This window comes from Phyllostomus hastatus, unplaced genomic scaffold (assembly GCF_019186645.2).
Source record: "Phyllostomus hastatus isolate PE091 unplaced genomic scaffold, TTU_PhHast_1.1 phas_contig_948, whole genome shotgun sequence".
Taxonomy (NCBI): Eukaryota; Metazoa; Chordata; class Mammalia; order Chiroptera; family Phyllostomidae; genus Phyllostomus; species Phyllostomus hastatus.
The window spans coordinates 2223368-2364231 of NW_025333993.1; the positions used below are offsets into that span (position 1 = coordinate 2223368).

The window sequence follows — 140864 nt, forward strand, 5'->3', positions numbered from 1 at the left end:
TTCCAAAACGTAATAGAACCAGCAACTGCTTGTGTATATGCTTCCTTGTCCCTGAAGCTCAGTAAAGACTCGCGCCAACGCGTCCCCCCTGGTTCTACACTCCCACCCGGGGCTCCTGTCCCCTGCTGGCCAGCACACTCCGACCTGCTTGTCCCCCCCCAGGCCGGGCACGGCTTTTGTCTGTGGCGTGCCATCCCGGACAGCGCCGGGCGCGGCAGGTGCGCAGCGTCTGCCGAGGGGTGTCGAGGACACACTGTGGGGGTCCACGGGGAGAAGCAGCCCCTGGCAACCCGTCTTCTCGGGAGGGTGGCTCCTGTCACCTGCCACGCTGTTCTCCGCTGAGCGCCCTGTGAGCCAGTGTGGAAAGAGGGGGGCAGGCGGCTGAGGGCCACGGGGGCTGTGCCTCTGGTTCCGGACGGCGGCGCCCACGCTGGTGGGGGAGCGGGGGCCGGCTGACCGCCGAGGGCTCAGAACTGCGGGTGCACGCATACGTGGTGAGAAATCTCGGTGACGGTCACCCCGAAAAATGCCATTTCAGGTGTTATCTTAGGCTTGTGGAGGGAGGGTGACGTAACCTCTGACCTAACCCTGCTCCCTAACCCTAGGAGGAAGGTTCTGGTGGAGACCCTGTGCCCCTGTCGGGGGGAAGGGACGGAGAACAAGAGCCAGGCGGAGGAGACAATCAAGAGTGGGGTCCCCAATGACAGACACCCTTGTGGGACTTCACACTCACCTCGGGGGGTGCTCTGGTGCCCACAGGCGTGGAGTGGGACCCTCAGCTGACGCTGGAGCCACATGCGAGACTGAAACCTGAGGGGCAGGTGCGTACAGGTGCACCGCAGGGGTGCAGGGCATATGATGGCCGGGGCAGGCCTCACAGGGACCTTAGTGTTCCGGCTGTGCCCTCGACACCTGGTGGCGGCCGCACCTGTGGGATGCGCGGGGGAGTCCACCCAGGACGGCGGCTGCTCTGTGCTCGTCCTCACAGGCCGAGGGCTGGCAGCGAGCGCCTGCCTCCCTGTCTCAGGAGACGGCCCCGGCAACCCCTGGCTGGCCCTGCGGGGGGGCACCCGAGAGAGAGAGAGAGAGAGAGAGAGAGAGAGAGAGAGAGAGAGAGAGAGAGAGAGAGAGACAGGGAGAGAGAGAGGGAGAGAGAGAGAGAGGGAGAGAGAGGGAGGGAGGGAGGGGGAGAGAGAGAGAGAGAGGGAGAGAGAGAGGGAGGGAGGGAGGGGGGGGGAGAGAGAGAGGGAGAGAGAGAGAGAGGGGGAGAGAGAGGGGGGAGAGAGAGGGCCCTGCTGACCAGCCCCTCCTGCCGTGCTGTCGTCCCCGGGGCGGCGCCCGCTGACAGTCAACATCCAGCGTTCATCTGAGGGCAGACAGGTTTCTCTTTATTGAACTTGGCTTTGCCGAGCACTGACAAGCCCCACGGACACGACGGCAGACTGGTTGTAAACGAACGGGGCTTGCCAGCGGTCGGGGAAATTCAGAGAAAATGTACAAAAATCAAAAGATGGACTCAATTTCATAATCTCCCCCCCACACCAACAACGGCTTTACACCCGCCTTGTGCTTTCAGTTCAGGACAGGTCAGAGAGGACGACGCACTGTAACGCGTGACACCAGACCCCACAGGCTGTTTCACAAACTACCGCGCAGACCAGCGGCGCCCAGTGACTTCAGTCCCTTCCTGCTTCGGACCGCCAGGTCCGCTCGGCCATTTCACCCAGGAAAACGACAGGCACCAGGCAGAAAACCGTTACTCTAAATAGTTTCTTTATGTGACGCGTTCTTCTGTGTGTATAGGGAATGAGGATTTTTTAAAAATTTCTTTTTCCTTTGTAGCCAAAATGTACAGAGATTAAAAGTAAGTCACATCAAGCCACGGGACTTACCCACAAAGTGGAGTGAGGGCGGATTTGGAGAAGGGCGGATGCGACCCCGGACACGCGGCCTCCGGGCCCACGCCCACGGGTGGGCAGCCCGCATCCCGACGCCTCAGAGACAGGGGGCAGGGGGCGGGCAGCAGCCACGGGGGAGGGCCCCACAGGCGTCCCGAGAACACATGCGCCCTCTGTGGGCTGGACCGTCTTGCTAAGATGGCTCAGCGCCGTCGGGTTATGCAGTCCATTTGGCTCTAAGACCTATCTTTGAAGCTAAAATAGAAGTTGTTAGAAAAATAATGTGACCAAGGATAATGAATTCTTTTTTTAAGTTAAAAATATCGGACCACTCAAATCTTATCTTTTCACACTCCAGTTCTGGTCCCGATGGAGTGTCGGGTGCGACAGCCAACGCAGCACACCAGGGCCACGCAGCTGCAACAGGTACATTTCCTACACGAGACTCTTCATTACAGAGACGCGCCGACACTTTGTTACAGAGCAGGCGAGGGACAGTTCCCTTTCCTCTGCAGCAGGGCCTTCGCGGGCAAGCCCGCCCACCTCCGGTGTGCAGCTGAAGCCCACCCTGGTTCTGTGGTCACGGGAACCGGGCGGCTGGATGATGTAATCTCAGACGGCCGCCCTTCACCGGAAGCCACGGCCTGAGCCACTGAGGGCGCGCTGGGGCCCTGGGCTGGGGAGTAGCAAAGGGGGCTGGCCCCGGCTTTGGTAAGCAACTGGGGCTCTGGCTTGGGAGGCGGGGGACTTTGACTCCCAGGAGGCCTGAGACCCAGGAGCAGAGAGCAGGCCGGGAAGCGCTGGGCACCAGAGGGAAAACGGTGTCCCTCCATTATGACTCCTCCTGTAGGTTTGCACTGTCAGAGTGCGAACCTGAGAGGGAGCCAGGGACCAGGCACTTTCCCGAGGCGGGCGACCACCCGACTTCGGAGTCTGCACCCCGTCCCTCACCCAGGCTCAGGGCAGGCCCAGCTGCTCTAAACAAGGTCAGGGATCAGCAGCGAGGCTGCTCCAAGTTCATTTGTCTCCCCAGTTCAGGTCTGTGTGCCTTCCCTGGCCCCGATTTTTTGTGATTAACTAAAATTAGACTTTATAAAAACCTGTAAGTGCAAGACTCAGTATTTCAGATACAAGGTAGCAACGAACAAATAAATATGCACACGCTGTTCTGAAGACTGCGCTGCCCGCCTTCCAGCGGGGGCCGGGCTCTTCAGACGCTGCCGCCACCTCCCTGGAGAGCTGGGTTCTCCTTTAAGACGAAAAGCCGCTCCGTGGGCGCCAGGCATTGCGGAGGCTGGCGCGGACACTCCCGTACACAGAGCAGCCGGAGCACGGGGACCTGGGCAGGCGAGCGGGCGGCGCTGCCCCCCGCCAGTGAGGACACTTTGGGTCGGCTGAGAGGTAGGATCACAGGGAAGGACTCGGCCGGCCGCAGGGCGCTGCTCCCCGCCCCCGCTCGCAGGTCCACCTCCAGCTGAGCCCGGCTGGAGAGACGACTGCACCGCGGATTCAGTCCAACTCTGGCTGTCCCCGTGCCCACGGCGCCTGCCCGCGGTGACGGCCACCACCACGCTCTCGGCTCCCACGCCCGTGGAGGCACCGAAGGACCCACAAACGTGGGGTCCCGGCGAGCTGCAGCAGGAAGGATGTTTGTAGCGGAAGCTCCAGCCAGGACACCCGCAGCAGCAGCAGCAGCAGCAGCACGGCTCACGCCCAGACCCTCGGACACACAACTCACAGAGCAATAGGAAACACCCCACCTATAAAGTTACAACTTGTAGAGCATTCTGTACAAAAGCGGTCCTTACAAATAAGACTCTGCTCCTCTCCTAGAAGAAGTCCATGGCCGTCGGCCTTCTCTTTGGTGTGGGGGTCAGCGGCTTCTTGGGCCCCAGGGGGGTGCTGGCGGGGGAGCTGGTGGGGGTCTTCAGCACTCCGTGGAGGGGCCTCTGCTCAGGGTTGAAGGCCACTCGGGAGGCACCCGTGGGACTGACCAAGATGCTCTTGTCTGTCTTCTTGAACTCTGCCCGACGAGAGCAAGGCCACATGTTACTGGGTGTGATTTCTCTGTCCCGCCTCCGTGCTGTCCCCCCAGCTGGGGGCTTGGGCACTCACTCCAGGGCAGGGAACCAGCCCCGAGGGCCACCTGGACAGACTCTGAGGGAAGCCCCTGGAGGGCAGGACTGTTTCTGGGATGTGGGCAGTGAGTGGAACCGAGGGTTCACGAAGAGCGGCAGGAGGGGCCTTTCCTTCTGGGATCTGTTCCTCCTGCCGCCTCCAGCGATACAGACGTGACCTGGGGCGGGGGTTGTATGTGTGCGTGCGTGCAGGGCGGGGCATCGCCCAGGTCTCTCCTGCGAGGCCTCTGTGCCTGTGTGTGTCCGAGTGCACACGCATGTGTGCGCATACACACACACACACACACACACACACACACACACAGGTACTTGTCTCTAACCAGAGCCAGGTCTTAAACTCACATACTTTTAATAACATTGGCTTCCTTTGGAAAAAATAAAACAAAACAAACACAAGTGAATCACGCCGATGTTAAAAGCTGAAAAACAAGACATCCCTCTCTTCACCTTCTTTTGGGCAGGGAGGTTCTGAATTTAGGTAGAGGCGGCTACAGCCGACACACCGTTATATCTCAGGCCAGAACAACTAATGCATCCTAGGCAGGCGGGCGTGGGAAGATGGCTGTTCACGTCACCTACCAGGTAACCACCTTCCAGAGGCCCCAGAAATCTCCACACACCAAGCCCCCAGCCTCCTCGCCCCCTGCCTCCTCTCCCCCACCCTTGGATGAAGGCTGGGCTCAGCCAGGGCTGAGGTCAGGGCCGCCCGCCCGGGGAGCGGACCGCGACTGCGAGCACAGCCCGCACTCACCCGTAGTCATGTTTCTGTTCAACCCGAAGGTGACCTTCTTGGAGCTGGACGGGGTTTTGTTGAGCTGCAGAAGAAAGAAGCCCGTAACAGAGGTAAGGGAGAGGTATGCAGCGGCCGAGGGGCCTTGTCCGTCGGAGTTCCTGGCCACTCACAGGTGCCCACCAGCCTCCAGGGGCACACGGCACGGAGCCCAGGGGCCCGGGTCCACCCGCCTCTGTGCCTCATCGGGACCTCGCTGCGCGCACCCCGGGCCCGAGTTGCACGCGGTGTTTTCTCGATCACACACGACAGGTCTGCGAGGCGGGCAGTGCCAGCACCCCTTTGCAGTGACCTGCTCCATCGCCGGCTCCAGCTTCTGCCTTCCGAGGAAGAAGGCAGGACAAAATTGCCACATTCGAAACCTCCCAAGTTACAGGAGAAGGGTCGCCGTTGAAAAATTATAAAGAGTGCCCATTTCTGGTGTCCAGTTTCAGCGTTAACCTGGTCACATTATCCCTATGATGGGGCGGAGCTTCCGTGGGCAAGGGACCCGCGCTTCCCAACTTTCTGCGCACCGGGCTCCAAACAGACTCGAATGTTCTAACCATTCGCTGACATTAACCAAGCTGAGCCCTGACTGGTGTGGCTCAGTTGGTTGGGACACTGCCCAATAAGCTGAAAGGTCAAGGGCTCGATTCCCGTTCAGGGCACACGCCTGGGTTTTGGGTTCGCTCCCCACTCAGGGCCCCTGGGGGAGGAAACCGACTGATGTTTCTCTCTGTCTCCGTCCCTCCCCTCTTTCTAAAATCAATAAGCACGTCCTCAGGTGAGGATTAAAAAAAATAACTTTCATATTTGAAAAATGTCTAGAAGCTGACCCATTTTGTGTATGTAGCACTTTCTCAAATTCCTTCCTGGAACCCACATTTCTGCGTGAGCCCCTAGTTCTACTTCACCCCATTTTTGCTTGAATATTACCACGTTATGAGCAGAACCTGGTGCCTGTACACCCGGAGTCACTCACAGACAGCCCCAGAGCATCTTGTATGGCAATGCGAACACAGGCAGGGGGCGCTGTGCTGGCTCGAGGCCGCTGAAGCAGCACCTGCTCCTGTCTCCCCAGCGGGGCCGGCCCGGGACCTATGCCCACGGCTCCACCAAGACCTCCATCCCCTGGAGGCAGCTCCCGATGAGCCTCCGGCATGCGCTGGTCCGCACCTCGTCCCACTTTTTGGTGGTACTTGGCAGGGGTGACCCTTTCCTTCATGGCCCCCACCTGGCCTCCCAGGACAGGGCCCACGCTCACCCACCGTGACTGGGGGACTGCACCCCCCGCTCCTTCCACCAGCCTGAACACCCACTGGTGTCCTTGGCAGGCTCCTCTGATGGGGGACTCAGGAGTTGGAAAATTTTCGTTTTAGGTAATAGTTAAGAAGCCTAGTAGCGGGTGCATGTGAAAAGCTATTGTTTCAGGAACCGGAAGCCGGACTCCGGGAGACGGCTGGCGATGGACCGTTGTGCCCTGGAGGAGGCCGTGCGCAGTCAGGGCGGCATCTGAGCCGCTGTGTTCCAGGGGGGACGGTCGGCTGTCCAGGACACAGGACGCAGGACGCAGCACGCAGGACACAGACAGAAAACCACGCGTCAGTGGGTGAAAGGACGTCAGGGAAACTGCCCGACTGTGGCTTTGTCTGAGCAACGTCTTCCCTGAGTTCCAAATTCCTTACCCACACTTTTCCCCGTGAAAAAGGCTGCCGTGAGAGGAACCGTGAGACGGTCTGTTAGGGCACACACACCCGCCGTCTTCCCAGATCGCCGGCCAGCTGAATAACGTGCCCACCGAGAGTCCACCCGTCTCCCTGAACACCAGCTTTTCCAGTTCCATCACATCTGATCTGTAAACCCGGGGCTCTCTGCGGCTCCCTGCCACCCGCTTCACTGCCTGTTTCTCTAGATCTCCCCTCTTCCCGTGAGTTCCGAGGCACCCCTGACCAGACCCTCTGGGCCAGCCCCAGAGCCAATGCGGGCCCCCTGAAACCCTGGCACAGCCTGCACCCAGACCCGGGCTCCCCAAACCGGAGCCTGTGCACCGTGGACAGCAGCACAGGCAAAGCCGCATGCTGAGTGCAGCACCCCCCCCCCCCACAGCCCCACACAGCCCCTCTGGAGTGGTCTCAGCGCTTACCTGCATAGCAGGGGTCACAGAGGTGGCTGGGCTGCTCTTAGCTTTCCTGAAGAACAGGGGCTTTGGTAGGAAGGGCGTATCAAATTTCACAAAGTCATTCTCGGTCCTCAGCTTCTTCTTCTTCAAAGGGCTGAAAGCTCCACTGCTCCCCTGTGTGAGGGGGGGCGAGAAGACAGGGGAGGTCACACCCAGTGCCACCTGTGCCACCCCCATCCACACAGGAAGGGGAAGTGGGACAAGGGGGTGCAGACGCCATGGGGGGTGAGGGCACGGATCGCAGTGGCTCACATGAGACCCATTTACTGGCTCAGAAACCTCACACCTCGCTCTTTCCGGAGCCAGATGTGCAAACAGCCCTCTCTGGCTCAGCGGAGCAAAGCTGCCACTTCACCATGGCTCCCTGCCAGCAGGCCCAGAGGTTTCGTATCTTTTCAGCCACAAGAACCATTTTTACTCGTCTGCAAACTCAGTCCCGTGCTTTGAAGATTTCTGCCTTTGAAAGAGGCCTTACTGCCACGCACGGCTTCGAGACGGGGATCCGTGCTGAGAAGCGTGCGGTCAGGCAATTCCAGCGTGCGCGAGCAGCACGGAGGCACTGAGACACAGCGCACTGCGGGCAGCTGACCCGACGGGCGGCGCTGGCGCGTCTGGACACAGAGAAGGCACAGAAAAGGGGCACAACCGTGATAGAGGGCCCTGTAGGGGGCGTTTCCCACGGATGGAGTCAGGGGTTGCGTGGGGAGAAAGTGTGAAGGCCTCGGATGATGCTGAACACGACCGGAGACCCTGTAACCACTGCACACTTAGGCAACACGAGTTTATAAAACGTGCTTGTCTTTCTCCAATAAATCAATCATAGCTTACTGTAACTTTTTTACTTCATAGACTTAATTTAAAAAAAAATTCCCACCTGAATGTATGTTTTTAATTGATTTGAGAGAGAGACAGCAACACTGATGTGAGAGAAACACCTATCCGCTGCCTCCTGCAGGTGCCTTGACCAGGAATCGAACCCACAACCTTTGGTGTACGGGACAGGGGTCCAATTAATTGAGCCACCTAGCCAGGGTTAAACATTTTTAACTCGGCTCTTGTAATAACACTTAGCTGAAAACGAAAACATTATATGGCTGTACAGAAATATATATTTTTAGTGATTTTATTTTTAATATATTTTATTGATTATGGCTATTACAGTTGTCCTGTCTCCTCCCTTCACTCCCCTCCACCCTGCACAGCCCCTCCCACCCACACTCCCCCCCTTTAGTTCATGTCCATGTGTCATAAGTTCTTTGGCTTCTACATTTCCCACACTATTCTTGCCCTCCCCCTGTCTATTTTCTACCTATTGTCTATGCTACTTGTTCTCTATATCTGTTCCCCCTCTCTCCTCCTGCCACTTCCCTGTTGCTAACCCTCCATGTGATCTCCATTTCTGGGGTTCTGTTCCTGTTCTAGTTGCTTGCTTAGTTTTTGGTTTTGTTTTAGGTGTGATTGTTAATAATTGTGAGTTTGCTGTCACTTTACTGTACATGTTTTTATCTTTTTCTTATATAAATCCCTTTAACATTTCATATAATAAGGGCTTGGTGATGTTGTTTAACTTGACCTTATCTGAGAAGCACTTTATCTGCCCTTCCATTCTAAATGAAAGCTTTGCTGGATAGAGCAGTCTTGGATGTAGGTCCTTGCCTTTCAAGACTTGGAATACATCTTTCCAGCCCCTTCTTGCTTGTAAGGTCTCTTGAGAAATCAGCTGACAGTCTGATGGGACTCCTTTGTAGGTAGTTCTCTTTTGTCTTCCTGCTTTTAAGATTCTCTCCTTATCTTTAATCTTAGCTAATATAATTCTGATGTGCCTTGGTGTGTTCCTCCTTGGGTCCAAGTTCTTTGAGACTCTGAGCTTCCTGGACTTCTTGGAAGTCTATTTCCTTTGCCAGAATGGGAACGTTCTCTTTTATTATTTGTTCAAATAACTTTTCCACTTGTTGCTCTTCCTCTTCTCCTTCTGGTACCCCTATAATTTGGATGTTGGAACATTTAAAGATGTCCTGGAGGTTCCTAAGCCTCTCATTTTTAAAAAATTCTTGTTTCTTCATTCTTTTCTGATTGAATGTTTCTTCCTTCCTTCTGGTCCACTCCAATTATCTGAGTCCCAGTTTCCTTGCCATCACTACTGGTTCGCTGTACATTTTCCTTTATTTCACTCAGCACAGCCTTCATTTGTTCATCTAATTTGTGACCAAATTCAACCAATTCTGTGAGCATCCTGATCACCAGTGTTTTGAACTGTGCATCTGATAGGCTGGCTATCTCTTTGTTGCTTAGTTGTATTTTTTCTGGAGCTTTGATCTGTTCTTTCATTTGGGCCATTTTTTTTTTTTTGTCTTGATGCACCTGTTATGTATGAGGGGCAGAGACTTGGGTGTCCACCAGGGCGGGTCAAACCAGTGGCTGGGTTGTGACGCTGTATGTGGGGCCAGGTCCGAGGGAACAATGGTGCTTGCTCCGCTCTCTGCTGGATTTCAGTCCCTTACGCTGCTTCCCCCAAGCAAACTGGGCTCTTCTGGTGCTGATTCCCGGGTGGGTGGGTTTGTGCACGTTCCAGGACCCTGTGGGTCTCTCCAACAAACTCTCCTGTGAGGCTGGGGGTCTCTCCTGGCACCTCAACCCCCACAGGTGTTTTCAATTGGTGTTTTGAGGCTTTATTTCCCCACGCTGGAGCCCTGGGTTGCGCCGTCTGTCTAGCTTCCCAGTTTCTCCTGGTTTATCTGCACATGAATGTGGGACCGCCTGGCCCGGGGGCCACCTTATGCACCGCACCCCTCCACAATCTGCCACCTCGCTGGCTCCACCCGCTGCCGCTTCGCTGCGAGTCCGCTCCGCCCGGCCGCCTGACTCCACCTCTCCTACCGGTCTGGATGAATGTGTCTACTTTAACTCCTTGGTTGTTGGACTTCCATACAGTTCAATTTTCTGCCAATTCTGGGTGATTTTTGTTGTTGTTTCTAAATTTTTGTTGTCCTCCTTTTGATTGTGTGAGGAGGCGGCACAGTGTGACTGCCTACGGCTCCATCTTGGCCGGAAGTCCTAGCTGTACAGAAATATTTTCTTCCCTCATATCCTCATTCTACAAGCTTTTTTCTATTACTTTTTTTTTCATTTTTAAAACCTTTTTGCAAACACACACATTAGCTTAGGCCGCATGGGGTCAGGGTCACTGCCACCGTCTCCGCCTCTACATCTCACCCCGCAAGAAGGCCTCCTGGGCAGTGCCACCCCTGGAGCTGCCGCCTGCTGTGGCGGCCGGGCCTGCCCGAGGCTCTTCTGGAGGAGGCGGCACTCTTCTGAGGAAGCCGCAGGACGGCTGTGACGTCACCAGGCAACAGGAATCTTTCAGCTCTATTACAGCATCAGGGGCCACTGTTGTACAGACCGTCTGCTGGTGACTGTCCTTATGCAGCACGTGACTTACTAAGTAACTCAGTTTTTCATTTCTGATCAGAGACACGATCATACACAGAAACCCTGGCATAGAAGTGTGGGCGTGGCCTCCGGCTTAGGTCCCGTAGGTCCGCTTCAGGCAGGCCACGAATGTCCACTGGGCGCTCTACACCGGACCACCGCCCGCCCAGAGACCCCGCTCGAGTTCTGGGACCCCAGGAGTCTGGGAAACGCAGTGTGGTCGACGTCACTCTGGTGCCCTTGGCCGGTCTCTGGTGCCCCTGGCTGGGAAGTTGGCTACCTTCCCTGAGCAGAACCCACGAGGGGCACACCCAGGGGTCCTCCCTCTTGTGCTGCCCCACTCCTGCCACCAGAGACGCAGAGACACGGTGCCCCCTTCGGGAGGAAAAACCGCCGATAACCCTGTTGCTTATTTTTCGACTGTCCCAATTCTCTCTGAGAGGGTGCAGGGGCCTGAGAAATGAGACGTGAAGAAGGAATTTTCTCTGACATTCTTCGTGAACTGAGCACTGAGTGAATGGTGAGGGGTGGGCGGAGGCTGCAGAGCCCAGAAAAGGTGCCACAGCTCAGCAGGGGAAGGTCCAGGTGACAGCAGACTCCTGTAGCCCAGGTGAGTGCTCTGTTTTCCCAGCGGGGACTTCTACTGACCAGAGACTCACTCATTCACGCTCACCCTGCTGGAGAGGCCTGGTCACCGCAACCACGGCACAGCGGCGTGCGCAAACCGAGCACTGGGCAGGGGCAGCGAGCTGCTCGCGGAGGGCCGGGGAGGAGGTGGTTTCGGCTTCGAGGGCCATAGGGTGTCTGTCACAACTACTCGTCTCTGCCGCTGAGTGAAAGCGGCACGTGACCAGGTGCCCACCGCTGGCACAGGTGCACCGTGTGTCCAGAGTGAGGGGTGACAAGCAGGCCCAGAGCCTGGCTGGCTCTCGCTCACATGTGGCTCTAGAGATCCAGGTGGGACGAAAGTCTTCTCATTGAAAAGACAAGCCACACAGAACTCTGGGCCCAGGACTGGCCGTGAGTTGAAGAAAATCAAGACCAGCGTTTGATGGGACACTCAAGCGTTTGATGGTCTGTCTGTTGACACAGCAGTGCAGTGTGCCTGCCTGGGCCACGGGGACAACTGTCCCAGCTGGATGTGGCCCTTCCACAGCCCCTTGGAGCGAGCAGCTGGGTGGGGGTGGGGAGGGAACGGAGCAGCATGACAACTGTCTTGCATGCCACCGAGTCTCGGTCACAGTTCTTCACGCACTGGTAGAGGGTGTTAGGAACCACGACAGCTCCTTAGCCCAAAGGTCTGATCTGTCCCCCCTCCCCCCTAAACTGGGGCCCGAGGAGGCAAGAACCCCTGATCTTTGGCACCAGAACCTTGGCCACCCTTACTGGCGCCCAGTCACCTTACCAGAGTCCGGACGAGCTTGAGTTCGGATTCCAATGCTCTGCTGTGTTCCACCAAGTTCAACATCTCTTTCATCTTCTTCCTCTTTTTGAAGATGGCTGTCTTCTGCGTGCATGGGTTGTAGAGGTCAAGGCGGCCGGGCTCCCCCTTCTTTTTCTTTAGCCTCCCAGCCTGGGGCAGGGAGGCTGGGCAACGCTCTCCGTCTGCTGGGCTTGCCGCAGGGCCCTCCTCCTGCGGTGGGGGCCAGGCCGGCGTGGAGGGGCTACCGTTGGCCCAGGGGGCCCTGAGTTTCCGCTTCCTCTTAGGGGCTGGGGCTCCACCGGCAGGGGACGCTTGGGGGGCAAGCGCCTGACCGTGACCATTGCTGAGGCCACCTTGACACAAGTCCTCCGAAGGTGACGCTGCTGACTCCGAGGTCAGCCCTTGGAACTGTGGGTTCCTCTTCCTCGCTCGTTTCCTCCTGCTGCGTGTGGGAGGGTGCGAGGGGGGGCACTCTGAGCCGCTCTGCTCCTGGGGGCCGGGCGCAGCCCCTGCCCCCAGCTCAAGCACACCCTGCTTCTGTGCTCTTCCCGGACCTGCCTCGGCCTCACTGCCCCCACTCTGCTGGGCGGGCGTGGCTGCGTCCCTGGACCCTAGGTGTTCGAGCTGAAGCTGGTTCTTCTTCTTTTTCCTTTTCCTCTTCTGAACACCGCCTTTCCTCTCTTCTCCCTCAGCCACGAAGAACTCGTTTCCTAGAAGGACACACAAGTCAATAAGCAGGTGCCCCAATACCAAGCGGACAGCAGGTGTCGTGGGGGATTCTGCGGCCGCGCGAGGAGTGGCCCTGATCCTCGGCACACCTGAGCTCTAGTTCTCTCCTTTGGCCCCATCCCGTCCCCTTCCCCGCTGTGGTCAGAAACCTTCCTAATGCCTCTTTCAGTGTAGATGGAACTGAAACATGTTCAGATTTCTACTAATTTTCAGGCCAAAGGTAGAGGCCGCAGACCTGGGTGGTGATAAAACAAACGCTTCACAGGGTGGCGTGTTCCTAGCACCTCCACGTCCGCGGCACTTTCTCCACAGGTGCCGCCGCCAGGAGTGAACAAATGCTTTTCGTTCAGGGAGTGCGGGCGCCCCAGAGAAACCAAACACGTGGAAACAACCTTGCAGCCATACAAGCAAAGCTTTCGCTCTGTAATGATGTACGGAGACAGTGGCCAGAGGTCGCTGCAAGGGCGCCCGCTGCCCCTGAGGGCTGCCCGCCCCGTCTCCTCAGGCCTCGCAGGCCTCGCGCCTTTCCCTCACCTGTCCCCTTTTCCGTGTCCGGTTTCTCCAGAAGTTTATTTCCCTTTTTCTTAGGCCTTCCTTGACTGAAGGCGTGGTCATCTTCATCGGTAGAAACGTCCTCAGCAAAACCGAGTTGAGGTATCCCACCTGCTGGGCACCGAAGTCACAGTGAGTCAGCTCTCCGAGACTCCTGCAGCCGCCCCTGGGGGCCTAAGCGCCCCGTCCCCTCCCCACGCCACGCAGGCAGATTTTTAACCTCGGTTTCTGCCTCTTTATCATCGCCCCTCACTATGTCTCCAGTCCAACCCTCAGAGCTACTGCACACAGGAACTCCAGACCTCAAACAACTCTGTGGCTTCCTCCCTCAAGGCTGGGGACTGCAAACCTGGGGTGACGGCAGTCTCCAGCTCAGCCCCAGGGCTCGGCTGTGCTGTCTCCACCAGGTCTGCGCACCCTAGTTCTCAGCACCCCTGGGGTCCCAGGGACACCACCGATTTGCTCAAATGCAATGAAGTTTACAGAAAGCAACTTTCCCCACAGGACAAGTGGTCTTAGTAGTCAACAAAATTCTGGGCTCCTGAGAGACCAACTGTTCTTCATAAAGGGTCGAACTGAAACTTGGGGGACCAACGGAAACCCTCCTTGCTGAAATAACTGCCCCCATCCCCAGTGCCCTCTGGGGGTACCCCTTGTCTGGTGGCCCTTGTGTCTGGCTCAGCTTGGCCCCCGGGACGGGAGAGTGGGTGGGCAAGACTTTAAAAAGCCCCACACTGGTTTTTCCAAGGGCTTCTCTCAGCTGTGCCTGCACGGGGTGTAGCTGACGACCTCTGGAAGGTCAAGGTCTCTGCCATTTCTCATGTTTTCAATCTTGCGTTGTACTACTTGGCACAAATGCGCTTGGAAAGGCCCGTATTTAGGCGAGAACACCAGTTCCAATCCTCTGACTTCCTCACCTTCAGAGAGATCTTGGAATCTGAAAAAGAAAACAATAGAAGTTCATGAAGAAATCCCTTCTTTCTGTCTTCAGTGAACACAGGCACAGAACTTGAAGCAATGTGTGTCTGTGAGACAGATTTCCTCCAGGAGGGGAGGCCAAGGAGGCGGTGTGGCGCAAAGGCCAAAAGCGAAGGCCGAGCCCGCTCTCGGCTGTCCTTCCTGCTCCTTACGGCCGGAACGGCTCAGGCCTCTGCCCCTACGCCGCCCTCCTCTCGGCTCACCAAGTGGAGGGATGCCAAGTAGCGTCTGGCCCGCGAGACTTCGGTTCGTGGGAACACAAAGGACGCGTGCAGGGCTGCGTGGATCCGGGGCGGAGCCCCCGGCCAGGGGGCAGAGGTGTGCTCCTGCCCCGAGTCTGGCAGCTACGACTTCGGGCCGTTGGGCAATGGCAGCGATGCCCCTGTGCCTGAGTTAACCTACAGGTTGAGCGGGAAGTTTACAGAAGCCCTCTGACAGGGCTTTTCTCAACACGAACTAACTTAAGTGCCCAGAACAGTGCCTGCTGACACGGGGCGCCATCAGACTCAGCTGGTGTATGTCACCGATCGTAACACGTCGCCCGGCTCTGCAGTGAATTACTGGTACAGCCGTAACGACATCGACGACAACCTCAGCATAAATAACCATGGGGAGAAGCGGGGGACTGGGTGCAAAGCCCCGCCCCTCCCCACCCTGTCGACAGCGCACCAATGGGTGACCACCGCAGCGGCACCTTTGCGTGCAGTTTCCCAGTCTGCTCATCTCAGACGTCACCAGCGGGCTTCTCCTCACACCACCGTGAAACGGCCACGAGAGACGAGTGTGGCTGCGTGTGACGGGGGCACTGGGACGGGTGGGGGGCAGGTGGGCAGCTGTCGTCACCGAACATCACTGTTTACAGGTGTGTGTGTGTGTGTGTGTGTGTGCATGCGCTATAAATAAAAAGGTGAGTGCTGACAGCGTGTCCTACACCGTGAGAGAAATGGAAGGGCTGGACGTGAACGTGAATGAGAATCAAGCGACATCCTCTCGATCGATACGTACTTCCTGATTAGCCTGGAGAGACGTTTCCGGTTGAAGGGAGGGATGTTTTTCCTGTGGGTCATCTCCAGGAGTCGGGCAGCAACGGCCTTATAGTCAAACTGCGAGAGAAGAGGAGCTGACATAAACCGCAGAAACCCGACTCGGAAACGCACACGCACCAGCGACAGAGCACGCAGCCCCGTGGGGGACTTGGGAAGCTCTCCCAGAGGCCCGCCTGGACCGGCCTGCGCTCAGACCTGGCGACCGAGGGCTTAAAGAAGACCTTTGAAACATCTGTTCTATTTCTTCTCGGAAGACGCTAGCTGTAGTTCTTCTTTCCCTTCTAATTTGCACTTGGTAACATAGTCAACTTTGAAAAGCGCTAGTGAGCTGACTTTGCTGCATGGAACAGAACAGATCTTAGCCATTCAAGCCAACATGAAGGCTGACATCTTTCGAAACCCATCACGTTTAAATTTGTCTCCGGTAAGCTCATTATGAAGAAGCTGACCTCAGTGAATGGAGGGATGAAGAGGACTTTACACGTTAGGCCTCAGAGTTTCATTAGCTCCGACCCTAATTCCCAATTAGTCAGGCCACTCCACAGCAGCTCTACCCTCTATGACAAGCGACAGCTGCCACCAACCTGGAGAAGCGGCCCCGTGTCCTCCACGCTGCCACCATCGTCTCCCTCACCGTCATCACTGAGTCCGTCCTTCCTGGAGTGGTATTTGCCCAGTGCTATCAAAACATAGCCAAAGACAAAATTCTTCCATTACTCAGCAATGACTCTTTCCGAAGGAATCACCGTCTAATTAGGCGTCTCTGAGTCAAAATGACAATTTCTTTAAAGAGAAAACCCCTGCAAATACATTTGTAATTCCCCGAAGATGTTTCGGTTTTCCAGCCCCTGGACATGGACACACCTCTGGGAGCGATCACAAATTCTGTCTTTTCAGGCCATTCCGGACAGGCCTCCGTGGCCTTCCGTGCAGCCAGCACGCACGGCCTGCCCACCAGACAGCGGCAGGGGGCGGTGGCCCCTGGCCAGGGGCTCAGGCACGGGGGCTCTGGCCAGTGAGGGGGGTGGAGAGCAGACTCAGGAGCCCGTGCCCAACTTCAGGCAGGTGTGGGAGGTAGACAGAAGCTGCGCCGTGGTACACTAAGGTCACGGGGCTGCCTCAGGAAACACGATGCAGCGAAGCAAAACTTATCATTAAATGGATAATTCGAAGAATTCCTGACAACTCAGCTTTTCGAACTTGTACTGGTTGGGAGTCATAGGGGTGTGTCAGTGGTGGGGGCTCAGGGCAGACGGAGGACAGGACGGCGCCTGCACTGCAGGCGCTCCTGAAGAGGGGGCCACCCCCGGTTCAGACAGACACGTGGGAGGCGGGGAGGCAGCAGCCACGAGCACGCAGAGCGTGCTCGGGGTTTTTAGTTAACCTGTCACCTCTGGGGAATTTAAAATTAAAATGTTTCTTCTTTCCCTTTTTGTTTTTTCCTGATTAAAAAATAATATATGATCAATGTAGAAAATTTAGGAAAATGGACAAAAGTACAAAACAAACAGAAGCCTCACAACTCTGCCATGTAGGGCTAACTATTACATCCTCCAGGATTATTTAAGGCACACGTAACTGTTAAATCAGCCCGGGCTGGGTGGCTCACTTAGTTGGATCATCGTCCTCTGCACCAAAAGGCTGCAGGTTCGATGCCCAGTCAGGGCACATACCTAGGTTGTGGGTTCGATCCCCAGCTGGGGTGTGTACAGGAGGCAACTGATTAGTGTTTCCCTCCCTCCCTCTCTCTCCCTGTGTCTCTCTCTGTCTCTGAAATCAGTAAGAACATATCCTTGGGTGAGGATTAAAATAAGGAAATCAGGGTCTTCCTACATTGAGTTTTGTGTCCTGCTTACAAAAACATTCAATTTCCTGTGGTCTTTGGTTTTTGAAAACTTTGCTTTTCAATGGCTTCATAACATCTCGAAAGTGCAGGTACGCCCCGACCACTTTCCGCCGCTGCACCCCGAGATGCTGTGACCCACTGTCAGAGCTGATGGGCCACGACTTGAACGCACACTCTCTACGCGACCGCAGGGACACCGCAGTGGTGAGAACGGTGAGAGCTCACGGCTGGCACTGAAACGCCCCAGGACAAGGAAGCCGAGGGAACTCGGGGACCGGAAAGGCCACAGAAACCCGTGCGCACTCACAACGGAGCTGCACGGGGGGGTCTCCCCTCCAGGACCCTCTGCAGATTCCAGCCCACATTAGGGAGTTTAAATTCAACCAAAAAGCCAAGACAACAAAAACAAACACCACCCGAAGCAACAGCAGCAACAACGGGAAAACCCTCAGAGAACGGCCCTCCGTCCTGGGAGGTAACAGAACTGCGTGTGAGGCGCAGGGTCTCCCCCAGAACGGGCACGGGGGTTTGCAACATGCACCCGCTTCCTGTCTCAGGTGGGGTCCACGGCACCCGACGAGTTCTGGGACGGAGGCGGTGAGACCCCGACCGTTGCACTAAAAAGTGTGTGTTTGGTGGGGACTTCACCTAAAAAAGAGAAAGACCACTCAAGGAAATTCTCTCACCTGTCTTCTTTTTACTGAGTGTTTTCCTCCACGCCACCTCGTTCCCGGCTCTCTCGTCTTCGGAGCGGTGGCTGCCGCCCACTTTGGTCGGCAGTTCCTCCATTGCCGCTTCAGGCACAAAAGGGGACTGATCTACAATGACTTCAAAAACACCCCTAGCTATAGTCTGCACCAGTGCATGGCTGAGGGGGAAGCACAGCAAAGAGCACGTGATTAAAACCAGCGGTCTGGACCTCGCTTCTGGAGGAGGACAGAATGACGAGAGGAGGAGTCGCTGAGCCTCCGGTTTCAGCCTGCCCAGGACCCGGCACGACCGATCGGCCGCTCAGAAAGCACTTGTATTTTTGCATACGCTTCTGGGCTAACCAACCGTGGCTGCAGGGAGCCAGCCGGGGTCTCTGTGCTGGCAGCGGTGGGACGGACAGACAGCAGACTGAACTCTGGGGGGCGGAGGGTGTGATTCTTGGAATGACTGGGTCAAACCGCAAAGCCAGAAGAGCTGAATTATGACTCAAAGCTTCAAACGTTGTTCTATGGGGAATTACGCATTCGGCTGTTCTTAGCTTTGGACAGCCACCCTGGCTACCTCGCGTCGTGCTTCCCGACAAAAAACAATCCCCCCCCCCACCAATTCAGCACCAACTGCAGGAACGAAACACATGTGCATCACTTACTCCTTAGTCTTGGCAGCAATTTTGCAGAATGGATCAATAAACTTGAGATTCTGATCTGCCAAAAGCTGTAATTTAGAAATAAAATAGGCAAAAAGAAATGAAAATAAAGGAAAAAAGAATCTTTTCTCCTTTCCGATGTGTCTTTGGAAAACGAACCACCTATTTTTTCTCGCAGGCCGAATAGGACTGAGTGACACTGACGACGCCCAAATGCACAGCGTGCGGGCTGTGCGGGCTGTGCGGGCTGCCCGGGCGCCGGCGCCAGGAGCGCGCCACCCAGTGCAGTCAGTGCTGGTCCCTGCTACCTCCTCCATGGCGCAGCTCTGTGTAAATACCGTCAGAGGCTGCGGTGAGGGATTATTTTTTTTAAAAAGATACACACTTTCTTTAATAAAAAGAAATCCCTGTGCACGGCAGAATGCTTGTGAAAAAGAAAAAAGTAAAAATTGCTCACAATCCCAAATCCAGGTAACCTCTTACATGCTGAAGAATGTTTCCTTTCCAGCCCTCTGTCCCCCCCCCCCGCCCCCCACCGGCTCCCAGGAGCAGCGGACGGACGGCCAGAGCCCCGGTCGGGTTAGCTGTGGGCTCTGTGGGCAGGTGTCGGGCTGTTTCTTACCTCTCTCCCTCCTACTTTGGACAGTTCGTCCAGATAGATGTCAATGAAGTGGAATTTCACTGCATCGGGAGACTGACTCTCGGGGTGCAAGACTTCCTTCATCAAGACATTGAGGAAAAGCTTGACCCGGCTAAAGAAAACACACGGGACACAGGACTGTTAACACAGCCCCTGCCATCCCCCCATCCCCCCAGAAGACGTGGCCTTCTGTCTCCACGCGAGGCTCAGAGAGTTTTACAAGGGAAAACACGACGACTGAAATCAGTACAAAAAGCGGACTGGCATGTGCACTCGACCCTTTTATTTCGCTCTGCTGGGTTTTAGGTCCTTTCCGCAAAAAAAAGGGGATTTTGCCTTTCTCGGCACTTGGCAGAGTGGAAGACCCAGACTGGGCAACTCACTCTTGCTGGTTAACCGAAGGGCTCAAAGACACACTCCTTTAAAGGTTTTCAGGCCACCGCATGGCGACCCAGACAGTGCACTGACCTTTCTTCCCAGCCGGTCCGCTTCAGAGCTTCGAAGGACTCTCTCAGGACCAGGCGGATCAGCTAAAGACAGACAACGTGTGTGAGAACGCCGGTCGGCTCAGCGGGACGAGGCCAGCGACTGAGGTGGGGCCCGGAGGATCCCCAAATGAAACCGCCGCAGTAATCGGCTCAACTTCTGGAGCGTACGAGGTTAACTGAAGACCCCCGACCCACCCCCAACAGCCAAAAGGGACAAGACAGAGGCCCCTGCACACAGGTTCAAGGCCGTTGAACGTTCACACGGTCCTGCCATCTCCGCAAGCAAGCCTGGAACTTACTCTGCTTCACAAACCATCCCCCCCCTGCCCTTAAGGTGCTGGGCGTTCTCCGTCCCTCACACGAGCCTCCGCAGTGGCCGCGACGCGGGCCCGCCGGTCTCACCGTGTAGAACTTGTCCAGGCGCAGCCTGTCGATGCCCGTCCACTCGCGGTTCATGGTCTGCCAGAAGGTCTGGACGAACAGGTGCTCTGCAGGGGGCAAGAGGCTCTGAACGCTCGGCTTTCGGGTCCACACGGGGCCACGCAGCACGAAAGCAACGAGACCCCAACCAGGACCACTCGTGATTTCCTATCTCAAGAATTCTTGGGTTGCTAGAAAATTTGGCCAATCATTAAACACCCTTGATAATTTCATTACATTTAAGTAAAAGCACATTACAGTACAGGAAGGCAGGTAATCTCTTTTGAAAAAAAAAAAATAATTTTTTTTTAATCCTCACCCAAGGACATGCTTATTGATTTTAGAGACGGGCGGAGGAGACATGGATATGAGAGAAACATCAACTGGTTGCCTCTCGCACACACCCGGACTGGGGACTAAACCCGCAACCTAGCATGCATGCACCTAGCATGCACCCTGACCAGGGATTGAACCCGCAACCCTTTGGTTTGTGGAAAGATGCCCCAACCAAATGAGCTACACTGGCCAGGGCAAGACTGGTGATATCTTAATGCCCAACTAGAATGCTCTCTGGGATGTTTTTCTTTATTCACGGAAAGCCATGTTTCTAAATCAAAAGATCTTTGGAGCCATGCCTAGTGGTCTTTTCCATCTGCCGACAGCAAACGATCCAAAGCTGGTCAGTTGGATGGACACGTGGATGACCCAGGTGGACACGCGGCATTTGTTTCATGTTCAGTGTCGGCTGGGAGAGCTACACAATAAAACATTCTAATTTCCCTTCTGAGCCACGAAACTAGCACTGTTTTGTCCAGAAAAATTTTTGATTTTTCTTGTTTTGCTTCTTTGTGCACAAAGCTTTCTTGATAGGTGAAAACCTATACTATACTCCCCGTGCAGAATTTTGTTCATGACACCTCGCTGAGAGGTCAGAGTTCAGAGAACCACGGAGGGTCAGGAAGGCCACTGGGGTGTTCTGTCCTCTGGAGTGGTGACCAGAACGAACTCACTCTGCTGTCTCTGTTGTCCTCTGCAAGTCATCAAACCCTGAATGTCCCAGAAAAAATGTCTCCTTTTGTTTACTCTTTTTGATAAAGGGGGGGTTACTTTACAGGTTATTACCCCTGACAACCTTGAATGGCCCCAGTTTGAGGATAAACCTGGCACTCGGAGGTCACTGCACACACTGGCATATGCAGAGAGAGCTCCCAGACGTGTTAAAGTGACTCAGAATTTGGGGATTCTGGAGGATTATGATTTAAAACATTTGTGGGTCTCTCTGAGATGGCCAGTGTGGTGGTCCACGAGAAACCCATCCCCCGCATCTGAGTCAATACCCAAGCTGACCACAGTTTCCGCCCATGGGAAAGTGTGTCACCTGACACCCCCACACTGGCAACCTGGGTTCACGTTAAACTCCACCACTCAGAGGTGGACACTTGGAAAAAAGGCGAAGAAATAATACGGACTAGACATCCTAGGCAGGTCCCCAAATCTGAAAAACAAGGAAGTTTGGAAAGTCACGAAAACATCAGGACTTACGGGCCTCTGGGTTGTGAACGGCGTGGATGAGCTGGGAGATCGTGTTGGCTAGCTCCTCCTGCAAAGGTGGGTGCGGAAGACATGGGGGTTACCACGGGGCCGCACTGAGATGACAGCGTACAGCCAGCACCCCCTCCTGCACCTGCTGGGTGGGTGGGCGAGCCTGTACCACTGTTTTCAATGTCACTCTCACTAAGGAGTGTGCAGGTGGATTTTATCGACATTCATATAAATGCGACACCCCCCATTTCACAGGACTGCTGTGCCCATGTGCTATGCCTCTGAGATTTGTTTAAGCTGCATGTTTGAAAGAGTGCCTCTAGCCATCTGTTCAAATCAGCTACAGAAGAACTAAATTAGCTGTCAATTCCTGGCTTTGAAACCATATTAAAGCCTAAATAGAGATGCTTATCCCAATTCCCCAGCCACAGAAGCACAGATGCCCCAGAAGCAGGCGCTGCCGCAGTGAGACCCCGGACTGCCACTGCAGGAAGCTCGCTGAGTGGAGCCAGCGGCCTCCTCCTCGGCTGGCGCAGGGACAGGCGACAGTGGCGGGGTGGCGGGAGCACCGGGGACACTGCCTCCCTAGGCTCTGTCCTGGGCAAAGTGCCACTGGCGCTCAGCAAGCCGGTCTGCGGGGAGAATGTGGTCGCCTGGGTCCACGAGGACACCTACTGTGGGAGTGTCACCGCAGGAGCTCTGCCGCTGGGTGACGCAAGAAAAGGCAGAGCCTCGTGAACAGCACCCGCTCCTCACCCGGCCTCAGGTCTCCCTCGGCCATTTCCCACGGACTCCCGGACTCAGAAGGGACGTTCTGTTACTGATGCCACGTTTCCCTCCTCCACGAGAGACGCTGGCTGTTACTTTTGAGTGCAACTTAAAAATACTCTGCCGTGCCGTCCAGCTCAAAACGTGCTCAGGGAGTCGAAGCGGCAACGCTGCGCCTTAAAACCCGGGCAGGTGAACGCTTCCCGGCACGTTTCACCCACCAAGGGGCTTCAGGGGGCCCTGCCAGGCTTGTCCCTCCACTTTGCCTTTGCACATTGTGACAAAGCTCCTCAGTGGAAGTCATGTTTCTAAGCAGGCGGCACCCAGTGCGCTCGGCAGGCGGTCCAGGTCACATGCTCCTCTGTGCCAGGCCCCCGCTGCCTTCAACGGTGGGGCTGTCACCTGGGGCTGTCACCTGCGAATGGCTCTGAGGAGACCCTGACCCCAGGGAGGTGGCTGTCCAGTTCCCGGCACCCACTTAATCTGCAGCAACACCCAGCCTGGAGTCCAGGCCGCTCAGAGGTTCTTAGACTAGTGCTACGACATCGACGTTTTTGACCACAAATAACAGAAAACCCACAAAAACCTTAAGTCATGTAAAACCTACCACAGAACTATGAAACTATGGCAGAGAAATCATAACTCTTCAATGTATGTGTATTCTTTGGTATTTGAAAAGATAATTAACCTCCATGCTTAGACAGGGCACCCCCTTCGATGTGACAGGAGGTGACAGGGAGTCCCTGGAGCCGTGCTTCTCGGTGCGGCACAGGAGGGGACTGGCCCAGCCAGTCTCTCCCGCCTCCGCAGGCCGAGGACCCAGGGACAGGGCGGAGGGAAGTGCGTGTTACCTGCAGGAGGGGCTCGTCCTGCACCCACATGCAATAGAAGAGTCCTTTCCATATTTTCAGGAGTTCTTCTTGACTGAAACCTCCTAGAGGGCAAAACAACACATAAATCTTAGTTCAGAGTCCTCCCATCTCCCTTCTTAAAGCACAGAGCAGCCACAGGAGCGGTGAGAATACCACCCCACACATTTTCATCTGCAGGGGCCTTCTCGTTTGAAGCACATGTTTTCCTGTTGTTACAAAACAAACATGTATTAATTACGCAGTTTAATCAGCTATGGAGGCAGAGTGGTAGTGATGGCGTGTCCTCATTACTCAAGTAATGCAAGGAAGCAAATGTCATGGCAACAAAAAAATTAATTAATGGAGTGTTCATTCAGAAAATGAGTTCCCCAAGGTGCTGCTCTGCTTAAACCGGCATTTCACCCTGCACAGCAACATTTTCATTGGTCATGCAAAGTAAAAAACGTAAATCCTACAAAAGACGCAGGATTTGCTCAAGTCTCACACAACTGGCCCCAGAGAAAGTGGCAAAGCTTTGGGGTATTTTTGCTAAGAGAACCCTCTTAAGGATCCTGCTGTGAGGGAGGTCACCCTGGGCTGTACCCCGATGTCCCCCGCTCCTGTTTATGGTTCTCACGTACGGGGCAACGTCAGTCTAGTTTTAACCGGCACCACCGTGCTTAGCCTGGCTCTTGTTATGTAAGCCCTCTACCTGTCTGTACCACCTACGACCAAGCCGCAAGGCACGCGCAGTCTTCTACCTGCTGGGTTAACCCCACGTGTCACGGCATGACTGCTGAGGGACATAAGCAATCATAAAATCAGGAAAATGGAAACTTTTGGAGTTCCCGAGCCTGTGGAGGATGAACCAAACCCTCAAGTCTCAACGTATCTTACAAGTGGTCTTTGTTAATATAGCGTCAGCTATAAAGAAAAGTCTTTAGGAGCAACAAACTGTGACTGACTAGGTAAATGCAACAAGGATATATTTGGAATCGATGTGATTTCAATACTCCAGGAGATAATTAAGAAGTGACAAATATCCTTTTGATCGACTGAATAAAGTTTAATTAGTGCATTCTGAGTGAAATTTTACCTTTATGGGTATTGACTTCCAAGTTACTAAAAAGTTTTCTTATAACAATTTTGTGATGGTGCATTTTCTTTCTGATATATATACCAGAAACCATAGTAAAATTAGTTTATTAAAGCGCACTTCCTTTAGAGGTTGGGCAAATGATGTGCCAACTGACTCTTCTCTCCTCTTGTTACAAACAAGCCGCCCTGGAGGGTCCGCCTATTGACCACACAACACGGCTACGGTGCGAGGGAGGGATGAGTCCCCCCAGGCCCGAGCCCGCCGTGCTCCCAACCACAGAACGTTTGTCCAGCGCGGGAAGGAGCCTGTGCTTCCGTTCACTTGGGTTAAGACTAAGACTAAGGAATCAGTGGACCCGGGTGAGGACCACCGGTGGCTGCTAAAACACTAGATTAAAAATTACGCAAAACTTTCAAATGGATAAACCAGACCAACACCACACAAGCCCACTGGTCCATCTCAATTCACAAAGATCAGCGACGATTCATTCGATGCTGGATGCGGTGCGACAGGGAAGGCGCAGCGCCACCTGCTAAGTCGCCCCACAAACACGGGGACGCTGCTGTGGGGGCTCGGAGCGAGTCGCCCGAGGTGTGTCTCTGTGCCACGTGACTGTTCTGAGCTGCAGGCAACCCAGGCCCCGCAGCCTCGAGAGGACCCCTTACCTCTCCCTTAACAAAGTTGTATCAGCGCCTTTGCTCACTAAATATCACCAGCAATCACTTCTGGGACCCACCTACAGGGCAGGACAAACTACTAACTACTGGACACTTGCCTTTCTTATCGTCCTGCAATGGCCCTCCTCCGCTCTGAAGGCCCAGGCGCCTCGCCTCCTCGCCAGCGCAGACTGTCACATTCCCCCACACTTCACGTTGTCTCTGAACCTCTCCTGTCTGTGGGAGTCTGACTCTCTCGTCTCTCATACACATGGGGGTTCCCATGTGTACATACATGTGTCATAAAATTCGGTCACTTTCTCATTAATCTGTGTCACTTTGATTTACTTATTAGATCAGCCAAACACTGAAAGGTAGAGGGAAGTTTTTTCCTCCGCCACACTAACCCACACCTCGTCAGATCTGAATGCTAATACCAGTTTGCAGGCAATGCAGGGGACAGAGAGGCATGCCCAGTGAGACCCTGAGACGCAGACAGCAAAGCCCTAAGTGTGGGAAGCTTTACAGGACAAACGACCCAGTTTCTCCAACAAATAAGCTGCATGGAAAAAAAAAAAAAGATGGATAAGAACTTTTAGAATTTAAGTCTCAACAGACATATCAACCAAATGTAATAAGTCTTGCTTGAATTCTGATTTGTCATTTAAAAATTATGAAATGATGGGAGAAATTCAACAGCTTGAATTTTTCATATTAAGAATGTTTTTAAAAGGGTGTGATGATGGTACTGTGGTTATGTTAAAAAGAGTCTTATCTTCTAGAGATACATTCTGAGTACCTGTGAAGCAGGAGACAGCATAGGAAGAACTCGGAGACTGCAATGCTGTCACCGGCCAGCATTTAGCACCCTGGTTGCCAGGAAATGCCTTTTACCAATTAGGTAGAATAAAGAGAAACCGAGGCAGGGAGGAGATAAGTCTCACATGCTAACTCAGCAGCCCTAAGCCTGTTCTGATAACATTGCCAGGTGTTTCTATATCACAAGAAACACTATATTAACAAGAAAGAAAGCCCTGAAACTGTGCTTTCATCCCGAGGCCTGAATGTGGGAGAGGGTCCGGGACCCAAAGAAAGAGCCCATAAATAACTTTGGTTAATTACCTACCTCTGGTCACTATCTATTTTAGGAGGGAGTCCCTGATGCTTATAGAAAGAGCCCATAAATAACTTTGGAAAGTGCCTCAATTTTAATTAATTGTCTGGTATTTGTTTTACAACAAGATGACCAAATGGGGTCTGGAGCAAGATAAGAATCTGGGTAGTCACATTTCCCCCAGGAAAGCTGGCGCCACATTTACCCGTTAATCAATATGTAACTCTTTCCCTCCTATCCCACCAACTATATAAGTCTGGAGAACAGAGGACTCGCTCTCTCCCCTGGGGCTCAGGGGGCTCTTGGCTCTCGGGCCACAGGGCCTCTGGCCACCCGGCCTCAGGCTGCCCAGGGGCTTGCCACCCTGGTCTTCAGCTGCTCTTGCTTTTCTCACCCTGCTTTGGCCCTGAAACTTTCCCTTTCACCCCCTACTCCACCCAGTCCTGTTCTCTTCCATGGAAGTAAGCCACTAATATACTGATTACATGCTACTAGATGTGTTGATCTGTAATTCTTTACATGCGTCAGCAAGAAGAACCAGGTCTCTCCCGTCAACACCTGGAAATGATATGAGGAATCTGGGATTTGCTTAAGGATTTAGAGGGAAGGAAGAAGTGGGCAGATCAGACAAACTGGCCAGGTACTGATAAATGCTGAAGCTGACCAACGAGTAGACTTTTTATGAATATGAAATACTCCTTAATAAAAAGACCCCCCCCACACCCCCCAAAAAGCCTGTATATTACCAAAGTGTTACTGTGGGCTCTTGTCTTTCCTCTTTTTGGAAAGCTATAATAAAATTAGAAAAGCACGAACACTGATGAACTGGATTTACACGGCACGGGTTTCTGCATCGGGCTTGACACTGGGCATTCCTTGTTCTTGCTGGGCAGCTGCACCTTCTCCCCTCCAGGGCTGCCCACTGTTGAGGCAGGGCCTGTGGAAGGACGCAGTAGTCTGGGCTGGACTCTTCCACAGGGCGGCAAAGCAGGGCGCCGAGCTTACGCCAAACTAGCATGAATTCCTTTGGCCACAGGGCCGCTTCAAGAATGGACTCCCTGCTGATAAAGACCTCCCTGCTCAGGCTTTGGGAAAATCTCCAGTTCTCTCCTAGTAGACTTAAAAGAAGACACAGTTTGGACCTGCGCTCAGCCACCTTGCCACATGATGGGGAGCCTGAGAATGAAACCAATCTGGGGGTGGCAGAGTTTGCTGCAGAGGAAACTGGGTCTGTGTCTTTAGTTGAGCTTTGCATGAAGCTGTTTCAGTTTCCTCCCCTTAAACCTAGGGTGGCTCGGATGTTTTGTCGAACTGCAACCGTGAGAATCCTAACCAATAAAAACATTTTCATTGCAAAAAATTCATATACCACAAGTTATACAATCATAGATGCTTTGTTCACTGCCTCCCAAACCTCAGTCTCCTCCCAGAGGGACCACTGTTATCTACTGATGTGTATCATTCCAGATCCTCCCTATGCATTCACTGACATGTGATACAAAAATGCACAGTTGTGCATGTGTGACAGACCTAAATAGCATCACATGTTCTACATATTCTGTGCTCTGGCCCTGTTCACTTAAAAATAACACAGTATGTCTCCAGATGGCCCTTCCAAGTGCACCAGAATCTCAAACGAACTCTGAGTGATAATCGGTCTCTCTGGACAACCCGTACCTTCAATGGGTGAAGGTACAAGATGACGTACCACACGTCTCTGTAATTGAAAACAGATTTCAACAAAGTAACCGCGATAAACAGACCCTAGACAGTGGGCAGGAAACGGAGCTGGAGAGCAAGCAAACGTGTTTTGATTGTTTCATACTACGAGAGGCAACAAAGTAGTACAATGGAAACAAACCCTTGGTCAGGCCTCAGCTTGCTACTTACTAGCTGTGCAATGTTACAGTTGCACTGCAGTGTTACTGAGCTGCCTCTAGCCCGTCAGCTGGCCCATTTCCTCCTCAGGACATACAGGGACCGAGAGAAGTAACTCCTGCTTGAGTGTGGTTGGTAGGGCAATCACATGGGTGCAATAATTTATAGTTTTAATTTGCACATTTCACCTAAAATGTCACAGGGCTGTGCTTGAGTGTGATATTGTTATGTTAAAGAATTACATGCTTACGATTTTTAATAAAAAAGGAGTGTAATTTGTGCTGGACCCTGTATATAATGTTTATGATTCAGGCCAAAATTAAGAGCAAGTATGAGAAGCACTTTGTAAGAACAAAGCACTGTTCGATTTGGGGGTATTAGGACTGCCTCACGTTTCCCACCCATAGGCTGCTGGAGCTCTCCTTTCATTTACAATATCTGTTTTCAACATAAGTATAAAGCTCTTCTTTCACTTTAAATATCTATTTTCAGCCTAAGTATAAAACCACTTGTTTTCACCCAGGAAATCAGCTGGTAAAAACAAGGTACCAATTTTTAGAGCATTTAAAGCAAAACAGAGAAATGTTCATTATTTAATTTTTTTTTTCAAAACTCTGAAGGTGAAGTATTGGGTTGGCCAAAAAGTCCATACAGGTTTTCCATAAACTAAAAGAAACATTTTTTTCATTTTTACCAATAACTTTATTGTGGATATTTTGAATATGTCGGCTATCTCCCATGTGGTAGAACATCCATTGTTCTCAATGTCTCAGTTTGATTGCTGTCTACTTCAAATGGTCTGCCCGACCCTGGAGCATCATCCTATGAGAAATCTCCAGCACGAAGTCTCGCCCACCACTTCTGACACGTTTGATCGGTCCCAGGACCTTCTCCACACACTGCACAGATCTTTTTGTGTGTGTTTCAGTTGCCTTTTTACCTTTCTTGAAATAATAAAGCCTAATATGCCAAAAATGTTGCATATTTTCTTCCATCTTTAATATTAAAATGGCTATACAAAAATTCACCAATTTTGATGTTTTTGTTTTAAATGCACGCTGATATGACAGCTGTCACGATCCAATCTAACAAAATTCTTTTGAATGAGGTTAAAGACAACTAAGTGCTACTAGATCCACCTCATGGAAAACAAAACAAAACAAATGAACTAATTTTGTCCGACCCAATAACTATCCAAAGCGGTTTTGTTCCACAACTGCTTCTCGACCTGTTGAGATGCCTCATACAACTAAGTTTCTGACGACAACACAGGTTTAGTTAGTTTCAAACAACTGAGATGAAATGAGAGTGAGCTGTGGATGCAGGAAATACCAAGCTCTGAGACGAGAAAACCCAACAGCCCGCGCCTCACCACGCACGAGCACAGGAGCTGTCTCAGGTGGGGGTGAAGTGATATGCTCGAACCCACACCTGTTCGGAACAGGTGTAGCTCCTAGTCATTGCCGCCCTGGGGGCAAGAGCCCCCCTGAAACTTTCAGTAAGTATGGGAAGCATTCATCTCCCCCGTTCCCGGCGCACATCTGACACCCACCACCTGGGAGGTGCACCGCTACCGTCTGTGCCACCAAAAGGAAGCAAGAATGCAAACTGCAGTTGCAGAACTGATACAACAGGCAGGGGGTTTTTGTCTGTTCTGTTCGCAGCTGCATCACCAGTGCTGAGAATAGAGCACACAGTAATAAAAGCACACAGTCAGCACTCCCTGCCTACTAGCCACAATAGGTAAGGAAGGACGAACGAGCCCTCCTGGGCAAAACCCCAGACGGCCATCACTCTGTGGCCGGGAATACACAACACGAGCCAGTAAAGCACCAGGGTAACCTTTAGTCGCCTTAAGCAGTATGAACACTTCTAATCTGTTCTTAAAATCACAAAGCTATGCTGCTGGTGGCGAGTTTACATATCTGTAGGAGTAACGTCTCAGGTTCTCTTTACCATGCCAAGACAAGATGCAAAAAGCCTGTCAGTAAGATCCAAACGTTAGGGGATTATCTCCACACTTGTCTATCTGCTTCAATGGAGCACAGTCGTGGCAGAGACCTTCTTTATTCTGCCCCATCACCACTGTCTACGAAATGCACTTTGCGGTTAGTTGTTCGAAGGCCCACTCTGCTCCATGCGACAGGGACACAGCACGGAACAAGAGGCAGCAGACAAGTGCCTCTGGGTGCGATGGGTGCCAACCAGACAAAACTCTGGGGCGCTGATGCGAAATTTAGGTTTAGGACCGCCTCATGGTCCTGCCTCAGCGTCTCAGGTCCCAGACCTGCTCACCAAAGGGCTGTGAGCATCAGGTTCTTTCTCAGCCCCCCAGGCACTGCACCTGGCCTCTCTTCTGTTCTAGTGCACGGCCAGGCCCTTGTATGTGTGCCTGGATGGGCCCCCACTTGCAGCTAAGAAAACAGACGAACCTTTCCATGTTTTGGTGTTTCGGGGGAAGAGTGACAGACACAGTAACAGATAATTAAGAAGCAATGTGGCTAAGTGCTACAACAGAGATAAACGGGGTATTTCAGAATCCTAGAGGAGTCGGGGTGAGGTGAGGAAAGTGATACTCAATACCGGGAGTGGATGGAGGGTGGGAATTTTTTAGGTGTGCGCTGAAGAAGCAAAGGCAGAGAGGCGAGAGGTGGGGTGCTGGCCACCAGGACCCAGGCATGGTCTGCTGCTGCTGCTGGAGCACGAAGCAGTCACGCTGCGGAGGGGGTGGGAGAGCGGAGGAGAGACCATCTGCAGACCTGGATCTCCAGGAAGGGGGTGGTGTGTTTTAGGAAGATGCCTCTGGGCTGGTTCGTGGAGGATGGGCTCAAGCCAACGGACCGAAGACCAGTAAAGAGTCCTTCAGGAGATGAAACCGATGGGACCAAGGGACATTGGATGCATGGTGCGGGAGGCAGAGAGGAGTCCAGGGCAATACCATGCACCCGGCTGGTCTGAGTGGACAGTGGGAACACAATCAGCGAGCACAGGTGGCGGATGGGCAGCGGAAGAGAACAGGTTTCGGGGAGAGGAAAATGAGTCACTTTAAGGTGTCTGAGTCCGAGGCACCTATGGGACATCCAGGTGGAGATGCCAGGTTAGTAGGGCATCGCTGAACTGAAGTAGCAAAGGCCTGGGCTAGAAATTTAAGTTTAAGAGCCTTCAATATATCTGGGATACCTGAAACCATGAGTAAATTAAGTCCGTCAGAGAGAGCCTCACAAAATTAAGTCAGGAATTTTGGTCCTCATTCCTCTTTCTAGCAGACTTCCCATAAAATTGTCCCCCCCCCCTGTGATTTCTCTTCCAGGCTTGTACAATGCCAGTACAGGGGAGACAATATCTATTCTTTCAAGTAGACCCTGAATATACTAGCAAATAAACCAAACTTTATCTTAGTGCAATAGAAAAACCTCCATTTCATATTGTAGCGCACACCTCGGGGGTGGGGGTGGGGGCAAAAGGATCTACAGGGCATTTTCCATCAGGTGAACAAAATCCTTCGATGGCACCCACTGCAGTTAAAATCCAACTGCAACCCTCAGAGTGACCCCGCCTCCCCCTCCCTGACCTCCAGGTCTCTTCTAGCCATTCCTCAAGCTGGCCGGCCTCCCTCTTCCTCCCGCCTCTGTTTAGATGTGTCGAACACCGCCTCAGGGCGGCCTGCCCAGTTCAGCCTGCGTAGAGAAGCTCCCTCCTTCCCCGATTTCCATTTCCGTTACAACCCTATACGAGCTCCGCTCCAGCGATCTCCCTTCCCAGCTTGGCGAGCACGAGTTCCTCTAGGGCAGGGATGGTCTTCTCTCCCATAATAACCCCAGCTCCTAAAGGCACTGGTCTGATGACGGCGTGAATCGATGACCACAGCAGGGCAGATCAGGCTGAGCCCAGTATTTAAAGTTCGGGCGCGCGGCTGGACAGACTGGGGTCTAATCTCAGCTTCCTCACTCGCTGTGACTTCCAGCAGCAGCCCACCTAACCCCTGTCGGCCTGTCCCGCAAACGTAAAAGCAGACGAGACCCAGCAGGAAGCGGTTCCCACAGCGCGAACACACAGAAGCACGCGGCAGGAGCGCGGGCAGGAGCGCGAGCCGGAGCCCCGCCGGCGGCTCGGCGCCGGTCCCGCCGCCATGTGGCGCGGCTGATCGCCGGGCGCCCACCTGTCTCCCTCTGAGTCTTCACGCTGATGTACTGGCGCAGCTTCTTCACCGCCCGGTCCCGGATGCCCTTCTCGTGGGACGCCAGCCGCTGCGCGAACTGGATCTCCGCCGGCTGCATGGCGGGGCGCTCTGCAGCATCCCTGGCGGCAGCCCGCCACCCCTCAAGCTCCCGCCGCTCCCGAGCGACTGCCGCCTGGCCGCTCCGGCCGCAACTGCGCAGAGGAGCGTGGCGAAGCGCGGGATGATGGCGTCACGAAGGCGCCGGCTGCCGCTCGCGGCGCGTTCTGGGAGCCAGAGCGGCGTGCCCTGGCACCTGGCGAAACAACCCGTTGCTTTGCGCCTTCTCGCCTCCGCTGTCTTTCGGCAGCCAGATCTGGGGGCTGTCGCCTTGCGAGGCTAGCCAGGGTTGACTCTTGGCCTGGAATCTTTAAGTTCACACACACACACACACACACACACACTCTCTCTCTCTCTCTCTCTCTCTCTCTCTCTCTCTCTCACCTATTTCGTTGGCAGCTGTTATACAAAACGCACAGCACCGAGTTTGTTTTTTTTTTGTATTAAACTTCTTGGACCGTCTTGGCAGGTGGACACTGGGAAGAAGGGCTGTCTTTCGGATTCTTGGAGGGATACCTTGGGCAGTCCCATTGAGAAGCTTCTGCGGCCACTGCAGGCAGCGCCTCCAGTGTCTTCCAGTGTCTTGGTCTCGCTGCAAGAGCAATTCCCGGTGCGCGGGCAGGGCCAGGGTCAGATGATAGCAGGTGCTGGGGCTGAGGGCAGGTCCCTGGGGCAGGGGAACCGCAAGTGCAGGCAGGTTCCAGGGTGGGGGTGGGCAGGGATTTGGAGCCTGTGCTCAGGAGACCGCCCTCAGGTCTGGAGAGCACACACACTCCACTCTGGGGACTTGGTAGTGTCAGCTTCCTGGGGGTTTCAGAAACAGACGAAATCTTAGTTGTGAAGTGACCCCGTACATCTGAACCCATAGGCTGCACCATATTTTGCGAAGTCAGTGGGCCTAATGGGGCAAGCGAATGGACTACTAGGTGGTGTCTTCAAACTTACAGTGCTCATCTCAGTTATAACCAGCTGGCTAGATGGACGCTCCAGTATCGGGCGCACTTCCTGAGGAACCTGGCATCCGAAGTTTTCATCCTTGCTAAAGGAGTTTAGAGCGAGCGCGGGAGCGTAGCTGCTGGCTGCACCGGTGGCAATTCACTTGAACGCATTGCCCCTTAGTCCAGCATCTCTCGCCAAACAGGAAAGACCGATTCTATTTATTTCACTCGTCAGTTACACCTGGGCCTTACTGTTCTTCCACTTTACAGTGAACTACTTTAAAGCCGCAGCTACGCCAGAAGAGCCAAAGCGGAATCTGCCCGATCCCATCCCTCTTCAGTAATGCAGAGAATGCTGCGCAAACCCTATGAAGTTTGAGCCTCGCCGCTCTCCATACCCTCTCCACCCCATCTGGGACGCGTTCCCGCACTTTCTGGCGTGAGAGGTCAGAGGGCACGCCACCGCGCAGGCTCACGGAGCGGGAGCCGGCCGCGACGGCCATGGACGAGGCAGGCGGCGCTGAGGAGGCCTTCGGGGTTAGTGAGGAGGCCCTGGGCCGCTGCCCCCTGCCCCATCTGAGCTGCCACCATCTGCTCCCCCGCCCCGGGCCGCGGTCTGTGTGGGTCTCGTCCAGTGCACCTGGGAACAGCGTGGCCTGGCCCTGGGGTGCGGGCCGCGCGACCCCGCCTCTGACACGGTGGTTGCGGGTCCTGGAGGCTGCGCGCTTGGGCGGTGGGTGCGTGAACGGGAGATGGTAGTGGTTCCTCTCAGACACCCGCAGCCCTCCCTGCCCGCGAGGCCGTAATGCGTGCGGTGTCTGCGTTTAGCGTAGGCTCGGAGTTGCCCCGACGTCACTTCCGCTGCACGCGATGTAGGAGGAAGACGCCGGTTCCCTCCGCTGTTAATGGCGGTACTGGGGGAAGTGACCCAGCCTCCTATTTACGACTTAGACAACCTGGAAGGGTGGCGGTGATCTCTGAAGGAGGTGGGCGGCCTTGGTCGGCCGCGCAGTAGGAATCGTTCCCTCCATTAGCGTGGCATGAAGCGTTAAGAGAACGTTACTGGCGTTTTCTTTGACTCTCAGGCACAGGGTCGCGTATGCGCTTAAAGGGGTAGCTCCCACTCGGAAAGCTGGGGGCTCGGCTCCGAGAGGTAATACATACAGCAGAGAGCACACTAGGTGAAGACATAAACTTGAAGCTGGGAACATAAAAGAGGCATTACAAGGAAGCGAGCTGGCGGCCTGCTGGAGAGAAGTTCAATAATCCGAAGATCTGCTTGTTCTGGTTTCAGCTCATGGGGACGAAAGAAGAATTTGTTCAAGTCCGGAAGAAGGACCTGGAGCGGCTGACAACGGAAGTGATGCAAATACGCGACTTCTTACCCAGAATACTGAACGGGGAAGTGCTGGAGACCTTCCAGAGATTAAAGGTTGTGGAGAAAAGTGAGTCTCACTGCACCTCGAGCAGTCCGCTGTTGGTGACAGCGGTCTGTTCCTGCATGTTGACTTGACCCGCAAAACAAAAGTACCGCATTTTGCCGAGTTTAATGTGCTCCCGTGGGTATGTAATGCACACCCATGTTTTTGGCCCAAAATGTCAGGAAAAAGAACCTTTTAACTTTTTAATTCATTTATTTATTTACATTTAGAAAGAAAATCAATTGCCATATTCCAGGGTGTTCTTTTGCATACACATACTGTTATTGCTTTCTAGGGTTACACTCGCAATCATAAGCATAAATAAAAGAGCTAAAAACATCTATATAGATACGGGATTAGTACTACCCGTGTATAATGCGCATCCTTAGTTTTCCCTCAAAGATTTGGGCAAAAAAGTGCGCATTATCCTCGGCAAAATACGGTAATTGCCAGTAAGCTCCAAGGTACAGTTGTAGCCCTTATGTTTGGGGGGGGGGTGTCAGGTAAGACGTAAGAAGAGGAGAGGCTTGAGTGAGACACTGGGACATGTTTGGTTTATTTTGGAGGCAGGGGTGCTAGTCTTCTGAAGTACCTGGTACTAGCTTCTCTTCTTTCCACCTGTCTTCCTTGGCAGAAGGATTTTATACTTTTGTAACTGAAAAAGATCTGCTCTAGAAATTAAGTCCTTATGGGTGGGAGTTGAGGATCTTACCACGGAGTGCAGTGTGTCTGCAGAGACGGCTGGATATGTGTTTACCTGTCTCCAGGTTGGTGGGTGGGTCAGTTTCTAGCACTGGTTTAAGTTCCCGCTTGCTGGGACTTGGCTGTTTAGGTTTTGAGATTTGAGACAAGCCGTTGTGTCACAGATCATTCTAGGAGCCTGTTGAAATTCTTAGAGATACTCCAGGATTGATTCAGCACTTGCCTAATTGAGGCTGAGTTACAATTAGATCAAGTTTCAGGGGTTCAGGTTAACTCCCCAAATGCGTGTGACTGTTCCCCATCACTTCAGGACAGGTGCACCCCGGGGACCTGGGCTGTGTTGCTAGCACTAGTCCAGACCGGAAGGTATCTTCCCAGGACAAGTTTCTGGTTTGCGCAAACACGTCTGGTCCAGGGGCAGCCATGTTCAGTTAGAGGGGAGAATGCTCATCGTTGCCATAGCTCCCTGCCCAGTTCATTCTCTCTTTGGAATCCTCAGACCCACTCTGCTCTGCTCTGCCCTGTGGACTGGTGCAGGCTGCCAGCAGGGCTCACCAGTGGAAGGCATCAGTGGGCAGAGAGAGGGATTGGGGCGTTTCTTCCTGCCCTCTCCACAGCTGTGACTCTCACTGGGGGCCTCCTCCGCGCTCTCTGCTCTCACGGGCCTCCAGCGACACTGTTTCCTACTGTTTCGTCCCCTCATTCCTTCAGCCGAGAGCGGTTGCCAGTCCGTGAGTGCCTCACCGTCCTGTTGGGTCTCTTGTCCTTGCTCTCCCATGAAGTCTCAACATTTGGGTTGATGCGTTTGCCACCAGGACCCTACCAGATACGTCCACGTTGCTGGTTACCATAGCTGCAGGTCATTGGTTTCTTAAACTCCCCAGTCTGATGCCACGCTCATCCAGCCCCTTGTGAGCATCGTCCTGAGTGCATTTGTCTTAAGGGAGGGAAAGTGCCAACCAGAGCAAGTATGTCGGTCTGATGGTGGCTGGGGCTCTCACTGTGAATCAGCACACTGGCATTCTGAAAAGTGCATCAAGGGGCTCGGGAGCTGATCAGCAGGAGCTGATCTTTGGAGGTCAGCCCTCTGCCCAAATCAAGCTGTGCTTATGGAATTAAGGGTCACACCGGAATCTGTGATGGCGTGACCAAAGGTAGGCTCTGGGATGTCTTGCCCCACAGTCCCTGGCCGTCCCCAGACCATGTCGTCCATCATCTTTTCCTCGCTGGTCTCCTGACCCATGTCTCCTCAGTCTCCTTTGCTGATGCCCCCTCCTCTGCAGCAGCCTGTCGGCCAGTGGGGTTCCTTGAGGCTCAGGCCTGGGCCCATTCTGCCCTCATGCCGTGACCTCTCTGCGGGCAGCCTTGCACGCACATGGCTCCACTGCCCATCTCGGTGCCAGCGGCTCCCGGATTCATCTCTTGCTCAGACCTCTCCTCCAGGCACGGGCCCTGCATCTAACGGCTGTGTGGTCTTTCCTCTCACGTGTTTGGCAGTCATTTCAAGTTCTAAATGTCTGTCCTGGCTTAATCAGTCTATGACCATGAGGAAGGACCTGATCGTCTCACCAGGTCAGGTTTACTGGCTCATTGCAGTGAGGGAGACCACACACCAGAGGAACTGTGGGCATCTTGCCACAAAGGAAAGGACAGAGTTGCTGTAGGATCCAGGGCAGGGTGGCGTTTGGGTGACGTACAAGTGAAGCTGTGTTTTGATGGGCTTCAAGCAAACCAGGGCTGTGTGTGAAGTGGTCAGCATCAGGTCTGCCTACAGTGGACCCAGGTCCTATTTCCTTGGAAACTACGGAGTTCACATGGATGTGGAACACTGTGGCTAGGAACCCTTGTTTGAACTCTAGCTAGCTGGAGAGCAAGGTTGCTGCTCTGGGTCACAGTGGTTTTGATCCTGCAGGTGAGAGGGGGGTGTTTCCTTCTTACTGGTGTAAGCAGCATTCCTGATAGTGACAGACAGGCTTTCTCTGAACAAGAAACCCGCAGTCACTGGGAGAAGGAGTGGTGACACTTCTACAGTTGCGTTGTGTCCCGTGGGAGAAATATTACTTCTTGTTAACTTGGCAGCTGGCTTCACGTGTGTCTGTCATCCCAGCCTGAAAAATCACAGGACAGAGTTTCACTTCCTCAGAGCAGGTCAGTTTTTTACCTTTTCCCAGGTGACTCATGATACCCATCTCCCCTCTTCACCCCAAACTGGGCTGCCCGAGACTCCTCAGGTTCCCACATCCAGACTAGAGACGACCGAGGATCCTGCTTGTCGCCCACCTCTCCTGCTCACTGTCCACCTGTCCTCCAGCAAGCCCTGTGCGTTTCCCCTGGGGCGTGCATCCGACTCCGTCAGTGTGCCCCCACCGCCCTGCCACCACCTGAGTCCAGGCCCCTACCATTTTGCCCCCGTTTCTGCCTCCTGGCAGTGTCCACTCATTGCCACTGCCCAGTCTGTTTTTCGTACTGTAGCCCAAGTGATTTTTAACAAGCCAATCTGATTATGTCGCTCCCCTGCCTAAGTCTTCAGTGGCTTCTCCTTGCTCTTAGGGTAAGGACCAAAACCTCAGCAGAACACGGACCCAAATCCACTGCCATCCAACAACCTAAACAAAACACTGCCATGTCCAGAAAGTTCCATCTTAGCTACACGAGGTGGATTACAGCTCTGCTCGCCTCCGCAGCCTCTCCGTGCTGCTGGCACATTGCTGGGTGCCTGCACGGGGGAAAGGTCCCTGACGGCACCTCATTGTTCTGTGCTTCTCTGCTCCAGCATCATGACCTACCCCAGGCCTTGGCTTTCTGATGGCTCTGTGCTCTGTGGTTATTCCCGTAGCCCGATGAGACCGTGGACCGCTCTGCTCAGCCCTGCCGCCTCTGCCTCTGCGGCTTGAGTGTGCAGATGCCCAGGGAGGGGTGGGTGGAAAGCCGTGCCCGCTCACATCACAGGTGTTGGTCCTTAAGTCCTGTGTGACCTGGTGGCTCTCGGGTACCTTCTAATGGCTTTTGTTTAAGTTCTGCCGCCTTTTTATTCTTGGTGGGAAGATCAATGTGCTGCATCGCCGTCATAGCTGGAAATGGAGTCCTTCCATGTATGTTGTTGTGGTTTTTAAATTGTAAAAGTACATTGTAATGTCACCCAGAAAGGATAGGCTGCGAGATGTTCCAAATTAAAGGAAGTTAATAGTACGTGACAATTAAATACAATACCTGACCGCACAATGGATGCTGTACCTTGAAGGAAGAAAGTACTGTAAAAGACAATTTTGGGTCATTTGACAAAATCTGGGTATCAATTCCAGGTTAGATAAAGGTATTAATGTTAATTTGCCTGGGTTTGACAACTGTGTATATAGTAGGTGTCTAAGACATTTTCCCCGCTCTTGGGAAATAGTCATTCAAGTATTGAGGAGTAAAGGGCCTTGATATATGTGTGTAACTTACCCTCAGATGGCTCCAGAAATATATTGTGTGTGTGTCTGTCTGGTACCAGTGATGAGCAAGTGTGGAGAAATGTTACTAGTGGGGAAGTGTGGGCAAAGGCTGTGTGGATATTCTTTGTATTTTTGTTCATGTAATGTTTTATAAGTTTGAAATTATGCCCAAATGAAAAGTTTAAAAACATACTGTAAAGTAGAAATCCTCATTAAATATTTACAGAACTGTAAGTGCCCCTGCTGTCCTCTTGGGTTCTTAGCAGTGATTTCTGTACTACACGATTTCCGGAGTGTTTGAGGCGATTTGAGATTAAGTTTGCAAGGGTTGAATATTGATGAGCAGAGAGGAGACCTCCGTTTCTGCTCAGGGAAGAATGATTATTTCTGGTCATAGAAATATGAACTAGAGAGAGAGAGTCATGCAGAGGGGGGCAAATGAGTGTCAAGAAGAGATTATTTAATTTGACCCAAAGTTATTGTGGCCCAAATGGGCAAGATCAGAGGGTACCACATCCATGTCCTAGCAGGAAAAGGGATATGGGATATCCCTTAAAAGGGATAAAAAAAGAATGGAAGGAAGGGATGGCAGACCAAGGTATGGGTAGGGTTTGGGGAACCAGCCCCAGGCTAGCACAGGCCCAGGAATGAGAAAGTGGTGCGCCGTCACCTCCCCAGGGCCTGAGGGAGTGGCAGGAGAGCCATCAGACTCGCAGGAGGGCAGGGATGCCTGGGGGGAGGTCAGCATCCCAACTCCTGTCTCCTGTCCTCGTTTCTGGCGGGTCCGCCACTCTCCAGATCCAACAGGAAACTCTACGCAAGGGAAGCTGGTTGCTCCGGACTTGGACTTCGTGCTCTTGGGGGCACAGAGCAAGGCGGAGACTGGTCTAGAGTGCAGGGGCTGGAGAAGAAGAAAACAGTCTCCCAGGGGCTTATGGACAGAGGAGGTTGAACAGTAGCCAGGAGAGTGTACAGACACTATTTGAATAGATCACTCCTGACCCCTAATTGTTAACATCGTGTCTGTATTTGTATGCCAGTAAGTGAAAAGCAGAATTCCCTGACTCTGATTTGGGAAACACTTAACAATTCATTTGAGTTTAGCAAGATGTAGCATAGTTTTTTTTGTGATATTTAAAGTCTCCCAGTAAATTTAGTTGATAAGTCGACCTGTTAGGTGTTATCTGCTGGATATCTGCCAGTCACAGCTGGGTAATGTGGGGTCATAAGAAGGATAAGAATGAATCCTTCTCCTGGATAATTTACAGGTAAACTGAGGAGTTCTCACGTGCAGGTGTGAAACATCAGCGATACAAGGGAACGCCTGATACATTGGCAGCGCTGGCATAGGGCAAATTCCTATTAGTCACACGTTTTTTTCATTCTGGGAAAGATCACTCCAGTGGCATTTATGTTAGAAAAATAGTGGTTTGCAGATTTTTGGCAGTGCAGGAAGAAAGAAAATGCTATTTCCATGTTCTGGTTCCCAGTTCCCACCCCTGCCCCTCCCCTTTGGTTCGTTTTAGAAATTTGACAGCTAATTAAAATGTTTGGTTGGCTTAGAATGGGCCCTGGGATTTCAAGTGCATTAAAACTCTTTGAGGGTTTTTAAAAAATGAAATCTTGACTATTCTAATTTTTTCACTTTTCAGCATGCTGCCTCTGGCACTGAGGTGGGAGGTGGTTAAGTTGAATGAGGTCGTTAGGTGGGCCCCAGTCCTCCTCCTAGAAGGGGACACCTGGACACAGAACCAGGTGCAGGCAGAATGGAGGTAATGCGAGGAGACGGAGAAGGCCAGGTGAAGGCGGCGGCGGGTTGGAATTGTGCTGCCACAAACCAGAGGAGGAGGAGGAAGGACGGATCCTTCCCCTACAAGTTTCAGAAGGAGTTTGGCCCGCTGACACCTCGATTTCAGACTTGTAGTTTCCAGAATTGTGAGAAAGTACATTTATTTCTGTTCTGAGCCACCCAGTTTGTGTGCTACAGGCACCTCCCACTTGTTGCAAGTTTGCGTTCCAACACTTAACCTGTAAGAAAAGACCTACATTATTTAGTACCTGCTTTTGCTCATTGGAAGCAGTCTGAAGACAGTTTTTGCTTTTACAAAAAGAGGTTGAAGGTGAAAATAGCACTCAGCGTTTGCTGTGCAGCGAGTGGTTGGAGAGGCAGCACGCACCTGGAGCGGGGAGAGCGTCCCGCCACGCTCCCTGGCCGGGAACCACTCTCAGCATCGGGCCGCCAGAGCTCTCAGCCGAGTCTGGTAGCATCTGGGCTTTATGTCCATTTATTTCCCGCATCCGCTAGCAAGACATGTCCTGAGATAATTGCTTCTTCACTTTATGTCATTTTGGCTAATGAAAGTTTCATAGGAACACTCTTACTTTTGGACAGTGGGGGATGCCTATACCAGGAAATGAATACACCCTCCAAGTCTCAGCTCGGAGTAACGATGGAATCCGTCAGCAGCTAATCCCGAGTTCTTTTCTAGACCTATTAGAGAGTGATAAGAAGGCAAAAGTTAATGGCTTTTAAAAAGACTTTATTTTGAATTTGAGACTCTTAATTTTGATCAGAACAAATATTTTCATATTAATATGAAACGAGTAGTAATGTATTATAGACATGCCAAGTGATAAAGGCTGGGAGACTTGATCCCTTTTGTCTAGTTTAAGTTTCTCTCGTCGGTGTTTTCATCCGTAGCTCTCTGTCCTGCCTGCGTGTAGCTCTCTGTACCTTCCCTGTGAATCCGCTGAGCATTAAGAGTTACAGTCATTCTCATGTTATCAAAATGACCAAAAAGGATTGTAAAATTCAGAAGATAAATAGATACTGAAAGGGCCCGTTGTTTAGTTTGTTTTTATGTATTTGTTCTGTCTCGGCCACCCTTCATTCAGTCAACAGTCAAATGGAGATTTCCCCTTCATTTTGAATGCTGCAGATCAGCTGCTGAAATGCAGCGTAGGCTGGGTGGCCGCCCCTCCCCTGTTCTAATAGTGGGGCTGGGCAAGACAGTGCCTTGACTATGTATAGTGTTTCATTCACCATTCGTATTATTTCTGCCTCTGATTTTTTAAAAATTGCAAATTTCAGTATAGAAGAATGAAACATAAAGTACTTGTGTTTTTATTCAAGGATTAGCAGAAAGAATGTATAAAGAAGTGAAATTTATTTTTGTGGCAAATATTTATGCGGTGCCTGTTACATGCCCTCATGGTGTTTTATGTGGTGGGCGCGGCCCCGTGGAAGATGCAGGGTCGTCCCCATGCGTATACTGAGTCCTGACCTCCTGTATCGCAGAGTGTGACTTTACTTGGGAGCAAGCCTTTAGAGAGGTGATCAGGTTAAAGCGAGGTGATTAGGGTGACCTCTGATCCAACGTCTGACATGTGCTGTTCTTACAAAAGAGAACTTTGGACACGAGTGTGTACACAGTAAAGACATGTGACGAGACCAGAGAGAAGATGAACCGAGGATAGAGGTCTTCACAGCTCTTCATAGGAGCCAGCTCTGTGGACACCTTGATCTCAGACTTGTAGCCTCCAGAATTGGGAGACAATACATTGATTGTTTTAAGTAAAAAAAAAAAAGGTAAATAAAATGAAAAAAGAAAATGCAAGGGGGTAGTTTTGTCAGGCAGCAACGGCAGTGGCAGTGCTCCCATCTGGCCACAAGGCGGCGGCCTCGCACTGAGGAAAGGCACCTGTTTCCTCCTGGAGAGCCCACAGAGGTGGGGGTGGTGTCCCTGACGTGAGTGAATGTGATGGGGCGGCCTGTGCTTGAACGGGGTGTGTTTTTTTTAAATATATTTTATTGATCATGCTATTACAGTTGTCCCATTTCCCCCCTTCCCTCCCCTGTACCCTGCACACCCCCTCCCACCTACATTCCCCCACTTTAGTTCATGTCCATGGGTCATATATGTAAGTTCTTTGGCTTCTACATTTCCTATACTGTTCTTACCCTCCCCCTGTCAATTTTCTACCTACCATCTATGCTACTTATTCTCCGTACCTTTTCCCCCTCTCTCCTCCTCCCACTCCCCTGTTGCTAACCCTCCATGTGATCTCCATTTCTGTGGTTCTGTTCCTGTTCTGGTTGTTTGCTTAGTTTCTTTTGGTTTTGTTTTAGGTGTGGTTGTTAATGATTGTCAGTTTGCTGTCATTTTACTATATATGTTTTTTTATCTTCTTTTTCTTAGGTAAGTCCTTTTAACATTTCATATAATAAGGGCTTGGTGATGATGAACTCCTTTAACTTGACTTTATCTGGGAAGCACTTTGTCTGCCCTTCCATTCTAAATGAAAGCTTTGCTGGATAGAGCAATCTTGGATGTAGGTCCTTGCCTTTCATGACTTGGAATACTTCTTTCCAGCCCCTTCTTGCCTGCAAGATTTCTTTTGAGAAATCAGCTGACAGTCTTATGGGCACTCCTTTATAGGTAGCTCTCTCCTTTTGTCTTCCTGCTTTTAAGATTCTCTCCTTATCTTTAATCTTAGCTAATGTAATTCTGATGTGCCTTGGTGTGTTCCACCTTGGGTCCACGCTCTTTGGGACTCTCTGAGCTTCCTGAACTTCCTGGAAGTCTATTTCCTTTGCCAGATTGTTCTCCTTTATTATTTGTTCAAATAACTTTTCCAGAACTTTTGTTCTTCCTCTTCCCCTTCTGGCACCCCTATAATTTGGATGTTGGAACATTTAAAGATGTCCTGGAGGTTCCTAAGCCTCTCCTCATTTTTTTGAATTCTTGTTTCTTCATTCTTTTCTGATTGAGTATTTCTTTCTTCCTTCTGGTCCACTCCATTGATCTGAGTCCCAGTTTCCTTGCCATCACTACTGGTTCCCTGTGCATTTTCCTTTATTTCACTCAGCACAGCCTTCATTTGCTCATCTAATTTGTGACCAAATTCAGCCAGTTCTGTGAGCATCCTGATCACCAGTGTTTTGAACTGTGCATCTGATAGGCCGGCTATCTCTTTGTTGCTTAGTTGTATTTTTTCTGGAGCTTTGATCTGTTCTTTCATTTGGGCCATTTTTTTTTTTTGGTCTTGATGTGCCTGTTACGTAGTGAGGGGCGGAGCCTTGGGTGTTCGCCAGGGCAGGGCAACCCACCTCACTGCGTTGTGACGCTGTATGTGAGGCAGGGGTCCGAGAGGGAACAATGGCGCTTGCTCCGCTCTCTGCTGGATTTCAGTCCCTTCCGCCAGCTGGGCCCTTCTGGTGCTGGGTCCCATGTAGGTGGGTCTGTGTACATTCTAGGACCTGGTGGGTCTCTCCAACGAACTCTCCTATAAGGCTGGGAGTCTCTCCTGGCACCTCAACAGCAAAACACCAAAACCACAGGTGTTTTCAGTCAGTGATTTGAGGCTTTATTTCCTCGAGCTGGGGTCCTGGGTTGCTCTGTCTGTCCTGCTCCCCAGTGTCACCTGGTTTATCTGCACGCAAATGTGGGACCGCCTGATCTGCCAGCCACTTTGTGTGCTGTGTCCCTCCACGATCCACTGGCTCGCTGGGTCTTTCAGCCGCCGCTTTGCCTCGAGCCCTTTCCACCCTGGTCTCCCGCCTCTGCCCCTCCTACCAGTCTAGGTGAATGTGTCTACTGTAACTCCTTGATTATCGGACTTCTACACAGTCCGATTTTCTGTTCTGGTTGTTTTTTTGTTTTTAAATTGTTGTTGTCCTTCTTTTGGTTGGAGGAGGCACAGTGTGTCTGCCTACCCCTCCATTTTGGCTGGAAGTCAAAGGGGGTGTTTTAACCCCATCCTTCTGATAACGTGCAGGTGGACAGCTATGTGGAGTGAGAGGCTATGGAATTACCATAATGAGTCAGAATTCTTACCAATTTTTACACGTACCAAGGCTTGTAGAACTGTGATTTCCTATCTTCTTGACCGTGTTTAAGTAACATGCAGTTTAATAATAGAAGAAACATTTGAAAGTTAACTGTAAAAATTTTACATCATCAGTAATTTTGTCTTAGTTCCTTTTTTCATTTTGTTTCTTTGTCTGTGGCCAGTTCATATTTCATACATAACAGTGGGTAACGTATATAAGTGTATGTCTTCATTTAGCACTTGCTACAAAAGGCAGACGTAGTGTTCCAAGCATAGCACTTGATTGATAGTTGATTTCTTGTGTGGCCAGGATTGGTGGGACAAAAGAACGACTTCCAGTGACAGTCATGTCATGGAATAAGACACCCTAACAGGGCAGAAGAAAAGTGATTTAAGGGAGAACAAGTGGTCTCACATGACTTCACCCCAGTTTCTAAGAAACACCTTTTAAAAGAAGCTTTGCCAGTTTCATAATCTCTATCTAAGTGTTTAGCTTTAGGTTTTACTTTTCCTTCCAGGACAAAGGGTCTCCGGGAAACATACACTTCCTTTACTCTCCAGAGCTTCTGGGATGCCCGTGTTGTTCTTGGCAGGCCCTCTGAGCTGCTTGTTCGGGCTTCCGCTTGCCCTCTCTCTTGAGACCCCCAGTTCCAAAGCCACACCCCTTCTCCTTTGTCTGCACGGCCCCGGAGGAAGTGTCTGTTGGCCCCATTTCTCTACGGTGAAGTAATACTCCGCTTTCTAAGGGTCTGTTCTCTGACGCTCTCTCACCATCCTCTGTTTCTCTGCCCTTTAGCATTCCTACGCCTGGCTTCCCTCAATTGCCGTCACTAGTTGTGTGCTGATGTCATTGAGCTAGTGATGAGAAACCAGGCTGCTGTCCCAAAGCAGTTAGTTGTCCTCAAAGTCTGCTCCCAGACCAGCAGCATCAGCCCGCTGGCTGCCTTGTAAGGAATGCAGAGTCTTAGGCTTACCTCAGTCCTGTTGCATCAGTCTGAGGTCTGGGCCTAGCCTGTGTCTGTTCAGGTCCCCTGAAGCCCGAGAATCACTGTCCTCAGCTGTCACCACTTTAATCAGAGAAGTGACACCATCGTCTCTGAGCACACGTGCTGTCCCAGTCTTGGTGCATGTCCTCATGAAAACTGGTGCTTTCTCAACCCTTGAAATCAGGGCACTTACATTTTTAAAGTATGTGTTTCTTTGCTTTTCGAATGCTGGTATTTCTGCCACATATTACTGTGTATTTAAAGTGATAATGCTTCTGATTTCAGCTTTATGAACGTGGATGTCTTTTGGGGTTTCTATTGGTCATTTGAATCATTTAAATGAACGTGGTGTGGAGGAAGTGCTCCATTGTCCCCACCTTCCACTGCAGCCTTTTCTGGTCTCCGTCACCGTGCTCGCCTCCATTGACTGCGACCGCAGCTGTCCCACTGAGTCACTCTGCCCGGTGGAGAGACCAGCTTTGTGAATCAGCTCCGGCTGGCACCGTCTCCTCGCTGAGCTGCCTTCTGCTTTTCCTGGAACAGATACAAGTTTGTGCCATGAGACAGTCGGGCTTCTCAGCCCTGCCTCCAGTCCTTTAAATACACACTTAAAGCCTGACTATAAGTTTGGCAGTAAAGTGAGGTCCTAAAAACACAAAGCAGAAAACCAAAAAAGTGCTTTTTACTATGGGCTATAATAGATAAAAACTTAAAAAGCAGGACTTTTAGAATATTGGTTATTCAAGGACTGGTTATGCAAATATAACCTAAGAAACCAGTGTAAGTTTTCCCAAGAGATCAGGAAAAATGGATGCTTAAAAGATATTAGTGGTTTGAAATAGAAGGTATTTCTGTCTCTTTCTTCTAGACATGGAAAGGAAGGAGCAAGAATTAGAGCAACTGAGAATGGATTGCGAGCACTTTAAAGCCCGCCTGGAGACCGTGCAAGCCGACGGCATGCGAGACAAGGAGGTACGGTGCCCAGGGCGCTGCGGCTGTGCCCACTGAGCAGCGGCAGCGGCAGTCTTTCCGCCTGTGAGCCCTGGGGGTTGTATGTTTAAAGGTCTGTATTCCGGCTGGGTCGGAAAATGGTTAGACACTGGGATTTTATAACCCTTTAATGTGGAGATTATTTACTTGGTACTAAAATAGTCAGTTGCTGTTAATTTTTATGTTTAAAAGACCATTCCAAAACATAAAAATTTGTAATGAAAGTCTTGAAAAAATATTGTGCACATAATTTAAATTTAGAGGAAGATATGTTAAATCAGAAATATTTGTAATTCAGGGGATCCGTTACAGATATTTTTAGAATAACCGATTGTAATGTTAGGGGAGAATAGTATTTCTTTAAAATTTATACATTAATTTTACTTTTTATGAGGAGGAAATTATTTCTTCTGTAAAACGAACTATCCTGCCAGTTACGATGAACTTTAGAGCTTGAATGTATTTTTGTTTTTGAGCAGTAAAACAGTCATTGGACCAGTGATAACTAGCTAGTGTGTGTCACTCACTGCACGTTGGCAGGGGCTCAGCAGCCACCCGCGCACCGCACTCCCCCCGCACAGCTGGGCAGCAGGTGCTGCCAGTTCACAGGGATGACCCCCACCGGTGTGTTACGCCTTGTTTCATACTGCCGCCTTCTGCGAGGGGTTCCGAATGTGCCTCAAAGAGGATTTCCAAAACAGGGCTTTTGTGTAGACTTTCATATTGAGCAAGTAGAAAAGGTTAGGGAAAGAATTCTAGTCTCAAAACTGAGTTAGGTGGAACATCACACATTGAAAGGTGAAGCTTTAGCTTTGTCATATTCCGCTTAAATTGTGACAAACTGAAATTGCAGTGTGGTGACTTTGGGCCTAAAAGTGTCGCAGTCTGAAAGAAGGTGACCACCAGGCAGGACGAGATTGATCAGTGTTAACGCAGTCCATTGGTTCAGTTCTTTCTCCAAATGCTGAGACATCCTTGTTAAGGTTGAAGCTTAAATTGAACAAAATCTTAGATTCCCTGTTTTGTTTTTTTAAATTGAAAGCATAGGAAAAATGCATGTTTGCTGGTGTGTCAGATGTAATGCTTAAAAATAAGCCATTCTGCTGCACTGCCAGTATAGAGGACGAAATGGCTGTGGTGAAGCAGATTCACTCTATCCGTGTGTTATAGCCCCCACAGTTGACCTTAGTTAAATGTGAATGTTTCAGGTTAAACTGTTTCCAGTTACATTTGCTGTTTAGCAGTCCTGCCGATACAATTCCAGTTTGTGTAACAAGGCCATGTCTCTTCTTGCTGTGGAGAGCTGGCAGCTGCCTTGTCTGTGATCTCTGTCCAGGTCTGCACAGGGCACGTGCCAGACTCTGGAAGCGTATCTTAGAGCTGAGGAACGAGGAAAGAAGCCAGGGGCTGTATCCCTAATCAGCGTATGCTAGTAAGGACTTCATCGTGGGGGAAAGTCGTTAGGAAAGGCGGGAGCTACTGAGTCCAGTTGTAAGAAAAGGTCAGATCACAAAGTATGGACTCAGATTCATAAAGCAGCAGCAGCTCCCAACCGCTCTGGAGAAAGGTGACTGCAACCAGGGAAACTTTGCTCCTGACCTCAGCGATGGCTGAGTCGGCTCAGTGGAGGAGGCCAGCGGGGCCTTGATGTGATCTAAGAGGCTGGCCCGGAAAGAGCTGGCAAAGCAGCCTGTGCACTCGGGAGAAGAAAGAGCCCAGCTTTCACGGTGCCGGTGGAACTGTCAGAGGGTGTCTGGATGGCTTTTTGAAGGACTGTGCTGCCACCGTAAGGTTAGAGGAGGCTTTCCGCAGAGCCCCTGCCGGCAGACCTTTTCCTGTGCCCGCGGCTTTACCGTGTGTGAAGTGATCACAGGCAGAGCACAGTTCCCTGTGCTCTCGGGGAGCGGGCCTGTCGGTGGTGGGCCTGTGTTCCGTCCTCTCTGAGAGCGGCTCCCCTACGGCACGCGCCTTTCTCAGTCAGTGACCCAACGAGGATGGACTGCCAGTCTTTTGTTACCTGCGCTTACTACTTTTATGGGGATGAACGGAAAGTTACTGCAAACTTTGTACGTTATTTCAGAAAACTTTTAGAAGAAAAATTAACTGACAGTGTAGTTGAGTTAGAAATCAGAAATGAACTACAGGTTTTTGAAGGAATCTTGAAAGTGGTGTTTTTGATGCCCTGTTATGTATCAGTGTTCACTTTACATGGGAAAGTATATCAGGGTTTGATTATTGTTTATTTTAAAACAGTGGCGTTTAGATATATTTTATACACCGCAGAAGTCATCTGTTGTACAAGTATGGTTTGATAATTTTTAATGAATTTATGCAGTTGTGTAACTATCACTCCAGTCCAGCTTTTAAAACATTTTTTAGTTACTGATTTTAAAGAGAGAGAAACACTGATTTGTTGTTCCCCTTATTGATGCATTCACTGGTTGATTCTTATGTGTGCCCTGATTATGTATGGGGTGATGCTCTGGCCAACTGCACTACCCGGCCGGGGCCCCAGTCCAGTTTATTTTTTGGTAAAAAAATTATTTTGAAATAATTATAGATTCACAGGAAGTTGCACAAAGTCCAGGGAAGTCTCCCATCCGTTCACCCAGGGTCCCCTAGTGGTAACATCGTGCGTAACTACAGGACAAAGTAAAAGCCAGGAAATCGACATTGATACAATGACATTAATTTTGGCCCTCCGTTTTTTATAGATGATTTTTACCTGTCTCTGTAGATTTCCCCTTGCTGAACATTTTGTGCGAATGGAATCATACAATACGTAGTCCTTTGTGTATGGTGTAATGTTTTGGAAGTTCGTTGATGTTAGCTTACATTGTCCCTTTTTAGTGATGAACAATAATCCATTGGCTAGATAGACCACATTTTTAAAATCCATTCACTAGTTTCTGAGGAAAGTTAGGTTATTTCCAGTTTTTGACTATTATGAGCGCTGCTGTAAACATTCATGTACAAGTTTGTGTGTGGACATACATTTTAATTTTTCTTGGGGAGATACCTAGAGGTAAACTTGCTGGATCATATGGTGAGCATATGGGTAATTTTTGAGAAAGTGCCAGACTGTTTACTGAAGTGTGTGTCGTTCTGTGTTCCCCACAGCAATGTATGGAGGTCCTACCCTTTCCGTACTCTTATGAACACTCGGTGTTTTTGGTCCTTTGGATTACGGCCATTTTAATGTGCATGTAATGGTGTCTCATTGTGGTTTTAGTCTGCATTTTCCTTATTACTAATTAAGTTGAACATCTTTTCATGTGTTTATTATTAATATATATAGTTTATTTGGTTAAATAGCTACTTAAAAGTTTTGCCTATTTTTAATTGGGTTGTTTACTTTTGAGTTGCAAGATTTCCTTGTATATTCTTCATACAAGTCCTTTTTAGAGAAATGACTTAGAAATATTTTTTTTCACTGCCTTTGACATGTTTATTCGAAACTAGCTGTCTATAGTGATTGGACCTTCATGGAATAAACAAATTTAAATTTATGCCGCAGGCTTCTTTTCTTCCATTGTGGGTTTCTTTTCTGCAGGCGTCTTCTCAGCTGCTGGTTTCTTGGTGGCTGCAGCCTTTTCTCCCACCAAAGGCTGCTTCTGTTCCTGAACGCCTGCGGCCTTCTTCCTTTCTTCCCCACCACAGGCGTCTTGCCCGGAATCCCCTTCTCATCTGGTCTGGCTTCTAGAGCTGCTGCTGCTCTGTCCACCAGAGCTTGTGGTCCCTGGCCTGGTTCTGACGTGTGGTCTTTGCACGTAGGTGTAACTTCAACACGATTCTGGGGTTTTTCAGGGGATTCTTCTTCAGGACTCTGTGATGAATCTTCTTGCGTGGTGCTCAGAGGGCTCTTGGGATCTCTGGGCTTTTCAGGATTCTGCTGAGGTCTGTACTGAGCGTCTTGTGCACAGGAAGGTCATAGTCGGTCTGGAGGGGCCGCTGCACGCCAAGTGCCACACAGATCATGGTGCGGAAGCACTTCCAGTCCAAACGCAGAAACGGCCCACATGCCCTCCGGGTGCAAGTTTCAGAGTGTTCAGTTTGCTTCCATTGCACAGCGTGGTTCCAGGGATGTTTCTGAAGGCTTCGGTGATAACGTTGCCCTCATTATAGATGACGCAGGGTCCCCTGCGCTGGCTTCGAGGACGGCTTCTCATTTTGCCCTTGCCAGCTCTCATTCACTGAGAGGCATAGATCTTTGTGGTGTCATTCCAGACCTTAAGCTTCTTTAGAAGCAAAACAGCGCCCTTGGTTTTCTTACAGCTTTCAACTTTATCTTCATCCATCAAGGGAAGTTCAGGACCTTCCTCAGCATGACCAGTGCTGGTAAGGCCAGGGCAGCCAGGGCAGAGCAGATGGCGGATCACTCCTGTGCTGTGTTCATCGGTGGGGCCAACAGTGCCAGGTTTTGGTTGGTGCAAACATGCGGCTCCCACGACCCATGTTTCCCCAAGCTCCCTGGCCAGGACGATGGGTCCCACCACCTTGAACTCTGGGAACTGGAGCCACAGCTCTGCCAGCACCCCAGGACTCAGCTCTGGTCTGATGTCCTGCCAGTTCACTGGCAGCACAGGGCTGTGTGTTGTTTTTGCATAAGCTGGTGTGAACAAAGTTGAAATATCTGGTCAAATGGGAACCTTAAACACAGTGGGCAAAGGGCCATTTTTGCCAGATGATCCCCCCTTCCTGGAGTGTGCTGATGTCGGTGGGCGAGCACACGCCCTGGCGAGGAGAGGGGAGAGCACGTGCCGCTCCTCTCTAGAAATACGTCCTTTCAGTACATGGCTGACTCTTCACTTTCTGAAAGTTGTCTTTTGAAGAGTAGAAGTTTTACATTTTGATGTTCAATTTACTGTTTGTTCTTAATGTTTAATGAATCATGATTTTGTTGTGATATTTAAGAACTATTTGCCTAATCCCAGGGTCACAGAGGTCTTCTAGAAATTTTATATTTAGGTCTAGGATTCATTTTGAGTTAACTTTTTTCACATAAAAATATCTAGTCATTTTAGCATCACTTTTTGAAAAGACAGTTTTCCCACTGAATTGCCTTGGCACTATCTTAAAATGGATTGCCATAAATGTTAGTGTTTACTGAACGATTATACGTCCATTCTTATGCCAGTGCCACACTGGTTTGATTTTTATAGCTTTGTGGTAAGTTTTTGTTTTTGAGATCAGTGTTAGTCTTCTAACAGTTTTTCTTTTTCAAACTTACCTTGCATTTCCATTTCAATTTTGGAATCAGATTGTTACTTTGTACAAAAAAAGCCTACTGAAATTTTGATAGGGGTTGCATTGAATCTGTGAATCAATTTGGGGAGAGTTACCAATTTACCAATCTCAAGTCTTCCAACCCCCGAATGTGGTGTGTTTTTCCATTCACAGGCTTCCCTCAGAGATACTGTAGGTTCCATTCCAGACCACTGCGATGAAGCTAGTCACACAATTTTTTGGTTTCTCAGTGCATATAAAAATTTATGTTTATACTATACTGTAGTGTAATAAGTGTGCAAAAATAGCATTATGTCTAAAAAATGTGTGTACCTTTACTAAAAAATACTCTCTGTTGCTAAGAAGTGTAACCATCATCTGAGTCTTCAGCGAGGTGCCGTCTTTTTGCTGGGGGAGGGTCTTGCCTCAGCATCGATGGCTGTTGACTGATCAGGGTGGTGGTTGTGACAGCTTCTTAACATAAGACGACACTGAGGTTGGCTGCATCGCTTGACTCTTCCTTTCACAAATAATTTCTCTGTGGCACGTGATGCTGTTTGATGGCCTTTTATCCACAGCAGAAGTTTCACATTGAAGGTAGTTCTCTCAAACTCTGCTGATATCCTATCAGCTAAGTTTATGTGGTACTGTGAACCCTGTGCTGACATTTGAGTAGTACTCACAACATCTGCCTTCAGAGTGGATTCCATCTCAAGAAACCACTTTCTTTGCTCATCCATAAGAAGAAAATCTTCGTGTGTTAAAGTTTAATTATCAGATTGCAGCAATTCAGTCATATCTTTAAGATCTAATTCTAGTTTTCTTGCTCTTTCCACCATATATGCAGCTACTTCCTCCACTGAAGCCTTGAACCCCTTAAAGTCATCCATGAGGGTTAGAATCAGTTTCCAAATTCCTGTTAATGTTGATATTTTCACCTCTTCCCATGAATCACACATGTTCTTACTGGCATCTAGAATGGTGAATCCTTTCCAGAAAGGTTTCAATGTACTTTGCCCAGATGCATCAGAGGATTCACTGTTGATGGCAGTTCGAGCTTTATTAAATGTATTTCTTAAATTATAAGACTTGAAAGTCTAAATTACTCCTTGACCCATGGGCTGCAGAATGGATATTGTGGTAGCAGGTGTGAAAACAACGTTAATCTCCATGTCCATTCCCACCAGAGCTCTCGAGTGACCAAGTGCACTGTCAGTGAGTGGTGGTATTTTGAAAGGAATTTTTTTCTGAGCAGTAGGTCTGAGCAGTGAGCTTAAAATATTCAGTAAACCATATTGTAAATAGATGTGCTATCATCCAGCCTTTTTTGTCCAGAGTAGAGTTAGCATACTTTTAAGGGCCCCAGGATTTTCTAAATGGTAAATGAGCATTGGCTTCAATGTTGAGTCACCAGCTGCATTAGCCCCTACCAAGAGAGTCAGCCTGTCCTTTGAAGCCAGGCACCGACTTCTCCCCTCTGCTAGGAAAGCCCTAGGTGGCGTCTTCCAATAGAGGGCTGTTTCATCGACATTGAAAATCTGTTATTTAGTGTAGCCACCTTCGTTAGTTATCTTAGCTAGATACTTTGGATAGCTCGCCGCAGCTTCTGCAGCAGCGTTTGCTGCTTCACCTTGCACTTTTACGTTGTGGAGAAGGCGTCTTTCTGTAAACCTCGTGAACCAACCTCTGCTAACTTCGAACTTTCCTTCTGTGGCTTCTTCACTTCTCTCAGTTTTCACAGCGTTGAAGAGAGGTGGGGGCCTTACTCTGGATTAGGGTTTGGTCTGAGGAACCTTGTGGCTGGGTTGATCGATCCAGACCACTAAAACTGTTTCTGTATCGGCAATAAGGCAGTTGCACTTTCCTATCATTTCTTAAGCACCTTTCACTTCCATCAGGAACTTTCCCGTTGCATTCACAGCATGGCCAACTGGCGCGAGAGGCCTAGCTTTTGGCCCGTCTCAGTTTTCAGCATGTCTTCCTCACTAAGCTTAGTGTATCTAGCTTTTGATGTAAAGTGAGAGGCGTGTGATTTCTCCTTAGAGCCGCTGTAGGATTATTGGCCTAATTTCAATGTTGCTGTGTCTCAGGGAGAGAGACAGGAATGGCTGGTCGGTAGAGCAGTCAGAACATACACAACATTTATGAAGTTTACCGTCTTAAATGGGTGCGGGTGCTGTTCATTGCTCCCCAAAACAATTACAATAGTAACATTAGAGATCACTGATCACAGGTCATCATAACAAAAATAATAATAACGAAACAGTTTGAAGTACTGTGAGAATTACCGAAATGCGACACAGGAACAGGAAGTGCATGAACGTGCGGAGAAGGGCACCAGTAGGCTTGCTTAGCGCAGGGTTGCACACACCCGCGGTGGTGCAGACGCACAGTTCTGAGCGCGTGCAGTAAAGCGAGTGCAGTGAAATGAGGGAGGTCTGTCTGCGTTTAAGTCTTTTGTTTCTCAATAATGTTTTGTAGTTTTTACTGTACAGGTCATGAGCTACCTTTTTATGTTTACTTTTATTTTTTAAAAAAAGATTTTATTTATTGATTTTTAGAGAGAAGGAAAGGGAGGGAGAAGTAGAGAGAAACATCGATCGGTTGCCTCTCATATACACCCCGACCCGGACCGAGCCCAAAACCCAGGCATGTGCCCTGACTGGGAATCAAACCGGCGACCTTTGGCTTTGTGGGACGGTGCCCAAACAGCTGAGCCACACTGGTCAGGGCCCTATTTTATTTTTGGTGTTGTGAATGGAATTGTTTTCTTTGAGGGTTTTCTTTCTTTCTTTTTCTGTTTCTTTTTTTTTTTATATATTACTGTACCCTGGGTACAGCCCTACGTCCGGGCACATGTGCCTGGAACCACCAGATGGGACCACAGTGAAGACAGCCTGCCCGGTCACTTCCCGCAGTTCTTGTGTGACCCTGCCCTGCAGCAGCGTCACCGTAACCAGGCCAACTGAAGCTCATGCTGCTCCAGCTGTGGAGAAGCTAGGAAGCTTTTCTTAATTAATTAATGAATTGATTATTTCCCCCTTTTTATTGAATGTATTTGGGTGACATTGGTTAATAAAATTATATAGGCTTCAGGTGTACAGTTTTATAATACATCATCTGTATATTGTACTGTGTGGTCACCACCCCAAGTCACGTCTCCTTCCATCACCATTGATCTCCCTCGTACCCTCTTCCACCTCCTCCTCATCCCCCTTTCCCTCTGGTACTCCCCATACTGTTTTCTGCGTTTAGGAGATATTTTTTTTCTTAATCCCTTCACGTTTTTCAGCCAGCCCCGCAACCCTCCTGAAAGCTAGAAATCTTACAGAAATGCTGCGGTCTGGTCTTCTGCACGGGTCACCACGACCCGAGTGGCTTCAGCGATAGACTCCTGAAGAACGAGCCCAGGAGTCCAGGCCACTGTTGTGATGAAGTCAGACCTTACGGACCCAGAGCCGAAAGGTCCTGTAAAGCAGTGTTAGCACGTGTGGTTGGCTCAGTGACCACTTTTCTCCCAGAGTAAATACGGCTGTGCAGGCGAGGGCAGAAGTAGCGTTGTAGTTGTTCGTGTGGGAAGAGACACGCAGGGTGTGATCGTCACAGCAGCTCTGTTAACGCTGTGTTTCGTGAACTCACAGCTGCAAACCTCGTTTTGTGTTGTAGGAAGGCGGACGAAGCTCTGTATACCAAGTGTATCCTCTCCAGGGGGTCTGCGTAGGCCCCCCAGAGCCAAGTTAAGAGGTCAACAAGGTTTGGCTTGTGGCCCCACTGCTCTTTTCTGCCCAGGACAGAAAGCCCCTCGACTTCGTCCTGTACCCCCACCTCTCTAAACGAAGAACCTGGAGCATCTAATATACTTCAGCTTTATGGGCTGTTGAGCTAATTATGCTTTGGAATAAATTAACTGTGTTTTTATATTTTAAGTTTATCTCTTATTAAGGAAATACTCTTACCTTCTAAGGGAATGTCAGGTAACAAGGAATAGTGAAACTGGTGGTGGTGGTTGGGGCGGGTGGGACTTCCCACATCACCTAGACCCACCTGGAGGTAAGTCTTTAGGTGTGCTTGGTGGTCAGAGGGACACCAGGAGGACAGTTCATGTCTCTCTCCTTGGTAAGAGCCCTGGCTGCTCAGACTTCCCAGGGAAGGTTCCTCAGAGGCACTAGTGGGAGAGTGAGAAGGCCTCTGTCTTCTTGAGATGCTGGCACTTCCCTGGCTGTGCCAGCGCACGCCCAGGGGGCCCTCCCTGCGCATTTCTGTCCCTCCTCCACTCCCGTCTTTCCTGCGGGTGTCAGCTGTGTCCTGTGGCGGTTTTGCAGTGGAGGGAGCCATTTGGAGGCAGCAGGCTCCTTTATTAAAATGTTCCTCTGTGTGTGGACTGCTGTGTGAGGTTGTCACTTTGCTCAGGTGTCCCAGTTGGTGCTGGTCCTGGGTATGGCCTCTTGGGACCTGAGATGCCTAATGTTTTCATTCGACTCAAGATGAATCTGTGTCCACACTGTTCCCTTTTCTCCCCTGGATGACAGCCTTCGAGACTTGGGCAGTATTTGTGAACTCTAATGCAGTAGGATGTTGTTTTCTAAGAGTTAATTGTGGTTCTGAAGTTTATTTTAAAAATATGGATTATGGCTTTCTAAGGACTAGTTTTCATTTGCCAACTGTTTTCTATAATTCTGTGTGCACTTTTCTTTAAAATATCATCGAAAGGGGAAACATGAGATATTTTGAAGTTGAATGCTATTCATTTTTCTGATTTTGTTTTGATTTCAGGAGAAACTGGCTCTTCGCCAGCAGCTGAATGAGGCGAAGCAGCAACTGCAGCAGCAGGCGGAGTACTGCACGGAGATGGGGGCGGCAGCCTGCACCCTGCTCTGGGGCGCGTCCCGCAGCGAGGGGGTGGTCCGCGCCATTCTGGGAGGCGTAAGTGCGACCGGCTGGACACTGTCCACCAGTGTTTATGTGGCTGGGAGGGAACAGCGTGTCTTCTAGGGCTTACAGACTGTGTCCGTTTCTCTCGTGCGTTCGTCAGGTGGTTTGGGGGGCTCAGCTGTGTGGGGCCCACTGTGACCTGGTGCTCTGTGGGGGTGTGAAATGAATTCAGTAAGATCCCAGAAGCTGTATGGCCTTTGTTGCCATTGTTCCACTTCGGTATTCTTCCTTGGCATCTGTATACATATAACACAGCTTACAGTGCTTTTACATGTGTTATCTGTTGGGTAACTTGTTGAATGTGACATGTGATTTAACATATACACGTTACTAGCGCACACACACATGTCAAGGAGCTCCACAGAGGAAGAGAGATTTGAGATGGGCCCCGATTAACTTGAATGGCACAGAACGGGGAGGGTGTCCCAGGAGGAGAGAAACAGTGTATTGAAGGCATCGGGCAAACCTGGGAGTGAGTTTGTGGGCAGTGAAGGGGTAGCTGACACAGTGTGGAGGCCGGCGTAGTGACGTCGTGTGGGGAGAAGGCCGGTGAGGCCCGTGCAGGGTGACAGTGCAGCCCAGCAGGCGCGAGGACTGGGTTCCTGAGCACCGGGTAGGAGTGCACGGGACCAGAGGAGAGTCTGGGAAGGCGAACCTGGCTGGAGCGAGGATGGATCAGAGGTGGGGCGTGGGCTCTGCAGGCGGGACGGGACGGGAAGACGAGTTCAAGTTCGAGCGGGTCAGGCTGGAGTGAGCTGACTCTCTGTAGGGGAGGTAGGAGGGGAGGGGCGCCTGCGACTGAGGCCCATGTGGCGACAGTGTGGCTCCACAGCTGACAGGATGAAGGGACCAAGGAAGACCAAGGTGTGAGCCTGGGAGAAGGGGGTGTCACGAACGGAAATACAAGCCTGGCGGGGACGTGTGGTCAGGCCGGTGATGAACTACTCACCATCTCTAAACATTACAGTTGTGTCGGACTTGCAGGGAGAGACTAAATGCAGCTTAAAAAGTGTGTTGAGCTTTATCGAGATGTAGTTTGCGTACCGTAAGTTCAGTGTCTGTGAGTGGACCGCCGAGTGGCGTGTAGCTGACGGCCAGCCACACTTTGGGCAGCAGCACCACGGCCGGGCGTGGAGCACGGGCGTCACCCTCGACGCCCCTTGGCGCCCGGCTGCTCACTGTTCCCCAGAGAAGTGTGGCCGCGGCTCCGCACACTGGGGAGTGCTGTGCGCTCCGTCCCGGACTGCCGCGTGAGCCCGCTCGCCGTCTTCACCTCTTCGCGTGTTGTGGTTTCAGTTAAGGTTTCATTTGAAAAGCAGTTTTGCCAAAGGTTTGAAAACCTCTGGTTTCATGCCTAGGACAAACAGAGGACATATTTTTCCAGTACATTTTTGGGTGAATTCATCCCAGTATTTCCATCATTGTGTGAATTTCAAATTGTTGTGTGTGTGTGTGTGTGTGTGTGTATTTAATCCTCACCCAAGGGTATGTTTATCGATTTTAGAAAGAAAGGAGGTGGCGGGGGGGAGAGATCAATGTGACAGAGAAACATGTATTGGTTGCGTACTATATGCACCCCAACAGGGGATTGAACCCGCAACCCTTTGATGCTTGGGACAACACTCCAACCAACTGAGCCACCTGGCCAGAGCTTTTTTAAGATTTTATTTGTTTGTTTGTTTTTAGAGAAGAAAAAAAGAGGGAGAGAAACATCGATATGTGGTTGCCCCTCATGTGCCCCCTACTGGGGACCTGGCCTGCAACCCAGGCACGTGCCCTGACTGGGAATCGAACCTGCTACCCTTCACTTAGTCTGGCACTCAGTCCATTAAGCCACACCAGCCAGGCTATATTTTAATTTTACTCTTTGAATTAGTCTTCAGGGTAACTTTTCTACTAATAATTCTATTAAAGTCTAATAAAGTAAAACCTTTTTTCCTCATCTTTTCAGTAGAAACTTTTAATGAAAAATAGATTTTTAAATATTGCTTCTGTAATTAACACCGGGGTCTGTCTTGTGTGTCCTGCAGTTTTAAAATGTTTTTGTACTGGTGTTTGTGAAAGGGCATGATATTCTCATTTCCAAACTTCCAGGAGAAAGCTTTGAAATTTTTCAACATCACTGGTCAGACAATGGCGAGTTTTGTAAAGTCACTGGATGGGGATGCCAAAGAGCTCGATTCTGACGAAAATCAGTTTGTCTTTGCTTTGGCTGGAATTGTAACAAGTAAGTAATTCTTTGTGTGCAGTAACTGTGTTGAGTGTGCCCAGGGCAGTGGTGGCGGCCCAGGGATGGAGCATAAGCGTCTCTCAGGAACGCTTTCGAACACCGTGTGGGCCTCGCCCTGGAGACCCCGGCCCAGCGGATTGGGGGTGGGTTCTGGTGAGCGAGCCCTGGTGCGTCACACAGGCCGTCCGTGGTCTGGCCTTGTAGGGCAGGAATGGCCGGTCTTAGGAAGCCCTCGACGAGTTCGCACGTCAGTCCGTACGACTACAGAAGTCGGAACAAAGCTATAGGTTGAGCTGCTTGCCATGTGGAGTCACTGTCACCTTCCCAATGTCTAATGAAGTGAGAGCCTCTGTGAAGCTAAGCTCTTGCTGCTGTTGTGGTATAATAACTAAGGAACTCCAAAACCTAAGCTGCCTCGTTAGTGAAAGTCTCCCAAAGGTTGGAGCTACGATAGAATTCTGTGGCAAAACCGTGAGGAACAAAGCCAAACAAATACCTGGTCGCCCAGTGTCGCAGGAGTGGTACGTGCTGGTGAGGGCTGGGGCTCTTTGTTCTGAAGTCAGTGCAGTAGTTAGAGTGCTGCGACTTACTTTTTACATCACTTTTTCTTCTCTACTCTGTATCTTAGGGTAATTCTTTGCCACTGAAGAGAGAGGACGTTTGGTTTTTCCTCACGTCATTGTCCCTTACTGACTGCAATACTAGTGAGGCAGGTCGTGCATAGACATCGTCCCTTCATGGTCCCTCACGACCCTTCTGGGAGATGGTCGGACTCGCGGTGCCCCGGCCGGTCCCGGTCCCCTGGCCAGTCCCGGCACCCTGGTGTGCTGTGGGGGCAGCGGGCGGCGTGTGCTCTCGTCCTCGCACCTTGCACTGTGGGCAGCGTGCATTGCTGCACCTTAAAAAGTTTTTTTAAAGAGAGGGCATTTGCAAATTTGATGACTAGATTTTTGCTATTTGCAAATGACACCAAAAGTCTGTGACATATGTGACTTGTCATTCTGCTGAGTTGAGAATTTGAGCTGCTTGAATCGCCAGCTGGTGTGTAGCGGTGAGGCAGTTGGCCGTGAGCGGAGCCAGCCTGTTGCCCAGCATATAGCTCAACTCGGCTTTGTTTTTCTCCGCGTGGAGTGGCTCACGCAGGAACTCGCAGAGCTGGGATGTGGACACGTGTGCGTGTGGTCTTTAATTCCAAACTGATGAAGTGTACTGGGAGCACCACACACTGGGGTGGTTTTGTTCAGGTGCTGTTTTGCAGAGGCCTCAGGGGCGTATGCATCTCAAATACTGAGACCACGTTCCTCGGGGAGCAGGCAGTACAGCGGGGACCTTGGTTAGCTGCCACATAGATCCTCCACCTTCTGAAACAGGGATTCCTTTGAAAAAGATACATACAATAAACTCATCCTCGACAGTTCCTTTCCTCACCTTTTTGCAGTTCCTAAGTTGTGACAAATGCGCACTGTCACGTAACCACCAGTCAGGCTGTGGGACAGTGCCACTGCCTCCCCCAAGTCTGCTCAGCAGCTCCCCACCCTTTCCTTTTGTAGCCACCCCGCTCTCTACTGCCAGCCCAAAGCATCTGCTGATCTGGCACTTTGTCAAAACCTTTAGCTGGATTTTTCTTGCTGGCTTGTCTGGCATCCAGTGTCTGCCCCAGGTAAGCCAGGGCCTGCCTCACCTCTCCTCTTGGAGCCTCTGTCTTTTCCTGTTTCTGGTATTAGCTGGTTGATCTCTGACCTTAGCTCTCAGATGTGCTCAAGAAAATGTGTGATTTTGCAAATTACTGCCCCCACCTTTTAAAGGATTGAGGTGTAGCTCTTTTCATTTCATTGTATCCTAAAGCAAAAATTGGAAGTCAGGGATTTGTTTGAACATTGAAGTTGTTAGATTTCTTACTCAACCATAGTCACCGTCCTTAGTGACAGGTTGGTGTAGTGAAAGGGTCTGGATTTTCAGCCCCAGTGAGTCCACTTCCCAGGATGCAAATTCTCTGGGTTTTCTGTTCCTCATCTGCGGAGTGGAGCAGTAGCACCTGTTCTAACGGCCTCACGCACCGTTGTAAATGTCCTGCTAAACTGCGGCAGGCGGTGCACGCTGTAAACCAAGCTGCTGTTTGACGTAGGTGGTGTGGTTTTCAACAACCTGTGAAAGGGACAAGTGAGGAAGACAGAAGAATGTGGCAAATTACTGTCCCAGTCCCACGAAGATTAACTGGCTTCCCTTGCAAGTGGAAAACTTATTTTTCTAACTGCTTTTTGGTTATTCTAAAGTCATAATTACACTCCTTGCCTCTTCTAGGCTTATTCACTCAAACGATACTGGACAATGATTTCAGAATCAGAATTGCTTTTTGACCGTTGGCAACCCAGGGGCAGGCCTGGGTGCAGCTTGTCTTTCATGGACACAGTCGTTCCACCAAGTCCAGAGAGGACCCGTGTGTCAGTGACCCTCACTTCTCCTGGCCCCCAGCGTCTCTCCTCCCCGTTCCCTTTCTGCTCACACTCCCGCTGACACAGGGAAGCTCTGTGGTGCGTGAGAAAGCAGATGGGAGGGGAAGCGGGGGAGGCCCGGTGTCCAGTTTTGCTTCCGTCACTGCCCAGCCCTGTGTTCTTGCATCTGTGACGGTTGATTTCACCTTCTGAGAAGAGAGCCTTAGACCTCAGATGATGCCTGAGGCCCCCCCAGCCCTGGCTTGTGTGGTTCTGCATGTTTAAGAATAAGGTGCCGGTTCCGCTGCGTTCTGCCAGTCACACCTTAGCTTTAGGTCAGGGACAGCCCCGGGGTCTTCATCAGAGGCGTGGTTCATTGGGGAGTCACTTTTTGCAAATTAGCTACCAAAGTTCATAGCAAAGACTTATGGTTTCCTGTGGGGTTCCAATATGTGGTCAGCTGTAGTTACATGAAGAAGGTTTTTCCTTGAACAATTATTTTAAGATGACTTTTTATAGGTTATGATGCCAAATGCTTAGAGCTTCATCTCCCCTTCAGATAGTTCTTTAGGATCAGTAGAGGGTGTCATATGCTAGAAAGTATCACTATCGGGCTCAAATTCATTGGACAGAGACTGGTCCTGTCAGGGAAGGACCCTGCCTTCAGTAAAGGACAGCTGCCGTGACTCTCACACTGAATACACAGCACCAGTTTCTGAGGCAAAGACTGCTGGGAAGTCGAGCAGAAATGGGGAAACGTGGTTAGGGTTAGGGGACTTTGTACCTCTCTTGGTCCTTCTCAGTGCAGGAGGCAAAAATAAATAGGGTTGTCTAGGGCCCAGTTCTGTGAAGGAGAACTGGTAGGGCGATGGACCTTTACACTTTGCCGTTGGAGTGCAGTTAAAGAACAAGTAAGCCATAAAACCACCCTCAGTTCTCGATAATTCTGAGCAAAATGAAAATAGAAGAAAACATCCTTAAACCAGTAAAGGTATCTACTAGAATCGTGCACCAAGCACCACACTGGGCTGTGGCGACTTGGAACCTCTCCATTCGGGGCAGGGCAGCGAGGGTGCCGCTGCCCTGCTGTCTCCCACTGTGGCCGCTCACTTCCACTGGGAACTTCGCTCACTTTGAATCATGCTTCATCGTTCGACTTAGCCGAGACAAGCGTTGCCCACGCGTACATAAGCATGCTTGGGTCGCTGGTGTGTCCTCACGGGTGTTTGGGAACGCTCACGAGCTGGTGTCGCCCGCGGCAGCGTCCATTGGAAGCCAGGGTCTCTGCAGGGCCTCCGGCATGAGGCAGCGTGCTTGTTGCCGGCCCATAATAGGATGTAAGAGTTAGAAAAAAGCTTTTTTTCACAATTAGTTTTCATCCTCTCTTTGGCCTCACGATTTAGGTTTGGTATTGTGGTTCAAAGTCATTAGGATTCCACTCCCAGGATTGAAAGTCGATTCTAGTGTCCTCGGTCCCAGGTAAAGTGACCAGCCCCACTTCCTGTGTGGACCCCGGCTGCCCACCGCTGTCAGTCTGGGGTTCGGGCGGATAGCGTCCACGTGCCGTCCCCTGGCTGGCTGCAGACGTATTTGACTCCAGCGCTCTGCTTCACTACCTGGGTGTCGCTGGTCTCGGCGCACATGGCTCCCTGTCTGAGCAACTGTGTGGCTGTCAGCTCTGTGGACAGCGCCATTTTTTTCTGCCTCGCTGGCTATTCTGTCTTCAGTAGGTCTTTTAGGAGAAAGACAGTAGCAAGTACTGTGTTGTGGACAAACTCTTCTAGAGTCTGAAGTGAGATTTTAAACTTGGTTTTGTCTTTCTGTTGCAGATGTCGCTGCCATAGCGTGTGGTCGCGAGTTCCTGGTTAACTCCAGCCGGGTGCTCTTGGACACCATTCTGCAGCTCCTGGGGGACTTGAAGCCGGGGCAGTGCACCAAACTCAAAGTGTACGGTGGACAGTATTCATGAGTGAACGTTCTGTTGTTGTTGTTGTTGTTGTTTTTTAATTTTACTTATTTATTTTTAGAGAGAGGGGAAGGGACGGAGAAGTAGAGGGAGAGAAACATCAGTGTGTGGTTGCCTCTCCCATGGCCCCCACTGGGGACCTGGCCCACAACCCTGGCATGTGCCCTGACTGGGAATCGAACTGGCGACCCTTTAATTCGCAGCCTGCGCTCAATCCACTGAGCTACACCAGCCAAAGCTTAAAAAGTTAATGTTTTTTACAGATTAGTCAGAAATTACTGATGGGGTCTCTTTTTCAGGAAAACGCAATTAATTTGGCAATAGTTCTAAAAAAAATAGAAGGAACAAATTGCCTGGAGAATTCAGGGATGTAGTCTGTTAAATACTATTTTAGAAAAATAGCATAAACAGAAGGAATGTTCTCACCTTAGAGCAATGAATAAGTACTGAACGCTATCATGTGATACTCGAGGGTTACCAGTGTATTAATGATCTCCAAATGAACTTAAATAAGTATTTGTTATGGCAGCCACTTACTTCTAGGTATGAAAATCACTGTTCTCTTATTATTGTTGTGTAACCACCAACTTAGTGGCTAAAAACAACACCCCCTTCATTCACAGTTCTGTAGGTAGGAAGTCTGAGTGGGCTCCACAGGGTTCTTCAGCGTGGGTCTCGCGTGGCCAAAATCAAGGCGTTGTCCAGGACTGGGCTTTTTAGAGGCTCTGGGCAAGAATGCTTCCAGGTGCATTCAGCTTGCTGGTGGACTCTCATTCCTTGCCGATGTAGCTCTGAGGTCCCTGTTTCCTTGCTGGTTGTCAGGCAGGGGCCACTTTTAGCTCCCAGGGATGACTGAATTCCTTATCACATGACCCCACCTTATCTTGAAGCCACAGTAGCTCACTGAATCCTTCCTGGAACCTTTGGACTTTTGATGGGCTTAGATTAGTCAACTGCATAGACTCCCTTTGATTAACTCAGAGTCAGCCTGTTAGTAACTTTAGTTATATCTGCGGTCTCTCTCCCAGGTAACTTACCAGGGTGTGATATTCTGCTCATGGTGCCAGGGGTGAGGGCAGGAAGTGGTAGGGCATTGTCGGAGTCTGTACCACACCATTGATTTCGAGTGTTCGCTTTTCTTTTTGGAGCATTTTTAATAATAGCCTCCTTAAAGTCTTTGGTCAGATATCGCTAACATCTGTGCCACCTCGGCCTTGGTGTCTCTTGGTTCTTTCCCCGTTGAGTGGGTATTTTTCCTGTTTCTTCATATGCTGAGTAACTTTGAGTTGCATCCTGGACATTTGAATATTATGTTTTGAGAAGCCGGGTCTTACTTGATCCTGTGGGATTGGTTGATGCTTTGTTTTAGCAGGCAGGCGACCTATTGGGTTCAGGCTGCAAATTCTGACCAGCCTTCCCTGTGCTGTGGTTTTGGTGTCAGTTTTGTTTCCAAAAGCCTCTGTAGTGCCCTTGGGTCTGCCTCTGCTGTGAGCCCCCATGGCCAGTGTGAGACCTGGCCAGTCGTTGACACTGTGCTTCTCCGATTGTCGGATACACTGCTGTTTGGGTCCAGATCAGTGCGTGCATGGCTTGGGCCGAGGCCAGGAGTTAACAGCGACCTCATGGGGTCACCTTCCTGAGCTTCAGCTCTCCACAGTGTTCCTGGGACTTGTTGGCTCCTCAGGTTCCCCTTTTCTGTCATTGGTCTGGAATGCTGGGGTTTGTATGTCCTGCTGGGTCGTGTCCCCACAACTGGGCCCATGTCCAGGGCCTAGTGGCAGGCGGTCAGAGGGTCACAGTCCTCCCGGTGGTGAGGAAGATTTCCTTCCAGGGAGTCAGAGTTACCCGGGGGCCCCCACTGCCAGCCTGGCCTCTGCCAGGAGACCCGCTTTCTGCTCCTCAAGTCTGCGCTAGAGTCTTCTGGCACTCTTCTCCGTGCGGGTCAGTGCCACTCGGGGGCTGGGGCCGAGGGGCCGACTCGCTGCGGGTTTGGTGGTTCTCACACTTCTGGTCTTCTTCCCAGTCTGCCTGCTGCTGTGTGCTCTCCGGGCCTCTCCTGGCTGCTCTGTGTGCTCTGCTCAGCGGTTCACGCTGCATTCAGTGGAAGCTGGGGGGTGGGTGTGTTGACTCAATCTTATCTGGAACAAGAGGCTAGTCCACGTTGGTGTTTGTGTTAACAGATATGTGTACACAGTATAACTTGAGTTACATCGTTTTGTGTGGGCTTTATAAGTTGTTTATGGATCTAATAATTCTGTTTAAGTATCTTACATGAAAGGAAGTAGGGCATTCAGTTATTTTTCCCTGACTGATGGACATTCAGGTTATCATCAGGTTTTACTCTACACATGTAATGCTGTAGTGAACATCTTTGAGAAATATCTCCTGCTAACCTGCATGAAATTTCCCCTAGCAGTTTTCCCAGAAAGGGAGTATTTGAGAAGTGGGACATGCTCATTTTCAGGTGGTGTTTTTTTTTTTTTTTTAAGATTTTATTTATTTATTTTTAGAGAGAGGGGTAGGGAGGGAGAGAGGGAGAGACACATTAATGTGTGGTTGCCTCTCACACACCTCCTAGTGTGGGGAGCTGTCCTGCAACCCAGACCTGTGCCCTGACTGGGAATTGAACCAGCCACCTTTTGGTTTGCAGGCTGGTGCTCAATCCACTGAGCCACAACAGCCAGGGCTCATTTTCAGTTTTATAAGATACTGCCAAGTTGGTCATCAAAGTGAGCACGTTCACTGTCAGTGTTCTGTACTTCCCACACCCTCAGCACCTCATTATTTATTCTGTTCTTTATAGAGTTTTGTGCTGTTGATACCTGTTTGCCTGTGTGCCTTTACATTTAGATTGCCAGTGACGTTGAGCCCCTTTTCTCATGTTCAGAACATGTAAGTTTTTTTCCCGTGATTTACCTGTTCACTTCCGTTGCCCGTTTGCTATTGGGTTGTACTTTTCTCAATGATTTGCTGTTGTTCCTTACATGTTTTGGATACTAGACCATTGTCTCGTTTGCTTCTGTGGTCCTTACAAGGGCAGCGTTTATGTGTCCAGCTAACCCCCTCCTCTAATTTCCAAGGCAAAGCTGCATGTGAGGGCCAGGTTTCTTCTCACATGGGGCTCTGTGTCTGCGCCCTAACGAGCTCTTGTCCATGGCACTGGAAGATGAGGAGAGTTGCCTTCAGAGAGGTCTGCTTGCTTTGTCGGCAGTGCCCCATCTGACCGCTGGCAGAACTCATGTACGGTTAGCCTCAAAGCCCCGTGGGCCTCATGTGCGCCACACTGAAGTGGGGCTTCCCCCTTGGCGATCTCGGGCTGCCTGCTCGTAGGCATGTCGTGTGTTCACCTTATTCCCCCCTGCCGACCCCTCACCCTGAGTCTCCTGGAGTGAGGACCTTTCTTACACTGATGTAAACTTTCTTTTTTTTTTTTGCTTCTTCATTCCTTGACTGTAACTTGCCTCTATCCTGGGGATTTTGCTTTCTTTGCTGCCTCCATGATCAAAGGAGCATCTTGATCATTTCAGCAGCTTGGGTGCCTCAGACCCAGGGATGGGGTTAAACAAAAAAAAGACCTAGGTTTGGGTTTTTTTTTTTTTTTTTGAGCAGTTTTAGTTTCACAACAACGTTGAGAGGGAGATACAGAGACTTCACCTCTGCTTCTACCCCCACACGTCCCATAGTTTTGCCTTTTCCAGAATGTCATATAGTTGGAAGCCTTCTTAGCTTGCCTTCTTTCACTGAGTAATATGCATTTAAGTTTCTCCGTGTTTTTTCATGGCTTGATAAAGATCATTTCTTTTTAGCATTGAGTAACATTCCGTTGTCTGGATGTCCCACAGTTTATGCATTCACCCACAGAGGGACATCTTCCCAGTCCGGGCAGTTATGAACACAGCTGCTGTACACACTGTGCAGGTTTTCATGTGGATAAGTCTCCAGCTCCTTTGGGTAAATACCAAGGAGCACAATTGCTGGATTGTGATAAGATAATGCTTAGTTTTGTAAGAAACTGCCAAACTGTCTTCCCTCCGCGGCTGCACCACTCTGCACTCTCACCAGCGGTGACTGAGAGTCCCTGTGGCTCCATGTTCTTGGTGGCATTTGGCGGTGTCCGTGTGCTGGACTGTGGCCACTCTAATAGGTAGGTGTGCAGTGGTATCTCATTTTAATTTTCATTTTCCTGATAACATATTATTGGAGCATCTTTTTATATGCTTATTAACCATCTATCTTTGGTGAAATGATTGTTAAGGTCCCTGGTCCATTCTTTTTTAAGATTTTATTTATTTATTTTTAGAGAGGGGAAGGGAGGGAGGAAGAGAAAGAGAGAAACATCAATGTGTGGTTGCCTCTCAGGTGGCCCCCACTGTGGACTGTGGACCTGGACTGCAACCCAGGCATGTGCCCTGACTGGGAATCGAACCTGCGACCCTTTGGTTCATAGCCCATGCTCAATCCACTGAGCTACACCAGCCAGGGTCTGGTCCATTTTTTAATTGGGTTTTTTGATCTCTTACTGTTGACTTTTAAGAGTTCTTTGTATATTTTGGATAATAGCCCTTTATTAGATGTCATTTGCAAATATTTTCCCTCAGTCTGTGGGTTATCTTCTTTCTCTTGACATTTTTCTTTTGCAGAGCAGAAATTTTTAATTTTAATGAAGTCCATTAAAGATCCATCAAGAATTTTTTCATGGGTTATGTCTTTGGTGTTGTATCTAAAAAGACATCATGAGATCCAAGGTTTTATCCCATGCTGCCATCTCCTAGGAGTTTTATAGTTTTGCATTTTACATTTAGGCCTGTGATCTGTCTTGAATTAATTTCTTTGAAAGGTGTGAGGTCTGTGTCTAGGTTCTTTTTTTTACATGTGGATGTTCATTTGTTGCAGTACCATTTGCTTCATTGTACTGCCTTTGCTCCTTTGTCAGCTGTTCCTGTGGGTCTGTTTTTAGGCTCTGTGTTCTGTTCTGTTGACTTACTCGTCTGTTCTTCTGCCAGCCCCACGCTGTCTCGATTGCAGCAGCTTCAGAGTAAGTCTTGGAGTTGGGCAGTGTCGGTCCTCCGGCTTTGCTTCTCCTCCTCCAGGCGTGCGTAGGCTGTGCCGGGTCTTTTGCCTCTCTGTATACGTTTTAGAATCATTTTGTTAGTATCCATATAATAACTTACTGGGATTATGACTGGGATGATATTAAATGTATAAATCAAATTGGGAAGAACTAATAGCTTGACAATATTGAGTCTTCCTGTCCATGAACATGGAATATACGTTTTCTTAGTTCTTTGATTTCATTAATCAGAATTTTGTAGTTTTCCTAATATAGGTCTTACATGTTTTGTTAGGTTTATACCTAAGTATTTCACTTTTGGGATGCTAATGTAAATGGTATTGTACTTTCATTTCAAATTCTACTTGTACATTATTGGTGCATAGGAAAACAGTGACTTTTGTGTAGTGACCTTGTGTCCTGAAACCTTGCTGTGATCTCACTGGTTCCGGGGGGACTTTTCTGTTGGTTCTGTGCTTAGTGAGCGCTGCCGAATGAGCAGAGGAGATGCAGGCGACTTTCCGGGCGGTGACCGTGCCTCGTTGGCTGTTAGCCACACAGGCGTTGCAGTGCATTTGGGTGGCCTGACGCCCTCTTCACGGGAGAGGCTTCCTGCCAATTGAAAGAAATCTTCAAACAAGATTGGATTTCTAAATTGTTTCCAATCAAAACTTTAGTTACCTTAGGGCGTAGGAAAGTTATCGTTAAGGACATTGTAATATATTTCTAGGATGTTGGTTAACGGTTAAATATTTTTGAAGACAAATGTTAGATAATGTTGAAATTTCTTAATTTAAGAGTCATTGGCATTTCCAGATATTAACAAAGGTCTCCAAGCTTTTAAAATATTTATTTGTAACCCTTGGGATCTGGAAACTAATAATACGTATTCTTTTCCAGGCAGTAGAGCTTTTAGCCATAAAATGTTTAATGTCTACTTAATTGGGCTACTACTGAGATATAAATTGGTAGTTGGTCCTACAAATATAACCTCTATTCTCCTGAAAGGCAATTTTTTAGGTTTCAACCTATCTAGTTTGATCATTCTATGAACATTTTTTTAAAACTTCAGAAAGTCTACATTTGGCTTTTTCAACAAGAAAAAGGCCAACAACCTAATACACGTGTGAGCACGAGAGCTAATCAGGCAGCTCCCGAAAGAAGCACACTGGCGAGACCCGCAGCCTCAGCGGTGATGCAGGTCACAACTGCGATGAGCTGTGGCCAGGCCGGGCAGAACTTGCTTGCACTTGTCCGCTTGCTGGCGGGAGGGCGATGGGGGCAGGTGAGCAGCATCTGTGGAGGTTGAATAGACCCAGTGGCAGGACAGGTGGTCCACGTCCATGTGCGTACTCTGGAGGACGTTTCACCCACAAACACCAGGATGCTTGTGCAGAAATGTGGTAGCAGCCGTGTTGGTAATAGTTCACACTGGGAACTTATCTGTACCTCTGTCGGCTGAAGAATAGATTGTGATCAATTAATACGTTGGGACACATCGGTGAAAATGTGTTAGAACTATACAAATCGACATGGAAAACATGCCACTGTGGTCTGGAAGATTACATTCAGTGTGTTGCTGCGGATACAGACGTGTCATGTTTTGTGCATATTTTGTACAAGTTTGTAGAAATGCATGGCCTGTTTCGATAGCAAATGGTGATAGTGGTTCCCACCTCCCTGAAGTAGGTACTCAGTTCACAAAGGGTATTTGACTACTCAAAGATTTTCTTTCTTACCCCGGGAGGTATGTATTGTTCTTTGTACCTTGTGTGCCTTCAGCGTTGCATAGTAGGTGAAAATTAACCTGTGGATATTGGATTGCATATGGCATCGACCCCCGAGTTTCAGATTCTAACTGGACTGGGGCAGGGGCACGGAGTCTAAAACAAGCACGTTAAATCATTCATTACTGCACTGCTTTTTCGAAACCGGCAGGCCTCCCGCTGCAGGCTTCTGTCACGTGGTCTGGCGTGTCTGAGCGCTCTGCAGTCGCTTCCCTGTCATGGGACACCTGCAGTCTTCTAAAGGGCCTCATTGCTCACTGCGCCGTGGAGTTACTGGATGCTGCCCATTGGGCCACTTTAGATTTAGCCAGGTTTGGAACACTGGTGTGTGGGGACATCACAGTTGTGCCCTCTTGCTTATTTTTATTGCAGGTACTGAGTGTGTTTATGCTTTGTTAGTTGTAACTTCTTTGAAGAAGAAGAAGACGGTGGTTTGGTGGGGTCGCCTTTACTGTTAGTGAGCCAGCCTTGTCCTCAGACTGTCAGGAGGACTTTCCAGCTTCCCTCAGGGAGAACCTGTTCCGCCCCAGCCCGGTGTATCCGGGTGAGGGAAGCGTCCTTTTGTACTTGGGATGCTTTTGTAGCATTTTAGGTTCGCCAGGACCTTTATTTTAGCCTCGCTTTCAGTCCTTTTCTGATCGATGTCAGATGTCTCTAAAATTTTCAAGACCGCAGAGTCTGGGACGTGGTTCTTGTGGAGCCCATTGACCCACTTATGACGAATCTTCCCCTGAGGTTCGTGGCAGGGAACAGGGTCTGCCTGCCTTTTCTGTCGTCGTGGGGGGTCTGACTCCCAGTTCCTCGGCACTTTGGAAATGGCGTTTGTGTTCAGCGTCTCCGTGCTAGGAGAGTCCACTGGACGGCCTGTCTCTTCTGACTTGTCATTTGGACTCTGGACACGTTTATTTACAAAATACTTTTGGTTGGAATAGAAGTATTGGAATAGACACATTTGCATGGGAAACTCATTCTGATTTGTTTTTTGCGAAGTCTTGTGTGACCTTGGAGATGTCTCTGGTCTTCTGTGAGGTGCAGCCAAGCAATGCCATGGGGTCTCATGTGGCACCGTGGTCATTGTGATCACATTCGTTCTCTCTTAACTCCCTAAGGAGGGATGGTTTTGCCCAAATACGAAATTTTAAAGATATCTGTCAATTTGTGAGTCATTTTTAACACCTTAAAATTAAGTGCCATTACTGGAGACTTTCAACTGGACACATTTTCTGGAACTTGACCCACGTTCCAGTTGTCTCCCAGAGGTTAACGTTGCCTTTAAGATCTAGAGAAGACTGGCCTGCCTTATTTTCATCCTCTAAAGCAGGGGTTGGCAAACGTTTTCTATAAAGGGCTAGATAGAGGGCATTTTAGGCTCTGGGGGCCAGAGGATGTCTGTTGCGATGACTCAGCCCTGTTCTTGCAGTGTGAAAGCAGCAGAGACAATGCATGCAGTTTTAAGGAGTTCTAGCTGTCTCTGTCGGTCATCTACAGTAGAAACTTTTCACCCTGGCTGGGGTGCTCAGAGGGTTGAGTGCCGGCCTGCGAACCAAAAGGTCACTGGTTTGATTCCTGGTTAGGGCACATGCCCGGGTTGTGGGCCAGGTGTTTGGTTGGGAGTGTGCAGGAGGCAACCCGATTGATGTTTCTCTCCCTCTCTTTCTCTCTCCCTTCCCCTTTCCCGTAAAAAAAAATCTTAGAAACTTGTCTCTTCTTGGGATATTGGATTAGAGACCTCAGAGAATTCTAGTGAAGGTGCTCAATTTTCCTCAAGAATTTGACATTTGAATATCTCTTAATAACTCATTAAATAGGTTGCTAGTGCATAGATTCCAGATATGTGTAAAAATTGTCAGGAAAATAGGAAAGGATTGCAATTTTGGCTCATGTGGAGGCCGGCGCGGAGGCTGAGGATCATAACGAGAGCTGGGCGCTGCTTCCAAGGTGCTGGTTGTGGTGTCTGCGAGGCCTCCAGCCCTGCCCGGACTTTGCAGATGCCCACGCGCGCACGGAGAGGAGAGCCTGTGTCTGCGTGTGTGCCCTGCTGCCGCTCTCAGCCTCTGGGAGTCACTCACTCTCCGTGTTTACACTGAGCCCGCGCTGAGTCCCGGCAGGTGCCAGCCGTGTGGCTGTACAGACGAGCAAGCTGTGGAGCTGGCTTTTGACAAATTAAGTTCAGTGGGGAAACAGAAAACTAGAAGACGTGTTTCCCGCCATGCACGTATGTGCACCCCGTCATTTAGTCGGTCCCTTTTCAGTGGACTCTGTTGCCGTTGCTGATTTTCCTTCTACCGAAGGCATCATTCTGTCTCGGCATGGCACTGTGACGGTCCCATCTTTATTCAAAATGTTGAATATGTTGCTAATTGTGGAGGCTTTTTTACAAGCTTTTGATTAAAACAAATTGATTAAAAATTGTACTTTTGATTAAAAAATTATATTGCAATGTATTTTACAATCTTGGTCACTGAGTGTTTTGACACCCCTTAAATTTGTACCCCAAACAAATGCCTACCCTGCTCACTGCATGTGTCCTTGCTAGTTAAGTGTATGCTGAACATTGCAGAAAGTATGTCATGGACTCTGGACTCTGTTGTCTTTTCCTGAAGGGACCTGATGTTTGTCCTCACAGGCGTCAGCTTTACCTGACTCCTCAACTCTGGCTCCCTTGTGGTGGCCAGCAGCCAGAGCCCACACCTCAGTGCTGGGGTGCCAGCTGTCCTCTGCACTGGGCTCCCGCTGTCGGCCGGGAGCCGGCGCTGTTCGGAGCCGGCCAGGGCCTGGGTCGAGTTTGGGTTCTGTGCTTCTCTTGTTCTGGGATCGGCCTTGCGGGGCTTCCCTCTTCCTAGCTTTGCTGTTCGCTGCCATTTCTTTAGCTCTGTATTCTGTGTCGTGTTTCTCCTTTCCATGTGTCAGTTGCCTTTGAGTTTTATAGTCTGATTGTTACAGTTTTCATTTTTGTAAGTTTTGCTAGGTCTCTTTTGAAGTGCCTGGTCATTTATAATACTCAGTAGAGCCTTAACCATGTTTTTAATTTCTTCTTGAATTATTTATGCCTGTTAAATATACTCATTTTTCTATTCTGTAATTGATACTTCTAGTATATAACTTTTAAAAAAAATTCTGGCTCTTATTCTTTCTTTGTGTTGTTATGTATAATTTCTTGTTCTTCATGCATTTCATTATTTTTATTAAGAACTTATATTTGTTAGTACTGTATCTGTGGGAATTCTTTGAAGAACAGGCTGAGGGTCCTTTAAGAGAATGTGTGTTTACTTTGGCAGCTGAAGGAGCTCCTGTCCCTGGTCTCTTTGTGTTAAAATTATTGGCTTGTGGATTTTCAGGCCATACAAAAAGTACGGACTTGGCCAAGCTCGAAAGTTAACTTTCCCCTGGCTTTCTGCGGGGCCTGTGGTCCGAGTCCGTCTGGTGCCGGCCCGAGGCTGTCCGTCTGCCCGACGCCATCAGTACTTAGGCTCCTTGCTTCCGAAATCTGGCATCTTCGGCGCTTACCTCCCCGGATTTGTGTTTTCACCGACTTCTTGGTCAGAGGTGTTTCCCTTCTTTTCTTGCCAGCTCATCCATTCTTTTAAGGGCTTGTGAAATACTTGTGTAGCCTTTTTTATTGCTTTGCATGTGAAGTTTTGGGATCTCTGTTTTGCAGTATTGTCAGAACCAGTCCCTACAGTTTTCCAGTTTCCATTAAACTCTCTATTACCTGTTGTGGTCAGTTCCCAAGACTACTTATAGAGTCCTATTTAACTCTGCATACTGTTTTTTTTCCTGTTTTTTATTTTATTTTTATTATTATTTTAAAATCTTTACCCAAGGATATGCAATGAGAGAGAGAGAAAGGGAAAGACAGAGAAAGACAGAGAAAGGAAGGATGGATGAAACATTGATGTGAGAGAAGCATTGATTGGTTGCCTCCCACATGCGAAACTTCATTTGGTTGCCTCCCATACACACCTTGAGTGGGGGTCAAGCCCATAACAGAGGTATAGCCCCTGTCCAGAAATCAAATCCTCCACCTTTTGGTGTACGGCATGACACTCCAACCAGCGGAGCCACTGGCCAGGGCTGCGTTCTGTGTGGTTGGTTGGTAGGAATGGTTGGGGTTGTGGCCCTCTTCGTCCCGCAGGCTGTGGATTAAACAGGCTTGTATGTCCCCCACCCCCCCCCCCCCCGCTGGCTGTGCAGACGTCGTGGGTAATGCTCATTGACTGAAAAGATAGGATTGAATTTAAACAGCTAAATTGAACTCTCCGAGTTCACTGTACTCACGAGTTTAGGGTTAGCCGTGTGTAAATGCAGGATTGGTAACAATAGAGATGATCCGTAAAGGTGGTGCGTGAAGCTTCCTGTCTGCGTTTGTGTCTCTGGATGCTGTGAGCCTGTAAGAGGTAGTGTTACTGCCTTTACTGCTCAAGTTTCCCGTTTTCCTGTAGGCTCACAAAAGCAAGTATTATTTTTACGTACCTTCTGATCACTCTGCCTGTCATCCAGATTTTAGACTTGGATGTAAGGAGCCCCTAAATATGCTCAGGTCTTATTAGCCAGGAGCTGGATGTAGGGTGCAGTGCAGTGTGGAGGGGCCCGGACTTCACCACCTTCTGTTTGCGTTACAGGCTAATGCTGATGTCCCTGTACAACGTGAGCATCAATCTGAAAGGCTTGAAGTACATCAGCGAGAGCCCAGGATTCATCCCTTTGCTGTGGTGGCTTCTGAGTGGTAAGGAGAGTTACTGCACGTCTCTCCGTACAGCTCACACACCTGTCCTCCGGGCTGAGGGTGCGCGTCACGTATGAGAACTTGGGGCCAACCGTCCCATCGTGTTACCATTTCTTCAAAGGAGTGTTTGGCTGATAGAAACTTGGGTATGCCAGGCTATTTCCAGTTCTGTTTCTCAAATACTGCTTTCAATTTAGGTACGATTTTGTGACACAAAGAAAAATGATGAAACAGCTGGTAGATGCCATTAACCTGTCTTTCCTGTGAGGATAGTCCAGGACTCCAGGGATTGTCCGCGGCTCTGGGTAGCAGGTACAAGAGCAGCCCCAGAGTTAAGGAATGTGGGGAAAAGGAAATCTGAGCAAAACTACAACTCTCGCAAGCTTCACATTCGTGCATGCACTGTAGCATAGCTAATTATATATAATGTGTATGTGTTCTCTTTGTTTTCTTTGAAATAAAAGCTATTCATACTCTCTTTTCCTCTTCTCCTTCACAACTACTTAACCTGCATTTTTCTACCAATCTATTCATCATAATTTTTTTAATCCTCACCTGAGGGTATGTTTATTTATTTGAGAGAGCGAGAGAGCAAGAGAAAGAGAAAGAAACACTGATGTAAGGGAGGAACATTAATCAGTTACCTCCTGTACACACCCTAACCGGGGATCAAACCCACAGTGTAGGTGTGTGCCCTGACTGGGAATCGAACCCACAGCCATTTGGTGTATGGGATGACACTCCAACCAGCTGAGTAACCTGGCCGGGGCTGTTTATTGTAATTTTCAACACTGTATTTAGTAGGTACATATTTCACTCAAGTATGCAAAATAATTGACTTGTTTTTTTTTAAGTTAGATAAACTTTTATGTTTGAGCTTCAGCTTCACTTGGTGGCAAATGTTCATTGTTTGTTACAGGCATCTTCAGGTGTAATTGATGTGCAATGAACTGCACACAGGTAAGGCAAACAACCGATAGGTTTTCGTGCACATGCACGCCTGTAAAATCATCACCGCAGTTCGGATAGTGAGCTTACCTACCGCCCCCAAAGGTACCTTGTGCTCTCGCCTCCCAACCACCTGCTGTCTCCGCACTCTCAACTGATTTTCATTTGCTACAGCGTCACATAAATAGATTTGTACATTTTGTATTCTTTCATGCTCAGGAGAATTATTTTGAGATCTGTTCATACTAAGTAGTATTCTGTTACACGGCTATACCACAATTGGTTATTTATTCAGCTGTTAATGGGCATTTGGGTTGTCTCCAGGTTTTGGCTATTATAAATAAAGCTGCTATGAACATTTTATGTAAGTCTTTGCATGGACATATGCTTTTATTTCTCTTGGGTAGATACCTAGGAGTGGAATATCTAGGTCATGTGGTAGGTGTATGTTAGTTTTTATGAAGCTGTCAAATAGTTTTCCAAAGTGGTTGTACCATTTTGTTCTCCCCCAAGCAGTGTGTTAGCTTTCTGGCCTCCGCATAGCCTGGTCAGTCTGTCTGATGGTCATTCTTCATTAGACATTCCAGTAGGGCTGTATCAGTACCTCACTGTGGTCTTAATTTGCATTTTTATTAGGACTAATGAAGTGCCTCGGAGATGGGAACCTCGGTTCTGGGGGACTTCTCAGCGGCACTTCCCTCCAGGCCCAGCTTGGCCTGGCCTCTGAGACAGGCGTCCTGAGGCCACACGCCCCTCTCTGTTTCAGCCGGCTTGCAGACAGGGATCCTCAGCGCCTTCTGCAAATTGTCTACTTTCTCATAAAAAGAGGGCCCTAGGCTAAATGTTCTCTATGGCCCTTTCTAGCCCTCCTGCTCTAGAAATTTTCCTGGGCTGAGTAAAACTTGTTGGGAGTTTCACTGTAGTTTGTGCAGCTCCCTGGGGAGCGAGCGACCCCAGGGGCGGCTGTTCCTCACACGCGCCGCACCCAGAGCTCTTGCACCAGCCCGGCTCTTCCTGCCTGAACCTCGGTCACGGTCACGCGCAGTAGGGCTGGTGCAGCTTTTTGCCCCTGGGGCATCAGGCTTTCCTGTCCACGAAGTCAGCGCTGTTCTTTTGTTAAAAACACAGTGAGCACAGCTCTAACCCTCACAGATGTTTCTAGAGGTCACCTTACTCGATATCCTTAGAGCTGTTATCACAGTCAAACAAAAACAAGGTGTGCTGAGCCCGGGGTGTTTGACCCCTGAGTTGTGTATGAAATTACCTTAACTTAAAAATGGACCTTTGTTACAGGATTTGGTGTGTATTTTAGGAAGGCGAATACGTACTGTACTGTAGGATAGGAAAATAGGAGCAAAAATAGTTCCCTGACAAATAATGTGTGCTTCCTCTGTTCAGGTGGTGTGATTGCTTTCAGGATTCTAGATTGTAATAGTAGTTTAGGACTAGAAGAGAATTTGAAAACTGGCTTATCTAGACTAATAAGAATGTTTTCTAATTTAAGAAGATCTAGGAAAAATGATTTTACTACTTCTCTCAGTAATCAGCTTCTACTTTTATCAGTTTTTCCATTAGGAAATTCAGTATATTTTAAAGAACATAGACTTCGGATTTGGTAGACCCAGACGGACACTGCAGCTCTCCTGCTTAGAACCTGCCTCCCCTTTCAGGGCCCCTCGTCTCTGATCTGTGTGTGAGCGGGGATTTCTGCCCCCGGGGCCTTCACGTTCACTGAAGGGCAGCAGTGCTTGGGCTGCTACTCAGTACTCATACAGCAGGTGTTAAATTGGTGTTAGTTTCCCTTTTTTATTTTTAATCTGAGTCTTCCATGCTAAAATGAAAGCTCATTTTCTTTTATTTCAGTTGACCTAAAGGTGGCAAATTGCTTTCAAGCACTTGGACTTCTCTACTGTTAATCATTTCTGACTAAATAATCTAATTTCTTTTAACCTTTGCTGGATCATTTTCCCTCCCTTTATTCAACTATGTGGCTGGCCTTTTCCCAGGCGTTCTCCAGATTCTTCACATTCCTTTTAAGCCACAGGGCTGGCAAAGAACTCTAGCAAATAGCTAATGAGAACAGAGTGTATTGGGATGATGACCACAAGTTGTGTAACCGTTAATGCAAACGTGTTATGATGACTCTTTTAACAGTAGTGCTGCATTTCCTACCCAGGTTTCCATGTTGGCTAGGTGTTTGCAGACCATCTCACATTTATTTCGTTTGTCTAATTAACATGAAACATTGATCAGTTGCAGCAAATTTGTGTCTCCAGCCCAGACTTCTCCCCGAACTGCAGACTCGCATATCCGACTGTTTACTCGACATCTCCTCTTGGACGTCCAACAGACCTTCAAACTCAACGTGTTTAGACTAAATTCCTAATCTTCCCCTGCACTGAACTCTACCTGTGGCCTTCCCAACCTCAGTTGACAGCAAGTCTACTTTTTTCCAATTTCTCGGGCCTTTTAAAACCTTGGGGTAGTTCTTGTCTTTATTTTTTCTCCCAGACCCACATCCAATCTGTCAGAACATCCTGACAGCTCTATTTTCCGTTATATCCAGAATCTGACCACCACTGACCGCTGCCACCTGGTTCTGGGTCATCCATTCTCTTTTTTTGGAGAGCTTCAGCGCTTCCCGCAGCTCTCCCCACAGTCCACCCTTGCGGGCCAGGCACTGGGAGCCCGGGGTGTGAGGGGATATTTCCCAGACCAATGCTCCTCACTGAAAACAGCCAACACATGCTAGTGGACTCCGGGGGTCCATTTGCCTGTGCACATCAAAGCCCAGTAACACGGAACAGTAGTTTGCAGCAGAGAAACTGGAGACTTATTTAAGGAAGTGGCGCTAAACCTAGAGGCACAGGTGAACTAATATTCTGAAACCTGGCTCCTGGAAGTGGAGCAGACAAAGAATTTACACGCATGACCCACAGACAGGAGCAATGGTGGGTGGGGTTGCCTGAGGGAGTGGGGGTGCTGGGTGAAGGGGACAAAGGGAGAAAAATCAGGACAACTGTAATAGCATAATCAATAAAATATAATTAAAAAAATGAAATACTGATCTTGTATCCTGCAAGAACATTTATTACTTTAATGCTAAAAATAAAAAAACAAAACCTGGCTTCTGCTGGCCTGCCTGGGACAGATTATGTATGGGGAAACTCATTAATCATGGTGACTAAGGGAGTTAGGAGTGGGTGGTCATTGGTATCAGGCCCTAATGTCAACTGTGGGTCATCCTAATTTCATGAGAATGTGGTCAGTAGGGTTGTTCTGCTTTCAAGGGCCTGGGGCTGAAAACACAACTGAGGTCAAGATGTTATCTTTAGTTTGAGGAAACTTTGTTTCTGTGGTCAGCAGGCCTGAGACTTTGTTCTTAAAGCAGTTTCATGCTGACCAGAATCTGATGTCCTGAGGGCTTAATGATTAAGGAAGGGAGTGGACACACAGAAAGGAGAAGGTTCTTGCTGGGAGATAGCTAAAGGAATGTTCCTCCGAGCTAGGAAAACAGTAGTTATTCCCTGATCACAAAAGCAGAGTTGGCAAAAAATGCCCTGCTTTGAGGGCATTTGTCAGACTTGACCTTCAGGTTCTGTGGCCTCAGGGGGTGGGGACAGGAAGCAAAGCTGAAGATTCCACCCCAGCTGAACAGCCTGACGGGGCTGTCAAAGGCATTTACCGACAGTACCGAGGTGAACGGAAGGTGCTCCTCTGACCCTTGGGGCCTGCAGGGAGATCGCCTTTTGGACCTTTGGCAGTGAGCACAGTGGGGGAAAAAATCTCTGAGCATCAGTCATCGCGGGCTGGTTTTCCTGCCGCTTTGAAGACTTAATTAAACCGACTGGGTGGTCCCCATTTAGAGAACAGTGCAAATCATTTCTGGAGGATTCTTTGACTTCAACCAAGTTCCTAAAGAATTTTTGCAGGTGAGGTTCCGAGAACTTGAGCTCACGTGTTAAAAATCACGAAGAGCACGGGAAACATCATTAGTGAAATAACAGCTTTCTAATCTCAGGCATTCATCACCAGAAAAATCATCAGACCCGTATAAAATAAGGACATTTAATGTGCTTAAATAAAAGAAGGGATAGATAAAAAAGATGGAAGTCTCAATAGGGATATGAATAATTTATAAAAAGTTACCCAGTTTGCCCTCCTGGATGCATAGAACTCTCCGTGTGTTTCCTGCACACATAGAACGTTTACAAAAGTGACTTTTCTGGGCTATCAAGAGACTCTCAACAAATTTCAGACTATCAGAGTCATATGGAACATCTTCTTTAACCACAACACTGTAAAGCTGGAAATTGATAATAAAAAGAGAATTGGTAAAATCCCACTTGTAGAAATGAACGCACGAGCAAAAGAAATCATAATAGCAATCAGATATTTTAAAGAGTAATAAAAATATTACATATAAAATGGTGAAATGCATTTAAAAAGAAGAAAGCAGAAAACTGAGATAAACATCTACTATAAGAACTCTTTTTTCCCCATGAATAATTTTAAACTTTATTTACCATTAAATAATCCTGGCATCCTTATGTCCGTGTTTTGGAATAAAGGAGGTGTAAGGATGTGAGGTTATACATTAAGCAATTACTATTTGTCACCCCATTTAGGGGCACACATAAACTGGGGGTTGAAGTGAAACTCAGTTGGGATTGTTGGAAAAACCCGTTGGGGACTGAACTGAGGTCCTTGGTTGCTGTCAGCAGCTTCCTTGACTACAGCCTTTATTAATCAGGAGAAACAGCAACAACAGGATAGATGACGTCATTGGCACGTGCCAGTCCGGATGGGGGATCGCAGGGCAGACCGGAGGCTGGAAACCTGGCTGGTGGCTGCAGCTCCCGTTCAGGACCTAGCACAGAGCAGCAGGCTGCAAAGCCTAGAGGCAGAATGGTCATTTCCCCCTCAGTCCTCTTTTTCCAGACCGCCTCCCAGATGCTTTCCTTAAGCAGGATACTATAAGAACTTCTAAAAAATGTGAAACAACCCAGATGAAGTATAAGGAAGAAAATAATAAAAAAGTGTAAACGAACAGCTTTCCCTGAGCAGGTTTAGCAGCAGGTCTGAGCTGGCAGTAGGAGGATCCGACCAACTTAAAGCTGGATGGAGATTACCTAGTCACAGTAACAGAAGCAAAGAAGGAAGAGAAAGGACCACAGCTCAGAGGCCTGTGGGGCGTTACTAAGCACTTCAGTGTGTGCACTGTAAGAGTCCCTAAAAGAAGTAAGAGAGAAAGGAGCAGAAAAATATTTTAAGAAATAACACCTTAAAATTTCTAACTTTGTTGGAAGAGAGTCTATACATTCGAGAAATACAGTGTATTCCCAGAAGGGTAAGCCCAAAGAGATCTATGTCTGGATACATTATAGTTAAACTGTTAAATCTCAAGACAAAGAGAACATCCTGAAATCAGCAGGAGAAAAGCGTGTATGAAGGAAGGGCAGTAAGATTATCAGCTTGCTGCTTGTTGGAAACAGTGGTCAAAGCAGAGGGATGTTTTCAAAGTTCTGACCGCCTGCAGGAGAGTTCTTTTGGCAGGAGAGACTGCCTGCCAAAAATTCTATATCCAGCTACACTTTTCTTCAAAAATGAAGGCAAAATATATTTTTGGATAAACAAAGGCAGAGACGTTATTGGTAGGAGACCTCCTGTTCAAGAAAGGAAGTTCTTACAGCTAGAATAAAATCACACCAGAGGACAACTCCGACGCAGAGAGGCTGGTGGAGGCCACCCTGCCGTGCGTGAGTGCGGCACGCAGGTGGGCTGGCGTTTCCGAAGCGCTCTCGGCTGCAACTGCTCTTTGAAGGACTGCTGGTGAGAGTGAAAGAGCTTATCCCGTTTCTAGGTATTTATCCAGAGTGATCGAAAACATTACCTTGAAGAGAGATTCTCACGCCCGTGATCATTGTAGCATGATCCGCAATGGCCAAGATAAGGAAGCAACTTGAATGTCCGCCGACAGCCAAATGGGCAAAGAAAATGTGATTCATCCACAGGATGGAACATTATTCAGCCTTAGGAAGGGATGTTCTGACACATGCTGCAGCAGAGATGAACCTGAGGACATTACGCTCAGTGAAGTAAGCCAGACACACACAAAGGAACAAACACTGTCTGAGTCTCCTTACAGGCAGGATCTAAAGCAAGCAAACTCAGACAAAACAGAAGGGCAGTGGCCTGTGGCTGGGGCAGCGGGGATGGGGAACTGCTCTTCCATGGGTACGGCCTTTCGGTCGTGCAAGGTGGAAGTGTTCTGGAGAGCCGTCATACAGCAGTGTGCACATGCTCACTGATACTGTGCTGTACCTTAAGAGGCTAAATTTGAGGGTGGTTTTTTTTTTTTTACCATAATTAAAAAGGAACAAAGATCTTGTGTTGTTCTGTCCTCCCTTGATACCTTGCACCTAGATGACCAAATCAGCTTCTTCGCTGACTGTTCTCCCCCCCCACACCCACTCCCCTCTCCTCACAGTCTCAGTGTCCCCTGCTCAAGAAGACAGAACTCTCAGAAGTCTCACCTGAGACTCTTGTCCCACTCCCAGCACCCGCCCTCAGACTTCCCACGCTCCGCCCCCTCCTTACTCCTGAACCGGTGCTGAGCCAGCGTAGGTGTGAACCTGACAGCCCAGCGGTCCGATCTGAATTCTGCTCTGTCAGGGCTGTAGGACTGTCAGCAAGAACCGACCCTCGCTCACGCCTCTGCCGTCATCTGCAGAGCGGGGATTATGGAGGTCGTCGTGTCAGGTGCCCGCCTGGGCCTGGTGGGTGTATGGCAGCCACTGGGTTAATGGGCATTCCCTCCTCTGGTCTTCTCCTTCTCACATACTCTGCACAGCTCCCTGCATCTTTGCCCCCTTCGCCTCGGCCCCCTCCGTCTCAGCAGCTGTGGGTACTGCGGTCACTCTGTACCTCTTCCCTGTTCCTGCCTGGGTTTGAAGGCTTAGCTCAGCTCGTCCCTCTCAGGAGCTTGCTTCCGCTGCTCTGGCCCACGTTGAGTTCTCTGCTCTTTCCCATTTTACTTAGAGACAGTTTGACGTAGTTTTTTTTTTTGTTACCGTGTTTCACGAATGCCTGTTAGCTACAGCTAGACTGTATATACGTTTTTGGTAGGAACCACATCCTAGGTTTCTGCAGAATCCCTGTTATCAGAAGCCTGCCTCTCTCAGTACCCTCTGCTGCAGCCTCAGTGTGTACACCCTGTGCAGCTCGGCCCCCACTCGGAAGGAGGGTCTGGTGTCCCTCAGGCCAGGGTTGCCTGGACGGCAGTGGTCATCTAGCTTTCCACGTGGCCTCTGGCCTCTCCCTTCACTGAGCTGAGCTCTGACTGGACTTCTGCGGGTCTCCTGGGTCCATGCCACCTTGCCCAGGCTTCCCGGTCTCTTTACCACAGCCTGCAAGCACTTAGTGGCTACCCACCTCTGGCTGATGTTGCCTGAAGACTCCACCTGCTTTGCACACTCCGCAGGTGGAACCCTCGGGTCAGTCACCCACCCTCGTGAGCTCCAGTCCTCATGTTGGGCCGGGAAAGTTAGCCTCGACTTCGTTTCTGTGGGTTGGTTTCCCGGTCTGCTCAGTAAGCTCCTGCTCCTTCCTGTGGAGCGAGCTCCCTCCCCTGACTGCTGCTCTGCGCGGGGCCGGCCGAGCTGCAGTGGTGACCTCAGCGATAGGCGCAGGAGCTGAACTGCACCAGAGGCTTCCTGTAGAAGTTGTCTGTCTGCCTCTGGTGAGGAAGGGCATTTTCTCCTCCTCTCGGCCACGGAACTATTAAGTGTGGCTCCAGAGCTACCTGGGGCGAGTTCACCCGTGTCCAGAGTAACCTCAGAAACACCAGTCACGAAGTCAAGTCAGAAGCACTGACACAGGAGATGCAACACGCATTCTGTAGTTCGCAGTCACCTTCAGCCTGTCCTTTCCAGGGCTGTTGCTTAGTTTTTTCTCAAATTTTGCGTTATTCCAGCACCTTCAGTGAATAATTCCTCGTTTTGGGTTTTTTTTTCGTTTTTTGTTTTTTTTTTTAAGTTAAAGCATCATTTTCCTTTCAGTTAGGGCTGTGTCTGTCCTCCTCCCCACACTTGATTCCTCTTCACCCTCCAGTCACCTCCTGACGCACCGCATCGTTTCCCTGTTCCATTTGGTGTGTCTTGTGTCCTCGCTGGGAGGAGAGCTTTCCAGGAGGCTGGGGTCTTTGTTTGGTTCGTGGGTGGGTCCCAGGCGCCTCTGACACACGGAGGTGCTCCAAGCGCACTTCAGATGAGCCAGTGAAAGACTTCAGTCTGTGTGCAGCTGTGCACATCTCAGGCCGCGAAGGAAGAGCATCATTTGGAGTTTGGTGGTTTCACAAGGGAATATTTGGTGTTTGGTTACATATACTTGTGTTACATGCACAGAAAGGGTGAGAGGTTTGGTTGGTAGTTACATGTTTTTAGCATTCCTATTAAACATGCGACGTTGAAAGAGTAATACATATGTTATGATTCTAGTGAGCTACATCTTATTACATGAGCAATGATGGTAACCACTAGATCAGAAAGAAAACTATTTGACATAAGGTCTTTAAAAATATGTTTGTTTATTTACTTACTTATTTACTTACCAGAGAGAGGGGAAGGGAGGGAGAAAGAGAGGGAGAGAAAACATTGGTTAGTTGCCAGGGACCAGACCTGCACCCAAGACATGTGCCCCGACTGGGAATCAAAAATCAAACCGGTGTCCTTCTGCCTTGCAGGACAGTGAGGTCTTTATTTACAAAGATTAGCCTACTGATCAGACTCTTAGTGCAACACTGTTGTATTTATCTTCTAAAAAACAAAAAAAAAATAACCTCTCCAACAGTATCAACTCGGAACTCGTCCTTCAGAAAGGCCAGTGGAACAAAGAAGCCCCCCTCCATGGGAGACAGCAGGGCTGTTCTCGCTGGCTAATCAGCGCTTACGTACGTACTTTCAGCGAGAAGCACAGTCTACATGTTTGATTTTCAGCTGTTGATAGAGTTGAGTGGTCAAGTGACTACCTCATATCTTGAAGGATGTCAGAAAACATTTGGTTTACATATGTCAGACCCAACAATCTAAAATTTAATGTAATCTGATCCAAGTATAATGAACTCATAGTCAATTTAGAAAGGGAAGTTAGTTTACATGGAAGATGAGTTTGGTGTGGGACATGCTCAGTGTGGTAATACTAAATATGTATATAAATTTTATCATAAAATACTAAATGTATATATTTACATTTATATACATACTAAATTTATATATAAATATGTATATAAATACATATATTTTTAGTATTACCACAAACTGAACATGTCCCACACCAAACCCATCTTCCATGTAAACTAACTCCCCTTTCTAATATAGAAAATAAATATATACATATTTAAATGGAACCATTCAAAAAGTTACTGGAGATGGGAAACTCGGAGTTCACATGACAGCCCAGAGCCGTGGCTTGGGGCTCATTCCTGAAGCAGTGACAAAGCAGAGCACTGACCAGGGGCACAGGGCCGGCAGCCCGCCCGGCCGAGGCCGGTCTGCCGGGGTTGGGGGCAGGGGCCTGAGCAGAGGAGGGGGGTCTCTGGGAGCTCCGAGTTCAAGGGGCAGGTCCCTCTCCCTCCTAAAGTTTCCTAGCTTGTGACTCCGCGTGAGTCCCTCAGATTCTGTGATGATGGGCTTGCCACCGCAGAATAAAAATACAGATTCTGGTTTTGTGTGCCTCAGAGGGAGGCCGTGAGCACTGAGTAGAGCAGTGAATGGAAGTGATTTAGAAATTTTCTTTAGAAAGGAGAAAATAGTCATTCGAGAAGAAGAAAGTCCACCAGTGTCAGAACTCAAAGATCAAGAAAACAAATGGAGAAGAGGCTTTGACAGTGGAGGAGACTTCCCTCAGAGCGCAGAATTAAGAATAAGGGGGGGTTTTAGGAGGGAATGGGACAGAAGCAGCAGTGGTGATGGTGATGTTGGCTGGGCGGTGGGGGAGGGGGGTTCGTGAGTTTTACGTGTTTGTGTTTAAGACTAATCAGATTCTAATTTTCAGGGTTTTGATTTCAAGTAGAAAAGAAATAATTAAAAATAAGAATTAATATACCTAACTTCAAAATACACCATGACCTGAACATGATTAGGAGTAATTTTCTCTTCTGGTTCATCTTTAAATGGAGACTTCCTTTCTGACATAAAAGTAACTTACTAAAATGTGATATTTGCTTTATTTTTGGTGGTTTGTTTTAATATAGGCCACTAATAATAGAATAATTATTATAATAATTCTTTCTCTACAAATTATGCATTATTCTTTTAAAAAGAATAGTATTTTTCATTAACTCACTGCTGAAAGATCCAGGGCTTTTAGGATTATGGTTCTTTCCAAGGTTGTTAAACCTCAGCTAATGAAATTTCCCATGTGATTCGTCAGCCTTCCAGCTGTGAACACATTCTGCTGATGACATTAGTTATGGAACAGCTTAGAAGCTGTTGTTCAGAAGTCAATAGAATCTACTTAGAAGATCAAAACTGGGGAGTTAGCATTTATTAAATATTTGTTGTTATATTTCTTGGACGCAAGCATGACATTTTAAGTGATAAAATTGTAGAGAAAAACTTTCATGCCCCAAGGTCATATAGTTCAGAAGGGGTCCTGGCGGGAACTGAAAGGTACACAGCCGGAGCAATGTACGATCCTGCCTGCAGCACCCCCCCAGCCAGGATGTCCCTGCAAAGAGACTCAGGCACAGCGCAGACATTGCCAGGGTGCCAGGTGGCCACTGTGACCAATCTATGGAGCATGCAGCACTCAGGGACCACCCCCCTACCCCCGCTACCATCCCATTTGATCCAGAAAGGTGCCCATTAGAGTTCTGCTCACTTAGGTGCAATGTACAGGGCTCTTCAGAGTCATCTGTTACAATTGTAGCTGAACATAGCAGTCTAAGATTACTCTCCCTGTTTTGCCTGACGTAAAACTGTGCACCAGACAGTGCAGAGGATAATGCGGTTCCTGAGCCGGTTGCAGCTTGGATTAGGAACCATGCTGCCTTTCTTCCGTGACTTACTTGCTTATGTCTGTCTATACCGGACCCTGTGGGTGGCCCTTTCATCTGTTCCTTGTGCCCATCTATTCAGGGCTTCATTCTCCCTTTCATGGCCCATATGACTTTGGGAAAGAGATCCTAGACTCCATTAGGGGCTTTTGTGAAGAGAGTGGGGGGACACACATACACATACACACCCTGACAGTCCACCTTGGGTGCCCATCTCTAGAGGTTGTAATCTAATTGATTGGGAGTGGGGCCCAGGGGCCCAGGCGCTAGGATTGTCACACCTCTTCAGGTGACTCCCATGTGTAAGACGGTTGAGGCAGTCATGGCAGTCTTTCCTTGTGCCAGTCACTAGTTTCCGTGTCAAGGCTTATGCCTGTCAATGTATGGCATCCTTGTGCCCGCAGTCACTGGTCTGGAGGTAGGCACACGAGCTAAGTAGGTCCACCCAACTCCAGGGATGATGGAGACCTTCTCCTTCATTGGATGTGAACAAGGAAGCGTGTGGCCCAGAGTCCTGTTGCGTCTCACCGTGAGTGAGTCAGCTTCACAGGCGATAATGTGGGGGACAGAATGGAGAGAATGGACCGAGTTCTGTGATGACACAGTCAAGCCACTGAATGCAGGCTTGCTTCTGAACTTGAAATGAGTAATAAATGTCATTACTGCTTAAGCCACTTTGACCTGGAGTTTTATACTCTTAGTTGAAATATTCTGCGTCACTCTTTCTGTAGTAAATGTAACAAAATCTCCTCAATTAGTTGCTAGTTTCTTGATGAAGGGATATAAAGAGGGTAAATAATTGGAGGTAACATTTGCATTTGCTGGAGAACTTGAAATGAGTATTGCCAACATCAACTTACCTGATTTGCTCTTCTTTTTTTTAAGTAAGTTTTGTTGATTATGCTATTAAAGTCCCAATTTTTGTCCTCTTTGCCCTTCTCCTGGTACCCTTCTTCCCTCCAGCTGTCCCCCCCTTAGTTCATGTCCATGGGTCAAGCATATAAGCTTTTTGGCTTCTCCATTTCCTGTACTATTCTTAACATTCTCCTGTCTATTTTGTACCTACCATTTATGCTTCTTAATCCCTGTAGCTTTTCCCCAATTCTCCCCATTACCCTTCCCTGCAATTTCCATTTCTGCGATTCTCTTCCTGTTCTACTTGTTTGCTTAGTTTGTTTTGTTTTTTTAAGGTTTAGTTATTGATATTTTTAAATTTATTGTCTTTTCCTGTTCATAGTTTTGATCTTCTTTTTCTTAGATAAATCCCTTTAACATTTCATATAATAAGGGCTTGGTGATTATGATGAACTCCTTTAACTTGACCTTATCTGGGAAGCACTTTATCTGCCTTCCATTCTAAATGAAAGCTTTGCTGGATAGAGTCATCTTGGATGTAGGTCCTTGCTTTTCATGATGTTGAATACTTCTTTCCAGCCCCTTCTTGCCTGGAAAGTTTCTTTTGAGAAATCAGCTGACCATCTTGCAAGAAATCATTTGTAGGTAACTGTCTCCTTTCCTCTTGCTGCTTTTAAGATTCTCTCTTTATCTTTTGATGCGGATCCTGGCCTGCAGGATCCCTGTATGTTGTGGCTGCTCGTGAACAAATACACTCGGACTACAGAAGTCCTGCGGAGAAAAAGGGACAGCATGGCCACTCAGAGAGAGGGTGAGAGGGCCCCGGCCCCTGCCTGGACAGGCTTTTGTTTTTCTGGCTACATTACATGGAGGGCAGTCCTCATTTACTATGCACAGGGTCATTGCAGGAGACTGCCTTTTGCAGATAACAAAGGAAAGAATGCTGCTAATTACTTCAAAGAGAAGGATGTTGCAGACCAAGGGGAAAAGTGGTTGAACCGGTCACACTCCATACTGGGGAGGTTTAGTAATGAATTTAGGAAGTTATAGTAAGCACTTGCTGCCTCAATTCAGGGTGAGGGAGTTTTAGCAAAAGCAAGTTTCATAGCAGCCTATGTACAACACAAGCCTGATTCCCCACAGGAAAACCTCTCCGTGGGCGTGGTCCTGCTAGCCACTCACTACCCACCGATTTTCCACATGGAGGCTGAGCCACATTTGCATGCCATTCAAAAAATTCTCTACAGTCTAACCTTTGGCATTTTAATTATGATGTATCTTGGTGTTGCCTGTTTGGGTCCAACTTTTTCTGGGACTCTTCTGTGCTTCCTGAACTTATATATTTATTTCTTTGCCAAATGAGGGAAATTTTAGTTCTTTTTTTTTTTAATAAGTTTTAGTTTCTTGCTCTTCCTCTTCTCCTCCTTGCACCCCTATGCTTCAGATGTTGGTGTGTTTGGAGATGTCCCAGAGTCTTCTCAAACTCCCCTTGTTTCTTTTTGAATTCTTGTTTCTTCATTCTTTACTAGTTGACTGTTTATTTCTTCTTTATGTTCCAAATCAATGCTTTGAATCCTGGCTTCCTTCCCTTCACTGTTGGTTCCCTGTGGGGTTTTTTTTATTTCATTTAGTGCAGCCTTCATTTCTTTCCTTACGTGCTTGCCATATTCAGTGAGATCTCTAAGCATCCTTATCACTAGAGTTTTGAACTCTGCATCTGATAGGTTTGGCTATCTCTGTTTCATTTAGTTCTTTTTCTGGAGTTTTGATCAGTTCTTTCATTTGGGCCATATTTCTTTGTCTCCTCAATTTGGCAGCCTCCCTGTATTTGTTTCTGTGTATCAGGTAGAGCTGCTTTGACTCCTTCTTGGCACATCTGTTGCATTGTAAGGGGTGGCGCCTTAGTTATTTGCCGGGGTGGGGCAACCCGCTTCACTGCTCTGTGGTGCTGCACATGGGGGAGCGGTCTAAGAGGGAACAATGCCACTTTCTTGGCTCTCACCCGTTTCTAATCACTTCCCCCACTTGTGTAGGTGACTGGCACCCTTCTAGCTGCTGCCCTGGTGCTGGATCCCAGACTGGGTGGGTTTGCCTACGTTCTAGGGCTCTGTGGGTCCTTTAAACGGACTCTCCTGAGAGACCGGCCGTTTCTTCCGCCACCCCAACCCCCACTAGTTTTTATAGCCAAAAGTTATGAGGCTTTATTTTCCGGGCTGGATGGAACCCTGGGCTGCTCAGTCTGGGCTGCGCAGTCTGGCCTGGAGCTGGGATGGCTCACTCCCCAGGTGTCCCTCCCGGTTTTTATCCACCACAGGTGAATTTGGGACCGCCCCTTCTGCTGGCCGCTGTGGCTGCTGCCTCCACACCATGTCCTGTCCGCCCTGGGTCCCCACCTCCACCTCTCCTGCGGTCTAGATGAATAGGGCTTCTCTAAGTCCTTGGTGGTTGGACTTCCATACAGTTCAGTTTTCTGGCAGTGCTGATTGTATTTTCTTTTGAGGTTAGTTGTGATCCTTTGTGTGGTTGCGCGAGGAGGTGAAGCGTGTCTACCTACGCCTCCATCTTGGCTCAAAGTCCTGATCTGCTCTTCTTAACAAAACGTGAAGCTACAAAATGCAAATTGAAAGCTAACAGAACCCTCTGCCTGTGGCTGAGACGTGGAGGTGGCAGAGGAGGGGTGCAAACCCTGCTTGTTCGTTGTTGGTCTTGAGCAAGTTAGTCAACTTGCTCCCACTCTTCAGCTGTGAGGTGGTGCCGGTGACATCTGCTGCAAGGATTCACTGAGCCCGTCGAGCCGGAGCCCCCAGCACAGTGCCTGGGCACAGGACTAGGGAACCCCGTGAAGCTGCCAGTTCTTGTCCGCTTTAGACCCAGAAAGATGACAGCTTCACATGGTTTAGCTGAACAATTTCTCCAATAATGGTAGCTGTTAACAGCAATAACAAGTGAAAACTGGGTGCTGAAGACGTGATCAGGATAATTAAAAGCATTACTTTGTCTTCAAATAATGTTCAGTGAAAGTTTTTTTTACGCAGAATTAGCCATGTTTCACTTCGTTTACATGATTTAAAACCTCAGCCAAACATAATCACACGTATAATTTTTAAGGTTGCACACAGAGTGCTTAATTCTTAGGAGTACAGATAATAATTATGTCACTCTTTAAAGGGTTTCACATCACTGTCAGGGCTTTGATCCATGTGGTGTGCTGGTAGAAGGTTGCCATCAGCATTACATTTTGGGGAATAGATGTCACTGGCTTACTTGCAGCTTGATTGCCTTTCTCCGTGACTTGCTTTTGTCTGTCTGTTTTGGACACTGTGAATGGTCCCTTTGTTCCTTGTGTCTAACTATTCAGGGCCTCACTCTCCCTCTCGTGGCCCATGTGAGTTCGGGAAAGAGATCTTAGACTCCATTGCTCTCAAGGCAAACACCCAATTTGTGGATTTCCTGGATGTTTTCAGAAGAGTAAGCAATGTGTAGCAACTGACTAATAAGAGGTTGGTGGATTGGTTTTTTGTCCAATTTAAGTGCTAAGTAGAACTGTTGGCAGGTGGAAAGGGCATGGTGAAGTGACTGGTGATTCAGGTGGAAGGCTGGATGGTGGCAGTCTGCTAAGAGGCCCGCTGGGCTCGTGGTCTGGGCCTCCTGTCTTTCGGGGCCCGAGAGTGATCTGGATGGTGAAAGGCCGCCTCCGGTCATGCATGCTTGCAGAAACTGAGACTTACAGAGCAAGAGGCTAGTGGGGTCGTCGGCCTGGGGTGGTCATTGCTGGTGCTGAGGGTGCTGTCACCCCCATCCAGAGCCCCTTCTTCCTGTGTCACACAGCTGGCCCCAAAGCATGGGAAGGATGTACAGAGAGTGGAGACGGATGAGCCCAGGAACCTGGAGAGCCGCCCTAGTCCCTCAGCACGGAGCTCAGCTCCGGTGACGGGCCCACGTTCTGTGCAGTCTGTCCTCAGCAGCCTGCCCAGCACTGCCCCCATGCGACCTTATGCCACACTGGAGCCTGGCCAGCTTCTCCAGTTTCACGTGATCTGCCCCACCAGGGTGCCCACCATCGGTCACACTGTCTGGGCCCTGTAAGGGCGGCCACTGAGTCCTGTTTGAGGCTTCTCTGTCCCATCGGCATTTATCAGATGAGTGTGTGGCCTGGCCTCTGGAGGTTGCAACAGGGTCCGCAACTCTACTCCTGTTTTCAGTTAGGTTCCTCATTCATACATTCTAAGTATGGGGTTTTCCTGGTTTCACTCAGAGAAGGTGGTGTTCTCGACAAGTTCCTGGGGGAACCTTGTGTCCCCCGGGGCTGCATACTCTCCTGGGCCACTGCACATGGAGCTCCCCCTTGCAGCACATGCTGAAATGGGCCACGCTCGTCCCATCTGTCACACTGAGAGTCACAGGGCTAGAAAGTGAGAGGGCAGAGGCCAGGCCCTGCCTTGCTCCCCTGTGCAGGGGTGTGGCAGGTGACGTCTGGTGGACACATTTACTCTCGTGTTCACTCACTCGGTGTAAGGTGGGGGTGGCTGAGCCTCCCCGTGTTCCCTCCGTTGGGATGTAGGAAGGTAAAGTAGAGCTGGTGACATACAGAGTTGCTCCTCTGAAGGGCGACAGCTGGGCCGGATGTTGTTTGAGAGTTGGAGAGGAAAGTGGGCAAAACCTGGAGACTGAGGACTGGGGAAGGCCGTTAGAGCTCATGTTCGGTTGCCCCTGGTTCCTTGGGAAAAGCAGAATCAGTTGAGCTGTGCAGACAGGAACCAGGCTTAAGAAGGGCTAGCGCTGGAGGAGTGGGGGGAGGGACAGAAAAGGGGGGGGTGGGGGGTTGCTGGTGAGGAGAGGGTGTCCGTGAGTTCTGAGGTGGAGGAGCCTACACAGCATCAGCGAGCACCAGAGGCTGTGGGCAGATCTCCTGGGTCCCCTGGGGTCTGCAGTTGTGTCTGGGGGGCCTTTTAAGGATCCCTGGTTAATTTGCAATGAAGAGAATGCTTCTGCATCTTTATGTTTTGAAAATACGTGAATCATATTATTCATGACTAACACAGTACAGAACATAATGTAGTATATAAAGTGTTTCTAGCCCAGACTGGTTAGCTCAGTTGGCTGGGCTTCATCATGCAAAATGGAAGGTCGCCGGTTCGATTCCCAGTCAGGGACATGCCTGGGTTGCAGGTTTGGTCCCTGGTCCGGGCGTGTGTGAGAGGCAGCGGATTGACACTTCTCTCACACATCGATGTTTCTTGCCCCCTCTTTCTCCCTCTCTTCTCCTCTCTCTAAGAACAAATGAATAAAATCTTTAAAAGAAAAAGTTTAAAAAATGTTTCTAACTTGTGGAGAATTGTGATACCATTCATTTACTTGACTTTGTGACGTCACCTTACTCTTCAGTATGTTGTGTAGCACATGTCCAATTCAAGTTGACTTACTTAACTTCCAAATAGTGTGGTTGGAGATTTTCCAGATAACGTGCCGATACTGGCTAATTTAATTCCACTGTGGTCAGAGAGCGTACTATGTGTGGTTCCAGTGCTTTGAAACTTGCTGAGACGTGTTTCATAGCCCAGAATGTGGGCTGTCTCACGTGTTCCACACGCACGTGAGCAGAATGTGTGTCTGCTGTTGGGGGTGGTGTGTTCTGTCGACGCCGTACTCTCAAGGCGGCCGGTGATGCGTCCTGACCGATGTTGTGTCTTCTTGTCCCGTCAGTTTTCCAGAGGGAGGCAGAATCATTGGCCCTCAGTGTGGGTGTGTTTACTCTTCCCTTCAGTTGTGTCAGTTTCCACCTCATTTGTTTTGAAGCTGTGTGGTTAAGTGCATATACATGTAGGATTGTTCTGTCCTCTTAATGAATTGATTCCCTTGTCATTACAAAATGTCCTTGCTTATCCCTGGCAATTATTTCTCCTCTGCATTCTGCTCTGCCTGAGGTCAGGATAGCCACCGCAGCTTTCTTTTGATTGGTATTAATGTGTCCGTGTATAAAATTTTAAATGTGTCTTCATTCTGTTACCCTGTCTATGTCTTTATACTTAAATGCAGCTTTCTTGCAAACAATATATCATTGTTGGGCCTTGTATTTTCCAAATTAATCTGACAATCTCTACTTTTTAATCGTAGTTAAATCATTTACAGTTCATGTGGTTATTGTGTGTTTAATGTCATCTTGCTATTTGTTTTCTACTTGTTCTCCCCATTCTTTGTTCTTTTCCCCCTTCAGTGTCTGCTTCCTTTGGATTAATTTAATATTATTTTGTGATTCTATTTTATCTCCACCATTGGCTAACTAGCTATATCGTTTTGTTTTGGTTTTTTTAAATTTCTTTTAGTGGTTACTCTGGGGCATGAACCGTCCGTGTCTGACTTACTCTAGTCCACCTGCGCAGCGCAGTGCAGCGCAGGGCACCGCCCCTGCAGCGGGGAGTCGTGCAGCCTCAGTGCCCCTTCCCTCTCCCGCCCTTTCCTGGTCGTGCTGGTGTGGAACACCTCCAAGCCCGTTTTTAGTATCTTTGTTTTAAACAGCTGCCTTTTAGAGATCGGGGAGATCTGCGAGGAACATCCGTGAATTCACCGTTCTGTGGCTCCTCGGTCTCTGTGCGGGCCCCAGTCTCCCCATGCCCATGCCCGCACCCGCGCCCTTCTGCCTGGGCTCCCAGCGCCCTGGCAGCAGGTCTCGGTCTCACGGAGTGTCCCCTCGCCGTTCTCTCTGGGGGCTGCTGTGCTGGGCGCTGGACCTGCGGTTGGCTGGGTTCTTCCTCTCGCTGCTATGAAGGCGCTGCTCCACCGTCCCCTGGCCGACATGGGTTCCGGTCAGGAGTCTGTCGCCATTTGTGTCTTTGTTGCTCCCAGTCTAACCTGCTTTTCCTCTTGTAGCTTTAAGAGTTTCTCTTTATCACTGGCTCTCAGCTCTCGGAGTATGATGTGCCTTGGTGTCGTTTTATCTTCTTGGACCCGTTGGAGTACAAATTTACTTTAAATTTGGTTATTTTCAGCCGTTACCTCCTCAAGATTTGTTTTGTTCCCCCCCGCCCCCCTTCTAGGACTCCAGTGACATGCTTGGTGCTCTCCTGCAGGTCACTGGTGCTTTCCAGTTTTTTTTTCTTTCAGTCTTTATGTGAGGGCGAACGTCTGGTGAAGAGAGCACACGTAGTGGGCATAAGTTGGGCAGTTCCTCGGTTTCCTCGGGGGTCGGCGTCCTCCCCCCGAGACAGCACCGAGGGACAGGCCGCGTGTGCTCATGGCCTCCCCCCCCCAGCACCCTTCCCCACAGTGTGTCAGCACAGTCAGTGCACACACACTTGCGGGCACGACTCTCCCGTTTAAAGTTCATTGCCCACAGACTGACCTTTCTGGAAAACCAAACCCAAAGACAATTCTTGGAAAATCCTTCAGATCAGATGCCCAAATGCTGTCAGGCTGCAGGTCCATGATGCTCCTCACGGCTGAAGGAGGCACAGCGGCCAGAGCCCCGGGGCTGGCGGAGTGCCGGCTCTCCTGGCACCAGCTTCCACATGTCGCCCGAGGTGCTCTGCGACACTCTCTGGGACACTCCGGGACGCGTGAACTCCGGTCTGCTGAGGAGGAAGGCGAGCCTAAGCAACCAGGAACTCGGTCAAGGCCAGTCCGCCAGAAGCAGCGTGTTGGCTGTTCGCACCTTGGCCCCCCACCTGAGCCTGTGAGTTTTCTCCTGGGCCGTGCTGAATTTATAAAGTAAACCTGCGTGTAACTCGAAATGTAAGGGTTGCATGTTGCCTCCGTTTAACAGACGATACGCTGTCCTGAAGAGTGTGTTTGCTGGTGGGGTTTCTGCTGCGGGTACTGACAGCTGCTTATTTTAATGTGTTTTGACGTGTGTTGAGGGGACTAATTTGGTTGTGACTCAGGCTCTGCATATACATCAGAGCTGACCCATCTGCCACGCGAGTGTATTTTAGAAAAGGAGCAAATTCCTCGTTGGGATAAGTAACACCTTTTCCGCTTCCCTCTGTGTGTGATCTGTTGTCTAAAGTATCGTGTTGAAAAGTTGAGAAGTGATTTTGGAAGGAGGCAAGTGAGGAATCTGTTGCTAGAGTGTAATTCAGAAACAGATGAGCTAATGCAAGCCGCCAAGATGCGGGGGTTTGATTTGTAATGGCTGAAGTAATAGCATCTCTTTGGATTTTTGGAAGGAAAAATTGGAAACGTAAACTAGACTTCTCTGTGAAGTCGCACCAGTCCCTCCCACAGTCACCTGGTGGTGAGATGCACCGCTCCCAGACCTTCGGAACCCAGCGTGAAACCACTCTCTCGGGGCCTCTCCAGACGTCCTGTCCCCAAACCTGATCGTGCGGGTCCACAGCCCCGTGGTGAGTGTGACAGACACACTCATGTTTGCACTTTCCGATTTGTTGCTTGTTCATGTCCTGGTGGAACAATTTTATTGTTAAAAAAATACCTAACTAGGTAGGAGACTAGAGACTGGATGCTTTGTTTCTTCTGTTTCCCACTGCATACGCCTCAGAGGCTGATCTCCCTTCCACAGCCGAGGGCTCCGCCTGCCCTCGCGGCAGCAGTGGGTTCTGCCTGCCCCGCACCCCCAGCGGTGGGGACTCCACCTGACTCCATGGCAGCAGGAAGCTCTGCCTGGCCCCCAGGCGGCCGGAGCTCTGGGCAGGGTGTGCTGTGGCTCGGAGTGCACTCGGGCAGCTCGTTTGTTACGAGTATTCATTGAGCTCTGAGTCCTGTCCCAGGAACTAGAGGGTCAGAAGTGAACGGGACAGGAGTTCTTCCCTGTGAACCGCACATTCAGGTGGAGAGACTTGACAGTGAACAGGCAGAATGGCATGTGTCACGGAGTACAGGTAGGGGTGGAGTGGCACGAGGGCTCAAGAGTGATCACTCTTCAGGGTCTGCTCTGTAGGTATCTGAGTGGAGACCTAAGTGAGGCGAGGGACAAGCATGCAGAAATCTGTGAGCAGAGCATCATGGGCTGAGGACGGGCAGTGAGAGGGCCCGGCAGCAGCCATGGGCAGTGAGAATGCGGGAGTGGGGGATGCCAGTGTGGCTGGAGAGGAGGCAGGGTTGGGCCTGGATGCCTTAGGGCTGGGGCACAGCTGAGAAGACTTGGGAGGGAACCCTGAGCAGGGCAGTCTTGTGTGCTGTTCCCTAAGCTCGTTCTGGCTGCTGTGGGTGGGCAGGCTGAGAGCAGCCAGGGGCTAGGAGGGTCGGTGAGAAGACTGTGGCAGCCTGACCAGGGTGGTAGCAGCGACGATGATGGAGGTACGCTTTGAGGGAGAGGCATGTGAGGGAGGGAGGTCCAGGGTGACCCTTTGGTTTGGGGCTGGGCAGCTGGGTCCGTGGTGGTGCTGTTGGCAGTGCTGGGGACCATCAGTACGGGAATGGAGTTCAGTGTGGTGTGTGTGAAGTCAGAGACCCTACTTCACACTGAGGGGGAGGAGTGGAGAACTCACTCTCTGAGAGAGGACAGGGCGCTGTGTCGGACTCGACAGAGCTCACGCCCTGGTGTCTGTCACCCTGCGGCAGCAAGAGCACTGTAGGGGCCACTCATAGAAGGGTGAAAAGACACTCAGCCAGGATTAAACAGCACCCACAAGAGGGTTTGTTCGCTGTTACTGTACTACAGTGCTACATGCGCTCAAACTGCAGTTTTCACACGTGGGCTCCTGCGGCAGTGTATAGAACATCGTGAGTCTGGTCTGTCCTCAGGCTTGCGGCTCAGCAGCTGTCTCCTTAGGGACACGTCAGTTTTGGTTGATTTGTGAGCATGGATTTTTTTTTTGTTCTTATTATAATGGAATTTTTTTTCTTGATCCATTGAATTTTTCTTCCTCCATCGTAGAGAAGTGATTGTAGAGAAATCCTTTGTGTTGTTTCTCTCAGAAGTATCATGCCTTTTCATTTATGCATTGGGGTGGTCAGTTGCAGTAATAACCTGAGAGAAAAAAATCAGGGACCATTGTAGGGACATGAACAGTTGCCACCTGGGAGACGGTGCTGTGATGGCTAGAGAGGTTCATAACTAATGTGACTAAGTGAGAGATTTTCTAAATACGTGCTCGTCAGTGGGAACAAGTAGTATATACGACATGATTTGGATTACTTAGATTTTTAATTGAGGACACTCCAGTGACTCTAGAGACATTTGTACATTATGGTTTAATGTTCAAAGCACCTAGTTCTTTAACCTAAAGAAAAAAAAAAAGACCTGCAGGGAACAGAGGGAAAACAAGTAAATATCCTATTTCTTGCCTGGATGAGCTGCTGCAGTGACGTGTAGCTCATTTGGAAGGCATGTTGGGCGTTATCTATTTCCAGAATTTGTCCAAGGTCAGACTTGAGTCCAATAGACAGTCAGCTGGGACCAGCACACCCCAGGCACAGAGGTTCCTGCTGCAGGATGTGAACAGCAGCCCTCCGGCCTGCCTGGGAAAGCAGGTGCACACAGCATACAGTGGGGCTCCCTGTGATGCGGGTGCAGCATCAGACAGTCTACAGAGAGGTGAGCATCAGGAGTGCGCACAGCACTGGATCTGGGTCCGTGAGGGTCACTGCCTTGTAGCCTGTGTTACAGGACTTGAGATTTGCAGAGAAGGTGCAGTAGTCAGGGTTCGCCAGAGAAAGAGAACCAATAGGATCTGTCTGCCTGTCCGTCCGTCCATACATACATCCATACATACGTACATCTAGATCTAAGAGGAGATACATTACAGGAATTGGCTCTTGTGATTATGAAGACCAAGCAGTCCCCAGATCTGCCTCTGCAAGCTGGAGATGCAGGAAACCAGGGGTGTCATTCAGTCTAACTCCGAACGCCCAAGAAACAGGAGGGCTGGTGTCTGGCGGCAGGAGAAGATGACTTCACACTCAAGCAGAGAGGGAATTCGCCCTTCCTCCGCTTCTGGTTCTGCTCAGGCCTCTGGGGGTTGGTGATACCGTTCACACTGTGAGGGTGACCTCTACTCTGTCTGCGGCTGTACCTTCACAGACACACCCAGAATCATGTTTTTCCAGCTCTGTACTTAGCCCAGTTCAGTTGACACATGAAATTAACCATCACAGAAAGCAAGACTTAAATGAATTAGTCTGAGACGGTACAAAGTACTTGATGACGTGACAATACCTAGCATTTCTCCGTGTTGTTCTGTGATGGGCCTTATCCTGAGCGCATTAGTTGCAATTAACTCCCATAATCCCTTCACCAGCCCTGTGAGGTCACTACTGGTGCCACCCAGAGATCAAGTGGCTGAGCGGGGACCTGAGCCAGGCAGCAGGGCTCCCTATAGAGCGAGGGAGGGGTCCAGGGAGGAGAGAGGTCAGTGTGGTGGGCCTGAGCAGGTGGGCTGGGAGGACTGACCTGCATGCCGGGGCGGGGAGGGGGGGTGTTGTCACAGGAGTACTGCTGGCCCGGACATGTGGGAAGGGCTTCTCTGGAATGGCTTTGGCCAGTTGTTACTTTCCTTTCTGTCCCCTCCCTGCCTTTCCCTCTTTCTTTCTCTTTCCTTTTCTTCTGTTAACAAAATAGATTTAATAAGTGCACACACTTAAAGAATACAAAACAGAAGAGTGCAGCCGAGAGAATTATCACAAGGGAACACTCGTTACTAGCACCACCTAGACTGACAGACGGCAAGTCGCCACACCCCGGAAGCCCTTTGCACTCTCCTGGTCACCGCTCTCGTCCTCCTCGTCCCCGGTTCTGAACACTGTGTGAGCGGAATCACGCTTCTGTGTCGGCTTTTCACTCCCATTTTGTTTGCGAGGCCCCTCACGTGCGGCCCGCCCCTGTGGGCGTGTTCATTGCTGCGCTGCAGGCTTCCTCTGTGCCGTGGACATTCAGGCAGCGTGATTCTCGGTGGGGGGCCGTCACGTGTGTGCTGCAGGGTGTGGAGTAGCAGCCCTGGCCTGTACCCACTTGGGCCCGTAGTCCCCCCAGGTGCCACAAGCAGTGCCCACCCGCAGTTGAGACTCGCTGCTGTTCAGGGTTTCATGGAGTGAGCCTGACCACTTACTATGCGGATCACACATTCGGATTGTTTCTGGATTTTGGCTTCTACAGATAATGCTGTTCCAAAATTCCGGTGCGGGCCTGTGTAAACAACATACATTTTCCCATTGGGGGCACCTGTTAGAAGTGGGAGTTTGGGATTGATGGAAGTGCGTGTCTCCAACTCTAGCAGCTGGTGCTGGGCTTCCCCAGGTGGTTGCACCAGGCGTAAATTTTACCAGCAGCCTGGGAGCGTTCTGGCCGCTTTGCATTCCCACCGGCACCTGCCGTGGTCGGCCTCCTTCCTCAGCGTCGGCCGAGTGCTGCCTCGTTGTGGTTTTAACGGCATTTTCCTGATGAGTCCCTGTGTTTGCTTGCCTGCCAGATGTCCTTTTTTGTCGGGTTCTGTTCCACTCTCCTGCACGTTTTTCTGTTAGGTTGTCTGTCGTCTTAATAACTTCTACATTCTGGAAACAGAGTCTTCGTTGGTTTTGTAGAAGTTGCACATATATTTTACCACTCCGTGGTCTTCCTTTATTTCCCTTAATGGTAACGCTTGATGAATCAGAAGTTCTCCATAATCTAGAAACCTCCTTTTTCTGCCTTTCATATTTAGCTGTCCCATCTCCCTGGTGTGTGTGTATGTTGCATGGTAGGGATCAAGTTTAATTCTCTTTCCATATGGATATGCAGAGCCCAGCACCATTTATTGGCAGGATGGTCCTTTCCCCACGGCCCCTCAGAGAAGCCTATGTCCGTTGCTGGCCTTGCCGGGAGCTTCCAGGCTCTCCAGTGCATCCGTGTCACCGCAGTACCACGTTGTCTCTCACAGAGCACCGCAGGCACGTCCTCCTTGCTTGCTTTTTTCAAGAATGCCTTTGCTGTCGTTAGCTCTTTTCTATGTAATCTTTACAATCTGTATATAAAACTCCACAAAGGAAACTGTTTTGATTTTGATTAAAAGAGCACTGAATCTGTAGATCAGTTTAGAAAAACTGACATCTTTACGGTGTTGAGACTTCAGTACATGATGTGATATTTGTCTTCACTGTTTAGATCTCCCTCTGAATAGTATATTGTTTTCTGCGTAGAGCTCTTGAATGTCTTTCATTAGACTTACTCCGAGTAGCCATGTTGTCTTGTTTTGAACATGTAATTCTTTTGTCCTCTGTCACTGGACACTGAATTCACTCAACAACTCTTTACTGATGTGCCCCTACTATGTGCAGGCACTGTTTTGACCCTGGGGATATGGCAGTGAGCCAGACAATCCCAAGACCCTGCCTTCACGGAGCTGGTGAGTGAAGAGAGACAGCAGAGAAAATAAATGAGCAAAACCATGTGTTTTGTGATACTTAATGCTACTGAGGAAAAAAGGCAGGAGACTAGAAGGCGAGTGTTAGCTCTTGTTTTAATTTTAAGGTGCTCGTGGGAGGCTGCTGAGCAGCCGACTTCCGCATGAAGGAAGACTTGGAGGAAGTAGGACACGGGCTCCAGGATTCCTGGGGAAGGAAGCACGGGCCCCAGAGGGACGGGCGGCGCGAGGGTTCCAGGTCAGGGTGCCAGCTCCTCTGTCAGAGGGGCAGCAGAGGCCTGTGTGGTGGGGATGGGCTGCTGGTGGAGAGAGTGAAGTGAGGTCTTGTTTCGTGTCGTTTGGAAATTGCTCCTTAGGGATGCCAGCTGCATACCAGGCGTTTCAGTAGACACTTCCATGCGCCTCCTTGTTCGGTCTCTACAGCAGCCTTGTGGGTGAGTAGAACTCCAGTCCACAGCCGAGGAAACAAAGAGCCTTTGTTCAAACAGCTTTGGAAGGTGGTGGCGGGAGACGCCAGGCTCCACACCACACGCCTGTAGGACGTTCTGTCATGCAGATGGACTCACAGCCACCTCATGGTTCCGGTTACAAGTTTAATGCACGAACTTTTAAAAACAGGGGTAGTTGTCAGATAAGTCAAGATAGACCATTTGCTTACATTTTAAGTATGGCCGAGAATGGAAAGGCCCGGGGAGCGTGTGCAAGTGTGTGTGCGTGTGCATGTGAGTGTGAGTCTGAGCTGTGCCTTGGGGAGCCGCGTCAGCTGTCAGGAAGCCCGTCGGGCTGAGTTTGTCAAGTCTTCTCTGTGTCAGCACGAGTGCCTGCGTTTGAGAAATGTGACACGGGGAGTCAGTGCCTGTGACAGGCGCTGTCACAGGGTATGTGGAGCATGGATGTCTCAGTGCCACGTCCTTGTCTTCCAGTCCTCAGTCAGCCGCAGCTCAATCCCCAGAGAGCCGCTGTTCCTGTCCTCTGTTCCCCTCCCCAGTGGGGAGGTGCGAGGAGGATGGAAGCACCTGTCACCTTCTGGGGAACCGGTGTCCGAGAGACCCACTGGGGGACCCGTCAAGCTAAGCCGATGGTGATGACGCGTGTGTGTCTGGAGAATAGGACGGGGTGTGGGGGCAGGTGGGCGAGGGAGTCCTTCAACCTGCCTTCCTGTCGGAGGTGGGGAGTGCAGCGCGTCAGGGCTTCTTCCTGAGGAACGGGGGTCAGCCACACCCGCTCTGGGCAGAACATTTCAGTTCCGCTTGTGTTCAAAGAAATGCAATTTTAAAATGTCTGATCTTTTTACTGAAATGTGGTTGTATCCTAACCTTTCAGTCTGAATCTTCCTCAAATCTCTACAGATAGTAATGGGGGTGAACGTTCCTGCCACCAGTGCTGGTGAGCCCTCATCCCTGGCCAGCAGTAAACCCTCCGCCCTGGCACCTGGCCTGCTGTGGGCACAGGTGAGCTGAGCCGGCAGCACCTTCAGAGCCAGTGGCCTCCCAGCGGCTCGGCATGGATGTGGTCCAGTGATTTAGGCTGAACTGCAGGCTAGTTCCTTCCAGATGCTGCTGCTGGTGACAGATGTGACGAGTGTGCTGCGTGCTTATCAGAAGTATCTGTCTGTGACAGGTTCCAGTGACCGAGCATGTAGAGCCGTGGAGGACATCATCCAGAGAAGTTCTTTGATTAGCTTGTTAAAACTGCATTATTGTTTTTTAATTGTTGGTGTCTTGTTAGCATAGTTTCTCTTCCTCACATGCCTCCTCCCCAGTCCCAAATGACTTAAATATTAAAAACATCCAGAAGGACTTTTGGCTGGTGTGGCTTAGTGGATTGAGCACTGGCCTGTGAACCGAAGGGTCACCAGTTCAATTCCCAGTCAGGGCACATGCCTGTGTTGTAAGCTAGGTCCGAGGTTGGGCACGTGTGAGAGGCAACTGACTGATGGATGTTTCTCTCATCAACCAACCCACTGATGTTTCTCTCACACATCACTGTTTCTGTTTCTGTCTCTCTTTCTCTCTCCCTTCCCCCTCTGTAAAAATAAATAAATACAATCTTTTTTAAAAAATCTGCAAAGAAATCTGTCTGCTGTTTGAGAAGAGACATATAAGATCCAGTCATTCTGTGTCCATCCAGACTTTTAGTAGGACTTTGTGAGAATAGCCCTTAAATGTTAAGAGGGGACTAAATTTATAAAAATGTAGGAAAAAACCCAAGCAGAAAATTGTTTGTTTTGATTTGCTTGAACTTTAATAATGAAATAGTGCTTTTTAAAAAAATATGTGGTTCCGCCCTGGGGGTATAGCTTAGTGGCTTGAGCGCCAGCCTGTGAACCAAAGGGTCCCTGATTCGATTCCCAGTCAGGGCACATGCCTGGGTTGTGGGCCAGGTGTCCAGTTGGGGTGCACGAGAGGCAACCACACATTGATGTTTCTCTCTTTCTCTTCTTCCCTCCCTTTCTCTAAAACAATTGAATAAATCTTTAAAAAAAATTCATGTGTGGTTCTAGATACTTCAACCAAGGTGGAGGCATAGGTAGATACAATGTGCCTCCTCACACAACCAAGAGAAGGACAACAACAAATTTAAAAACAAAAAGCAACCAGAACTGACAGAAAATTGAACTGTATGGAAGTCAGACAACCAGGGAGTAGTTAAAGAAGAAACATTCACCCAGACCAGCAGGAGGGCGAAGCGGACCTGCAGCAAGGCAGTGGCTGGCAGACCCAGTGAGGCAGCGGCTGGTGGAGCAGGCGGTCCCACATTCATGCAGATAAACCGGGAGGAACAACTGGGGAGCGTGATGGACCTTACAACCCAGGGTTCCAGTGCAGGCAAATAACACCTCAAACTTCTGACTGAATAAATCTGTGGGTGTTGAGCCAGCAGTGGGAGAAACTACCAGCCTCACAGGAGAGTTCATTGGAGAGACCCACAAGGTTCTAGAATGTACACAAACCCACCCACCTGGGAAGCAGCACCAGAGGGGCCCAGTTTGCTTGTGGGAAGCGGAGGAAGTGACTGAAAGCTGGCAAAGAGTGGAGCAAATGGCACTGTTCCCTCTCGGACCCCTCTGCCACATACAGCGTCACAAGGAAGCCACATGGGTTGCCCCACCCTGGTGACCACCTAAGGCTCCACCCCTTACTATGTAACAGGCAAAACTGAGACAAGAAAATATGGCCCAAATGAAAGAACTGATCAAAGCTCCAAAAATAGAACTACATGATAAAAAGCCAACATATCAGATGCACAGTTCAAAACACTGGAAATCAGGACGCTCACAGAATTGGTTGAGTATGGTCACAAAATAGAGGGACAAGTGAAGGCTATGCAAAGTGAAATAAAGGAAAATGTACAGGGAACCAACAGTGATGGGAAGGAAACTAGGACTTGAGTCAATGATTTGGAACATAAGGAAGAAATAAACATGCAACCAGAACAGAATGAAGAAACAAGAATTTGAAAAAATGAGGAGAGGCTTAGGAACCTCCAGGACATCTTTAAGTGTTCCAACATCTGAATCATAGAGGTGCCAGAAAGAGAAGAAGAAGAGTAAGAAATTTAAAACTTATTTGAAAAAAATAATGAAGGAGAACTTCCCCAATCTGGCAAAGGAAATAGACTTCTAGGAAGTTCAGAGAGTCCTGAAGAAGTTGGGCCCAAGGAAGCACACACCAAGGCACATCATAATTACATTAGCCAGGATTAGAGATAAAGAGAGACTCTTAACAGCAGCAAGAGAAAAGGAGACAGTTGCCTAGAAAGGAGTTCCCGTAAGACTATTATCTGATTTCTCAAAAGAAATCTTGCAGGCAAGAAGGGGCTAGAAAGAAGTTTTCAAAGTCACGAAAGGCAAGAATGTATATCCAAAATGACTCTGTCCACTAAAGCTATCATTTAGAATGGAAGGGCAGATAAAGTGCTTCCCAGTTAAGGTCAAATTAAAGGAGTTCATCATCACCCAGCCCTTATATGAAATGTGAAAGCGATCTATCTAAGAAAAAGAAGGTGATCAGACCTATGAACAGTTACAAACTCAAAACTATCAACAACTAAACCTTAAAAAAAAAACAAAGTAAACTGAGCAAGCAACTGGAACAGGAACAGAATCACAGAAATGGTGATCACATGGAGGGTTATCAGCAGGAAGGGGGAGGGGGGAATGGGGAAAAAGGTACAGGGAACAAGACTCATAAATGGTAGATACAAAATGGACAGGGGGAGGGTAAGAACAGTATAGGAAATGGAGAAGCGAAAGAGCTTACATGCATGACCCATGGACATGAACTAAGCTGGGGGAATGCCGGTGGTGGTGTTGGGCGGGGGGTGCATGGTGGAGGGGAATGAAGTGGAGAGAAAAAAAATAGGACGACTGTAGTAACATAATTGATAAAATATATTTAAAAAATAAAAAATGTGTGGTTCCATTTATGTGATTTTCAAGAACAGGCAGAACTAATACGGTAGAATGGAAGACCCCAGTGGGACTGACGGGAAGGGCAGGGCACGAGGGAGCCGTGTGGGGCTGGCAGTGTTCTCGGTGTCGTCGGGGTGAGGGTGCGCATGGGCGCGTGCTCCTGCCCAGGCGTTTTGAATTGTACATGAGATTTGTGCCGTTTTATGCAAAATTTAACCTCATTTTGACAAGAACCATCCGAGAAAAATGTTTTTATTCATGTAATTTTATATTATGTGTAATAACTAATCCCTATCTACTGGGTCAGCCTCTTTCCAATTTATCTTTCCCCGTCTATTCTAAAATTGTCTTAAATAGTCTCCCTGTGGGACATTGAGAACACGCCAGGGACTGCAACAATTTTTGCTTCAATCAACAAGCATGCCGTAGAGAACTCAGAGAAGCAGTCTGTCTGTGATGTGTGCACCCTTATTTTGTTCTTGTTCGTTCTTCCTTCCTGGTGTTCTGAGATTTTTCTTTCATCATTTCCTTTCCATTTAGATAACTTCCTTTAGCTCTTCTCTCTTCTGTTTCTTCTTTTAGATTTACAGAAAGTTGCAAAAATTGTATAGAGATGATCCCTCCCCCAGCTTCCTCTAATGTTAAACCCCTAGAGTAGTTATTGAAATAGGAAATTAACATTGGCTGCACTCTTCAAATCTAATCTTGTCAGTTATCCCACTAATCTCCTTTTTCTAAGAACAGCCGTGTTGAGATATAGCGCACATGCCGTAAAATTCAGCCACTGACAGTGCATAACTCAGTATTTTGTAATGTCTTTGCAGAGCTGTGCAGCCATCCACCACCTAATTTAAGACTGCTTTCATCACCACCCTAGACACCCCCATACCCATTAGCAGTCGCTCCCCATAATTCTTTCCACCCAGCCCACTACTCTGTGTTCTGTCTCCACGGCTTTGTCTACTTTGGGATATTCATGTAGTTGGAATTTTATAGTATGTAGCTTTTTGTGTTGGCTTCTTTCATTTAGCATAGTTTCAAGGATCATCCGTGTTGTAGTGTGTCTTAGTACCCCATTCCTTCTCCTTGCCAAAGAATATTCCATTGTGTAGTTGTACCACATTTGGTTTATCCATTCATCACCCGATGGACATTTGTGGTGTTTCCACTTTTGGGCTATATTATAAATAGTCAAATTAACACTTAATAAATGCAGTACAGGTCTCTGGATGGTGAGCTGCAGTTCAGTAGCAGTACAAAAGAGGAATTGAAATAGAGAAGTTTCTTAGTCACAGGTCCTGGAGGAGGTAGCTGGCAAAGGTGGAGGGGCCACCTGGGGAGGTCAAGGCAAAGTGCAGGCAGAGAGGGGCAGGGCCTGGGACTCATGCCGTTATGAGGGGCTGTGGGTGGAGTGCTTTGAGGTTCCTGGGCTGGGGCTGGATCGGTCAATTCAAACCAAAAGAGTGGGTTTTCAGCAAGCCCCCTGGGGGTTTTATCTAAGGGGCACGTAGGGGAAGGCACCGGGAGGTAGGGGAGACTGTTGGTCTCAGGGTACTGGAGAAATTGGATCAGGACTTACATTTGCTTGTGACCCTCTGGGCTGTTATAGAGGGCGTGGCCTCCTGCATGAGGGGCCTGTGTCAGTTTAGGGGCCCCACTGAGCCAAACAGAATGGAAGGTGAGGCAGCAGTAACATGGAGTAGCTGAGCTGCACTCTCCACAGGCTGTTACAGAATAACGCACCTAGGAGCACCCCTGTCCAGTTTCCGTGGGGTCCAGCCATTCTTCTAGAGTAGGTCTGGGACAGCTTCTCTTAGTTCTCCTTCAGCTGAGAATGCCTTGAATTCCCCTTCACTTCTGAAGGACATTTTCCCTGGGTAAAAGATTCTGAGTTCACAGTTCTTTTGTTTCAACACATGGGAAATACTGTGTCAACTCCTTCTGACCTCCACGGTTTCTGATGAGAAATCCAGTATTACAAATTGTTTTTCTCCTGTTGGTGAGGTGTCATTTCTCTCGCTGCTTCTGAGACTCTGTCTTTAGTTTTCGGAAGTCTGGCTGTGACGTGTCTTGGCACAGGTTTCTTGGGGTCTGCTCTGTTTGGTGTCTGCTCGGGCTCTCGGGTCTGTAGGTCTGTGTCCCTTGCCAAGTGGAGTAAAATCGCGGTGATTATTTCTCGGACACTTTCTAGCACCGCTGACTTTCCCTCTCTGCCCAGAACTGCTGTGACCTGAACGTCAGATCTTTGTCACAGTCCTGTTGGATGGGAGACTGTGTTCGTTCTCTTCCCTCCGTGTCCTCCCGGTCATCCGGACTGGGTGACTCCTGTTGTCCCGTCTTCCAGGTCTCTGATTCCCCCCTCGGGGCCCTCCGTCCTGTCTCCATCAGGGTTTTAGCTTCAGTTCTCGTATTCTTCACTTCCATTTTGTTCTCCATGTTGTCGGTTCCTTTGCTGAGATGTTCTGTTTCCCCACTTGTCTGCAGCATGTTTTGGTCGTTCCCTGAAGAACGGGTACGGTGGCCGCTCAGAAACTCCTGTCACTTAACCCTGACATCTGCGTCGGGTCTGTGCTGCAGTCAGGTGAACGCCTTTTCTCATCTACGTCCCTCCACCCTTTTCTAACCCCCAGAGTGAGCCATCTGTGGGCATGTTCTCAGTCTCAAGGAATTAGGTTTTCCGTGACTTTAAAAAAGATAAACGGTGTAGTTATAACTCAGAATTTGCTGATCTGTGGCCCACACAGACCCGAGTTCCATGTTATTCCCCCCATGCAGTTTGGGTGCTTATAGGCCATTTCCCTCCCCCCAGTCTGTGTTCACTTCAGCACGGTCACCACGCTGACTGGTTTCTTGAGACGATGTCGCCGTGAAGCTGCTCCCGTCGGGCTGCACCCTTGACTGCGTGTGTGTCACCATGTGTGATGTGACCTCCAGGGGCTTGTTCTGCTTTGCCCTTTTGTGAGGGCTGCACAGCTGTCTCTGCAGCTTGCCCAGTTATTTTATTTGTTCTGAAATGTTCGTTTTGTGTGTGTTACAATAGCCTTAGCCATACGAAACACAGCCTTCTCATTCATTCAGCAAATATTGATTGCATTGGAGATACAGTGACGGGCAAGACAGACAAGGTCCTTGCTTTCCTGAAGCCTTTCACTGGGGGTGGGAGGAGAGGAGAGAACTCCATAGAATAATTGATATTCATAGAATTAAAGTAGGGGGATGGGTGACAGGGTGAGTGGGTAGTTACATTGGTGGTAAGGAATGACTCTCTGAGGAGAGAATATTTAAGTTGAAATTGACTCTTTTTTGTAGCTTCCACCTCTCTGTTTGTATTGCCCTTCTGTTCTTGCATTAGAGCCTGCCATGGGCCGAACTGTTGAAAATTCGTATGTTAAATCCCTGACCTACCCAGCATCTCGTGATTGTATTTGGAAATAGGGCTGCTAAAGAAGTAATTAAGTTAGAATGAGGCCACTAGGGTGGATGCTAATCCAATTTGACGGGTGTCCTTGTAAGAAGGGGTTGGGACACAGGGTGTGAGCCCAGAGAAAAGGCCATCTGCAGGACAAGGCTTCAGGGGAACCAGCCCTGCTGACACCTTGATCTTGAACTGTCTGTCAGCCTTCAGAATTGTGAGAAAATACATTTCTGTTGTGTAAGCCGCCCCATCTGTGGTATTTGGTTTTGGCAGCCTGAGCCCTTCGCGTCCTCATCATAGTTCTTTAAATTCCTGGTCTGATAATTCCAGAATCTCTGTCGTGTCTGAGTGTGGCTCTGAAGCTTGGTTTGTCTCTTCAGACTGTGCACTTTTCCTTTCGGCGTGCCTTGCAATTTTTGGTTGAAGGGTAGACGTTACTTGTTGGGGTGCAGTTTCGTGTTCTTTTGGCTAGGGGTGGACTGTGTTCCGCGGTTCCAGCGGCTTCGGGCCCCTGTTGTTCACCGTTTCGCCTTCGCCTTCGGGTTTCCTTGAGAACTCCTCCTTAGACAGCGTCTGCGTCCTGCAGTCTCCCGGCTCTGACGCTCTGCGTGTGTAGTTCCTGTTGTGTGTTGTTGTGTACTATGGTCTTTGCTGCTGTGATTTAAGGTGTGTGAGAGGAGGGGGAGTATTCCATCGTCTTATGACTCTAGTGGCCTGTGTCCCTGGCTGTGACCCTCACAGGTGTTCCTTAGCCCCCGCCCCTCTCTCTGTAACTGAGTCAGGAGTGGAAGAAGGGGCCGTAGTGGGAGAAGCACCTGTCCACTTGGGTGGGTTGAGGCCGGTAGAGTCTCTCCTCCTGGAGACAAGCGTGTGTCCCGGAAAGCGCCCTAGGTGTGCTTCAGGACAGTTACATCTCTGCCGGACCGTGTGAGACGCTAGTGGGTTCTTGGAGGTCAAACTCACAGGAGCGTGGGGTTCTCGCTAAAATTGCCACCCCCAGGAGTCTCTCGCTGTCGTGGTGAGCCACGCCCAGCCTGCAGCAGTGTGTCAGAATGGCCACACTTCCGTGTTCCCCTCAGTTCGGGCCCCACTGGTCTCTGTCCCAGGAGTACTGAGCTTGGCTGTCCCTCTCCAGGTTTGCCTGTCATTACCCTGCAACCTTACTTCAGTGATGGGTCCAAGAAAAGTCTTTGATTTCCAGTTTGTTCTGCTTTTCTTGTTATAAGCGTAGGAGTGATACTTTCCAAGGTCTTTACATGTGGGAGCTGAAGTTGCTAAGCTGAAATCCAAAAGGAGCAAGGCAGAGGGAAGTTAGGGGAAGGCGTTCTGGGCAGAGTGGACATCTAGGGCAAAAGGCCTCAGGCCTGTTTAGGGATGCAGGAGCCGGCCAGTGTCACTGGTGCACAGTGGGGAGGGGAGAGGGCTGGGCTGGGTGGTGACCTCAGGGAAGCCGCAGGGCTAGGTTGAGTGGGGCTTCTTGAGCCAGATTGAGGACCAGGGATTTTATCCTGGATGCAGTGAAGACCTGCTGGAGAGCAGAGAAGTGACATGCTCTAATTTCCATTTACGAGGTTTCATCTGGTTGCTGTTTGGCAAGTGGAAAGGGACGGGAAAAGGAAAGAACGGAAGTGTTCACTAAGAAAGCCCCAGAGAAGGAGATCGTAGCAGTCTAGATGAGACCAGACAACCTGGCCTAGGGGGGCTGGTTACAGATTTAGGGCGTGTTGGAGGTGGAGTCAACTAGGCCGCTGATGGCTGCGATGGGAAGGGGAGAGGGATCAGTGACGGTGCCTGTGCTTTTGGCTGGAGCATGAGGTGAGTGGCAATGCTGTTGATTGAGACGAGGAAGACAGGGCAGGGACAGGTGAGGGTCCGGGGGTGTAAATGCAACCTTTTCGAAAAGGTCAGGTTTATTGAGTTATAATTTACACCGAGTGCAATTCACTTATTAGAAGATGGTTCTGTGATTTTAAGCAATTGCAGACACCATGTAACCACCACCATAATCAAGACACGGAACAGTACCCTCACCTCCGAATGTCCCCTCGTGCCCCTTTGTAATCAACCCTCCTCGATGCCCAGACCCTGGCAACCACTGATCTGTTTTCTGTTCCTATAGTTTTAGGCGTTTCCAGAATGGTATGTAAACAGAACCGTGAACTGGGTAGATTTTAAAGTCTGGCTTTTTTCCTTAGCACAGTGCATTTGAGATTCATCACATTATTGTATGTGTCAGTTGTTATTTCTTTTACTGCTGATCACTCTTCTGCAGTATACCATGGTCACTGTCCATTCATCAGTAGAAGGACCTTGGGTTATTTCTAGTTTGGGGCAATTATAACCACAGACACTGTGAATAAAATATTTGAAAAGACACCTAATCAAAGGATATATGCAAATGTCAAGTAAGCACATGAAAAGATGTGTCTTTTCAAATATTTTTGGGGGACCACCAGGTTGCCTAAAGAGGAGTGACCAGCCCAGGTTGGAAACAGGTAAAAACTCCTGTGCTGTCAAATATTTTGCTTATTTTTATTGAGTTGTTTTGTTATTATTGAGTTTTCAGAAATCTCTTTATATTCTGGATTCAGGGCTTTGTTTTTTGTTTGTTTTATCACGTAAGTGTCTTGCAAATATTTTCTTCCAGTCTAGTGGCTTGTCTTTCCATTTCCTAACTGTATCTTTTGAAGAGCAGTTGTTTTTTATTTTTTTGAAAGGTTTTATTTATTCATTTTTAGAAGGAGTGGAAGGGAGGAAGAAAAAGAGGGAGAGAAATACTGATGTGCAGGAGATACATTGATCAGTTGCCTCTCGCATGTTCCCAACTGAGGACCGGGCCCACAACCCAGGCATGTGCCCTGACTGAGAATCGAACCAGTGACCTTTTGGTTTGCAGGCTGGCAGTCAATTCACCAAACCACACCAACCAGGGCAGTTTTTAATTTTTAAAATAAGAAATGAAAGCTATGATAACTAATTTGAGGCCTTTGTTTTTTCCTAATATGAACATTTAATGCTATAATTTGCCCTTATAAGCACTGATATAACTGCATTCACAAATTTCTATAATATTTTGTTTTCATTTTCATTTTATTCACAATATTTCCTAGTTTCCCGTAAGACATCCTTTTTGATCCAGGGATTGTTTAGAAGGGTGTTATTTTTTTTTAAAGATGTTATTTATTTATTTTTAGAGAGAGAGAGGAAGGAAGGGAGAAAGAAAGGGAGAGAAACATCAATGTGTGGTTACCTCTCCGGTGCCACTACTGGGGACCTGGCCCACAACCCAGGCATGTGCCCTGGCTGGAAATCGAACTGGCGACACTTTGGTTCACAGGCCAGCACTCAATCCACTGAGCCACACCAGCCAGGGTTAGAAGGGTGTTATTATATTTGGGGATTTTTCACATTTTTTTACTGTTATTTTGTTGTCTGTTACGCATTTTTTAAAATTTCAATTTTAATCCCTTGTAATCACAAAACTGCCTTTGAATTTTAAAAAATGTCAATTTGGTCAAATTGGTCAAGCATTTATTGTTCAGGGATTATTCTCTATCCTTACTGATTTTCTTTCTTCCTTTTTTCAAATTAATAGTGGAAGTAAGAGTGTTGACAAGTTTCCAACTCTGATTGCAAGTTGGTTCATTTGCCCTTGGAGTTCTGTCGTGTTGTGTGCTTGGTGTCTTTTGAAACTCTGTTGTCAGGGACAGGAGTCGTTAGCACTGTTGTCGTTTTGGCACGCTGACCTCGTTATAATTATGCATAATTATGCAAAGTCCCTCCTTCTTTCTGGTGATAGTTCTTGTTCCAAAGTGTTTTCCTACTTACCAATCATATTTATTTGAAATTCCTTTTCTGATTGTTCTTGTATTTGTTCCTCTCTCTGGGTCATCTCAGTCTGGTTGATTACTTGATCATTGTGGGCTTTGCATTTCCCTGGCTTGGTCATTGTGATTTCTGATCTGATGTTGGACGTTGTGTATAGGGCAATAGAGTGTGGGGGGTGGGGGGTTGGGGAGGGAGCTAGCACTTTTCCTGTAATGGGCCAGGTAGGAAATATTTTGACCTTTGAGGGCCATATGTGGTTTCTGTTGCACATTAGTCTTCTGTTTGTTTTTCTTTTTAAATAACCCTTGAAAGTGTAAATATCACTCTTAGCCCGCAGCCTACACAAAAATAGGTCATGGACTGCATTTGGCCTCTGGGCCATAGCCACCAACCTCTGCGGAGAGAGCGAGATAAATAGTGTTTACTGCTGGAAAAGGCCACACCTCTTGTTGGCACGTTGGGGTGTTAGACTGGGTTTGGCTTTTGTTGCTGCAGTGGTTACGTTCTGTGCACTCTAGCTGCAAATTCCTCTAACCTTTGCTTGTGCCAAGGGTGCAGATATACATTCAAAAAGAAAAGAAAGAAAAAGAAATTGGATCACTTTCTTACATCATATAAAAAAATGAACTCAAACTAGATTAAAGACTTAAATTTAAGACCTGAAACTGTAAAACCCCTTGAAGAATATACAGGCAGTAAACTCTTTGACATCAGTCTTAGTAATATCTTTTTGGATGCATCTCCTTGAACAAGGACAACAAAAGAAAAAAATTTTAAAGCAACTACATTCAACTAAAAAGTTTTTACATAGCAAAAGAAACCATCAACAAAATGAAAAGAATATCTGTTTGATGGGAAAAGGTATTTACCAGTGATACATCTGATAAGGGATTAATACCCAAAATATATTAGGAACTCATACAACTTAACACCAAAAAAATGTTTTTCAGTAGAAAAGCAGGCAGAGGACATTTCTCCAGGGGGGACACACAGATGGCCGATAAACATATGAAAAGATGCTCAACATCACTGACCATCGGGGAAATGGGAATCAAAACCGCAGTGAGCTGTCACCTCACACCTGTCAGAATGGCTCATCAGAAAATCAGCCAACAAGCGCTGGATGTGGAGAAAAGGCCTCGCTGGTGGGAGTGTGAACTGGTGCGGCCACTGTGAAAACACCTGCCGTGTGACCCGGCAGTTCCACTTCTGAGTGTTTATCAGAAGAAAACAAAAACACTAGTTCAGAAAGGTACATGCACCCCAGTGTTTACTGCAGCATTATTTACAATAGCCAGCATATGAGAGCAACCTAAGTGCCCATCAATAGATAAATGGATAAAGAAGATGTGATTATATATATATAGAGAGAGAGAGAATATTAGTCATAAAAAAGGAAATCTTGCCATTTATGACAACATGGATAGACCTTTCATTGTGCTGAGTGAAATAAGTCAGAGAAAGAAAAACACCATATGATTTCACTTATATGTAGGATCTAAATAAAACAAAACAAATGAACATACAAAACAAAACAGAAACAGATTCGCGGATACAAAGAACAAATTGATGGTTGTCTAAGGGGAGGATGGGTAGAAAAAATCCTGTGACATGACTAAGCTGGGTAATGAGCACATACAGATGAGTTATATTTTTTTCTAATTTTGTGTATGCCTTACTTTATAATTTTTAAAGGCTTCATTAAGAACATATAGAATATGGATTTGAAGCCCCACCCTCCCCCACAAAAAAGAATAAAATCTTACTTAAAGTTTTTGTAGAAGCATTGTTTATAGAAGCATTGTTTATAATTTATAATAATATAAATCAAGAAAACCTCAAAATATTCATTAATTGAAGAATGGAAAATAAATTCTAATCAATTCATGCAATGAAATGGATGGGAAATGGATGAACTACAGTTTCTGTTATCAATCCAGATGATGCTCCAAAGCATAATGTTGAGTGAAAACTGCTCATTACAGACTATACACAATAGGCCAAAAAAGAAAAAAAAAGGAAAATGTAGCATAGTGACGACATTAGTTCTCTTCCAAATTAATATCCTGGTTCACTGCAACTTCAACCCAGACCCGAGCAGAATTTTTAACAGTTGGGAGACAAACTTATACTAGAATTTATATGAAACAGTGAAGGAATTAGAATAGATAAAACACATTTGATAAAAATAAAGTTGAGGGATTACATGTTCCTCTAACCTTTCCTAGTGCTGAGGGAGGGGGCTGAGGGGCCAGCGTGCCTTCCTCAGTGCCCTGCCCCGTCCTCCCCCTCCCCTGCCCCCTGTGGGCCTTCAGTTTGGCTCATCAGAAAGGCTCAGCTGTGCCTCGGAGGGTGTCCTTCCATCTGTTGCCCCTCCCCCAGCCACAGACTGCTCTCCTGGCTACTCGGAGTCTGCTGGGCTCCTGGTGGAGGATGGAGGGGAAATCTCTGTTGTTCTGGTTCAACTCCTGTCCACACGTGTGGGGGTGGTGGGGCCTTGCTAGTGGTCTTCTCCCTGTGACAGCTACCCTCTGCAGGTGCCTTTGGCAGGTCCTGGACTAGACATAGTTTTCTTCCCCTCCCCCAAGGCGGGAGGACTCTAATTTCTGGGCCTTGGACTTCCCTCCCCGATCCCGGATACCACAGGGTTTCCTTTTCTCCTTCCCCAGCACAGCAGTCCTCGCGGTGCCCTGGGGGCTCTGAATTAGAAGGAAAGCCCTGGGTGGGCCTTGGTATTGTGGCAGTTCCTGCTGAAGGTTTGTTCTGTCCACTCTTTCAATTCACTTATTTAACAGGTTTTGCAAGCCTAGTGCTAAGAACAAGGCCCTGATTTTTGAGCCTGGCTCCAGTTACAATATCCAATCAAGAAGTGAATTCATGGCGTGTTAAAGGCCCCCCACAGGGAGAACTGGTAGGGAGAGCTGGATCCACCCGGGTAAGGGGCAGGACTTCGTGCCGGGCTGCTGTTTCAGCCCAGCTCTTTTCACGGACGCCACAGCGCACGCAGGGCCGCCAGGTTCCGTAACTCACACGGGAAGAATGGAACACGGCGTGAAGGCCGCGGCCTGTGACTCTGGAACTCGGTGTTCCGAGCGCACGCCGAGGTTCCTCGGGCCTGCCGCGGGCGGGGTGGCGGTGAGGCAAGGCCTGTGAACGCAGTCCTGCAGGGGACAGCATTCCCGGCAGCGGCATGAAAGCCCTTGTGTTTTTAGTTCAGCATTTTGAAGTTACAGGATTGTGAGTAATATTTGAAGACAGGATGTTACTAAATAGATGACAGATGAGTTCTGTCATGCTGTTCCTATGAGCTAAGCTTTTACATCAAGAAATTATGTTGTTTCTGGGTCAGCTCGTAGTTTTCAAAACCGTCAGGTCTATCATTCAGCAAATCCAAGAACCCTGGGCGGTAGGTTCCACCCAGAGATTGCTTCTAAGCAGGAATTTCATAGGAGTTTCATTCTAACCAGAGCGTTACCTCTTTCCCCTCAGACCCGGACGCAGAGGTGTGTCTTCATGTTCTGCGACTCGTCCAGTCGGTGGTTCTGGAACCAGAAGTCTTCTCCAAGTCGGCCTCCGAGTTCCAGAGCTCCTTGCCCCTGCAGCGCATCCTGGCCATGTCCAGGAGCCGCAACGCCCGGCTGCAGAGCGTGGCCCAAGAGCTCCTGGAGGACCTCCGCGCGCTGGGCTGCGATGTGTAGGCCTGTCCCTTCCCCTCCCCGAGGTCCCCGCTTTGTGTTCTGACGCCATCACTGTGCGCCGTGTGCTACAGATGGCCGGGCGTTCTGGACTAGAGACGGATGGGAATGAATAGGTGTCCACACAGCTTCCTCCTGGACGGGAAGGTCCTTGTGGGCGGCTGGTCAGTCTTGCCAAGGGGGGCCTGAGAGAGAATCCATCCTGTCACAGCGGCCCTGTCTGGCTCCTCAGAGTGGCTCCTGCTGCTCAGGCCACTTTCTGAGACCTGTGGGTTCCCCCCAGACGGGGGTTAAATAACCACCTGTCCCTTGGTCAGCATTTTCCCGAGACACACTCCTGTGAAAAACAGTTCATTCTCTCTCTAGTAATTATAATTAATCCCCTGAATGCAAGTTTACCTTTAAACCTTTTGGTGAACCTGCTAGTTCAGATGCCATCGGACGTTTCGGTTCTGTACTTTTGTGCCTCTTTTATTTTTGAATAAAGAGAGTTGGAAGAGTCAGTGGTGCGCTCCAGGTGTGTGTTCTGAAACGTACGGACTTGGTGTTAGGGAGCCGCATAGGAGAGTGCTTGGTAGGAGCACTCTCCTTGTGTTTACTGGGCTCTTTGTAAACGCAGAATGAAGTCCTCTTTTCCATGTAACAGGTGTCCTGAAAAGGCCTCACGGACTAGAGCCTATGCAGTTGGTGGAAGTTCTTTAAATGGTGTACACGGTGGGCGCCAGGGTCCCTTCACCACAGATTTCCTTCTCATCCGTGGCCGGGCCGCTGGCCGAGGATGCGGGGGGTGGCCCCACTCACTTCCCACAGATGCGGCCCGTGTGAGCTGAAGTCTGCCAGAGTCCCTCCTGAAGGTCACGTCAGGGAGCGCGGGCCCTCCCGGCGGTGCTTCCTCCAGCGTGACGCTGGGCCGTGGGCTCCGGGCATCCTGTGTGCGCAAAACCACGTGCAGGCGTCCCTCCCAGTGGCGGTCTTGGAAACGTGTGTGAGCTGTTTCTGTTGTGTGGCATTTCAGAATAATCTCATTTTTCTTTTAAGTAGACTTCTGCAGGCAGTGTGCGATTTACGGCTGAGGCTGAATGGAGGAGCTCGGGGAAGGCACAGTTGCTTGAATTTCACAAGCCAGCATATTGTGAAACACGCGCTCATCAGGGCCAGAGAAATGTTGTAAAAAGCAATTTAAAATTCATGGAGGCAGAAATTGGTCCATCTGTGCTGCATGCTTTTGTGGGGCCTGATGATTGGCGAATAAAATCAAGGGTGTTGTGTTTCTGTAGTTTTCCTAGGACGGTATCATTTCCTCTTTGATTGTTTGATAAGGTAATGGGAGCTAAACTAATGTAATTAGTCCGGGCTGTCTCTGCGCAGGCAGGGCCTCTCTCCTGCCGAAGTGGGACCAGTGGCGCAGGGAAGTGACAGGGACAGGGGCCAAGCCTGTGCACGTTTTGTCACCCAGCTGATGAGCAGGGGGCGTGAGGAGGAAGGATGTTTTCTCTCCTAATTTTGAAGGCTATGGGTACGGAGAGTTCTTACGAAAATGCCTTCAGGAAGGAAAATGACGAACACACGTTATGAATGTATGTTACAGGAAAAGTAGGTAAGGCCAGCTTCAAGGCGTGGCCCGTCTTCGTAATGTTCTGCTCTTCCTGTGAAGGTCAAGGAGAAAACATGAGTTCTTTAAATTTTTTTGCAGCTAGAATTCGAAAGAAATGCAGTTTTAAAGGTATGCATAAAAACAAGTACTTGACAGTATTTGAGGTCTGTGATGAATTTTAGAATTGGGAACAAAAGCAGTAAAATGGTACATATATTTTTGAAATTTAATTTGTGAGGAACTGCTCTTATATTCAAGTTACGGAACTCTTCTTTCCTCCCGTGCTGCTGGTTTTTTGTGTAGGGTGTGAAACCCGTCAGGCCCCCGGTGGGACGTCGCCCACCCCACCCTCCCGCCCCTCACAGGTGGTCTGAGCTGGCCCCTGGTTCCCAGCTGAGTCCGCCCTGGGAGGTGTGGAAGGGGCGGCCCTGGTGGGTGGCTCCGACCCAGTCTGCGCACGGTGTGAACTGGGAGAAGCCTGATGTCGGAAGGAGCTCTGCTCGTCCCAGGTGCTTGTTTGGCCCCGTGTCTTCTGCTTATTCCAGAGGATTTTAAAACTAGAGTCCCAAGCACGCATCACAAGTCTGGGGCCTGAGAAAACCAGCCCGAGGCTGGAAGTCAGACCACGGGCAAGGCAGGGCTTCAATACCAGTTGTCAGTGTGCCCGTCACACCGATGCCGCCAGACCCAGCCGTGTTGCCCTGACATCAGGGCGAGGGGAAGTGGTTCGTAGGTACTTTCATAGACTTCACTGATGTCCTACTAAGTCCTGAAGGTGAAGTTTGCTCTGTTGTGTTTTTTATGGTGTATGTGCTTAGACTACTTGGGAAGGACTTCTCCGACCAGTGTCGGGTCTCCGGGGCAGACCCTGGTACAGTGCAGGACATGGTATGGCACGCAGCATCCTGTAGGGGGCGTGCAAGCTCAGGATCTGGTGGGAGGAGTGAACCCAAAGTCTTTGGATACTTGCTAAGTCCAGGCTCAGGTGGGAGGGCAGAAGGCGACTAACTGGTACACCTCCGCCTTCACAGGGCTCGTCTTCAGGGCCCCTGGCTGTCTCCCTGCACGAGGGCACGCCCACGTAAACGTGTCTGCAGATGTGGGAGGGGACTGAGTGGTCTTCGAATGTGCCAGTGTGTGTTACAGAATGATTGTTACTGATTTTTTGTTACTTGTAGTTTTCCAAGTTTTTAAAAATTGTGTAAAATTTACCACATAAACAAATGCTAAACATTCAGTTTAACCACTTTTAAGTGCAGAAATCAGCGGCATTAAAAACGTTCACAGTATTAGGTGATCATCACCACTATTCCAGAACTTTCTGTCATACCGAACAGAAACTCTGTGCCCACGAAACAGCAACTCCCGTGCTCAGCCGCCCCCTCCCAGCTGGAACCCTCCCTTCCCCTCCTGCCTCCGGGAATCTGACTGTGCTGCACCCCTCTTGTCGGGAGTCAGGAGGTGTGTGTCCTCGGTCTGGCTCATCTCCCCGAGCATGTGTAACGTCCTCGAGGTTCACCCACGTCATAGCACGCGTCAGAACTTCATCCCGTTGGTGGCGGACTGCTGAGTATTCTGTTGTACCCGCACACCACGCACGGTGCATTCATGTCTGCCTGCTAACGGGCCCTGGGCTTGCTTCCACCTCTCGGCTGTCGTGAACGCTGCCGCCGTGGGTTTCGGTGTGCAAGTCTCTGTCCCCGCTGCAGGTTTTGGGCGTGTATCTGAACGGGGAACTGCCGTATCATGCGGCGCTCTCGTGTGCCGCTTGGAGAAGCTGCCAAACCGATGAACCCCTCTGCGCACATCCTCCTCCTCCTCACCACACTGGTTTTCTGCTCGACGGTCCTGGTGGGCGTGAGGGGGTCTCTCGTTGTGGCTTTGGTTTGCATCTCCCTGATGACTGTTGGATGTCGAGCGTCTTTCTCATGTGCTTATTGGCCGCTTGTGTATCTTCTTTGGGGAAATATCTGTTCCAGTCCATTGCTCATTTTTCAACTGGGCTGTTTGTCTTTTTGCTGTCGAGTTGCAGGAATTTGTAGTGTTCTGATATTAACCCTTTGCTAGCTCTATGACTTTTAAAAATAACTCTCATTCTGTGGGTTGTCTTTTCACTTTGTTGACAGTGTCCGTTGATGTATAAGAGTTTTACGTTTTGATCAAGTCTGATGTGATCTGTTTCCTCTTTTGTTCCCTGTGCACTTGGTGTCATATCCAAAAAGTCACTGCCAAGTTCACGGTAGTGTGTGTGTCCACTATGTTTTCTTCTAAGAGTTTTATGCCTTGGATCTTACACTTAGGTCTTTGATCCATTTTGAGTTAATATTTGTCTGTGGTGTTAGGGAAGGGTCCAACTTCATTCTTTTGCATGTGTATATCCATCCAGTTCTCCCAGCACCATTTGTTGAATTTTGTAATTGTCACTTGGAAATATTGTTACAAATATGATTTTCAAAAATGCAAAAATTCACATACATTATGCTTCTTGTATTTTAAAAATGTCTGGTTTGTCTCATGCATAGCCTTGACCGTGAGGGTTTCGAGTTGTCCCCAGGGGGTCTCCCTCAGCTGCTGCTTCCCTCCGCGGGGGTGTGCTTAGTGTGCTGAGCATGTAGCACAGATGGCTGTCCAGGAAAATGACTCCTGGTAGTATAGTTTATTGCGTTTCTTAATCAAAGGCATATTTGCAGCTCAGCTTTTCAATAGGAATGGTTTAATGCAAACAAGGACTCGGGGAGAGAGTCCAGGCAGCAGGAAGAGTGGGTGCAAAGGCCCTGCACCACGAGACTGGGGTGCATTTGAAGACAGCAGAGTGAGCGGGCCGTGGGCAGGACTTTGTGGTTCCCTGTGTGATGGCAGGTGATTGGAGAGCTGGGGCGGGAGCAAGGTCTGATTCACATTTTAAAATGTAAAAAACGTGACCCTGACTTCAGCCCCGCAGCCCTCTACCAGATCCTCCCTCCACTGTGAGCGGCGGGAGTCCAAGGTGCCAAGACCAGCACGCTGGTCTATTTCCAGAGTGAAGCTTCCAGTCTCCCCGGGCGACCTGGGCCAGCTCCGGTATCTCTCGCCTGGCGGCCCACAGACTTGCCACACCCAGGTCCGAGGCCCAGCGTGCAGGTTCTCCCTGGGCCCTGCGCCCGCCTGGCTGCTGTGCACGCGTGCCCCCGTGCAGAGCATGGGCAGTGATGCCACAGTGGAGGAGAGTGCTTGCTTGGTGCCAGCCCGGCGGCCTGTGCCCACTCTCGGTAACTCGCACTAGCAGCCCTTGTTCAGTTGCACCTACCTGTTCTTTGTTTGATTGCAGACCCCAAAAACAGTGTCTGTGAGCTCTGGTGCGGTCATGCAGGCCTTGGACAACCCGATACACTTCTCTACGCAAAACTGCACAGGAGCACACTTGCCTTTTCCTGCACAGTTTCTGGGAGTATGTGGGGTGAGGAGTGCTTGCCTGGATGTGAGAACCACGTTTGTGGAACTCACGCGGCCTGATGCAGTGCCAGGCACATAATGAGGCACTCTGGCAGGAAGAGTGTTTCTGTGACATTGAAAGGTCTCCCACACTAATGTCAGCCCTGCACCTGCACAGGAAGTATTTGCTGTCCGGTGGAGGTCAGGGCTTGTATCTGATTTGCACCAGCTCAGTCCTCATAGCCACTTTCTGCAGTGAGGAGATGAACCTAGAGATGTTAAGGTGCCCGCCCGAGTGGCGGAGCTGTGATTCGAACCTGCTTCCCTCTTTTGTAGCCCTTAATCACAGTGCAGTGTCACCTTGGCCCCCCTGGGTTTGTGTCCACCCTCACCTGTGGTCACTAGTTCTCCAGACCAGGGCCTGGTCCTGTCTTGAGCCTTCATAGTTCTGGTGACTAGTGGTTTAAATTCCTCTGGCGCCCTCTTAGGCCAGCGTGCCCAGGTGCCACCCACAGGTCCCTGGGATCACAGGGGGAGGGGAGGGAGTCAAGGACAGCACCAGAAGTCCACCAGTTAGCGTCCTGCCCACCCTGGGTGGTATTCACACAGCATGTGCTGATCATGGCAGGCTCCCGTGGCTGCCTGGTCACGTGATAACATTTAGAAAATAGGGGAAGGTGTAGGTGAGTCATTGGCATTAAAAATATTGATTTTTAAAAGGTTCTGTTCAGTATCTTCAGGTCAATTTGCAAAGTTAATATTTACTCCTGTCTCAGGGAGCTAACTGTGGACAGGGTCAGTACAACCTGTCTTGTCTTTGTCTGAGATAATTCTTTCTTTCAGTCTTCCTTTAAGACCCCGAAGAGTTTAAACAAATGAACCCAGGAGCAGACTGGTTCTCTTATTACCGCATGTGGGCCAGAAAGCCAGCCTCAGGCCCATCAGGACTCGATTACTGGCTGAGCCCCTGGCTCTGGGGCAGGGCGGAGGGAGAGTCACCCCTCTCTCCGTGGGAATGGCAGTGCTTTTTCTTTTCTTTTTGCTCTTTAAATGCTGACAGAGGAGAAACGTAGGGGGGCTGAAGCTTGCGAGTTATCTCAGAAAGGGCGGAGTGGAGCGAGTCCCGGAGGTGTCAGGTGATTCACAGAAAGAGCTCCTCCCCAGGACCTGAGCTGGCCTCGAGCATCAAAGCTGCGCCCGAGGTGAGCCCTGTTCACGGCAGCCTGTGTAATGCACGCAGCGCACTGGCTGCCTTTGTACGTTGTGCTCGGTGCGTTGATCTCTTCTGGGTGAATCAGCGTCCTCCCCCACCTGCTGGGGAAGCGAGTTTTCCAGGATCTCGGTGCTGCACTTGGCATTTGAACACTTCCTCCAGTGACGAGAGTAGGAGGCTGATTCTCCCGTTGGGAAGAGTTTCTCTCCTCTGTGTGCCTCCTGGTTACAGGGACCGGAGCACCAGTGAGTGGTGGCGCAGATCCCTGTCGGTCGGAGGTGTTCACGTGTGGTTCCGACTGGGCACTGGGAGTGGGAGGCCTTCGGGCCCAGCTGAGCTGTGGTCCTGCCTGAGGCGGCCCGGGCTGCGTGCTGTGTCTGTGGGCATGGCCGTGTGGGTCTGGTGACTCCTCGGTCCTCCTGGTTGCAGGGAGGTGTCCTGGGGGGTCCTTGTGGGAGCAGGCCAGAGCCCCTGCCCGCACCACCTGCCTCTGCGGGGGCCCTGCCCTGGTGGCTCCCTTGGATGGAAGTGACGGCAGCGCACAGGCCAGCTCCTGGAGCCCCTGCGCCCCCAGGGTGGGCCCAGCACACCCAGGCTTCTCTCTCATCTCACTTCTCACCCGTCTTGATTCCGCCAGGGCCCTGGCTCCTTGGGGAGGAAGGGAATGGCCTTTTCCAGGCACTGGCCTGCCTGATGGAAGCATCCATGGGGAGGCCGGGCCTCTTGATGCCCTCACACTCTGGATTTTATCCCTCCCAGGAGTCCGTGTGTCGCTGACTGCAGGGCACCTTCTCTGAAGCCGTAGCTGCCACTTTCCTGTGGCATCCACTCTTGCTGCTGAGCTGCGCCTCCCTTCTTCCCTGCCTGCATACGCACCACCACAGGGTCTCCCCGCAACCCTACCCCCACCCCCAGACACTTTCTGCTGGAATCAGGTGTGGGCACAGGGCAGGTCTTTGTAATGATGTCCCTGGCAGGTCGGTGAGTGGGCACAACAGCCCCAGATCTTGTCAGCTCTGTGTGTGCATGTGTGCAGATGTGTGCCTGTGTGTGCATGCCTGTGCGTGTGTGTGTGCACCTGCATGTGGCCTGTGCCATGCCTTCCTTCAGTGTGAGCCTGCATCTTGGTTCTAGTCCAGCCAGGTTGCCCTGTTATGTCTGTTCTCCAAGCCCGTGAAATCTCGGTGGGAGTTTGGCCCCCACCGAGCACACCCACACCTCCCGAACAGAGACTTCTTCCCAGGAGAAGGGGAGCCCGTGAAAGAGTAGAAGTCTGGACGCAGCAGCGCCCTGGGGTCATGTCCCCCAGGAGAGGCCTCAGTCCGTTCTCAAGCAGACGGTGCAGGGGAGAGGGCAGGTCCCCGAACCCCGCACGGGGGGCTGGCTCTTTGCTACCTGCGTCCTGACCGGACTGGTCACAAGGGGATGATTATCTTCTGTGTGATGTCCCGGTCAGGCATTTTCTGTGGAGAGCTAGGGAAAACCACGGTAAGGTTTTCCAGGGCCGATGGGGCCCTCTGCTGTGGGGGATGGACAGGCCTCAGAGTGGACGGTTCTCCTCGTGCCTCCTGGCTCTGCGTCCCCACGTTGGACAGGGCCTGGGGTCCGTCTGCTCTTGGGAGGGCCCGGGGCTGTGGGCCACCTGATAGGCCCAGGAGGAGGGCTCGGCCCCCTCGTTGACACGGAGACTTTTGCGAGGTGTTTCTGGGGGTGTACACCTGCCCACCTGTTTGGGCCGCAGACCACGCATACTGCGCTCAGACCCCTCAGGGCCTGAGGGGGCTGACAGGTGGCAGAGGCCATCTCTGAGCCCTGCAGGACAAACCAGAAACTTCCTGTCCTGTGGCCTAATGCCCACTCTTTGATCTTGTTTTCTCTGCTGTGCTGGAAGGGAAATCTCATTCCTGGAAATTGCCAGGGGAAAAGCCCTATCTTAAGGTCAAGGAAGCAGGAGCCACCAGGGAAATGAATGGTGTGGGTCCCCGGCCGGCAGCCTGGCGTTGGGACGAGGGCTCCCTGCCTCGGAGGCTCAGACGCCTGCCGACCAGCTTCCCCCCCTGCTCCTGTCCGGACTGGACAGCCCCGTGCCCTGTTGACGTCACCAGCACCGGAGACTCAAAGCAGGGAACAAGACTGCGTGTACTCTCCGGCGCTGCTGATGCTATCCGTAGGAAACCCTGGCCGAGCTGTGCGCAGGTGAGCGGCCTTCCTGTTTGTTCCCCAGGCACTCGCACTGAGTCCCGGCCAAGAGACCTCGTCCGCCCTGACGTTAATCCCCAGGCCGCCGCTGCCGCCGCTGCCGGCCTTGCACAATGGGCACTCCAGGCGGCGGGGAGGCAGCTCTTCCCTGTAATTTGCAACCCCTGCCCCGAGCAGCACGCACTTCCTCCTCTGCAAGTTCTCGGGAACACTGTGGGCTGGGCTGCGCTCTGACCTGCGCAGGGGAGGCAGCCGGTGTCGCAGAAGGAAGCTCCTCCATGCCTGTGCCCGGAGGCCGGGCCTGGCCTCAGCGCCTGGTGGGGTGCAGGGGCTGCGTTCCTGCTTCAGGGTTCCTGGGGACTCAAGACCGCACGCACCAGGAAGAGTAGACTAACCACGCTCCGTTTGTTTCTGTTCTTTGCATATCTGCACGAACTCTCTTTGGGGCTGGGGGATCCATTAAATTATCTGTCACAGTCTCTGAGCAAGGCATTTCTCGTGGCTGCAGTGTGGCCGCCGGCTGGCCAGGCCAGTGCCCCGTCAGGGCGGGAAGCAGATGCTCTCGCCAGGCTGCTGCCTGTCCCGGGAGCCAGCCTGGGTGACACCAGTGAAAAGCGGACAGAGCGGGGTTCAGGCCGGTCTCCCGTCTCAGAAGAAGAGAGCCCGTTCCCGCAGGAGCTGACCTCCGTGGGCCCTCCTCCCCCACGCCCTGGCGGTTTCCATTCCTAGTCACTCCCCAGTCAGAGCAGTGCGGCCGGGGAGGCCTGTGCAGGAGCTGGGCTGGGACTCCCCCCATCTGAGTCAGCTTTCACTCTGGCTCTGGAGCCTGTCCCGTGTTTCTGCCCGCTGTCACGTTCTCCCTGACGGCACTCAGCTTGGGCTCCCGCTAAAATCTGTCTGCATTTTCCTGGTACACCCCAAGCACGTGAGAAGTGTTGTGGGGGACTCCAGCCAGGGCTGCAGATGATCTGCGTCAGTGTGCACCGGGGACAGGTGATGCTGCCAGGGCGAACCTGTCCTGATGCAGGGTCCCCAAGGAGGCTGGGCGGGGCGGCCTGGCCTCCTCCCCCCACCATACTGCTGGCCTGGCTCTCCATGGATGCCCAATGTCTCATAAGCCCCTCCTGCCGATAGCTCCCCCATCTGCCCCTCACCCTCCTAGAGGTAGGTACCAATTAGGTGGAAGGCGAGCAGGGGTTTCCCAAGGTCTCTAGCCTGGCGTCTGAGAGCCGTATAGCCCAGAGCCTGTCTTCAGACCCGGACCCCCCTCGGCTCACCTTCACTTCAGTCAGAACTGTCCACAGGCACGCCTGCCGCCCCCACTCCAGCTGTGACCTGTCCTCCGCCCTCTGCTCGGGCTTTTGGCAGGGCAGTGGGATGCCCAGCCCGCCTGGCCAGCAGTGCCCCAGGCAGCACGCATGGTCCCCACCTCCAGCCCGTGGCAGGTGATGCCAGGGTATGTGCCCCCAGATCCTCCAAGGAGAGAGAGTGGGAGGCAGCAGGGAGGCTCCTGGGGAGACCAGCCTCGCTGGCTGCCCCCTGGAGAGGCGAAGTCCCCAGGTCCTAATGAAGCTGCGCCATCACCAGGGGTGGGGCAGGGCGGGGCGAGCTGCTCCCAGCGCCAGAAAAGGCAGGCAGGTGGGCCTGAGCTCTTGGGGCCACCCTTCCCTCCCCCACCCAGGCCCACCTGCCTCCCTCTCTGTGTGACGGGCACCGTGCCCTTCGGTGGCCCCCAGCCTTCGTCAGAGTCTCGTTCTTTCCTGTCCCAGCCTCAGGCAGGTGGACCCCCGTAACTGTCGGGTGCCTCTCCCCTTGCCTTGAGGTCCTACCGACAGTGACCCAAGGACCGTGTCCCTGGGGGGCAACAGGTGCCACAGTGAGGATCGAGCTCTGGGTAAATCTCTCAGAACTGGCCCCTGCTCAGCCCCGCACAGGCTAGGTGCTGTGCTGGGACGTGGGTGCCCACACCCGCCCTCCTGCGAGGGAAGCCTGGGTTTGGCTGCTGCGCCCTGGGCCTTGCTGCCCGGGGGCCCCAGGGCAGAGATGGGATGTGACTTGGCCTCTTCACTCCAGTGACAGGCCTGCGGGGGCAACAGGTCTGGCCGAAGGGTCCCGGCCAGGGGGAGGAGTTCTGACCCCACCCAGCTCTTCCTGAGGGAGGATCTACTTATCCGTCAGAAGCCAGCAGGAGCCCACATTGGATCCCTCCTCTGGAAACCGACAGATCAGCAAACCCTCAGGAGCTGGTGTTTTCTAAAGATCTGGGCACGGTCCCAGGCCCCGCCCGGGCCAATTCCAGGAAGCCGGGTCCCAAGAGGCTCGGTCCTGTGCTGGCGTGGAGTGTCCCCTGCCTGCCACAGGGCTCCTCCCGCCACCTGTCCCTGCTCCCTCAGCCTCTCCTCCCTCCACAAGGCCCTGCCCAGGGCCCCTCCAGGTTTGCTCCCAGCCTCAGATCTGGGCTCCCTGGGGTTCAGCGTATTTCCTAAAGAAACTTCCTCAGGAAGCAGAGAGCTTCCCCCGTTTCCTGTGTTCCCAGAAGTAGCAGAGAGCGCAGACACGGCATCATGGGCCTTCCAAGCAGGCCCGGCCTCAGGGAGGGCTCGGGACTGACGGCGACCTGGGGCAAGCCCCAGCCCCGCCACACCTCAGTTTCCCCAACCACCAGCAGGGATGCGCCTCCCTCCCGTCCTGCACGCTGGCCAGGGCTCAAGAACCCCCACAGTCACACCCCTGCCAGCGCCCTGCCCTCCCTCGGCCCCAGAACCTTCCAGAGAGGAGTTGCAGAAGCTGTGTGGCCTCGTGACTCACCGCCGTCTGCAGGTCTGCACTCTTGTCACCGAGGCTGCAGTGGGTGCCCAGACCGGAGCCGCGCAGGGAGCGGAGCAGAGAGGGCGGCCTTCTGCCGCGGATGGGCGGGTGCCCCCGAGGCTCCCGGGCTGCCAGCGGCCCCCCGGCTTCCGTCTGCAGCATTGCCCGGGAGAGCTCGGTGCCCAGGTGTCAGGAGGACCGAGGAGACCCAGTGTCACGTCTGCACCGTGCCTGGCTCGTGGCGACTCTCAGGATGCAAGGGCATGGCCCCCTGGCTGAGGCCGTGCATGCACAGCGACAGGCTCCAGCTCCCGTCAGGAGGCCTCCGGTGGGTGGAGGACGGAGGACTTTGGAGCCCAGAACGCTCCTGGGCGAGAAATGGAGGCAGGGCTGCGGCTTTAAAGCGGCTGTCTTCCCTTGCACCCGCTCTGGCAGAGACGAGGGGAGTTGTGAGGGTGGGGTGGGCGGGGGGAAACCGGGCGTGAAGGTTGGGCTCTGTCAAGGGGCCTGTCCGCCTTCCCGCCCCTTCTCTTCCGTGGACCCCTGGGGTGCAGGCCCCTGCTTTAAGGCACACGGTCACCGTTTGTCCATGGAAGGCCATTACGTGGACAGCAATGTTGCTTCTATTTTTGTGAATGACCTTTAACGAGCTCTGTGGACCCCACCCCGGGCAAGGACGGAACAGCGACTCCTCCGCTCCTGCCGAGTCCCGCCGGGCCCCCTCCGCCCGGAACCCTGTTCCCGAATTGTCGGGTTTCCCCGCCCCCGCCCGCTGCTGGGTGCAGTGTGCTCCCCCTGCGTAGGAACCAGGCGGGCCGTCTGTTCCCAGGTTTACTGGCCAAAGGACCCCAAAATGCCAGCTCGTGACATGAGCCCCTTTCCCATCGGCCGCCGACTTCTCCCCTCTGGTTGTGGAAGTTCTTCCCTTGCAGGGACTGACCCTGTCTGCCGCCCTGAGTGCTGCAAACGCCTCTCCCCAGCGAGCCTCCCGCGTGTCTCTGAGGCGGTTTGGGGTAAACCCGGTCTGGGTAAACGGTCAGAGCGAGCGTCTCTGTCCCACTACGTTCTCCAGGAGCCCTGAGGGAAGCGGGCAGCCCGCCTTCCCCCACGCCTGCAGCTTGGGGCTTTCCCTTCAGGGCACCGGGCTGGGAGGAGGGGCGTCCCTACCCCACTGCTGGCTTCAGGACAGATGAGCTCCAAGGGACCCTGCCTCCTGAGGACAGCTACAGATGCCCTCTTTGGGGCACCTCACAAAGGGAGAGGGGCCTCAGGGGACCCCCCAAACAAACCAAACCAATGGGAGCTGGGCCCCATGGGTGGCCCAAGCTGGAGAGGAGCACCTAGGAGTCAGGCAACAGCATGCACCAGAGCCTGAGGGTCTCGAGGGTCTGCAGGACAGAGGGCTCATGGGAGCAGGGGCAGAGCCGACCAGGCCACAGTACCCTCAAGGCCAGCTGGCCAAGGCAGACCCTGGCCGTGCCTCAGCCCTGGACCTGTCTCAGAGGTCAGAGCTGCCCGGAGGTGGGAGGCGGCCACACCCTGTCCTCACAGGCAGGTCGCCAGCAGGAAACACAGCTCCAGGAGCAAGTGGACCGCCTGGCCGGTGTGGGGCCTTGAGCACAGCCCCAGGCACCGGCCGAGGAAGCACCGCTGAGAAGCAGGGCAGGGCGGGGGGCTGCCTCCCGCTGAGCAGAGCAGCCTTGGTTCGGCTCGTGGGTGGAAACGTGGAGTGACCACGGCGTGGTGGGCATGCGCAGTTCTACACGTTCAAAACAGCGAATGTGACTGCAGGGGAGGGTGTCCCTAGAGATGCTGCTGCCAGCGGACCATGGCCGGTCCCCTCCCGACACACTCAAGCAGGAACAGAAGGTGCCAGAAGCTGAGGGTGGCAGGCACACAGCCAGATGCCCCACGGTCGGTGGGGGGGTGTGTGTGCATGGCCACATACACTCAGACTGTGCCTGTTCTTGACCGATACTTGCCGCCCAGGGTCCAGGGCCGGCGGGGCCCCTGCCCTCACAGGGCACGCACACCACCTAGGGCGGCAGCACACGCTGGCCCCACTGCCCTGCCTGCAGACGCCGTTTCCACACCACTGTCACGGCACGCCGTGCTGGAACTCTGCACTCACACTCTGCCCCCTTCCGGACTGCCACCGCCTTGGGACACGCCTGTGTGTGTCTGAGCCTCAGTCCCCCCACTTGGGCACCTGCGACGGTAACAGCCACACCTCCGAGAAGCGTGCACGAAGTAAACAGAAACAAAGACGGGCGTGTTCCAGGTGAAGTCGTGCCAGGAAATGTCGGTCTGGTGGGCTTTGTTGGGTCCCCCCAGTTCATGTGACCATGTGTGGTGATGGGGCCTTGACTGAGGTGATTAAGTTAAATTGAGGTCCCTAGGGTGGCCCTGCTCCAATCTGACCGGTGTCCTTACAAGAAGAGGGGATCAGGACACAGACACACACAGAGGGAGGAGACCCCTCTACACGTCAGGGAGAAGGGCCTCTGGAAGAACCAGCCTGGCCACGCCTTGGCCCCGAACTTCCGGCCTCCCAGACCAGGAGACGGTAACTGTCTGTTGTTGCAGCCACTTGGTCTGCGGTTCCTGTCACAGCGGCCCGAGCAGGTCAAGTGGCGAGTGTGCGAGACCCACCTGTGCACGCCCGCCAACAGGCAGCCGGCAGTAGTGGGCACGCTCTGGCCTGTGCAGCCCCTTGGACCGGAGCGGGCAGGCTCCCCTGGCGGTGCCGCCCCCAGTCCCATCCTGGCATCCCAGTCCCATGGCTTCAGTGGGGAGGGGTCCTCCACGGAGGCTGCCCGCCCCGCTCCCACAGGGGGCACGGGCTGACAGCTGTCACCTGCGCACAATGCCACCTCGCTCCCGTCCACCGCAGCACCACTCACAGGCCTGGGGCGCCAGTCCCAGTCCCCCCCACCCCCGGAACAAGTTTGCTGTCGAAGGGAAGAGGAGGGACAGGCAGGGGGTGCACTGTGCGCGTCTGACTGACGAGACCAGTCCGAAGCCCCGTCCCCGAGGCCGGGGCGCAGGCACAGAGGTGGCTCACGCTCCCACGTCTGCACAACCCGCTGGAGGGTGCCGCAGCGGCACTTTCCTTAGCGAAGACGCTGCCGCTGACCCCCCGGCTCCCTCAGAAGGGGGAGTGAGCAGCAGCAGGCATCTCCCTGGGGCAGGGGGCTGATGTCCTTAGGCAGGGAGGGGGCCACCTGCAGAGGAGACCTGGTGTCCCCAAGGAAGCCACAGGTGAGAGCAGCAGCTCCCGTGCAAGCTCAGGTGTGCCCCCACACTCATCTGTGCATGTACATGCAGTTACACAGGGTTCCCAGATGCTTTGGAAAACGTGACATTGGGCCCAAGTGACAGGGACCCGGGGGCTGCTGGCGGCTCTCGGGGGGCTGTGATGTCGTCGGGAGGTGGACACAGCCCATCAGACTTGTGGGAGGCTGGGGGTGCTCTGCTTGTCATTCCCTGGGCTCCGGGGGCCCTCCTGGCCCGACGGCTGACCCCGGACTAAAGTGCTTGAGTTGGTGGAGAGAGCCGTCACCCTCAAAGTGAGTCTCAGGGATCCGTCCGCACTCGGGGCAGCGCCAGCCCCGTGAGCCACACGGCTGCTGAGGCTGCGGAAGCTTTCCCGGCTCTGTGACGGGCGTGTCTGCTCACGCAGTCTTCACAGCGGGGCCCGGGGCCCAGGGCCCGGCCCACGGGGGGTCGCCCCCAGCGGCCCGCGCTCACCACGCGTCCCCTCCACCCTCAGGCTCAGGGTCCGAGCAGAGTCACCTCCCCTGAACACCACACATCATCCTGTCCTGCCGAGTTACAAACACGTGAATGCACACTGGTGCCCAGGACAAGAGGGCAGGCGGTTCCGGGCCTCTGTCCGGTCCAGGGCGGGCTCCAGACAGACCGTGCTGAGACCCTGAGGGTCCGAGCCACCCATCACTCCGCTCCCTGGCTTCCCTGCACCGGTGGGCCAGGAGGAAGGTGACTTCCCCTGCGTTCCGCCTCCCAGCTGCCCTGAGCACGGCCCCTCGCCCACAGCCTCTGCACAGACAGACAGCCTCCCCTCCCTCCGCTGAGGAAGCAGACGGAGGCCCAGGTGCGGGTCTGCACGGAGTTATTGCCGTGGCAACAACTGTTCTTCCTGACTCATTTCCTCTTTCCCGAAAGGACGGGGACGCGGTGATGAAACCCTCCGCCCACGCTGCAGGGCTCCAGCGCCGGCTCCTCTGTCACGCCGCCCAGGCTCAGGCCGCACGTGGCCCCGGCAGAGCGTGTGGGTGGCTGGTGGGAAACCCGGGCAATGAGCCGGGAGGGAGGCCTCTCCCGCCTCCTCTCTCCTTTCCACCCCACGCCCGCCCCTGGGAGCGACGCCCCTCAGAAGGGCCCTCCCTCCACCCACCCGCCCTGCTCCCTGGCCGCCGCGCGGGGACAGGGCCACAGTAGTGCTGCTTTCGAAGATGCAGGCGGTGCCCCGAGGGCCGGCCGCACCCCTCGGCGGCACTGACCTCTGGGGCCGCGTCCCGTCTCATGTCCTAGCAAGCCCCCTGGTCACCCCGACAACCATCCATCTGATGAGCGCGTCTGTGTGCCCCAGGGGAGACCCCCGGAGGCGGCTTCGGTTGGGGTCTGGACAGAGCACATGTGAAAGGTCGGGAGGCTGGTGGGGACAGTCCCGGAAGGAGCAGGGAGGGGACAGAGACCCCAGCCCCCGCCTGACGGTGAACGAGTGCACCTGTGCATGCACACACGTGCACAGTGAGCACGGCCCGTACCAGCCCGAGGAGCCAACCAAGCTCCTGGAACCACGACGTCATTCCCCGCAAACCCCGCCAGCCCCTCCAGGATGCCCAGTGAGGGGGCGGTCCGGGTCGGGACAGGGACAGCATGATGACCTGTGAGCAATCACTGGTTTAAAGACTCATCCTTCCCCGGCTGTCTTCCTCTGTGTCTTCCGAGGAAGTCTTTGTCACTGCTCTTGGGGGCGAGGTGGGGAGATGGCAGCTCTCTTCGAACCTGGGGTGACCCGCCCGGTACGGGAGGGGATGAATGCCCCTGCGGTGCAGAAGACCAGTGAGGATGCAGGCTGCAGCTCGGGGATGTTGACACCCCTCCGGGCGAGCACTCCTGGGGGGACAGCGCTTTTTCCAACAGCAGGAGCTCAGCCGACCTGCACGGTCCTCCCACCCGTGGGCCCTAGCCCAAGACGCTGCGTCACACTGAACCTGTCTGGTCTCACGCTGTGCCCTGGGTACGAGAGCTCGCCACGGCCCTGCCTCCCACGGGCACAGCCGGGCACCCTCCTGCTCGCCACCCTGGCACGGAGTCCTGGCTGGCACGAGCTGGGCGCAGAGCTCCCGGCCCCACGTCAGCCCAGGGGATCTGAGTTCGTCCTCCATCACTCGCAACTCCGCACGAGCCCCTGCAGGTCCCTGTGCCACCTGAGCCTCAGGCTCCTGTCTGACACACTGAAGGCCTGGGCTGGCTCGGCAGTTCTCAAGGAATACTACGTGCAGTGTGAGCGCGGGCCGGGGACCCGTGGCCGGGGGCCCGTGGTGTCGGGGTAAACGGGGTTGTAAACTGCAGTTTCTTGGAGCCGGGGCACAGGCTGAGAGACCCAGGGAGATGGGGCTCCCGGGCTCCCCAGGCCAGCCAGTCTGCACATCAGCTGACGCCAAAGGACATGCACGTTCTAAGACCACACTCGGGAGACGCAGCCGCTGTGGGAGGCACCAGACACCACCCAGCCGCTCTGTGGTTCTCAGCTGAGCCCCAGGAGGCGCCCTGAGGCCCTCAGGAGTCTTCCGAGTGACTGGAGAACATACGGAGGCCACAGGAAGGAGGCGGGAAGAGCCGCTTGAACAGGGAAGTCTCCCACAGGCCTTCTTCTCAGCCTCCTGCGATGGGGGGGCTGGCGAGGAGGGGGCTTGGGTCTGCCGTCCATGGGTGATGCTCTGCCATTCAAGCTCTGCCTTCTAGAAGGCTCACGCATGGGTGCAAACCACAAGGGCAGCACGTGTGAGGTCCCACGGCAGAGCGAGGAGCCGGGGCAGGTGTGGCTCAGACTGGGCAGCCCGGGCCCATCCGCAGCGGGCTTTCCTCCCTCCGCCCCCAGCCCTGATCCTGCTGTGGCCCTGACAGGCCAGGCCGGAGGGGCTGACAAGGCTGCGTCCTCGGGGGGCAGGCCCCGAGACGGAGTGACCCGCCCCGCTGTTTGCTGCAGTATTTACTGTGTGTGTCGGGCGCTGTTCTAAGCCAGGGACACAAGTTGGCCCCAGGCTTCCTTCTTCCAGCTCAGAGGCTCTGCAGGGCCAGGCAGATCTGGACCAGGGACCATTGGGGGGGGTTGGGACGTGAGCCCCAAAATGTGGCAATAGCCTTTCACCGCCAACTCGAAATGGGGCTGTCATCCCAGCTAGGAAGCCAGATGCCAGGACTAGTCAATGTTTATGTACACTCAGGCCTCCGACGGTTTCCCACGAAAGGATCTAGCCTGTAGGAAAATTCTAGTCACCAGCTTTCTAGGAAGAGCAGGCCTTGGTGACGCTCGTCTCCAGGAAGGACAGAGCTCAGGGGAAGCTGGTCAAGGGCAGCGTGGTGCCAGGACCTGCTGCTGCCAGGGAGCAGGCAGATCCGGGGTGTGGGGAGGGCCCACATCCTAGTTCAAAGGCGACCCCGTCCTCCTTGCCATGTCCCCACGTGGGAGAGAAAGAGACCATCTCTCTGGTCTCCTCTGCCACTATCATCACCGGGGCCCCGCCCTCACAACCTCCCCGCCCCCGCCCCCAGGCCCCACCCTACCTCCTAAGACCATGGCCCATGAGTCTGGGGAGGGGTACAGAATGTGCAGTCCACAGCAGTGACTACGCCGCCGCCTCATTCCCCCGGGTGGACACTGGGTCAAGTGGGGCGTGGTGGACCCCAGCGGGGATGGAGATGATAGGTGAACGGATCACTAAATGAGGCGCTGCCCCGGGGTGAAAGCCACGAGGGACGGGACAGTCAGCAGGAGTGGGGACAGCGCCAGCTGGCTGGGATGTGGGGGGAGGGGCTCAGCGAGTGCAAAGGCCCCGAGGCAGGAGAAAGCCAGGCACGTGGGGACAGACGGGAGATGCCGACAGAGGGGACCCTGGCCCAGTGTGGGGTCAGAGCTCACCACCGCCCAGATCTCCCAGTTAGCAGGGGGTCGGCAGTGGGGAAGGGAGGCGACCTCGCCCAGGTATGAGATCAGTGGAGGTGAGCGGGGGGGGGGGGGGCGGGGAGGTGTCCAGTGCAGACGAGGATGGTGGTCCGCGCCAGGAAACAGTCCCACAGAACACAGACCCCCTCCCCTCCCTCACCGCCTCCCGAGAATGGGTGGGCCGGGTGAGGCGGGGTGGTCTTCTCAGTCAGGCAGGGGCTGGGAGCTCCTGGCCGGACGGGAACAGCTGTGGCTGCGGTGACCGCAGCGACTGCCCCTGGGGCAGCCCTGGGAACGGGGCTGTTCGGGTCTCGGCCGCAGCTCCGTTACCCTTGTAAGGGCATCTCTGGGCCAGCCGCTCCGTCCCGCCAGTTGCTGGGGCTCAGCTGTGCTCTCCCGGAGGCCGCCTCTCAGCAGGCAGGAAGCTCTTCCCGGCTGGCACCCGTCCCGCCCTGTCTGTCCCGTCCGTCCCCACGTGCCTCTGCAATTTCAGACGGGGAGAGCACGCACAGGACACGGCCCGGCGCTGCTCCCCCGGGGTCAGGGGGCGACCGCAGCTGTGGAGACGCCCGGAGAGCCTGTGTCTCTGGTGGGGGCGGGCATGTCTGTGCGGGGTGCCTGGGTTCCGAGCCTTGGACCTCAGCACGGTATGCTGTCCGTCATTAGATTCAGGATGTCCCAGCCCCGCTCCCTCGCCTGGATTTGGGCCACTTTTGAAGCCAGCAGCACTTGCCCCTGCAGGGGGCCCTAAGGCAGGGGGGAGAGTTTTGGGGGGGGGGCATGCTGGGTCCACCCAGGGCCTCCTGTTGGGTTTGTGTGGGTGGGGGAGAGAGGAGAGAGGAGGTAAGGTCTCGGGAATCCTGGAAAAGCATTGCCTCCCCGTTCCCAGCCCCTCTTCTCCAGGGCATCCCTTCGGCCCCACTGAAGTTGGGGGAGGGTGCCCCTAGCTGCGGCAGGGGGGGTTGTAGCGGGGCTCTGCGTGCTGGGGCATGAGGGGACACTCTCAAGGCCAGCCGCTGAGCTGCCTGAGCAGGCAGAGGTTCCTCAGACACCTGGCCCCCAGGTAAGGCAGCTCTCCGCCCTGGAGTGGGCAGCCTTGGCCTCCTGCCCCAACCTCAGGGTTGCTCCTTGCCCACGGCCGCCCCTGCCCCACAGTCAGCGTCTTCCTCAAAGGTCTGCTCCCCTGGCTGGCTGCTCACTGGAGACAGGCCTGGGTGCCCAGCACACAGTAGGTCCTCAGCAAGTGTGCTGAGAGAGGGCTTGGTGCTGGCTGCTTCCTTGGTCCTCGGGGAGCCTGGAAGAGCAGACAGGACGGCACCCTGCACCCGTCCTGGGTTCTGCCCCGTCCAGGCGCCCGCAGAGGAAGCTGTGTTAGTGCCCTAAGGAGCTTACCACCCAGGACCCCTCCTTGCAGTCACCGCCTGGAGGCTCGTGGGGCAGAGCGGGCTGGAACGTCAGCGTCCACATGGCCAGGCCAGGCCAGGGGAGCACAGTGGCAGTAAGGTGTGCCTGCCGGGCGGGGGCGGGTGCTCGGCGCCTGGAGCAGTGGCTGCGGAGTGGTCAGGCCCAGGGTCCTGGGCGTGGTGGTGCCTAATGTGCCAGCTGCCCAGACCCCGACTGGCATCGGGCTAGTCCATTGTGTTTGCGAGTGCAGGGTTCCAGCCTAATAAAGGGCTTCCCTGAAAACCCCACAGCGGACGGCTCCTGATGGTGAGAAACGACCTTTCTTTCCCCTGTACGTCTGCTGGAGTTGCTGTAGGCAAGTCCCTCAACCTGAGCAGCTTATACAACAGTTATTTTCTCTCAGTGCTGGAGCCTAGAAGTTCAAGATCAAGGTGTCGGGTGCAGGGCCGGTCCCTTCTGAGGCCGTGAGGGAGAATCTGCTGCATTCTCTCCCCCGGCCTCTGGCGGGTTGCTGGCCACTCTGGAGTTCTGGGTCACGCTCGCTTCCCAAAGCAGCGAGGATGGTTTCCATCCAGGAAGGTCCTAGGTGCCCCCCTAGAGCACAGTCTCACTGGGGTGGGCCTTCAGAGGCCCCCAAGGCCGTTGGGGTGCCAGGCAGGCAGCCCAGCACCCAGGCACCTTTGGGGGCTGTGGTCCCAGGTAGGTGTCGGCAAGAGAGAACAGAAGAACGCCCCACCCGGCTTACTCGGCCCCCTCCCCACGGCCCCCACGCTCTGCCCACAGCCCAGGCCGGCGGAGGAAGGGCCTGCTAGGAGGGACCTGGGTTCACCACGCTGGGCCACCTCTGCCACAGGAACCGTACCATTGATTTGGACACTGCTCACGTGACTACGGAGCTAGCTCCTCATCTCCCAAAGCCAGGGCTGCGGGCACGGACCAGCATCCGCAGGGCTCAGTGAGCCCTAAGCCGGGAGGGGGCCTCCCTGCCCTGCCACGCCCCCTGGAGGGGCTGCCGTAACGGGGCTGCTTCTCCCCTCGCCTGCCTGACACTCGGTTGGGGGGGCGGTGTGATTTGGTGGCTCAGGTCACGTCAATGGGGCCCGGTCCTTGGCATCATCTGCTGAGGGTTAGCCAGACTGTTGTTAAACAGCCCTTTACGGGGAGGGCCCAGCTGTGAAATGGGGTCGCAACTCTGCATGCCACAGATGGCGCTCTCGGGGGTGGGGGTGGGGTTGCTCTGAGCCTATGGGAAAGCCTAGAAGTTTTAGCCAGGGAGGCATTTAAGCCAGACAGTCTGTCACCTGCCCAGGGCCAGTGTGAGGGTCCGGACGCCTGGCCCAGGGGCGTGGGCCAGCCAGCGGATGAGCCACAAGTGGGTGGGCCCCAGCAGGGGCATCCTGGGGGCCGCTGCCAATCCTCATCGAGGTGCTCTGACCCTGCAGATGGGACCCCGAGCCCCCCTCACAGGCTTTGGGGTCAGGAGTAGCTGGCTGGTGGGCTGGCCGCACTGTTCCCTGAACACAGACAGATCCGAGTCTCCTGACTCAGACCGTAATGAGGAGCGGGTCAGGTGTGCTGACCCCTGGGGCGGGTGGCTCCGGCCCCTTTGAAGATCCAGATAAGTCCTGGCCCCTGACCTGGTCGTCGCCCTCGGGGCTTGGGAACCAGAGGAAAGCCCCACCCTCGGGCCAAGGTTTTCCTGCTCTTTGAAAGGGTTTAGGTTCCAGGGTCCCACCCTTGAGAGGTTCCCAGAAGCAGCCTGTCCCCCACCCGCCCCCACCACTCGAGAAGCACCCGAGGGGCAGGTGGGAATCCTGGGGAGCAGGGTGCGCAGTGTGTCTGTGCGCCCCCGGGAGCTCCGATGACCTAGCACCGGGCTCGGCCACATCCCACCCCGGCCGCCCGCAGGCTCCAGAGCAGGAAATGGAGGCCCGCGGCCTCCAGCGGGTGGCGGGAGGGCCCACCCGACCTGCCCAGCCTTCCTCTGAACCCCAAGCGGAACCAGGCCCGGGCCCTGTGGAAACAACAAGCCAGACGGCCGGCAGGGGCAGGCCGGGACTCACCTGTGTCGTGCCCACCAGCGAGGACGGAGTTCTGGCCGCGGGGACGCTGCGTGTGTGTGGCACGTGTGCACAGACCGCTCCGGGGTTCCCAGGGCCTGCGGGGGGCGGTGGGGGAGGGCCTGGCTAGAGCTGCACGTGTCTGCCCTTTTCAGTTGCACAGGGAGGTGGCTGAGGTGAAGCTGAAGTGCGCCCTGCTTTGGGGGGTTGGGGGGGGTCCTGGCACAGCGCCCCTTGGCCCAGGTGCAGCCCTGTCATCCGACGCCCTGTCACGCCCACGCTGGCAGACACCCCGTGCGGAATGCTCAGGGGTCTGAGCCGGGCCGTTCTCAGGCCTCAGAGCTGCGTGCCTGTAGGTGACTCCCACGGGCGGCTGCCTCCCACCCCAGCCCTGCACTGCCCCCCTGTCCTTCCAGAAGTCCCTCAGCTCCTCCCGGCCTCTGGGGGCTTTGTGACGGTCACCAAAGTCTTCACTCTGGGCCGTATGCTCCTTTTTCTGAGCGCCCTTCCCGTAAGGCGAAGGCGGCTTTTGTCCCTCTCTCCTGTCCCTGGGAGCTGGGCCGGAAGCCGCCTCCTGGTTTCCAGGTTCTGAGCCCGCAGGGAACCCAGGCCCGGGTGGTGGGTGCCCTCGGCCCGGCCACGTCCCCATCCAGGTCGAGTCCTGGGCCCTGCCGAGCGCCAAATGCTGGTGCGACAGGAGAGACGGAAGCGCAGCGCCTGGCGCTTGCTAAGGTAACGGGCTGTTGGGGCCCCCGCCCACAGCCAGAGATCCTCCTTTGGGAGGGACCCTTGGGGGGAGCGGTGCAGCCCCCACCCTCACCCCCGAAACTCCAACAGCCCCTGCCTGCCCCCAACCCCCAGGGCTGCAGGAGTGAGTTGGGGGGATTCTGTACAATCAGGCCCCAGAGCCGCAAACCTGTAGGCATTCCACACACACTCCGTGCACGCACACATGCATGCATGGTGTGCACATGCATGCTGTGCACACTCTCAGGCCGTACCCATATGTGTGCACCGTGTACTCACCTGCTTAGACAGGTGTGTGCCTGAACCGTGTTTACAAGCCTAGGGAGGGGATTGTGGTGCTCAGGCAACGAGCGGTGGTGTGTGTGGTATGTGAGAGTGTAGTTTGCAGTGTGTGGTGTGGTGTATATGGTGTGTGATGTGTAGTACATGTGGGGTGTGTCGTATATATAGCATGTGACATGTAGTATGTAATGCATGTGGTGTGCGCACACATGTGTTTGTGCGTGTGTGCACATGCATGGCAGGCTGGGCTTGGGAGGCCCAGCTCTGTGAATGGCATGGTTGTCCAGAGCAGGCGGTGGGTGTTATAAAGCTGATTTTCTCATGACAGATCCCTGATGCAGCCCGGGCCCGCCCCCCCAACCCTGCCCCCTGGACATGCTGGCAGGGGCTCTGGTCTGAGAGGTGCCAAGGAGAGTCCCTTTGGGACAAGTAATGAATTTGGGGTGAAATTGCACTCCCCTTCCTGGGTTCTGCGTTCCTTAAAAACGCAGGGAGGCCAGCTTGGGACGCTCCGTGGTGGGGCAGACCCTTGCAAGGGGCTGGGTCTCCTGGGCCCCGGACTGGCCGCATCATCGCCGTGGGAGGTCCCCGCCCCTGGGGAGGGCAGAGGCCACAGGCCGCGCTCACCCCCCAGCACATGCCTGTGGTTCGTGGGCAGGGTGGGCGGGTCGTCGTCCAGTGAGGAGGCTGGGCCACCTGTCCCGCGGGTTTCCCTGCGTCGGGCCTGGCTGGTGGCATCCATCTCGCCTCCCCCCGCCTGGCCAGTTCAGAGCCGCCCCTGGGGCTCTGCGGGCAGCGCACGTGCGGGGCGAGGACTCGGCCACACACTGAGAAGGGGGCCTGGAATTTAGACGGCCGCTTCCTCGGGACAGGCGACTGGCCCTACCAGGGCCGCTGTGGGCGGCGGGCCCTTTGTGGGTCCTTTTTGAGGAAAGGCTTTTTGTCCTGCCCACTCCTCCAGCTGTAGCTAGAAATACTGGGGTCACACGTAGCCCCAGCTACCCCACTCAGAGAGCCTGGCCTTCCAGCCCAGAAGCCACCCAGCACTTTCAGTCGTGCACTCCCTCAGTACCAAATGCTGACACCTCAGCAATGTGTGCTTTTTCTTTAAATTTTGCAGACAAGGTGGGGCGTTAACCCAGTATTTGTATTTTAGCCTGATCTCCCTGGAGACAATTCCCTAAACCAAAAGCAAAAATCCCTATTATGACAGTTCTGCTCCGCTGCGCTCAGGGGACCATGGCCAGCCCCATTTTATAGAAGAGGAACCTGAAGCCTGAGGCCCCGACACCCCCGCTGAGTGTGGGTCTGTGCACCCCCAGTGGAGGCCACGCCCGGGGACTTCGGGGCGAACTCACCCCTTGCCAGCCCCTTCCTGTACCCCACGGCCTTGGGTGGAGTCTTTCAAGGGCAAATGTATTTCTGGCTCAAAGAAGAGGCTGGGCCACTGGGCAGGGCCAGAGGGCCTTTGGAGAGACCCTGGAGACGTGGTGCCTCGGGGTCTCCCTCTGGGCGGAGCAGCGGGCCTTGGGTCTGGCTGTTCTCCAGCCAGGGCAGCAGGGGACAGGGTGTGCCCTCTTGCAAGGCCGCTCGGCTCCCCCACAAAGGATGAGGCAGGATGATCAGATGGCGCCTGTGAAACACCCTCTGGGCCCAGTGCCGCTGCCTTCAGGCGTCTCCAACCCAAGCAGCCCGAGAGGTGTTGCATCCCTGAGTG

General features: G+C 51.3%; 2 protein-coding genes across 3 annotated transcripts; one reads left to right on the forward strand and one right to left on the reverse strand.

Moving 5' to 3' along the window:
• Nucleotides 1-1367: 1367 nt before the first annotated feature.
• Nucleotides 1368-32166, reverse strand: RRP1B (ribosomal RNA processing 1B). Of its 2 annotated transcripts, none has more exons than XM_045852582.1 (16): nucleotides 31963-32166; nucleotides 23057-23139; nucleotides 21438-21495; nucleotides 19878-19963; nucleotides 19456-19517; nucleotides 18970-19099; nucleotides 18351-18415; nucleotides 17677-17858; nucleotides 15729-15823; nucleotides 15104-15201; nucleotides 14038-14057; nucleotides 13103-13231; nucleotides 11822-12549; nucleotides 6952-7101; nucleotides 4788-4851; nucleotides 1368-3921 (listed from the first exon to the last, which is right to left on the reverse strand). In XM_045852582.1, exons 1-16 carry the CDS (start codon nucleotides 32078-32080, stop codon nucleotides 3728-3730), a joined length of 2262 nt encoding a protein of 753 aa, XP_045708538.1. In that variant the 5' UTR covers nucleotides 32081-32166; the 3' UTR covers nucleotides 1368-3727. The 2 variants fall into 2 exon arrangements, with proteins under 2 accessions (XP_045708538.1, XP_045708537.1); XM_045852581.1 differs by having other exon boundaries at nucleotides 13103-13234.
• A 1309-nt stretch (nucleotides 32167-33475) lies between these two features.
• On the forward strand, nucleotides 33476-116726 carry LOC123828056 (heat shock transcription factor 2 binding protein). Its single transcript, XM_045852610.1, has 8 exons — nucleotides 33476-33554; nucleotides 34312-34462; nucleotides 46261-46364; nucleotides 56382-56531; nucleotides 58635-58767; nucleotides 63032-63149; nucleotides 74628-74731; nucleotides 116029-116726. Exons 1-8 carry the CDS (start codon nucleotides 33519-33521, stop codon nucleotides 116235-116237), a joined length of 1005 nt encoding a protein of 334 aa, XP_045708566.1. The 5' UTR covers nucleotides 33476-33518; the 3' UTR covers nucleotides 116238-116726.
• The last annotated feature ends 24138 nt before the right edge of the window (nucleotides 116727-140864 follow it).

Excerpts from the sequence above, each read along its gene's own strand:
- RRP1B (XM_045852581.1), bottom strand. The coding sequence starts at position 32,080 with ATGCAGCCGGCGGAGATCCAGTTCGCGCAGCGGCTGGCGTCCCACGAG. Across the intron at positions 7,102-11,821 it reads TCAAGCTCGTCCGGACTCTG|GGGAGCAGTGGAGCTTTCAG; the intron begins GTAAGGTGACTG and ends CCCCTCACACAG. Across the intron at positions 4,852-6,951 it reads CTGTGACCCCTGCTATGCAG|CTCAACAAAACCCCGTCCAG; the intron begins GTAAGCGCTGAG and ends TTTCTTCTGCAG.
- LOC123828056 (XM_045852610.1), top strand. The coding sequence starts at position 33,519 with ATGGACGAGGCAGGCGGCGCTGAGGAGGCCTTCGGG. Across the intron at positions 33,555-34,311 it reads GCGCTGAGGAGGCCTTCGGG|CTCATGGGGACGAAAGAAGA; the intron begins GTTAGTGAGGAG and ends TTCTGGTTTCAG. Across the intron at positions 74,732-116,028 it reads GCTGTGGTGGCTTCTGAGTG|ACCCGGACGCAGAGGTGTGT; the intron begins GTAAGGAGAGTT and ends CTTTCCCCTCAG.